The sequence below is a fragment of the Nycticebus coucang genome, chromosome 6 (genome assembly GCF_027406575.1).
Source record: "Nycticebus coucang isolate mNycCou1 chromosome 6, mNycCou1.pri, whole genome shotgun sequence".
NCBI lineage: Eukaryota > Metazoa > Chordata > Mammalia > Primates > Lorisidae > Nycticebus > Nycticebus coucang.
The window spans coordinates 114,693,597-114,837,775 of NC_069785.1; the positions used below are offsets into that span (position 1 = coordinate 114,693,597).

Below are 144,179 nucleotides of genomic sequence, written 5' to 3' on the forward strand. Positions count from 1 at the left end.
CAACAAGTAGACTTACTCAGTACCCTGGAAGAACCTCAGTGACAGACGGAAAACTATGTCATGTTGGCATATTTTGTGTGGTTTTTCTAAAAATCTTTAAGGGGTAACTTTGTGCCTAGCAAACCCCTGTCACCTAATTGCAGCACAGCACATACTTGAAGGGCATGAGAGTGACATTACAGTGCTGGCACGTGTCACAGACTGCCCAGTCCTCAAAGCTTCAAACCACCTCATACGCCAGGACTAGGACCATGGCATGAATCAGTAATGCTATTTCACCCCCTAGCTCTGTCACTGTGCTCTCCTCGACCCTCTTTCTCCAAACACTGGCCAACTCCGAAGTAACGCTTTGTGAAATCAGAGATTAGAATCTGAGATGGGACAGTGAGCCCCACCGGTCAGCAGGGCAATCCCTCCAGAACGTGTTTTCACTGCCTACCTCCAGGGTACAGAATCAAGTGGAAAGTAAAGCTCAGATTGATGTTAGAATGTATTTATTGCTACATTTATATACAATTATACAAACAGCCTAGAAGGGAAAAGGAATGTTGCATTGATTTCTTCTGCAGATTCCACAGATGTGTGCATGGGAACAGGGCTGGGCCCAACGGAGTTTGCTCTCGGTTCAAAGCCCAAAATAAATCACATACATTTTTTTGAAAAAATGGAAAATTCTTGGAAATCCTCTCCATAGCTTCCTTCTTATAGCTAGTCATGCAGAAAAAGAAATGGGTTTTCAGAAGCTACTGCCTTCCAGCATCTGTTTGGGGGACAGTGCCTTGAGGATGGGGTGCAACAGACGCCAGCCTGGTACTGCAGGATGCCATGTGAAGTCCTGGCCCATCTTGCTAAGGTCTGTCTATAGGAAAACCAATCGAGAAGGGTTTGGAGAGAGACAGGATAGCAAGAAAGGGGAAACCAGTGGTAAACCGAGACAAGGAGAGGACCCTCGGAAAGAGCCCTGGGTCAGGGAATGCTGGTCCACCCAGTTCCAGCTGAGAGTCCAGACTTTGGGGGAGATGCACATTCAGCACAGCAGGTAGGTCTGGGTATGTCCTATCCTAAGTCTCTCCACGTGTCAGCTGCTGGGACCTGCACGAAGACACAGAAGGAGAACGGGAAAGTCAGGCAGGAGGGAGACGGACTCAACCCAGACACCTGCATTACCATAAGGGCACTGAAAAAGGCATCTCGCTGAACAGCGTTCCACACTTTACAAGTTAATGTTTAGTTATAGTTGAGTTTATCATTGAATTATGAAGAGGAAGGAAATGTCGCTGAAGACATACAGATTGCACAAAAATAAAGGTGGGTCCACAAACACCACGTTCTGACCTCAGCCTGGCTACAATTATTTTTGGCCTCAAAAAGGAATCTAACAGGGCGGTGGCTCAGAGAAGTAGGGCACCGGCTCCATATGCCAGAGGTGGTGGGTTCAAACCCAGCCCCAGCCAAAAACTGCAAAAAAAAAAACAAAACTCTAACATAGTAGATTTTGCAATGTTCTGATCCAGAACAATGATGTGGATGTAAAATCTTAACATGAACATCCCCTTTCATGTCACAGTCACGGAAACCTTTGTGAGTCCCAAGAGAAATATTAACGTTGAGTGGCCTGTGGGCATGTGTGCCCAAGGAATGAGACCATGTTATTTACAGTAGCCCTGTCTGACCCACCTCAGGCCACTTCTTATACCAGGAATCTAGAATCAGATCTAACATGGCCTGCTCAGCTAAAACCAGCCCAGAGCATCAAAGAAAGAACAAAACCTGGGTATTTTCAGGGAGAAGCCTGTGGGTTTGAACTCCCCAGACTGTGGCAGCCTTCAGGACTGACTAGGGATTTGGATACAGTCTGGTCCCGAGGTTGTAGAGGTCCTATCCCTGAAGAAACCAGTCAGCTCTGTCTGGTTTAGAGGTCACCTCTAATTTCTTGCCACCATCATCCCGCAGGCCCAGCTGGTCACAAGGAAAACAGGATCACAGTGCATGGGAAGGAACCCTGGGGACAGTGGGGAAAGGACCGAAAACCACCCTGAAGCCACTCTCATCATTCTCAGGTCAGTAACATGATCAACTCTGGATGGTCCGGCAGTTCTTCCAAGGCTGCCAACTATGTGACATTTCAAGCTGGAGGTATATGGTGATTGCCAGCTCCCTTGATTCCTTCCTAAATTCATCTCTAGATAATTCAAAATCTCATTTGATCTTGACTTTTCTGGTGAGTCACGCAGAAACTTTCTTTTCCTACTTCTGATGACAATAGCTCAGAGTCAAACTCAAAGGGTTTGCTCTAAAAAGCAAGAACATTAATAGATGAAAAAATCATAAAACATCAGGCAAATTTTAATTTGGGGAATTTTAGAGTTACTTTAAATGAATTTCTACATTGGAAGAAATGGTTTAACGATCCATAGCTAAGACTAGTAGAGTTTGTGGCAATCTATGGAACATTGAGAATTTGCTTCAACCAATGATTTTAGCTCAAATATTAGGAATAAAACTAGCTGGATCCTATGAATTTTCGATCAGCTACACTCCTTTCAGTACAAGTGAGAACAAATGATGATGGATGTGTCACAGCACTTCAAGTGGATTTTGAAACAATAAAAGTGTTTCAGTGGTGTCACGAAATGTCGGAGAGATTCTTACGTGACCTCACACTCATTTCAGAACACTCTAAAATTCAAGGCCAAAAAGTAAGTTGTTTCTAAAAATTCCACACCTTACGTAACATCTCCCCCACTTTAATATGACCATTTTTTATGTCCATGAAAAAAATCTAAAAAATAATATGGCTACGATGGACATTTATTCCACATCTTAAAGTACTATCTCAAATACATTCACACAGAAAGTTCGGGGAACACAAGGATCCCTTTCAAGGTCTATAAGACAAAACCACATTGCCGTAATTTCTAAAAAAAATTTTTTTTTTTTAATTTCAGCTTGCTTGTTCATTCTTCTTCATTTGAGGTACTCTTTTTTTTTGTTGTTGTTGTTAATTTTCTTCTTACTCTGGCGATGCTCTTTCCCATTGCCTCTCCAGTAGCTGGGATTACAGACGCCCACCACAATGGCCAGCTGTTTTTGATGTTAGTAGAGACGGGGTCTCACTCTGGCTCATTGCTGCTCATACTGGTCTCCAACCTCTGAGCTCAGGCAATCCACCTGCCTTGGCCTCCCACAGCACTGGGACTACAGGCATGAGCCACCACGCCCAGCCCACATTGCCATGATTTTATTTAGAAATCAGATGGGTGGAATAGTCTATTCCAAAGAAATTAAAGAATTTTAAAACAACTTGTTATCATGGTAATCATGTTGTAAAGCTATTTTAAAATATCAAATTGAGGTCAGTACATAATACTGTATCTGCCTCATGAACCAATTATTTAATTCTTATACACAAAATACAAGCATAGAACTCCATTTTTAAATAAATCTGATTTTTTAAAAAGAGGAGGAAAACCTCCCAGCAGAACTGAGGCGTCATTTGTGGGAGTTTGTGCTGAAATACTCTTAATCTCACTCCTCATCGAGGAGGGATCCTTCACAAAGTAAGAGAATGCTCTAAAGCAGCACATCCAGTCAGTTCACTAATATTATAGGTAGAATCTTATTTTAATAAACTCTAGCTGGCCTCAACATTATTAAATTAGAGGACAGTGTTTTTGGTTGGCAAAGAGCTCAAGAGGTACAAACTACTGAGAAAGAATTGGAAGTGAAATCAGAGGCTGATGACGCGGGTTGCTCCTGGGCAGCTCCGCTCATCTGCCAATGAACAGATTCCGGTTTCTGGGGTCCCACCAGCCTCCTGGTAGTAGAAAGAGCAGCGGGTCTGATGGAAAGGTAGGCTAGCCCTGGCCACGACCACCTAGTACTTACCTAGTGAGAGAGGCGCCTTTTCCTAACTCTTACATTTGCTTTATGCTGCTTTGGCAAGAGCGCATCTGGAACAATGCATACAGTTTGGGTCCCCACCTTTCAAAAGAGACAATAAGAGGTTAGAAAACATTTAGCAAAAGAACTCAGAGAAGACCAAGTGGGAAGGGGGGACTGCCAGGAACCCCTGTCACCCGATGGCGTCGGTCCTGTTGGGTAACTAACTTGCCAAACAAATTTTCCTAATCTTTAACCTCTTTTCTTTCCTTTCTACCTTAGAAACTCCACTGTTCAGATGTGGAAATAAGAATATCTTTAAATCTCCCTTTTAAATTGAGGCTAGAATTCTAATAGCTGCAGCAACTCTGCACAAACAAATTAGTCTCACAAGAAAAATAGGTCTCAAAGCCATACCATCAAAATTTCATGTTAGACTAATGCTAATTACCAGGTTTTATATTTTATTTGGAGTTCCCTCTTGATTAATCTAGTCATCATTGAAGTTTCTTCCTGGTACCAACCAGATTAAGGGACCCAAGATAGTCTGTAGAGCCTACTCTGAAATCAATAGATGCTATGTTTGAATATGCAAATTCTCAGTATCTGTCCATGGAAAGACCAGGATGGGTTAAAACAAACAAACAAACCATGGAAACTATTTCCTCTGCAGCCACGTTGGCACTGCAGTGTTTAGAGATTAATTTCAGCCCTACTTTCCCTGTTCTGTCATCTTCAGCCGACTCACTTGTGGATTCTCAGCTATAACCCTTAGAGAGACCAAAAATGAAGTCATAATTAACAAAGAAATTGTTAAACTGGTTAAGCGTATCCATGAGTCAGTTCCCTGACTGGCGACAATGCTGCTTGTAGTATTTTCTACCCTTATGGGTGAAGAGACTGCAAATACAGTTATCAGAAGTCTCTTTCTTATACATAGGTACTACAAGAGCAGCTGCGGTGGGCTGTTGCCCATGAAAACCATGTTATAGATGCTAGTCCAGCTTCCAGGCAGTTGAATCCATAACGAAAACCGGGTCTTTGCAGTAAAATACAGTAGCAACTCCAAATTTGTCAAAGGTAGCACTGGAGAAACAAGGATATTAACAGTTTTATAATTGTTCTTTAATGCATGAGCTTGATGGTGAAGTGGGCAGAATTAATTACAAGTTGATTAAGTACTTAAAATTTAAGAACATTTTAAAGGAGGCTTGAAGTATTTGCAAGAAGAGTAGAAGAACTGGCACTTATTGTTTCGAAGGTCATTTCAAAACGTATAGCTGTATGTTTTTTTTCTATAGTCACTAATACTACTCTCCCTGTGGTTAACTGTGATTGGGGTAGATTTAGACTCACAAAAAGGATAAAAACAGAGAGAAAGAGAAAAAGAAAAAAGGGAAAATAATGTTCATGACTATACTGAAAAAATTTAGAAGAGCATGAGAAAGGAAGATGGGGAGTAAAGTGGATAATGTAAAACACAAGACAGAGAACAGGAGGATAGGGAGCTAGCAGAAAAAGTGCTTCCAGGCGCTTCCTTCACAAGGAGAGTGAAGAGGTTAAGTCGGAAATTTCTGAAGTCTGCCACCAGGTGGTGCCACGAGATCAGACTACAGTACTGCAAGTGCAGGCAGCAACTGCTGAAGGGGAGTGACGGAGTCACACGCTCATCAGACAGGCTGGGTATTCCAATAGAGGTGGCTCGAGATTGCACAGCACCAAGCTGTAGTTTAGAGTATATATCAAGTTACTTCAGGAATACAAGCATGGTTTAACATTAAGAAATCTATTTATCTGGTTCAGTGTTAATTTTTTAAAGCACAGACACGATTATCTCAATATATATAGAAATAGCCTTCGATAAATTTAAAACCTTTATAAGAAGGATTTTATCTAACAAATGCAATCAGTATAACCTAATTCCTTGTACCCTCAATGAATCCCAAACAATAAAAAAACCCTCCCTTTATTAAAAAAAAAAAAAAACTCTTAGAAAGATATATATATATATCTTTATCTATATATATGAGTTTCATTAGTCTAATAAAAGTCTGGCACCAAAACCTAAAGCAAAAATATGTCATGGCAAAATGTTAGAGTTGTTAGTTGTCCCTAATAAGTCAGAAACGAGACACCACTTATTCTAGCCAGTCAACTCAATAAGATCATCAAAGTTATATGGATTGGGAAGAAAGACTAAGAGCTTATTTGCAGAAGATGACTATGTAGAAAGCCCAAATGACTTTGCAAATAGTAATAAGAAATAAGATTTCTCAATTTAAAGTCAGCAAACAAAAATCAACTGCATTTCTCTATACCAGCCACAAATACTTTTCAAACATAACTCTTCAAAAGATAGCAAAAAATAAAATCCCCAATACATCTAATGAAGAAATCCATGATCTTAATGCAAAAATTCCAACAATTTTACTAAAAGGTATTGAGGAAGATATCAATAAATAGAAAGATTTAACATATTCATGATTAGAAATAATATGAGGTAGTGCCCGTAGCTTAGTGGGTAGGGCCCTGACGACATACACCCAGGCTGGCAGGTTCAAACCTGGCCCAGGCCATCTAAGCAACAACAACAATAACAACAACAAATAGGCTGGCATTGTGGCAGGCACTGGTAGTCCCAGCTACTTGGGGAGGCTGAAGCAACAGAATTGCTTAAGCCCAGGAGTTTGAGCTTGCTGTGAGCTGTGACGCCATAGCACTCTGCCGAGGACTGAACATAGTGAGACTCTGCCTCATAAAAAAAGAAAAAATAGTAATATTATATAGATCGAATTTCTTGGCGGTGCCTGTGGCTCAAGGAGTAGGGCGCCAGCCCCATATGCCGAGGGTGGCGGGTTCAAACCTAGCCCCAGCCAAAAAACTGCAAAAAAAAAAAAAAAAAATTCTTCCCACATTCACCTATTACTATGTTTCCAACAAAAAGTTCCCAGTTTTTCTTTCCACAAAATTTAAACTAATTTTAAAATGTATGTATAACAAAGGAACTAAAACTGGTCAGGAGTTTATTATAAAAACAAGTGGAGAAACTTGAAGAAAGCTAAACTAGAAGCCAAGACTTATTACAAAGCTAAGTCTGCAGTAATTAAGACAGAATGGTGTTGACATAGGGCTGGACATGCTGGTCAAGGGCACAAAACAGTGACGTGTATGTAGAAAGAAGTGGCAATACAACCAGGAGGAAACAGATGGATCTTCAAAGTGTCAAGACAAAATCCAAATAGAAAAAAATAAAATTGGATCCACACTTCATACCATACACAAAAGTTATTTCTAGAGGAACTAAAAAGTTTTCTCTTTCCGTTTATTCATTTATTTATTTATTTATTTATTTGAGATAGAGTCTTGCTCTGTCATCTGGATAGACCCATCATAGCTCACCACAGTCTCAAACTCTCAGGCTCAAGTAATACTCCTACCTCAGCCTCCCAAGTAACTGAGACTACAGGCGTGCACCGCCACACCCAGTTAAAATTTTTTGTAGAGACAAGTGTGTCCCAACTCCTGGCTTTAAGCTATCCTCCAGCCTCAGCCTCCCAAAGTGTCAGGATTATAGATGTGGCCACTGTGCCCAGCCTAAAGATTTAAATGTAAAAATTATCAAAGCTTTTAGAAGAAAACAAAAACCCAAACATTTACAAGAAAATATGGAGAATACATTTTCATGACCTTAAATGCGAGAAGAATTTCTTAAACAACACACACAGGAAAAATCCCTGCAAATCAAAAAATAATGAAAAGGTGAAAAGACAAAGTCACAACATAGAAGGAGAGCTCTATAAAACACTAAAGGTCCAAAGGTTAGTAACCACATATAAGGAAAGTTTCTGAATCAATTAGATCAAGATAAACAAATAAAAAACAGGCAAAGCCAAGATAGTCATTTCAAAGTAGAGGAGACACGAAAGGCTCATAAATGCAAGAAGAATTCTCAACCACAGCAGTAACCGGGAAAATGCAAATTAAAAGCACAACAAGATGCCATCTATGCTTACCAAATTGGCAGAATTTGAAAAGTCCAGTAATATCAAGTGTGGTGAAGAGGGGGGTATATCCTTACTTTGGGAAATAATTTGATGGTTACATAATGAAGCTGAAAATGTGCATACCCCACAGGTCTCTGTGATAGAAATACCATTGATCATCTTCTCTAGAAGACATGAACAGAAGGTAAGAAAGTTCTGTGGCTATATTGCTTATAACTGTTTTTTCAAGTATTAGAAATAATCCCAAATATCCATCATCAAAAGAACCAATAAATTATAGTACATTCATAAAATGAATAAACTCACAGGAGTGAAAGTGAACGAACTACAGCTACGTGCATCAAAATGGTTGTGCATGTGTGTAATAAAACTTTTTATGAGGTTCATACACATGCAAAACTAGACATTCTATCACTTGTGGATACAAACACAGATAGTAAAAGCAAAGGAAAGGATAACGAGATAGAGGAAGAACACGGATGGCAAAGTTTCTGGCAATATATCACTTTTTAAGCCAATAGATAAGTATCTATTGTGTATATAGATTATATATTCCTTCATTTGTATTTCCCCTAGGCACATATCTTTCCTAATACTGTTGTAGAACACTCTAGTTTTCAAGTGTTTAAAACAGAAAATGATGGAGGAAAAATACTACCATAGATAGGGAAGTTATCAATTTGGTTCCCATTATCTTTGGTCTTTATACCATTCAAATATTAAAGTTCTCAAATAAACCATCCATGCAGAGAAGTCAGTCGTTACTCTAAGGACACTGAATAAAAGAAGTAACTGTTATTTGTACTGTGTTGGGTGCTCTCATCGCTTGTACTCAATGATTCTCAAAGTGTCCCAAACCTCACTTGTTGGAAATGCAAATTCTTGGGCCCCTGGCAGACCTACTGAATGGGAAATCTGGGGAGGGCCCTCTCCAAACTGTGCTGTAAGGAGACGTCTAGGCGATCCTGATGGTGCTGTTTCAAGCACCACTGCTGATGATTTTTCAGACGTATGAGAAAATCCCTTCATTACAACAAAATAAGACTGCTGTTAGGATCACATCAAAATTCTACAGAGTTGAGAAAGCCACACCCTGGCCCTTGAAAGAATATACTTCTTTCTACTTCCTAAATCCTTCAACTTAGGGGTCAGCAAACGGACCAAATCCAGCTTCTCATCTGTTTTTGTACAGACCATGATTTAAGAGCACTTTCACATTTTTCTTTTCAAATCATGGGAAGAATATTTTGTGACATCTGAAAACCATATGAAATTCAGATGGGAGTGTCTATAAAGTTTCACAAGAACACAGGCATGCTTATTCATTTATATACGCCTACACCTGCTTTAGAGTATAACGGCGAAGTCACATTAACTATTGACAGAGAAGATTGGACCTGCAAAGTCAAAAATACTTAGTATCCAGACCTTTTCAGAAAGGTCATTTGCTCTAATTTCATAGCTAGAATCTACTAATCCAAAAGCAAAATACCATTATGGGCAATTATAGCGATTTTCTCTTAAATAAAATGCATTTTTTTGGGCGGCGCCTGTGGCTCAGTCGGTAAGGCGCCGGCCCCATGTACCGAGGGTGGCGGGTTCAAACCCGGCCCCGGCTGAACTGCAACCAAAAAATAGCCGGGCGTTGTGGCGGGCGCCTGTAGTCCCAGCTACTCGGGAGGCTGAGGCAAGAGAATCGCTTAGGCCCAGGAGTTGGAGGTTGCTGTGAGCTGTATGATGCCACGGCACTCTACCCGAGGGCCATAAAGTGAGACTATGTCTCTACAAAAAAAAAAAAAAAAAAAAAAAAAAAAATAAAATGCATTTTTCATTTTAATTCTATAGACAAAAATCTAATAATTTAAAGATGGGCGGTACCTGTGGCTCAAAGGAGTATGGCGCTGGCCCAATATGCCGGAGGTGGCGGGTTCAAACCCAGCCCCGGCCAAAAACTGCAAAAAAAAAATCTAATAATTTAAAGAATCATAAAGTAAGTCAAATCAGATCTATTTTTATCTACAAAGTAAGTCAATCCAGATAGAGCAACTGGAATGTGCTTAATGTGTTAAATGTGCTTTTTCTCTCTCTTCAAATATTCTAATAAGTGACAACGAGTCGCCTGGTGAATTTACATGAAGTACTGTACCGCATTCCATTCTGAAAACTAACTTAAATGGGGCACCTGCCTCACGGACCCCCTGCCAGATCAGGCAGTGTGGCCACCTTCCTTCCTGTCACTCCTCCTCGTGCTGAGACTCACCAGAGCTGCCTTCTCTCTCATCCTCAACCTCTGGCTTCTTCTCCAGCCTGATTCAGTTTGTATCTCTGAGTCTCTCTCATTGAGTTCCTGAAATATTTCACTCAACACCCATGTGTGTCCAGAAAAGCCTATTTTATGCACATTTATCTTTCACTTTCGTCTGTGTATCTAAGAGCAGACCCTCCTTTGGTTTTGAGGGCTTTAACAGTCAATAAAAAGAAAAGAATGCTTTCTCTCCCCCACAAGAGTAAATCATATATTTTCACCTTTAAGCCGTGTTCATCTCATCTTGAAAATGGAGCACTAAGGTCTGTACAGGTGAGAGTTTCTAGCCCGCATGAAACTGGTCTTCAGTTTTGTGGATCTGATCTCTGTTCAACTTAAAGCATTTTCCCCTGACCTCCAAATCAATAGACATTCATTTTGAGTTATGCAGATAAAATAACCCTCCAAACAGCATGTGAACATGTCTCAACTGGCTTGAAACTGGAAATGTGTTATGGAGTCAAAAGGACGTGGGCTTCTACTTTGAAGAGAACTAAAATCCAAATGGGGTCTCTGCCACTATTGTTGTCTTTAGGCTGGTTACCAAACGGTAAAATAAAATAATACACTTACCTTCAAGAGCCCTTGCGGCCTTTATGAGATCTTCGTGTGGATTAGGGGAAGGTGCTCTTTCCTCCACAGGAGCTGCCCCGTTCGACCCCAGGGTACCTAGATTATTCTGTACAAACCACATTTGCACTCTGCCCCTGGACCTCTGTCTCTCAAACTTCTACTGAATCTACCCTTTTTTCAGCTTAACTATGGCAGTAATGTTTTTGTCCCCAGGCCAGACTACTCAGTGGACATTTGGCCTAGATCCTGCAGGCTTCTTGGAAAGCTCCCTGTGATCTGGCCCCTTTCCAACTTCATCTCACATTCCACTGTCCTCAGGCTCACCCAGCCCCGGACATGCTGCCCTCTGTCTTGTCCTTAGACAAGTCAGGCCCTTTCTGGCCTCACAGACTTCGTGTGTGCCCCCTCTACCTGGAACATGTTAAAGAGAAGACTGTGAGTTGGTGTCCAGTGGGCTCCTGCACGTGGGCAGATATACCTTGTTCAGCTTGCAAATTTCTTTTGGAAATTTTTGAAGTAGCTGACATGTAAAATTTGGGTGACTTCTGGGCGGCGCCTGTGGCTCAAAGGAGTGAGGCGCTGGCCCCATATGCCGGAGGTAGTGGGTTCAAACCCAGCCCTGGCCAAAAACTGCAAAAAGCAAAACAAAACAAAAATTTGGGTGACTTCACATAAACATTACATTTGAACTTGAATATAATATCTTAGAATGCTCTCCTTCAAAAGCCAGCTTCTGGCTTCTCTGGGAAGGTCCGAATTTCTAACTACTGGGCCTCCTGCATCTGTGTCCACGGACAGGAGACTCCTGGGCGGAGCAGTTCCCAGCAGGCCACCAGCACTCGCTTTCTCTCTCCAGCCTGGGCATCTACCCTGTTTCCCTGAAAATAAGACAGTGTCTTATTTTAAGGTGTGCTCCCAAAGATGCGCTAGGTCTTATTTTCAGGGGACGTCTTATCTTTCCTGTAAGTAGGTCTTATTTTCAGAGGATGTCTTATTTTCGGGGAAACAGGGTACCAACTTGATTTCAATATAGGATGAAGGGAAGCCAGGCTTCTGCCCTTCAGGCAACTCACAGGCCACCTCCGCAAAGAGACTTTTTCTGACCCTCTTGTCCCTGATCATATTTTTTTCTAACTCAACTCCCCGTGTCTTTCATAGTTTTAAGTGACTAAAATAATTGCTTTTATAGTTAAGAATGGTTGAATATTGGCAATTTAAGATGACTCAACCTGATATTATAATTTGTCTTTTTTAACATAAAAGACCATGGAAATTTTGCCTCTTTTTAATTATTCTTACTGGTGTTTGTGTATTTCCTTGAAAGTCAGTTCATTAGGGCAAAAACGTAGTCTTCAGTTCTTTTTGCAACCTACTTCATAAAAAATTCTGATTGACTAGGACATGGCAGCAGGCACTAGTCACTGAAATACAGTAGAACCTCCATAGCTGAGCACCTCCCGGCACTGACCACCTCCTTAAGTTGATCTACTTTTCATAGACTGGATGTGCACCACATGTATGTATCAGCACAGCAGGCCTAGCTCCTGTGCTGACCACCTCCATATGTTGACCAGTTTGTTACAGTCCCTTGGGTGGTCATCTTACAGAGGTCCGACTGTATTTGAATGAATAAATTAAAGGACTCCTCCCACCAAAAGTTCCTTAGCAGCTACAGAACATACATGAAGTCCTCCCTAACCTCGCCTGAGGAAAGTAACCCAGCTGTAAGTAGACCTTCCAGGGGCAGCCTACTCAGCACTGCCCCATACTCAGCTGGCCCTGGCCTCAGTCTCAGACCACTTCTGCATGCACAGCTGGTTCCCCTGGTTCTAGCAATGGCAATCACTCCTAAGGTGTGCTGCACTCTGGAACCCCTGTGTGAACCCTGTTGAGACCACTACTGAACATCAGTGGAGATGTTCCCTCCGAGGTAACTGCTAACAGCTGCAAAAACTTCTTCAGCCATGCTGATGTCAGCAAGAGGTGGGTCACGCCCCAGCCCTTCCTATGCCTGTGAACTTGTTTCACTGTCACAATTATTTAACTCTTCCGTTTCTTCCTCCTTCCTCTAGAGCAGCGGTTCTCAATCTGTGGGTTGTGACCCACAGGAACTGTATTGAAGGGCCACGGCATTACGAAGGCTGAGAACCACTGCTCTAGGGGATGTATTAAATTATCTGTGAACACTCAGAGCTTAATTTTAGGCATCTAATAAATGTTTAATGAATAAAGAACATTATTTGAACGGATGAGATCAATGAAGTGCCACACAGAACAGATTTACTCTGGATGGTAAATATGGGAGCTGAGTTTCCCTTCCCTGGGCTTCATTTCCCGGACTTGAGCAGGGATGTTTGGGGTTCATGCCCACGCCTGTCAGCTTTAGACATCTGGGCTTGGCATGAGACTGCTAGAGACGGCATTTTCCTGTTCTTTGGAGCATAAGAATGATATGTAGGTCTGTGGAAAACTTTCCAGAAGACACTGTACAGTTAAGCTAAGTGATAATTATTCTAATTCCAAAGAAATTGCTCTTTTTAATAATTTTCTTGTTGACAAAACCAGTGTACATTTTAAATATTGTAACAGACCTCGCTCTTCTGTGCGGCACTGTTGGTCACATTCTATCCAACTTTGTGTCCTGTTTGTGAGGTTCTCTCTCCTGAACACATTCCTCTGGCTCCGGCAGTGCCTCAAGCTGGTGCGAACCACTGTGTCTCTCCTTACACTTTCCCCTTGGGAAGTTTCATCTGACATTCTACCAGCATTCCAAACTCAAATGGTCCAGAGATGACATCACAGGCGCACCCAAACCTGCTTCAGTCCTCTAGGATTTTGTGGCACCACCTTTGAATCTCAAACAGTCTGCGTTTTCCACACAAGTGGGCCATTCCAGCACACGCCATGTCTTTCTGTGCCTTGATGTACTTGCACATCAGCTCCTCCTCTCTGCACAGCTTTCCTGTCCTCGCCCCCCCGAGTAAGAACAACTCAGCCTGAAAGGTTTGGCTCAGGGGGCACCTCTGCAGGAAGCTTCAGAAAGGGAAAGGCCATGTCACGTGCCTTTCTGCTGAGCTCCCAGAACTCATCTGTCTCTTCATTTAACAAACACTGAGCATCCCCGGTGTCCAGGCACCGCTCTCACCACACGGAGCACACACCAGTATAAAATCCCTGCCCTCCTGGGGAGCTTACATCCTAGTGGGAGGAGATAGGCAGTTAACAAGAAAATGACACATTTTTAAACACCTATTTCCTAAAATAATAGGTAAAATATGCAGCATGCTATATGGTAAAGCTATAGAGAAAAAGAAAATGAACGGGTAAAGAATACTGAGGAAGGTGTAATTTTAAATAGGAGAGTAAAAGGAAACCTCACTGAGGTTACATTTAAGCAAAATCCCAGAGGTGGCAAGGTAGTAAATCATAGTCAAGCATTCTGAGCTGAATAACAAGAGTTGGACTGGATGGTTTAAAGAGTAACAAAGGAGTGTGACTTGAATGTAATGAGAAGGAGAAATCAGCAGATGGCGCTCAAGAGCTGCAACAAGGGATGAGATCAGGTCAGGCCGTGGACGGGCCACAGCAAAGAACATGCTCTTCCTCTGAGAAGCCTCTGGAGACTTTTGAGCATAAGTGACATGACCTGACTTACCTGTTCAAGTTGCCATCTTAAAGGACTGTAAAACAGCAAGGGAGAAATTAAGCAAATAGTACAGGAGGCTCTTGTGTTGATCCAGAAGCCCCTGGGCAGACCTGGGCGCTGGGCTGTGGTGGATGCATGAAGCGGTCAGACTCTGGACATGTACCATGTTCTGAATGCTGGGCTGACAGATCTGTGACTGGACTGGCTGCTGGTTATGAGAGAAAAATGGAGTCACAGATGTGATCGAGGTTTAGGCCTCACTAACTGGAAGGAGGGACTTGCCAGTCACTGACCAAGAAGAGACTGAAGCAGGCGCGTGTTTCAGGAGGGGAGTCCCGTGTGGTGAGAGGTGAGTGTGAGATGTTCACTAGACCAACATGGAGATGGCATGTGCAGGGCTGGACACGGACATCTGAAGTCCAGGGGAAATCTGTGGGTGGAGCCCTGAGCATTTCTAGCGGGTTTGAAGCAGAGACACTGGATAAGTCAGTAAGAGATCCGCCTGTGGACGGGGAGGACTGTGGCCTGGGAAGCTGCAACAGGAGGAGGCTGAGGAGGGAATCTCACGTGACTCCTTACACACAAACGCACGTACACCTTTCATCTACTGGAAGAAAACTATAAACCGTTTACCACCTAGGACAGACCTCATCTTTTTTACCTCTATATACTTAGCACAGGGCCTGGTAACAAACATGTGGAGCAACACCTTCTAAGAGAATCACAGGTAATATGCCTTACAAGGCAAACGAAAGGCATTAAAAACAGAATCCAAAGGACTTACATACAAAACCAAAAGTATCATGAAAGACAAAATGACAGAAGTTACTATTTGCACCTTCGATATGCCAAAAGCTATAAACAAAGTATCACATGTTCATTCCTAGAGTCACTGCTCATAAGAACAACAGTGTCACCCCTTGCATAGAAAAGAAAATGTAGGCTTACCGCAGCTGGGTGGTCACAGACCTGGAAGTGGCTAGGCCAGGATTCAAACCCCATTTGGGAACCCAAAACTCATGCCATCGCCTCTTCCTTAGGCTGCCTCACATCTACCCCAGGCTCTCTGCATACTCATCAGACTATGTAGCTAATGTACTCTGATAAAAGCCGGGATCTAAAAATGGAGTATATGCATAGTATGGAGTACTGTTCAGTCATTAAAAAATGGCAGTCTAGTATTTTTTTTTTTGAGAGAGAGAGAGTCTCACTCTGTTGCCCTGGGTAGAGTGCCGTGGCCCCACAGCTCACAGCAACCTCGAACTCCTGGGCTTGAGCCATCTTCTCACCTCAGCCTCCCGAGTAGCTAGGACTACAGGCACCTGCCACAATGCCTTGGCTATTCTATTTTAAAAGGCTGTCAATGTAATGATGTTATGAAAGGAATGCTGACATGCAGATAGGATGGTGTGATTTTTATTCCCTTTTCTATAAAAACATGTATTCCTATATAAAATAGTTATTCTGGTTTTTTTTTGTAGAGATGGGGTCCCACTCTTGCTCAGGGTGGGTGGTCTAGTATCTTTTGGGACAACCTGGAGGGAATTGGAAGTCATTCTTCTAAGTGAAACATCACAAGAATGGAAAACAGACATACGTACTCAGTACCGGATTGGAACTATTGATTGCCACTTAAGGGCACATATGGAAGTAAATTTCAATGGAAATCAAACTGGGGAGGGGGGGATAGGTAAATTCTCGGCTATTGGGTACAGTGCACACCATCTGCACGATGGGCAAACTTACGTGTAGAACTTTGACACAATCTGTACAAAAGCGAAGTATGTAAACAAAACGTGTGTACCCCGCCTAATGTTCTGAAATTTTAAAAATAAAAGAACACCCTGGATTTAAACATCTATTTAAAAACAAAACAAAATATTTGTCAAAAAGGCAGGAGAATTTGGGAAAGGATCCCTGCATTGGGATGACCAAGTCTGTAACTTGACTACCAGGGTTTCTGAGCATGCCCAGAACAACGATGCATAAACAGCTGACAAGGGTCAGAGCTCAGCAGCCTGAGCAGCTGGAACAGCAATGGGAAGATGGTGAGCAGTACAGGCTGAGCCCATCTGAGACTCGCTAGCACACAAATGTAAAATCAGCATGACTCTCAGGGAAGAGGTGGCGGGAGAGGGAAACCACAAACCACTAACACTGACGTTTCTTCTGATTACCATGAGCTATCATTAGCACTTTCAAAAAAAATGTAGGCCATATCCCCCCCAAACCTTCGCCCCCTCCTCCCCAGTCACTGAAGACTAAGGTCAAAGCTCACAGGCACAAGGACAGTATTTGATCTAAAACTTGAGCTCTAAAATCAAAGGACATTTTCTTAACTTCAGAAAGAAATAGCACATGAATAAGCATTGAATTAAAGCAGCCTATCTGCCAAGATTAATAGTGAGGAAAGGAAACAATAAAAAAGTGGCCTGAAGTTGAACTTAGTGACCTCTCATTTCTCTAATTTCTGTACTTTTTATCTCAATTTTTATTCTGGACCTTACACTTTACTTTCTATTCATTAATTTGAGTCTTAACTCTCTGACTTCGTGATTCCCTTGAGAGCATCACAGGATCTTCTCAGTCTCTCCCAACTCCCACAGTGCTTTGCACAAACACACCGCTCTGTCAATCTCTGCATGACTATGGCAGCACATTGATACATATTTTACAGAAAAGGGAATAAAAGCCATACTTCCCTATCTCCCATTTCAGCATTCCTGTCACAATGCCATTACATTGAAAGCCTTTTAAATGTCTAAGAACTAAAGCATAATGGCTCAAAATAAGAGGTGGCAGAGAACATTTTCCTACCTGTACACATCACACAAGTGATTAACAAGACATTCTGCTTACGGTTTGTCTTCCTAATGCTTGAGTATATTTCAAAAAGGTTCACACCGATTGATGCCTTCCTCTAAAGATGCAAAACTACTTTTTCAATGAATACATTTATTTTATACATAACATTTGATACAACCTATGTCTCCCAAATTGATTTTAAGTATTAGCTTATACTAGAATCAGTGTGGCTTAGTATATTAAACTATATCCAGAGGATTAGGTTCTGGGTTCTAATGCCAGGTCTTATATTGTGTGGTACCAAGTTTTTACATAATGGAGATATTCTCTTAGGTTAATTTAAGAATGCATATAAATTACTAAATGATAGTCATTTGATTTTATTTAGCACCCATCACAAAAACACTTTTCAAACTTATCATCAGCTACTTTTAAATGATGTCATTTCTGGAAAATAAATAACAGGTAGTTTGACCAACCTAAAGGTTTTAAGAAACCCAAATGAACTATTGTCAAGTACAATTATATATATTCATGAAATAACTAAAAGTAAACAGACGACTGAATTATGATTTTTGCATACATTGAAAGATTTTGTTTTTCAATTTAAGGTGCTTTTAAAATATGCAAATTAAAAAGCTGCAAAAATCTATATTTAACCTGTATACTAAAATAAGGCTTTATATATATTTCAAAGTTAGTGAGAGAAAGCCATCTAGTTGAAACTCAGATTACCAAAAGATATCTACCTATATTCAAAAACATTTATGGCCTAAAAATTGAGAACTGGATTATATTAGATATTATCTAGGGAAATAAAATAAAGAGGACAATCGTCTGAGATATCATTTCAGCATCAACACTTGACTCAAATCATACAGGGCTAACAAAAGCTAAATTGATGAGCACAATCAAAGGTTTCTCAACTTAAAAGAAAACTATAGAGATTTTCAAAGTGAGCTGTTCAAAACTGCCACAGACACTAAATAATTGTGTCTGTATGTTCTAAGATAATCTTCACTGAGTTGTGTTTTGGTTAAGAACTATTTTTCTAACATCTTCGCGAAAAAAATCAAGTATCCCCCAGTTATTACACTATTAGGATCATCTGAGAGCAAAAAGGAGTGTGATAGAACTGCTGGTAAGAGCATGACGCTTAGATAATAGTCTTTCATTATAAAAAAGTATTCAAAGGGGTAGGGCGCCGGCCCCATATGCCAGAGGTGGTGGGTTCAAACCCAGCCCCAGCCAGAAACTGCAAAAACAAAAATAATAATAATACATATATTAACCCTTGTCTAGGCATTTTAGTTTTGGGAAGATTGTGCATCTAGAAGTGTCTGTAATCTGATTCCAGTGAAATACCCTGAAACAGATGATCTGAGTCAGAATTACACAATCAGTTATAAAAACTAGAGTATGAGAACCCAGAACTCAATGCACTTGTTTGTGGATGTCTTTAAGTTGCAGTTCTTTTGGGCCACTTAATAGGAAAAACCTATTCCCAACACTTCATGAATGAAAGAATAGAAACCTAAGTATTAAGTGTCCCAACAGGGGTCATCTACAAGGTAAGTCAGAAAAGAATATGATTTCAAATAAGAACAATACAGCAAACATGTAAGCAAACCACATCTAGACATTTCCTTTAAATTCTCTTAGAAGGCAGCAGTGTAATTCACTCCCACGCTACAGCTTCTCATTATGCTTCCTTTATTCTCTGCACTTTGTGGTGTACTTTACACAGAAACATCAATTTCCTTTCTCGAGCAAGGTTTAGTTAATGTTCTGTATCTGTGCTTTCCCAAAGCCACCTGCTGTCCCCAAATCCAATAAAACCACTTTTGCCCAGGATTCAAGGCTCTATAAATTTCTGGTCCAACCCATTCTAGCTTTACCGTACGATAGTCAGTACACAGAGACTGACATTTTATATTCTATTTCCTTTTCTTCTCTGTAGAATCTGGAGACCTTAACCACTATACATTTTATCTCTTTGCTCTTGTAATAAGTTCATAAAAACTATTTTTCCTTTAAAAAAAAAAAAAAAAGACATGATTTCAAGAGGGACTTTACCTAACAATTGGAATCAGTGTAACTGGCTTATTGTACCCTCAATGAATCCCCAACAATAAAAAAAAAAAAAAAAAAAAAAAGGGCAACAAAAGAAAAAATAAACTGGACTTCAACAGAATCAAAAACTTTTGTGCATCAAAGAACATTTGAGGGAGGGGCAAGATGGCCGACTGGATGCAGCCTCAAACATAGGCTCCTGTCCAGAGAGAAGGATAATGTCCACAGGGTATCCAATTGAGCTGAAGACAGGAGGCCCAGCTGAGAGAGAAGAGAGATAACTACAGGTCACCCTTGCTGAGGCAAGCTGAGATTCCAAGACAACAATCTCCAGGTACAAAACTCAAAAGAAAGGAAAAATGCCCGACCCCAAGAAAGCTGTGGGTTTTTTTCCTTTCCTTTCGCTCTTTGTTTGCTCCTGTGGGATTTCTACGGGCAAGTAGTGAACTGAGGATCTCTTGTCTCAACCCACGTGTGAGAGCAGTAAGAAGTGGGGACTTCTTCCTCCAGAGGGACCCTGCGGTGACTTTGATTATTCTCTTACCAGGCAGAAGAATTGAACTTACATTTTCCCTGCCATTCTGAACTTTCAGTCCACCCTTCCCCCCTAACTGGATAATCCAGATCCCTAACCACTGCAGAGACTGAGAGAGGAGGCTCATGAGCAGTGCCCCTCTCCCCAGCCTGCCTGATGGAGTACCCCGCCCCCTGCCTGGTCAGTCCCCCCTCCCTCCCTGTCTCCAAGCCACACTGTGCCCCCAGGTGCCCTCCCTGCCTCTGCACGGCGCCCCACCCACCAGGAGACTGCAGAGGCCTCGCACTGGCCCATGTCCCGCCTGCCTGGAGACCACCGAGGCCTAGCACCACACCCCGCCCACTGGAAGACCAGCCGAGGCCGCACGCCACACCACGCCCATCTGGAGACCACTGAAGCTGCGCACTGCGCCTGCCCTGCCTCCACGCCAGGCCCCCGCCAGACCAGAATTGCCAGTGGAGTAATGTTCTTGCTAAAGTCACCTGGCGCTAGATACTGCTAGAATCTGTGCAGTGTACCCCGCCCTGCTGCCAGATCCATGTGTAGCACACTCCTAGAGCTGCTGCTACAGCCAGAATTCTCTGGCTTTGGCAGTGGCAGTGGAGCTGTGCAGGGGCACTCCCACAAAGATCCAGCAACAATAGAGTGATCACGCCAGGGTCTAATCTTGGAGAACACCCCCCAACTCTGTGCACTGCCAGAGGAAACCAGAAGTCACTCTATAGGGATACTGCAGAGAGGCAGGGACAAAGGCGCAGTGGCTGAGGGAGATAAGCATTTGCAGGCCTGGTACCCCCCAGATTAGATTGAGCCCAAGTGGAACACTTGCCAGTGGAAATTGAACACCCCAGGTAGGCAGGCCTCAGTTCTCCCAGCTGGCCGGTAGCTCAGGGCGGTGGCTGGGCCTTGGGGGCATTGACCTTTCTTTCACTCTGACAGGCACTAAGCCCTGGCACTTCGCATATTGGAGGAAACAGGACTGCAGCCCTGCGGGGTCACCAGTGATTAGGGGTGAAAAAGGAACAAAGTGGAGAAAGAGACTCAGCTCCATGATCCTACTGGGGATCATGAGGGCCTTTCTGACTCCGTAGAGCAGAGAGAGCCAAATCTGAGCAGCCAGTAGACCTTTGCACAAAAAGAGAGGTAGAAGTATGGAACAGAATTGAAGACCAAGAGATGAACCCAGACACTTATCGTCATTTGATTTTCGATAAGCCTATTAAAAATATAAATTGGGAGAGAGATTCCCTATTCAATAAATGGTGCTGAATGAATTGGCCGGCAACTTGTAGAAGACTGAAACTGGACCCACACCTTTCTCCTCTAACAAAAATTGATTCTCACTGGTTAAAGGACTTAAACTTAAGACATGAAACTATAAATATTCTTAGAGAGAGTGCAGGGGAAACCCTTGAGAAAATTGTCCTGGGAGAATACTTCATGAGGAAGACACCCCGGGCAATTGAAGCAACATCAAAAATACATTACTGGGATCTGATCAAATTAAAAAGCTTCTGCCCTGCCAAGAACACACTAAGTAAAGCAAATAGACAGCCCTCAGAATGGGAGAGGATTTTTGCAAGTTATACGACCGACAAAGGTCTAATAACCAGAATCCACAGACAACTCAAACTTATTACTAAGCAAAAAACAAGTGATCCCATTTCATTGTGGGCAAGAGACATGAACAGAAGCTTCTCTGAAGAAGACAGGCACATGGCCTACAGACACATGAAAAAATGCTCATTATCTTTAATCATCAGAAAATGCAAACCAAAACTACTCTGAGATACCATCTAACTCCAGTAAGAGTAGCCCACATCACAAAATCCCAAAACAACAGATGTTGGTGTGGATGTGGAGTAAGGGGAACACTTCTGCACTGCTGGTGGGAATGCAAGCTAGTATGTTCCCTTCAGAAGGAAGTTTGGAGAACACTCAGGGATCTAAATGTAGACCTGTCATTTGATCCTGCATTCCCTCTTCTAGGTGTATACCCAAAGGACCAAAAATCATTTGGCAAGAAAGATATTTGCAACAGATTATTCATTGCAGCTCAATTTATAATTGCCAAGTCATGGAAGAAGCCCAAGTGCCTACTGACCCATGAATGGATTAATAAATTGTGGTATATGTATCCCATGGAATACTATGCAGCAGTTAAAAAAATGGAGACTTCACCTCCTTTATGTTTACATGGATGGACCTGGAAAAATATTCTTCTTAGCAAAGTGTCTCAGGAATGGAAAGAAAAGTATCCAATGTACTCAGTACTACTGTGAAACCAATTTATAATCACTCACACTTGCATATGAAAAATGAAACACAACTTTAGCCTAGGATGAAGGAGAGAAGGGAAGGGGGAGTTATGGGGAGGGAGTGGGAGGGATTGTAGGGGACAGTAGGGGGACCACAACTATGGAGCACATTGCAAGTACAAGTTGGTTCTATCATGTGTAGAACACAAATGTCCTAATGCTATAATTGGGTAAATGAGATGAAAGCTATGCTGATTTGTATGATGTAAGCACTCCAATTTGTACAAATTATCAACACACTGAAATGGGCATAAATGTATTTATGATCTATGTACAAAAGACTTAATAAAAAAAATTTAAAAAAAAGAACATTTGATAGAATGAAAAGGAGCCAGGTATGGTGGCGCATGCCTGCCGTCCCAGATACTTGGGAGGCTGATGTAGGAGGCTTGCTGGAGTCTGTGATTTTGAGACCAACCTGGACAACATGGTGAGACCTCATCTCTACAATTAGCTATTTAAAAATTAGCCAGGTGAGGGGGCATGCACCTATAGTGCCAACTATTCAGGAGGCTAACGCAGGAGGATCATTGAGCCCAGGCACTGAGTATTCAAGGCTGTAGTGAGCTATATTGTGCCACTGTACTCTACCCTGAGCAACAGTGAGCTTCTGTTTCTAAAAAAATAAAGAGTGAAAAGGCAACCCACAATGTGAGAACATACTTGCAACTCGTATCTAAGAAGGATTATCTTGAACTCTAAATATAAAGAATTCCTAAAACTCAACAACAAAAAATAAGTAAACTTTGAATAGACATTTCTCCAAAGATAACATATTATACCAAACAGGAAAATGCAAATCAAACCCACAATGAGATACACTTCACCATTAAGATGGCGATTATCAAAATCAAGCAAGCAAACTCAAGCCCAGAAATATCAATTATTAGTCAGAATGTGGAAAAATCAGAAGCCTTGTACACTGCTGGTGGGAACCTAAAAATGATGCAGTTGTATGGAAATTAAACACAAATTTACCATCTAATCCAGAAATTCTATTTCTGGGTATGTACCCCAAAGAACTGAAAGCAGGAAATCTAACAAATATGTGTCTGCCAGTGCTCACAGTAGCATTATTCACTAGTCAAAGGTAGAAAACAATCCAAATGTCCACCGACTGATGAATGGATCAACAAAATGCAGTAAAGACACACGATGAAATATTTGGCATTAAAAATCAAAAAGATTGATACATGCTCCCACATGGATAAATCTTGAAAAAATTATGCTAAATGAAATAAACCAGACACAAAAGGACAAGTTATATAAGTTCACATTTATGAGGGCGTCAAAACGCCAAATTCAGAGAGACAGTGAGGCTGAACAGTGATCACCAGGAGGGACTGGGGGGGAGGGAGAAGCAGGGAGTTACTGTTGAATGGTACCGTGTTTCAGTTTGGGATGATGAACAAGTTCTGGGGACAGACAATGGAAATGGTTACACACAATGTGAAAGTCCTTAATGCTACTAACTGTATACCTAAAAATGGTTAAGATAGTAGATTTTGTTATGTATATTTTACACTTAAAAAAATGAGGATTTGGGGGTGGAGGCAAGATGGCCGACTGGATCCAGCTTTCCACAGAGGCTCCCATCCAGAAGGAGAGTTAAAGGACAGAAGTTTAGCAAGTAAGCAGATGGTTTGGAGCTGGGCCAAGAGAAAAGGTTGAAGACCACACAATAAGCCTGCTGAGGTGAGCTGCAATCTCAAGGATACAAACAAAAGGTACAAAATCCACCACCAATCCATCCCTTCCCCATGAGAATGGCTCACAGTATACTCCATACAAATAAGTGAGCAGAGTTCAAAAGTCCTCCCATTTTATCCCATGGAAGAGACCCTCTAAAAAATAGACCTTCTTCCCCTACTAGGGTGCCATGGCACCCTCCTGCCAGGCATAAAACTGTATATATTCTCAACCTGCAATTCTGAACTCCCAGCACTCCCCTCCACTATTCCCCCGAGGTCTGGAAGCCTGTCCCTCATGGAGTCCAGATTCTTAGGCATTTTCTTGAGAGGTGTGCCTGTTGCTAGTCTGTGCTGATTCTGTGGCATGGGAGTAAGGAGAAGAGGGTCAAATGAGAGGGAAACATACAGGAGCCGCAGTGCCCCAAGGCACAGAGCAACAGCCACAGTGGTGGAAACAATAGGGCTCACACCCCTGGGGATATTCCAGAGACACACTCCCTGTTTCTCTGGGCAACCAGAGGAAGCTGGGCAACTTCTCCAGTGGCAGCCACTGGCCGAACAGATCTGGGACAGAAACACAGGCCCTGGTAGTAAAGGGTATGCCTGAGATGGTACAGGCCTGGGCAGAGCACAGGGACTAGAATACGTGTGCACAGAGACAGCAGACTCCCAGGGTTGGGCTGCCACAGAGGACCACTTTACTGAGCCTAAGATGCACCTGGCCCTCAGGGGATCATAGCTGAGACAAAGGCAGACAGGCAGAGGCTGGAACTGACAGATGAGTGTGAGCTCTAACTGTGCCTGCCCCAACACAGACTGCAGCCAACACCAGGCAGTGGCACAGACTGGGGCTGATTTGCAGTTTCTGTGAACTCAAACTGTGTCTGATCCGCAGGACAATATAGCCGGGGACATAAAAAAATCCTGTAAAGTTGTTCTGTTCTGTCAGCAACATCAATCAGAGGTGGGGCTAGAACTGAGTGAACTTCCCCAGCCTCCATTAAGCACCCAAGGTTGTCAGGCCTCACCTCCCACTGCCAGATAGAGCGGCAGCCTGGCTGAGGAGACATAGATCTTCCTGTGGCTCAGGCAGGCACAAACCACTGGAGTATCTGCTCATTGGAGGGAACTGGGTCACAGCCCTGTGGGGTTACCAGTGACTGGGTGTGACAGGTGGAAGGTGGGGAAGGAGGCATCAACCTTCCCAGACTAATCTATTTCCTGGGTGGATCCCTCTGACCTCATGGAGCACTGGAGTGAGTCATACTTGAGCTGCCAGCAGACCCCTGGTATCTAGTTGCCAGAGACCTTTTGAACTCTCCCACCTGAGACAGGTGCTGACTGAGACAATTAATTTGGACCTCTTGAACTGAGCCAATCACCTGAGGACTATCCAAGTGGTACCCTGGGTGTGTGGTTGTGGGAAGGTTTGATTTTCCTTTTCCAATTGTTGCCTGTGGGGAGCAGGGTGACTTAATTGTTGGTATTTCTCCACAGCTGAGACTTCAACCCAGAGTAACTGATTCACTAGGGTAGGACAGGGACCAGCGGAAAATAAGACAGAGCCACTTAGCCCCACCACACCAAGCAGGCCCCCAGTTTCTCAGGCTGCAGCACAGTACGGGACCTTGGCAAAGCTCTAGGGGAAAAGACACAGACAACAGTCCTAGCTTTTGGGCAAAGGGCTGCTTAATCACTTCTCCTGGAGCCCCCAACCCAACTTCTCCTTATCTGCTCATCTAGCCAAATGGTGTAAAATAATCATGGGGCAGAATCAGTGGAAAAACTCCAGTAACAATAACCATAGTAGATCAACCCCCCACAGGAAGGATATGGCAGACACAACTGAAGGTCCCAATCATAAACAGATGGCTGAGGTGTCAGAAATCGAATTCGGAATTTGGATCACTAATAAGATTAATAGAATAGACCCAAAGTTGGAATTAGAAATAGAAATTCAAGGAGCATTTCAAAAGTTGTCTCAAAAATTCAACAAATTCAAAGACAAAAATCACCAAAGATTTTGACACTTTGAGACAAGAATTTGCAGCCCTCAAAGATCTGTGAAATATAGTAGAATCCCTCAGTAACAGAATGGAGAAAGCAGAAGAAAGGATTTCTGACATTGAAGACAAAGCTTTTGAATGCTCCCAAACTCTCAAAGAGGAAGAGACATGGAGAGCAAAATCAGATCATTCTCTCAGAGAGGTCTGGGATAATTCAAAGAAAACTAATATTCGCCTTATAGCAATCCCTGAAGGTGACAAAGTGTCTTTGCAAGGCACAGAGGCTCTTCTTCATGAGATTATGAAAGAGAATGTTCCAGACGTGCCAAGAGACTCTGAAATTCAGATAGCAGACAGTTTCAGAACCCCAGCACGACTCAATCTAAATAAAACATCCCCCAGGCACATCATAATTAACTTCACTAAAGTTAATATGAAAGAGAAAATTCTAAAAGCAGCCAGATGTAAGAAAAATTTCACTAAAGTTAATTTGAAGGAGAAAATTCTGAAAGCTGTAAGAAGCAAGAAAACCATTACATACAAGGGGAAGAGCATTAGAATGATTGCAGATCTCTCCACTGAAGCGTTTCAAGCTAGAAGAGGGTGGTCATCGACCTTTAAGCTCCTAAAACAAAATAACTTTCAACCTAGGATTCTGTATCCAGCTAAACTTAGATTCATTTATAATGGAGAAATTAAATACTTTAATGACAGTCACATGTTGAAGAAATTTGCCACAACTAAACCAGCGCTCCAGGATATTCTCAGACCTATCCTCTATAATAACCAACGCAATCCTCCACCACAAAAGTAAACTCACTAAGAAACTTTTGCTCAAATTCCAACTTCCACAGTGGCAAAAGGATTAAAAATGTCCACTGGACTTTCGAAAAACTCGATACCCAAAATTCTACCAGGCTTATCAATATTCTCCATTATTGTGAATGGCTTAAATTGTCCTCTAAAGAGGCACATGTTGGCTGACTGGATACAAAAACTCAGGCCAGATATCTACTGCATACAAGAATCTCATTTTACCTTAAAATATAAATATAGACTCAGAGTGAAGGGATGGTCATCTATATTCCAGGCAAATGGAAAACAGAAAAAATCACGTGTTGCAATTTTATTAGCAGATAGGCTTTAAACCAACAAAAGTAAGGAAGGGTAAGGATGATCACGTCATATTTATTAAGGGTTGTATTCAATATGATGAGATTTCAATTAATATTTATGCACTCACCGAGAATGCACCTCAATTTATAGACAGACTCTAACAGGCATGAGCAACTTGATCTCCAGCCCCGTAATAGTTGGAGATTTTAACACTCCTTTGGCAGTGTTGGATAGATCCTTCAATAAGGAGCTAAGCAAAGAAATTTTAGCTTTAAACTTAACCATTCAACATTTGGATTTAACAGACATCTACAGAACATTTCATCCTAACAAAACTGAATACACATTCTTCTCATCAGCCCACGGAACATACTCCAAAATCAATCACATCTTTGGTCACAAATCCAAGCCTCTGCAATTTTAAAAGAATAAAAATTATTCCTTGCATCTTCTCGGACCACCATGGAATAAAAGTTGAACTCAGTAACAACAGGAATCTGCTGTTGTTAGAATCTGCTAGAAGAGTGTGATCACTCATACAAAAACATAGAAGCTAAATAACCTTACACTGAATAATATCTGGGTCATGGATGAGATTAAGAAAGAAATTACCAAATATTTGGAACAAAACAATAATGAATTATCAGAACCTCTGGGATAACGCAAAGGCAGTCTGAAGGGAAATTCATAGCGCTGCAAGCTTCTTCAAGAGAACAGAAAGAGAGGAAGTTAACAACTTAATGGGACATCTTAGCAACTGGAAAATTAAGAACATTCCAACCCCAAACCCAGCAGAAGTAAGGAACCAAAATTAGAGCAGAATTAAATAAAATTGAAAACAAAAGGATTATACAACAGGTCAATAAATCAAAAGTTGGTCTTTTGAAAAGGTCAATAAAATAGACAAACCTTTGGTTAACTTAACCAGGAAAAAAAGAGTAGAATCTCTAATTTCATCAATCAGAAACAGTAAAGATGAAATAACAATAGACCCTCAGAAATTCAATAAATCCTTAAAGAATATTACAATAAACTTTATTCTCAGAAATATGAAAATCTGAAGGAATCTGATCGATACTTGGAAGCACGCCACCTTCCAAGACTTAGCCAGAATCAAGTGGAAATGATGAACAGGCCTATATCAAGTTTTGAAATAGCATCAATTATACAAAATCTCCCTAAAAAGAAAAGCCCAGGATGGCTACATGTAAGAATTATACCAAACCTTTAAAGAGGAACAAGTATCCATATTACTTAACCTTTTCCAAAATGTAGAAAAAGAAGGAATACTGCCGAACACATTCTATGAAACAAACATCACCTTGATCCCCAAACCAGGAAAAGACCCAACAAGAAAAGAAAATTATAGACCAATATCACTAATGAAAATAGATGCAAAAATATTCAACAAGATCCTAACAAACAGAATCCAGCAACACATCAAACAAATTATACACCATGACCAAGTGAGTTTTATCCCAGGGTCTCAAGGCTGGTTCAATATACGTAAATCTATAAATATAATTCAGCACATAAACAAATTAAAAAAGACCATATGATTCTCTCAATTGATGCAGAAAAAGCTTTTGATAATATCCAGCACACCTTCATGATCAGAACACTTAAGAAAATTGAAATAGAAGCGACATTTCTTAAACTGATAGAGGCCATCTACAGCAAACCCACAGCCAATATTGTATTGAATGGAGTTAAAATGAAATCATTTCCACTCAGATCAGGAACTAGACAAGGGTGCCCATTGTCTCCACTGCTCTTTAACATTGTGATGGAAGTTTTAGCCACAGCAATTAGGGAAGAAAAGGTGATCAAGGGTATCCATATAGGGTCAGAAGAGATCAAACTTTCACTCTTCACAGATGATATGTATTATCTGGAAAACACCAGGGATTCTACTACAAAACTATTAGAAGTGATCAAGGAATAGAGCAGCATCTCAGGTTACAAAATCAACATTGATAAATCGGTAACCTTTATATATACCAACAATAGTCGAGCTGATAAAACAGTCAAGGACTCTATTCAGTTCACAGTAATGCCAAAGAGGATGAAATATTTGGGAGTTTACATAACAAATAATGTGAAAGATCTCTATAAAGAGAACTATGAAACTCTAAGAAAAGAAATAGCTGAAAATGTTAACAAAGGGAAAAAAAATACCATGCTCATGGCTGGGAAGAATCAACATTGTTAAAATATCCATATTACCCAAAGCAATATACAATTTTAATGCAATCCCTATTAAAGCTCCACTGTCATACTTTAAAGATCTCAAAAAAATAATACGTTTTATATGAAATCAGAAAAAATCTCGAATAGCCAAGACATTACTCACATATAAAAACAAAGCAGGAGGAATTACCCTACCAGACCTGAAGCTATACTATAAATCGATAGTGATCAAAACAGCATGGTACTGGCACAAAAACAGAGAGGTAGATGTATGGAACAGAATAGAGAACCAAGAGATGAATCCAGCTACTTACTGCTATTTGATCTTTGACAAGCCAATTAAAAACATTCAGTGGGGAAAAGATTCCCTATTTAACAAATGGTACTGGGTGAACTGGCTGACCATCTGTAAAAGACTGAAACTGGACCCACACCTTTCCATTAAGTAAGATAGACTCTCACTGGATTAAAGATTTAAACTTAAGACATGAAACTATAAAAATACTTGAAGAGAGTGCAGGGAAAACTCTTGAAGAAATCAGCCTGGGTGAATATTTTATGAGGAGGACACCCCAGGCAATTGAAGCAGCTTCAAAAATACACTACTGGGACCTGATCAAACTAAAAAGCTTCTGCACAGCCAAGAACACAGTAAGTAAAGCAAGCAGACAGCCCTCAGAATGGGAGAAGATATTCGCAGGTTATGTCTCCGACAAAGGTTTAATAACCCAAATCCGCAAACTAATTCGTTCCTTTTGGAAAGATGTTTGGAGAACACTTAGAGAACTAAAAATAGACCTGCCATTCGATCCTACAATTCCTCTACTAGGTATATATCCAGAAGACCAAAAATCATACTTTAACAAAGATATTTGTTCCAGAATGTTTATTGCAGCCCAATTCGTAATTGCTAAGTCATGGAAGAAGGCCAAGTGCCCATCAACCCACGAATGGATCAATAAATTGTGGTATATGTACACCATGGAGTATTATGCAGCCTTAAAGACAGATGGAGACTTTACCTCTTTCATATTTACATGGATGGAGCTGGAACATATTCTTCTTAGCAAAGTATCTCAAGAACGGAAGAAAAATCATCTAATGTACTCAGCCGTACTATGAAACTAATTTATAGCTTTAATATGAAAGCTATCACCCAATTATAGCCCAAGAATATGGGGAAAGGGGAAAGGGAGGGGCGGGGGGAGGTTAGATGGAGAGAGGGTGATTGGTGGGACTACACCTACGGTGCATCTTACAAGGGTACATGTGAAACTTACTAAATGTAGAATATAAATGTCTTAATACAGTAGCTAGGAAAATGCCATGAAGGCTATGTTAACCAGTTTGATGAAAATATTTCAAATTTGTATATAAAACCAGCACACTGTACCCCATGACTGCATTAATGTACACAGCTATGATTTAATAAAAAAAAAGAAAGAAAGAAAGAAAGAAAATTGGCCTATTAAATGAAAACTATTATCAGAAACAAGCATAGTTGAGAAACCTAGGCTGAGTATTCATCTTCTCCATTGGTCACTGGTTCTGCTACAACTGATACTCCTTATTTGTAGTAGTGTCCTTCATCTCATCATTGTTATCACTCAGAGAAGACAGCTAAAATTTAAAAGTAATTATATAAATCGAACAATGCTATGTGGGATTCAAATGCTAGGAGTGAATTTCATAAACTTTTCAGTATAAATAAAAGCAAAGGGAGAGAAAATGAATCCAAGAAATACATGTATTTTTAGGTCTAAAATTAGATAAAACATCTTACGTTAGAAAAATAGGGCTATCGTGGCACACATTACTAACACAGTATAAGAATTTCACATAGTTAATCTACGTTCTATCAAAAGGAACTTTTCCAAGGATAGTCATGTAATAATTTCAGAAAATCAGATCCTGTATTACTAGGGAGATGGATATGTAGCTATATTGCTCTAGTAAAGATAAACTAAAACCAGTATTCACTATTTTTAGAAGCAAACTAAAAACATGCATAAATATCAAAATGAATCTAAAATTTGAAATGATCATTAAATAAAAGTGGGGAACAATTAGACCAGGGTAACTAAAAATAACAAATTGCACAAATGTAAACAATTGGTTAGCTGGAGGAATCTGGGCTTACAAATAACATGAATCAACTGTATGGCCCCGCTATTTTAGAAGAAATGATATTGCAATAAATGCAAATGATCTACAAGCTAAGATAACTTAATATTTGAATTTCCACATCTTAACATAGACCAAAATAAAGGGTCACAGTCATTTTAATCTTGCTCCTAAGTCTTTGAATATAGTAGGCACTCCATAAAAATTACTCGCTAGGCTTGCACCTATAGTTCAGTGGCTAGGGCACCAGCCACATATACCAGGGCTGGCAGGTTCAAACCCAGCCCAGGCCTGCCAAACGACGACAACTACAACTACAATAGCAACAACAAAAATAGCCAGGTGCCAGTAGTCCCAGCTACTGGGAGGCTGAGGCAAGAGAATTGCTTAAGCCCAAGAGTTTGAGCTTGCTGTGAGCTGTGATGCCACAGCACTCTACCAAAGGGCAACATAGTGAGACTGTCTCAAAAAAAAAAAAAAAAAAAAAATTACTGGCTAAATGAAGATCATTAAATAAGAACCTGGAGTAGACTCTGAGTAGCCAGGGTCCCCACTGCCAAAACAGAAACCTGAACGCACAGGATGTGTTACTGTCTTAGTAAAAAATCCGTAACATTAAAATACTGCAGGAAACAATGGTATGTGACCCCAAACAAAAATCAAGGAGTCATCATCCTTCCACAGGGAACATAGCAGCTCTTAAAATCCTGATAGACATATTAAGAAGATGGTCTGCTAAGGAAAAAAATGGGAGATTAAATTATTTAATTGGAAAAGCCAAGGATGAGAATGAGGTAAGCTCTGACGTAAGGAGCATTACTGTGAGCCAGTGTTTCCCAGCCACCAGTGTAGAATGTGAAGAGTCAACCAGCTCAGCATTTTCTGAAGTTATCAAAAACATATGCAGAATACACTGATCTTTTGAACGTGCTAGAAGACTGTCATTTCACATGATAGACCACACTAGAATATTTGGTAATAGATTATCTTTTTAATCTAAAAAATGAATGAAGAAGGTACAAAATAAGAAAATGGTAAAGTTCTGGGCGGCGCCTGTGGCTCAAGGAGTAGGGCGCTGGTCCCATATGCCGGAGGTGGCGGGTTCAAACCCAGCCCCGGCCAAAAACCACAAAAAAAAAAAAAAAAAAAAAAAAGAAAATGGTAAAGTTCTGTTCATTTATGATAAACTTGAAGCGAGAAATCTAACACGCATTTATCTATTTTCCCTCATTCCTACCAATGATATCTAGGCTTTCATTTACTTATCAGTTCAGTATATCAATGCTAAAGTTAATAATTCTTTATACTTAGTTTTGAGATTAAAGTTTTAAAAAGATTGTTTTTATTATGCCTACATAAAATGGGATTTAAAAAGTTTAATTTTATTTCTAAAAAGCATTTAATTAACAAGGTGATCAAAATTAAGATATTTTTAAAAAATCACATTAATAATGAAAACTCTTTAAATGATAATCAAGATAACTTTATTAGTGGCAATTCTAATTCTTAAATCTCTAATTAGAAATACAGTAAAATATTATATAAAATTCTCTTTTCTGACAGGATTAAAGAAATCATTATCAGCCTTTGAGAATAGAAATAATAAAGTGACAGGTAAATATTACTATAAACTGAGAAGATATCTGACTTTTACTATTTTTAGAATAGATTTATCACTTAAGAATCATGTTAAAAATTAGTAAGAAGTTTTTAAAAAGCAATCAGCTTCTAGATTTATGGTAATTGCCCTGTAACAGCTTTAAAATAAAAAGTATATTTAGATAAATGCACTTAACATATAGTTCTTTAAAGAATATTAAAATTTTAACAGTGAGATGAATCAATGACAAGAAACTATCATCTCCCTCAGGAAAAAGAAACTAATTACTATACAATAAAACATTGTAATCCTAATTCCAAAACATTGGAATCCTACATTACTTTCTGATGTCAAGAAAGTCAATTTAGTGATTTAATTTTCCACAGAATTAGTGATCACTATTACTTCTATACCAAAAGAGATATAATTTAGGGAAAAGAGTAAATCTATGAGGATTTAAAAATTGTTCCTACCCACTTCTAATTTCTTTTAAGATGTGATGATTTATGGCTCTGATTATAATTTTCAGGAAATATACAAGAAATCCATGTCAAATAAAAACAGTGGACTTCGAAGGCATGAGCTTTTGTCACTTTATTGTTAACCAATGAATATTGTCCAAAATTAGAGATGTAACTGTAACTTAATTGTACAACACAAATTATGCTAATGGCAAAAGCCTGTTCGTATTTACCAAATATTCATTAGTGTATTTTTAGGTTGCTATATGAACATGTGCTCTCAACTGCTATAAAAGCTATAATTGATTTAATCCTTATGAAGACCCATATTACAAATGGTTGTTCTTGTTTAGAAAAATTCACACAGCTTTAAAAATGGATCAAATCCATTTTAATCCTAATCTACAAATAGATTATAAACAGCAAATATAACGTAATTTTTCAACACTGTATCAAACTGATGTAGCAATGGTAGGGCACACAACTCAAAATGAGAAAAATTAATAAAAATTCACTGGAAATTCAGATTTTTCACTTCTTATGGCAATTGCTTTAATGTGAACACATGTTTCAAAGCAGGAATAGCAGGGTCCACCACCACTTTCTGTAACATACTACAGGTGTAAGCCTTTCCTTCTATGGGGTTTTGAAGCATGTGCACAACCAAAGTACAACAGTCACTTCAAGGCTAACCAGTTATCTTTTGTCCTACAAAGTCCAAAAAAATATATTAAATGCAACCTTTCCTTTGTATAATGGTCTGCCCAGATTAATCCTTTTAAAGTCAGCAAAATCAAAAAAGCACGAAAAAATATTTTCAGACACAACTTACATCTATTGTGCATGAAAAATATCTAATAAAATGGCAATTTTAATAGACAAATGTAAATTTGAGTGCATGATACCAAATGGGAAGTATAGCTGAACCACACAGAGAAAACAAGGCTTTCCACATTTCCAAATCTAGGTGTCTCACAACAAAGAAAATATTAGAACATGGAATATTTTAGGACATTTTTCTACCTAAAAAGATTTCTTCAGTAAGATTTAATTGAAATTAATATAAACTAAAATTATAATTTCTAAAATAGGATTAACCAAATTTAGGTATTTTTAGTTAAAGACTGAAAAAATTAAGCACAGTGATTTAGAAACCAAATATACTAAAATGATTATATAGTTATCTATTAAGAAATGAAGGGAAAGTCTTCATATGCTACAAGGATAACATCTCTCTCTCCCTGCCCTACCACCTCATACACACACACACACACACACACACACACCCCACACGCACTTTTCCTCAGCCATATAACACCCCTCCAGGAAGACAGCATACAAGCAAGAGCTTACAATTTTGATACAAATGGGAGTCCCCAGATTGAATCAACAAAAAGGCAGCTAAACATTTAGGCAGCCTCAAAAAAAAAAGGGCAGACTATAAGATATTCTGAAGAAAAATGAAATTTCAAAAGTATTCCTGCAGGACTGAGACTATTACTATGAATTATAAAACATACAGCTTACACACTCCACTGTGTCTTAAACACCAATCATCACAAGTGTAGCAGTGAGGTAGTATTACTGTCCCCTTCTTGGGACTATTGTTTTCATATGCCGCCATTCCAGAAAGGCTGATGTTTTTTAAATGATTAAAATCAATTACCAACAAATGTGCACTTTCTTTTATTAATCATTTGTTTTTCTAAAACAATCCATGAAAAAGCAAAACTCTTTAAAATCTTTCAGAGACTTTTATCAATAAATTCTCCAGAACTACTGCCTGCTGTCTACGCCTTTGTGAATGGGCAAGCAAAGAAAACTATCATGTGATTACAGGAGATGAAACACCAATCAATGTGTAGCTATCAAAGATGACTGCAGTTAAGTAAATATCAAGTATCCAATTAATTGGGATTTAAAAATAAGTAACAGCCAATCATACTATAGTATTAAATGTTCTAGTCTCTAGCATGATTCATAGCCATCTTCTACACAATGATCAGATACTGTCCACTCTGCTCCATGCCGTCATTCAGACACTGCCTGATCTGTATGAGAGCGGAAGTGTGGCCACGGGCACGGCAGGACATGAGATGAGCACACCGAGAACATGTGGGTGAGAATGTGGACGTATATGCAGGTTAAACATGGCAGGGGCAAGGGAAACACTCATTAAAACGTTCACCATTATCCTTTAAAATGTACAAAGTGCTCAAACCAAACATACACATTTGTCATACATGATCATTAGTGTTACGTTTTCAACAGAAAAAAAAAATGGAAAGTGAAAAAGTGTGAAGGGAGGCGATGAAACATCATTCTCTATTCCCTGACACAAAAGAAAACAAAAACCAAGCATGACGTCACACTGCCTAAAGTCGATGTGTGCCCCTGAAATTTGTCTTTTAGCCACCACAGTCAAACCGATACAAGTGCTTTGGCAAGGTGGGTGCATTCCATCACATCTGCAAAGGCCTGCTTTTCTCTGCTGGTGGTTCAGCCTATGAAGAGCATGTATGCAAAGTACCAGCGCTCACATTGCTTCAAACTCGTCGATGCGCTGCTTGGTGTTGCCTTGGCGAATCTGCCGCAGAGTCTTGTACTTATCGCGGCCTGCTTTAACATTCTCAGCATGGAGAACGTCGTTCTGTGTTTTCTTGGTTTCATCCCTGGCTTGGGCTAGTTCTGAACTTAATGCCTATATTTAAAAAATAAAAAGTATGACTATTATTTTTCTCAGGTTTAAAAAAAAATTATGAAAACGGTTTAAAGATATATACACACGTGCCAAATCTCGAGTTTTTAATAATTAAAATTTCCAAGGTGAAAATTTTTTCTTTGAACTGTTTTACTTTTAGTAATAGTGATGACAGTGGTGAGAAAGGCCTTTCATATTTACCTTTAACCACCATGATATTTTGCATATTGTTCTAAATTTCCTTAACTTTCTCATCAAATACTTGAAATGACTTACAAAATCCAATGGAGCCAGTTTACTGTCACTACAAGATCTAAAATGTATACTCAAAAGAAACTTTCTTCAAAGTCCTAATATACAAGTATTTATTGCAAATATCACCTCATTTTCCTTGACTAATATTTAAAGATTCACCAGTTAAAATATTAGATAACTTATCAAGAATAAAGCTCTCATAATATTTAAATTCTCTATTTTGATCCAAGTATATGCATTTGATAAATTGCCTTTTGCCCTTATAAACTCTGAATAAGAGAGGCCGGACATGGTGGCTCACACCTGTAATCGCAACACTCTGGAAAGCTGAGGCGAATGGATTGCCTAAACTCAGCAGTTTGAGAACAGCCTCAGCAAGAGGGAGACCCCCATCTCTAAAAATAGGGAGGCATTGTGCTGCACTCCTGTAGTCCCAGCTACTTGGGAGGCTCAAGCAAGAAGACCACTTGAGCCAAAGAGTCTGAGGTTGCTGCGAACTATGATGTCACAGCACTCTACCAAGAATGACAAAGTAAGACTCTGTCTCAAAAAAAAAAAGACAAGTCTGTAGGGTATGTAATATCTTAAAGGTAGTCTATTAATACTATTGACTTTTGATGTACATTTTAGTGTTTCAAAACTAAATTCATTTGTTTCCTTACAAAGCATTAGAATACTTTCTACCTTTTGAAATGGATCAAGCTGTAATTAAATAACTCCCCAGGTTAAGGTCTGATAACACAAAGCTAACAGACATTTGCTCATGGGGCTGTGCAACAGAAGAAATGAAACAACATGACTGACGGCCAGTCATTCACAAACCAATCATAAGGCTTCTGAAAATCCTCTTCTATTTAAATGAGTTTGTCTTGGATGGGAAAATGCAAATTGCATTTTAATTGTGCATGCAACTGCACATTTTAAATACCTGGAGTTGCTTCTTAACACGCTCATTTTTCTGTGTTTCTGTTACTCGCTCCTCCTCACTTCTGTGGTTCATTACCCCTTCATTTGATAATTCAGCACTAGCCTCAGCATTATTCTCATCCTGCTCATCATGTTCATTTTCTGTTGGCGGAATGACTGGTGCTGGTGGAGGCGGAGGCGGGGCAGACATCACAGTTTTTAACTCTTCTTTGGTCTTTTCCAAGTCTTCCTGGGCTGCAAAAGCCTAAACATTAAAAATAAGTTTCTGAGTAATTTAATTAAAAAATTGGTAATTAAAAAAAATCAAATTACCATGCCTTTCTAACAGAAACTGGTAATGCAAATAGGCCCTGTTGATGAAAGATCTATTTTTCTAGAAGAATGCCAGCAGGAAGAAAAGATAAACATTTAAAAGCCATCATTTTGCAAATTCTAATAGATAACATTTGAGCTACGAAAGGGAAAATGCAACCAAACAACAGAAGAATCAGACTGCCATTACTCTCATCCAATTATCAATTTAAAATACTAAAAGGGTTAACTTAGATATTGTCTTCTGAAGTTTCCAACACCACCAATTATTTGGGTGATCATATTGCCGTATTAACCTGGAAAAGTCCTATTTTACACCATACTCTGGTATAATTATCAACATTCTCTTTTACTTGAGAACAATGTAACCGAAAAACTGTACCCTCATATTAATTTGGAAAAATAAAAAACATACTCAAAAATCCTCTTTTACTCTCCTAGGTGCTCCAGGAGGGATGATAAATTATAAATACACATTCTCACCACTGAAGCACTATCATCAAAACCTTCTCCTCCTCAAGCTTGTGTGAAAGGACAAGCTAAATGACACCGTGAGGAAGCAGCTTAACAAGCACAGGAGGTGGGACATCTGCAGGTGTCTTCACCAACCAGGACCATGAAGGGTGGGTCTGGCCTACACTAAAAAAAAAAGAGAGACGTCTGCAGGTGCCTTCACCAACCAGAACCATAAAGGGTGGGTCTGCCCTACACTAAAAAAAAAGAGAGACGTCTACAGGTGCCTTCAACAACCAGAACCATGAAGGGTGGGTCTGCCCTACACTAAAAAAAAAGAGAGACGTCTGCAGGTGCCTTCACAAACCAGGACCATGAAGGGTGGGTCTGCCCTACACTAAAAAAAAAAAAAAAGAGAGACGTCTGCAGGTGCCTTCACCAACCAGAACCATGAAGGGTGGGTCTGCCCTACACTAAAAAAAAAGAGAGACGTCTGCAGGTGCCTTCACCAACCAGAACCATGAAGGATGGGTCTGGCCTACACTAAAAAAAAAGAGAGACGTCTGCAGGTGCCTTCACCAACCAGAACCATAAAGGGTGGGTCTGCCCTACACTTAAAAAAAAAAAAAAAAAGAGAGAGAGAGATTCAGAGCAAACAGAGGTAATGCAAAGTCCTACTCTGAACACTAAGCTGGCACATTACCCAAAGAACACTTTCTGGGTAAATGGAGAATTATCAAGAGATGAAAATTCACTAAAATGTGGTAGCATGCACAGTACGGTATCATTTTGAACATATAAACATATATATTCAAAAAGGATAAAATCCTAGAAAGGTATGTGCTAAACTTTTATAATAGTGAAGCAACCCTACTTTGTAAGAATGTAATTCTTTGTGTATATTTTCTGATATTTTATAATTCATAGGATCTGCATCTGTAATGTTATCTTTTAAAGTTTACATGTGTCTGAAGTTCAGAAATCATCCCAAAGGTATTTGTAAAATTCTAATAAAGAAAATACGGTATCTGGGAGTATAACAGAATTTTATTCCTTCTGTTATGTTATCCTTAGCATAACATACATACATACACACAGATATATAGCGTAAAAATTGTATTAAAATTGTAATACTCCACATGTACCAATAACATTTGTTATCTTGTGTATTGTATCTTGTATCTCCTGTAATTGCAGCAAACGTGATTTGAGTATTAGAATTTTAATAGTTTTTTCCTTTTGTAAAATATTTATAATTTTTTTGTACACACACGCACAAAATTTTCGATAAATCAAAAACCTCCAATGAAATTTAAACTGCTAAAAAGAAAATTTACCTAAGAGTAAAAGGAAATTGTTTTCTGTAATAAGAACATTTTATTGTAGGAAAAAAATCATCATATATATAACTATATAACTTCTTTGGGCAAAAATTACTATAGTTGTATTCAAGAGCTAATGACATCTGAGGTTTGAATTAAATGCTCATTCTCTTACCTTCCTCACCCGTCTACATTTTACACCTGTGTGCTAGACAATGGTGGCTTCACCTTTTTAGGAACTCAATTAGAAATCCCAGGGTCCTCCTCATGGCATCCCTCTCCTCTAATTCATCTTCATAACCCATCGTTGGTTGACTTGCTTTTTAAAGTTTACCACAAATTAAATGTCTCTTAACTCTTTTGTGCCTCTTCATTCTCAATGTCATGTCCTTAGTTTGGGTCTTTATCGCTTAAGTATTCACCATCCCAACCCATCCTTCATACTGATTGCTAAATTATCATTATAAATTCATACCTAAGCATGTTAAAATCCTGTTCTGAAATCTTCTGAGCCTAAAGTCGATAGATACTCTCCAGCACCCTGCCTCACCACACTATTTATTTAAAACCTTTCACAACTGAGTTTCCTATTACCTTACTCACAGGTCACATCTCCCAAGATTTCTGAACCTACCTGACTCTAAGCTCTGGTTGCTCACTGGTCGTCCTCGACTCTAGTGTATACATTCAGACTTCCTCTACTCATTCACTGCTGTCTGAAACGGCCGCTTATTCAATCCCTAACTATGCCCAATCTTTTCTACCCCAAAGTCTAATTTATTACTCAAGCTTAAACATATGTGGGTTTCCCCCAACATGTACCTTGTTCCCACAGAAATTAATCATGTCTTCACTGTTTCCAAAGTATTCCGCTTACATCAATGGATATATATCTACCACAGTACATAACAAATATATGTATCTTAACCCTTCTAAATTATGACAAATCTCATAATCATCTCTATAAGGTCGGCATATTTCCTGGTATCCCGCTGGGAACACAATAACCGTTTAATTAAAGCCAGTAAATGAATAAGGAAATGGTTATTACTTTATGTTGCCACTCAGTAGCTTCTTCTTCCTTTTTCTTCTTGGCTTCTTCTAGAAGTGCAATCTTGGCAGTGAATTCAGCAAGTTCTGCTGCCTAAAATAAACAAGATGGGTACCAAGACTTTAAAAACTTAATATATTCTGATTTATCTTATGTTATGTCAATAAGGCTTTAATCACGTGCTTGGGCTATTTTATGTTATTCCTAGCTTTCCATTTTTAAAAAAGTCAATTATTTCTGTAAGACAGTAACATTTATAGTAGATCCTTGAGGTAATGAGCTAATATGGAAACATTATTATCTGTAGACAAGTAGCTAATCTTGTTTCAGTAGTAGGAACATAAAATATGTAACTTAGGAGTTTTTTTTTTTTAATATCAATGAACAAGCTACTTTCCTAAAGTCTACAAAAGAAAAATTATATTTATATACTATTTTATGCTTTAAAGAGCACTTTGTCAAATAATTTAGTGCTTCAACAATCCTATTAGGTAGTACCATTCCTCTTTTCAAACGGAGGGAACTGTGGCTCAGAAAGACCCAACTGGCTATACCGTAATTCCAGCACTGTCAGAGGCCAAGGGAAGTGGATTGCTTAAGTTCGAGACCAGCCTGAACAAAAGTGAGACCCCATCTCTTAAACAACAACAACAAAAAAAACCTAGCCGGGCCTTGTGGCAGGCACCTGTAGTCCCAGCTACTCAGGAGGCTGAGGCAAGAGACTCGCTTGAACTCAAGAGTCTGAAGTTGCTGTGAGCTATAACACTACTGCACTCTACAGGGGGGCGACAAAGTGAGACTCTGTCTCAAAAATAAAAGAAAAAAAAGAGACCCAAAGTAAATGCCTGAACTATATTTAAATCCAGGATCTTCTAAGTGACATGCCTACTCTATTATACAAAAAAAACAATTTTGATGAATTAGAAAATGGAACATGAAGTATCAACTTACAGCTAAACATAAAACTGCCACCTGGCTTATTATAGGACCTGTTCAAAGTATGAGTTAGAATCTTTTGTTGACAATAGACTGTATTTACAAATAATCTATAGAAAAACATATTCTATTCTGCTTTATTGTAGGTTTTTCCTCAGACAGAAATACAATTTTTAGGTTTATTTCCACTCCTTGTTATTAAGTTACTTTTGTTTGGGGGCTACTTTTCAAAAAGTATCAAACACTTAGTTGAGTTTTCTTTTCTTTTCTTTTTTTTTTTTAATAAGAGGAAGGACTTTATTCACCAGCTGGGAGCTTACAGAATAGAAGAATTCCAAATGGCTGCAATCCCTGACTGGCTCGGTCTTTCCCTTTTTATTGACAGTCAAAATGGGTTTTCTTTAGAAAGTGTACTCCATGCTTTCATTAAATTCTTTTTTCCTCCAGCACAGACCTAGGAAGTCCCTTACCAGCTGTTCCTGGTTCTTCATCTGGTCGGCAGCTTGCTTCTCTATGGCAGACTTGGCCTCTTCAGCAGCCCGGCGCTCCTTTTCCAGCCGTTCTGCTGCTTCTTTTGCTCGTTTCCGTTCCTGATCCAGTTCTAGAGCTTTTCGAGTCTGTTCTTCTAGTTCTGTCAAACACATGTATCCCCGACACACAATTATTAATTACAATTATCACTAAAAGAATAGTAGGAAGATATCTAACCTGCACAGTGTCTAACAATTAGCACACATGTAAATACACATACTCATTTTTTAACTTGACAAAAGCCTTACAATTAAAAACATATGTCACACAATTCAAAAATGCAAAGAAATAAAATGCTCATTGTCTCTAATTATTAGAGAAATGCAAATCAAAACCACCCTGAGATACCATCTAACCCCAGCGAGAATGGCCCACATCACAAAATCTCAAAACTGCAGATGCTGGCGTGGATGTGGAGAGAAGGGAACACTTTTACACTGCTGGTGGGATTGCAAACTAATACAATCTTTTTGGAAGGAAATATGGAGAAACCTCAAAGAACTCAAGCTAGACAGACCTCCCATTTGATCCTGCAATCCCATTACTGGGCATCTACCCAGAAGGAAAAAAAATCCTTTTATCATAAGGACACTTGCACTAGACTGTTTATTGCAGCTCAATTTACAATTACCAAAATGTAGAAACAGCCTAAATGCCCACCAACCCAGGAATGGATTAACAAGCAGTGGTATATATACACCATGGAATACTATTCAGCCATTTAAAAAATGGAGACTTTACAGCTTTTGTATTAAACTGGATGGAAGTGGAACACATTATTCTTAAGTAATACATCACAAGAATAGAGAAGCATGAATCCTATGTATTCAATTTTGATATAAGGACAATTAATGACAATGACACAGTGGGGGTGGGGGAAGAGGAGAACAGAGAGAGAGTAAGGAGGAGGGAGAGGGGTGGGGTCTCGGTGTGTGACACACCTTTTGGGGGCAAGGCACAATTGTAAGAGGGACTTTACTTAACAAATGTAATCAGTGTAACCTGGTTTCTTATAGCCCCAATGAATCCCCAACAATAAAAAATAAATAGGCAGGGCGGCGCCTGTGGCTCAGTCGGTAAGGCGCCGGCCCCATATACCGAGGGTGGCGGGTTCAAACCCGGCCCCGGCCAAACTGCAACCAAAAAATATCTGGGCGTTGTGGCGGGCGCCTGTAGTCCCAGCTACTCGGGAGGCTGAGGCAAGAGAATCGCTTAAGCCCAGGAATTGGAGGTTGCTGTGAGCTGTGTGAGGCCACGGCACCCTACCGAGGGCCATAAAGTGAGACTCTTGTCTCTACAAAAATAAAAAAAATAAATAGGCAGTGCCCGTGGCTCAAAGGAGTAGGGCGCTGGCCCCATATGCAGGAGGTGACAGGTTCAAACCCAGCCCAGCCAAACACTAAAAAAAAAAAAAAACCCTAAACAAATAAATGCAAAGAAATGAAAATCCTTTGTAATTCAAGTTATGCCATAAGGCTTAGAAGCATATAATTTAATTTTTAAAAAATACTGTCTCTAGGGGCAGCACCTGTGGCTCAAAGGGATAGGGTGCTGGCCCCATATGCCGGAGGTAGCGGGTTCAAACCCAGCCCTGGCCAAAAACTGCAAAAAAAAAAAAAAAAAAAAAAAAAAAAAAAAAAATAGTGTCTCTAGTAAGTTTTGACCTCAGTGAACAAATTGCCATGTTTCAGCAATCTACAACATAGCACATTTTGAAGTTTATGTAAGTTTTTACTTATCTGAACTAAGTATAAGTAAACCCAAGAAATTAAGATTTAAAGCAATGCTTACTGATCCAAACTAGAAATTGCAATGTGAGTTACATGAACTACTGAAAATTATAAGTTATTGGTACATGGGGCAGCGCCTGTGGCTCAGTTGGTAAGGCGCCAGCCCCATATACCGAGGGTGGCGGGTTCAAACTCGGCCCCGGCTGAACTGCAACCAAAAAATAGCTGGGTGTTGTGGCGGGCGCCTGTGGTCCCAGCTACTCGGGAGGCTGAGTCAAGAGAATCACTTAAGCCCAGGAGTTGGAGGTTGCTGTGAGCTGTGTGATGCCATGACACTCTACCAAGGGCCATAAAGTGAGACTCTGTCTCTACAAAAAAAATAAATAAATAAGTTATTGGTACATGTCCATTCCTAGGCCAGGAAGATAAATATTAGGAGATGAATGACATGAATTTTCATTCTTAAGTGTGTAGATCATAAAATTAATTATTCCAAAGAGTTGAATAGGGAAGGAAAATATTAGCACAAAACCAGAAAAAAATTAAATGAATTTAGCATATTAACCTTAAAAGCTATTTTGACAATTTTTATTTAATTATAAGATTCTGAGACAGAAGACAACAGAATGCCATCTACTGAGAGAGTGTAACATCTTAGAATGATTCCGCCTACTGTATACTTCAGAAAAAGGAAAAACTGCAAATTTATATGCCATGAGATTTGAAATCATAAGCGTTTACTTACCATTTTTAATTTTATTGGTTTTAATTAAAACTTCAAAAGATAATTGATGTACAAGCCTTTACTTACTATTTTTAATTTTGTTGGTTTTGATCAAAACTTATTTAAATAGGGTGGCACCCATAGCTCAGTGGGTAGTATACACTGAGGCTAGCGGGTTCGAACACAGCCTAAGTCAGCTAAAACAACAATGGTAACAACAACAAAAAATAGCCGAGCATTGTGGCGGGTGCCTGTAGTCCCAGCTACTTGGGAGGCTGAGGGAAGAGAATCACTTAAGCCCAAGAGTTTGAGGTTGCTGTGAGCTGTGATGCCACAGCACTCTACCGAGGGTGACAAAGTGAGCTCTGTCCCCCCTTCCCCTGCAAAAAAAAAAAAAAAAAAAACTTATTTATTTAAATAATTGCAATTAAGACTTGGAGGATTTGAAACAGGTTGGAGAAGAAAAATGGTCCTGTAACTAGGCTTTAAATTAGTGATAAAATAATATAAAAATCTTATGTGGACATTTAGCTATAAAGATGAAATACATACTGTGGATATTACCACAGTTAAATTCTAGGATTCCTCATTAGAATCTGTCTTGCCTACCATTTGGACAATCAAACTAGCCTATCAAACATTTCTGTATGGTTGACTTGAGGTCTAAAACATAAAACTTATGTCTTATCATTTATCCAAACAAGCAAACAACTAAAGAACTAAAAGAATGGTTGTAAAGAGATATTTGAACACCCATGTTCACAGTGGCATTAATCACAATAGATAAAACACAGGCCAGCCTAAGTGTCCATCAACAAAAGAACGCATGAGCAAAATGTGGTCTATAACAAAATGCAATATTATTTAGCGTTAGAGGAAAAGAGTTCTGATATGTCACAATTCAGATGAACCCAGAGGATATTCTGCTAAGTGAAATAAGCTAGTTATGAAAAGCTAGAACACTGGACGGTGCCTGTGGCTCAGTGAGTAGGGCGCCAGCCCCATATAGTGAGGGTGGCAGGTGTGAACCCGGCCCCAGCCAAACTGCAACCAAAAAATAGCCAGGCGTTGTGGTGAGTGCTTGTAGTCCCAACTACTCAGGAGGCTGAGGCAAGAGAATCACCTAAGCCCAGGAGTTGGAGGTTGCTGTGAGCTGTGATGCCACAGCACTCTACCGAGGGTGACGCTTTCTCTAAAAAAAAAAAAAGAAGAAAAGTCAGAACACTGTGTGATTTTATTTATACAGGTCATCAAAATCAGAAAGACAGAAAGAATGGTAGTTGCCAAGGGCTAGGGATAGGGGAGGAATAAGTTTTGGTTTTACAAGATGAAGCGTTATGGAGAAGGATGGTGATGATGGCCATAAACCATTACGAATGTATACTTAATATTACTGAACTGTGCACTTAAAAAGTAGATAAAATGATAAAAATTATGAGTTCTTTGCCACAATAAAAAAACAAAAATGTTTTTAGTCTCTCATAATAAAAATTATTTCTGTATCACGACAAAAGAAAGGGATAAGTCTGGGTTACAAAGTTAAATTCTAAAATAAATATGCACCAATATCTATCAGCTTTTTGTAATAAATATCAATTTAAAAATGATAAATAAGTCTGTTTTGTGGTATACTAAGAATTATACTAAAGTTTAAGTTTTTTAAAATGTTGAAAATGAACTCTTAAAATATCAAATCTACCCTAGTTTTTTCTAGAAATGGAGGTTTTGAACAGTCGCATATCTCAAAAATGACTTCCCTTCTTTCTTTCCTTTCCACTTAAGTTAAAATGGATTAGCAAACTATGGCCCATAGAGCAACCCAATTCAATGCCATTTCTTCTTCTTCTATTTTATTTTTTGGTAAATAAAGTTTCACTGGAACACAGCCCTCACTTGTTTAGGTACTACCACTGCAATGGCAGCTTTGAACGGGTGAGATGGAGATCGTGTGGCCCATATTCACTATTGACATATTCACTACTATTCAGCCCCATGCCAATGTGCTCAAAATCATTAGCATCAAGAAAATACCCAGGTTGAGCATCCTAAAATCCAAAATCCAAAATCCAAACTGCTCCAAAATTGGAAACTCTTTCAGCACTAACCTGATGCTCATAGGAATATTTAGGATTTCAGAGTTTTAAGTTATGAAAGCTTAATCTGTAAGCATGCAGATCTCCCCAAATCTGAAAAAACTTCTAGTCCCAGGCATTTCCGAGAAGGGATATTCAACCTATTTTCTCAGTGCACTCACCAGAATGGCTAAACAAACAAAAGAAATCCTGACAATGAAGAGTGGCAGAAGTCATGGTGAGGATGCAGAGCAAGTGAAATTTCACTCGCTAGTAATAAGAATGAAAATGGATCCAATTTCTTTGTAAAATTAGTGACAGGGTCTACTATAGCTGAGTACACCTGTGACCTACTAATTCAACACCTAAGTGTGTACCTCCCCAAAATGAACATATAAGTACACCAAATGTTTGTGAACATTCATAGCAGACTTATTTTATTAATAGTCAAAAGAGAAAAAGAAAACCCTGGAAATATTACAAATGTCCATCATCAGTAGGATGGAAAAACAGTGGTATATACCTGCAAGGGAATATTACATAACGATGTAAAAGAACATAGCTACATATATGAGGTGTGACAATTAAGTTTACAAATTTGTCACCATGGGTGATGCCCATAGCTTAGTGGATAGGGCACCAGCCACATACACTGAGGTTGGTGGGTTTAAACCTGGCCTGGGCCAGCTAAAAAACAATGACAATTGCAACAACAACAACAACAAAATAGCCGGGCTTTGTGGTGGGCGCCTGTAGTCCCAGCTACTTGGGAGGCTGAGGCAAGTAAATTGCTTGAGCCCAGGAGTTTGAAGACTGCTGTGAGCTATGATGCCACAGCACTCTACCAAAAGTGACAAAGTAAAACTGTGTCTCAATTAAAAAAAAAAAAAAAAAGGATGAAGATAAATAATTTAACAATGATGTATTACGAAAATGTAAAACAAATTGTTCTATTTGATGATTCATTTGAAATAATAATGAATTCAATAAAAAATTTTTAAAAGACAACAAAGTATTAAAAATTTCTACTCAAACAAAAAATTATAGGTTCATCTACTAAATACATGTATCATGACTAGATATGGCCAAAGTTACTGCATTTGAATAAAGATTTAACATAAATTACAAGACAATCATGTAGATTTTAAGACAGCCTGAGACAGCTTTATTAGGAAGAAAGAAAACTCAACACCAAACTGGATGTCCTTGGCCTTAGACGACTGATCTGAAACTGTCTTGACTGGGTGCTCTATGTCTTCCTTACTTTCTATCTTCCTTATAGTCTTTGGTGCTTCTTTACTTGAGTAGTTTTCTTAATGTAAATCATTAATATTTTTATTATATGCCCTAAATAAATAAGATCAAAAGATTTAGTAAGCAACTATTTTCTAAAAAAAGATACTATACATATGATAAGATGCTATGATTTAATCTTTTCTTTCAAATCAGATCAGCATCATAAATATTATGTTAGTTACTTTAGTATAATCCAGGCTTTTTACAGTATTCTTCCTCTGTAGTACTTATACTACAGACGACATTTTGTATATATTAACTCACTTTATTAATATTTTCATGTGTAATTTCTGCCAAATATACAGCTTTCATTCCCATGAACGCTATTTATTTGTACTCCTAGAATGCAGCACAAAGTAAGCCTTTCAACAATGTCTATTCTGACTGATGAGAAAGGCAACTAGAGTGGTAGCAACAGTACCAGGTTGGAATTTGGGGAAACAAGCTCTGGCCACATTGTGATCTGCAAAGGCTTTCCTACTCTTGGGTTTGAAATGAACTAGTTTCTAGTTCCTTTATGATTCTAATGAGTCAGAATAAAACCTAGGCCTCTTCAGTTTCTCCTCTTAAAATTATTATTTCCAACCCTCGTGTGGATTTATAGCGATCTTTGTGACTTGCCCCTCTGGCTATCCTCTTACAGTAATTATTCTACCACACTTCTTAAAGACCCTCTCCCCACCCACGATGGTAGGCTGGTGTAAGAAGTGAAAATAAACCTTGTAAAACCACATGTTGAGTATTCCCAATGTAAAACTCTGAAATCTGAAGAGTTCCAAAATCTAAAACTTTTTGAGTGCCAACATGAAATCTCAGATTTCAGATTTTTAGACTTGGGACACTAACCAGACAACACGAATATTCCAAAATCTGAAAAAATCCAAAATTCTCAACGCTTCTGGTCCTAGCATTTTGGATAAGAGATATTCAGTATGTATTGGCTATTACCAATAGAAGTGAATGGCTGGTTCTACAAGTTGTTAGCAAACAGGTAGTAAATCTAATTCTATAAACAGTGTGTCATACTGATCCCAGTGATCCCATTTTGCTCAATAGTTTTTTTTCTCCCTCTCTCCACTACACGCTGTGTGAAAGTAGCATATTCTAAAGTTCACATAAGCCAGACATTACAAATCCAGTGTATCGTTTCCACATACGTAGCATTTTGATTATATACTGCCTAAGAAGTTCTTCCAAACATGTTCCTCAAAATAAACAAAAAACGCAATAATCCATGTGCTGTGTATTTTCCAATACACTGAAATAAAGTCTTTCCTATAGAGTTTGGTTCCTCAAAAGTTTATATAGTTAGAATAGCTAGCTGAAATTGCTTTAAAGTATTCAATTCTCCATAAAGTACTTCTGCCTTAAAGTATTTTTGTTTTTTGTTTATAGAACCCTGAACAATAGGTATAAATTAATATATATAGTCATTTATAATATTTAAGGAGTATACCTAAAAAAACTGCATTTTAAATAAAGAGAAAGAACATGAACATTATAAAACTAAATGTGCTTTAGTTAAACAGGCTTATGATGTGATTCCATCAAGTATCAATTTAGCAATTAAATACAATTATCTTATATAAAAGAAATAAGATTTATAAGATTTAATAATAGGAAGGAAATACAGTTATCTGAAAACAGAGCAATAATTTTGAATCCATTGTAAAAAAGAAACTTTTACCTTTCTGGGCTTTCAGGGTCTGCTCCTCAATTTGCCGTAGACGTTCCATTAGCTCTTCCTTTTCACGTTCTATTCTTTCCTTTTCCTTTTCTGCTATTTCTCTTTTCTTCTTTTCATTCTCTAATTGTGCCCTTAAAATAAATTGCAATTGCCAAAAATAATCAGACAAAAATATTCTCGTGTGAAACATAACTACCAATTGTGAATAAAATAAAGCATAAGTATTTTAGCAGAATTTTCATTAAATTCACTTGTTTTCAAAATAGGGTATAGTTAAAAATATAGGACTATGCTATTACATGTACTCAGGTGTACATATATGTGCTGAGTTCCAATGTGTTTCTTATAGTGGGGTCACAATGAAGACAGCTGATGACTTTTTAAAAATAATAACAACATGACATATCAGGAAGATTCTAAAGGGACAAGTTTAAAAAACTGTTAGGAAAGTGTAACTGACAAATACAACATATCACAGTGTATAAAATATGTTAAGGCACACTTGAGGGAAAAATTAGATTCGCCATTTATTTGCACACAGGATGAATTCTGAGGACAAATTATATGTCTACACCAAAAAGATTAACTATAAAGTTGCTATACCCCAAGAAGATGCTTTCTTTAGTAGGAAGCCTCCACTGGGGAAATAACAAAGGCTTCAAAGGAGCACACAGGGAAGTATCTTAAAACAGGAAAATAAGTTGGGAGGGCAACAATTTTCAATCATTAAAAATAATTTAATACAAGTTTAATTTCACGAGTCATACCCATGTATGCCTATATAAAAGATGACAAATCAGTTTCCCCTCCTTTGACTGCCCTTGGAATGACAAGATGCAGCTAAGTACAGCTCAGTGGGAAGGAAGGCCTTCATTATCTGGCTGCATCTGCCACAGGCCTGATGAGACTGTTTCTTTTAAACAGAGCCAAATTCTTCTTTTTTTTTTTAAGTATCCATAATCTTAATTTTTTAAAATTATTTTTTATTAAATCATAACTTTGTACATTGATGCATTTATGGGGTTCAGGGTACTGCTTTGATATACAATGTGAAATGTTTACACTGAACTAAGTAACACATCCATCACAATTATACTCATTTCTTAATAGTTTTGAAATGTACCATTGCATCATGTACATTCACCAAATGACTACCAAGAGCTTACCACAGGTTAGACTCTACGTTGGTGGCCAAAATATGAAAAGGAATAAAAAATCAGTTAAGAAATTGTGTTAGCACACAGTATTTTCTACTTAATCAGTATTTTAATCAGTATTCAAATAACATTAATAAGAATGATTTTCTTTAGTTTAAAAAATCAATTACAACTTCATCTCTTAAATGTATATGAGTATGCTTTAATGTTCCACAGAAAGACACCACCGCCACCTGGTGTGGACTCTGAACTTCAGGCACAAAACCATGTAGTTTCTCTAGTCACTAGACAATTCATCAGCCAAGTTTCACTACCAAATTTCCCTTATTTTACAAACCTAAATCCTAAAATTCCTGCACCTCCTAAATACCCATCTGCCCACTAACACACATAAGAGTGTTCACCTTCGCTGCAGAGTCAGCAAGTCAGACAGACACCATTAGTGACCACCTAGAGCACCAAGCCCAAACAAAGTTCAAGGGTCACCACACCTCCCTCTAGATGAATGCATCCTCCCAGGAGTTAAGAAGCTAGGGCCTAGAGCCATGCACGCACACAGAACTCCACCTCTACAGGCAGTAACTATACCCATCTCTTTCTCTTTACCCTATTTCCATTTATCAAGCATATAAAAGCAAAGACATTTAAGGAGCTGGGAGCTTCTACTCCTCTGAAAGATATGAATTCAAGGAAAAGTTTGTGTTTTTCAACTTCTCTGGGCAAAAGAAGGACCTGGCAGCCCTCACAGAAGCTGCTTCCCTTTCTGTGTTCTCCAGATAGCTAAAACATCAGGTTTCCATGAAAGCAAAAGCACAGTACTTTTCAACTAACTGCCAGTATGGTCAAGAGGTATCTGCTCCATACCAGGTCATCTGCCACCCTGGGGTGCTAATTAGCTTGTCCCAGCCACTCCCCAGCCTCTGTGCAATTACACCAGTGCCACCACGGTTCCCCAAGACAGCTGTCTTCCTGCAGCCCTCCCCAGACCCCAAGACACTTCTCAAGAATAAGCACTGCAGACCAGACCTCAAACCTGAAGGCTACAATCACACCCCACCAACTTGCAGCCTTCCAGATCCAGCTCTGGCACACGTGGTCCCTTCTGGAGATGGGGCTGGATTTATTTAGCTTCTTTTTCTTCCTTCAGAAAGGGAAGTGGAAGAAATATGGAAGTAGAAAAATAAAGACTTGCTGGCAAAAAGGATTATCTTCCTACTTATCTGACTATATTTAAAACATTTTGCAAAGTTTACTCTTTGCAAAGTGTAATACTCTTGTGAGGCTTATGGCTCACATGTTACAAGAACCCTCCTCTGACTACAGCCAGCACCACCAAACATTTCACTCAATTAATTAATACAAAGGCTTTTGACTCTCCCCATCACTAAGTGCTACCTGGTTTTTGTAGGCCTGTCTTGCTTCTTCCTAAACCCTATTCACTTGAAGAGGACTAGCCTGGTCCACACACTGGGCCTGAGGCATGCCATCTAAACGTATTTTTCCCCTCTCTCAAACCCTCAAGCCTATTTATTTCAAACCTTCAAGACTTAGTGAAGTTCCACTTTCCCCATGAAGCCTCCTGGGATTACTATAACCACAGATGTTGATATTTTTATTTAGAGTGTGGTTTTGGAAACACTCACTTCAACTAGTTATCCTAGTTCAAGGATATAAATAACATTAATAAACTATCAATTCTTTGTACTAATATGCAAAAATAAATTATTTTATAATATTTTACATTAAAAGAATATCAAATGGGTCCAATTACATTTTTTCTAAAGTAAATATTAAAAACTAACATATTCAACTTAGGCTAAGCATTAACTGTATTAAGCATTATTATAATAATGGCTATTTATCAAGCACCAGTCACTTTGCTAGATGTCTGTGTACCACTATAATTAGATCTTATACAAACCCTTGAATGTATTATTTTCATTTTAAGAGCAAGAGAATAGAGCATCAAAAGTGACTTGTTCAACACAGATAGCTACAGAGCCTGTGTTCTCTGCATGACACCAGCTGTGTCCTAGTGATATCAGCATCCAGTCTTGATACAGAACATTCCATAGCTGAAACTGGCACATGTATCTGACTCCCAGTTGTAAACTTGACACTCTCAGCTTTTAAATGTGGTAATAATTTTAGCCATACAAAAATGTTCAGGAATTACAGATGGAGTCATTTGATTTGGGTACAAATAACGTAAGAGCAAAGACTACAAGGAACAACCTATAACATATAAAGTCACTCTCATCACAGGAAACCCCACAAAAGTTACGAAGAGTTACAGGAAGAAAATATGACTACATATACCAAGGTATTATAAGGAAAGAGACCTCCTTGCTACCCTTTCTCAATGACTGTTCTTGCCTGAGCACAGGCAGCATACTTTTTAGCATTCCCCAAAGTATGGCTGCTGGCTACTTTGGCTATGGACTTGACCAAAATTATTTCTACATAGACAGAAGCCATTTCTCTCTCTCTCTCTCACCTGTAAAGCAGGGACCATACCTAGGTGGCTGGAATAATATGTATATATCACCTTCTAGGCATTCAAATAAATTAAACAATTACTGATTTTTTTTTTTTTTTAAACAGAATCTCACTATGTTGCCCTGTATAGAGTGCCATGCTGTCACAGCTCACATCAACCTTAAATTCTTGGGCTTAAGCAATTTTCTTGCCTCAGCCTCCGAAGTAGCTGGGACGGCAGGCACCCGCCACAATGCCCTGGCTTTTTTTTTTTTTTGGTTGTAGTTGTCATTGTTGTTTGGCAAGCCAGGCCTGGATTTGAAACAGCCAGCTCCGGTGTATGTGGCTTGCGCCCTAGATGCTGGGCTACAGGCACCAAGCCAATTACTGAATTCTTACTGGGTACAAAGCAGTACAAATGAAAAGTTGTAAAATTCAGTCAAGAGAAAAATGATGGACTATTGTGCCAATAAGGAAACTTGTCTTTCACGTCTATCTAGGCCTTGAGTAACTAAAATATAGCACCATCATCAAATGGTACTAACTAAACATACCACCTATACTACAAGCCACATAGCCCTTCTCTATGTGCCACAAAATAAAAGAAAAATAGAGAAATATTTTTATGGATATTAGACAAGTAGGGCAGACAGCTATAATACAGAGGGATGAATACAAGATACAGGAGCTGTACACAGAGTAACCTTTCATTTAACTCATGAAGACCTTAAAGAGACAGTGAAAGCTTTATGAGAAAGATGATTTAAAAAAATAAAGGCTATAAAAGTTTTCCTTTTGAGAGATGCTGAGAGACTATGATAGATAAGAATATACTGTATGTAAAGTGTATTTACTTATTTATTTGAGACAGGGTCTCACTCTGTCACTCAGGCTGGAGTCAGTTGCATCATCATAGTTCACTGCAGTCTGACTCCTGGATTCATGGGATCATCCTGCCTCCCAGGTAGCAAGGATTGCAGACGCATGCCACTACACCTGGCTAATTTTATTTTTTATAGAGATGGGGTCATCATAATGTCAGCTTAAGGCACATGATAGCAGTAGAAAAGGACAGAGTCCTGTCAAAGTAACAATCCAACTTAGTGTCTTTAATGGTGAGATCAGTATATATAACAGGTGTTTTATTAGGTAGTTAACTTCTCTGAAGTAGATAATGTGAGTTAATATCATAAAATAAAATACCCAAATTACGTAGAACATTTAAGGAAAAAAAATCGTTAACTACAAACCCTAAAAATATTGTAGTAAAGTAATATCCAGCAAAAGGCCTACTTAATTACTAAATACAAATTATGTTATATCCAGCATGTGTAAAATATGTTTTTAGCCCTTCAATTTTTCTTTTTTAGAACTCACTCTATTTCTTGGATTATAATGTTGTTCTATTAAAGACTTTCTCAATTAAGGTAGTTTGGTCTCTAAATTTTTTCAAATAAAGCACAAAGTTTAAATTAGTTAGAATCAGATCTGGGAATTATATTGTTGGACCTGGTAGTCTGGTTCTAGAGTCAACAGGATTTAACATCATTCCACTTTTAAAACTCTTAATTTAACATACTCAATGATATCTTTTTTGAGTCTAAGGGAAACCCAGTTAAAAAGATCAGTGTCTTTGGCAAGGAACACTGTTACTATCCTACTCTGTACAGTGACTTCTCAGCTGGGTTCCATGACGTCACCAACATTTTTCAAAGTAAAATATTCACCACATTCTTACCTTGAAAAATTAAGAAATATAATAGGCAAAACAAATTTGTATACATGAATGTCAAAACTATTCAAAACAATTCTGCCAGTGAAAAGCAAGCACAAGAGAAAAGCACATCTATTAAGTCATGACAAGCTATTTTCTCAGAAACATTATCAAATATTTCTAACTTGAAAATTATATATTTGTTTTAAAGTTGGACAGAGTCATGAGTACAATGAAAATCATGTAAAAATGTAAACTAAGAGTATATTAAAGAAACTGAACAGTCTCAAGTTTTAGATATCCTATTTCCTTCCATTAAAAAGGAAAGGCTGCAGACTCCATAAAAGGAAAGGCTGCAGACTCCATAAAAGGAAAGGCCGTAGACTCCATAAAAGGAAAGGCCACAGACTCCATAAAAGGAAAGGCTGCAGACTCCATAAAAGGAAAGGCTACAGACTCCATAAAGGAAAGGCTGCAGACTCCATAAAAGGAAAGGCCGCAGACTCCATAAAAGGAAAGGCTACAGACTCCATAAAAGGAAAGGCTACAGACTCCATAAAAGGAAAGGCTACAGACTCCACACCTTTCCAGCTGCTTCTGGTGCTTCTCCTCCCTCGCCTGAGCCTTCATCTGCTGCACTTCAATGGTGTCAGGCTTCCTTCTTCGCATGTACAGTTCATGGTTTCCCATACACAAGGCCAAAATCCTCTTATTGATTCTCAGACGAGGTGCATAAAAAACAAAATCCTAAATATAAAATATTCTGAATTTAAAAACTTCCTCAAGGACAGTGTCTCTCACAACAATCTATACTATAAATTTCAACATGAGGTATGAATTCTGATATACATTACATATAGTTTGAGAATCATATAATTTCTTAACTCCCAGTAATTATGGTGTACTTTCACCTAACAGGTTCCTCACTTTTTTTTTTTTTCGTAGAGACAGAGTCTCACTTTACTGCCCTTGGTAGAGTGCCGTGGCGTCACATGACTCACAGCAACCTCCAACTCCTGGGCTTACGTGATTCTCTTGCCTCAGCCTCCCGAACAGCTGGGACTACAGACACTTGCCACAACGCCCGGCTATTTTGTTGTTGTTGTTGCAGTTTGGCTGGGGCTGGTTTGAACCTGCCACCTCAGTATATGGGGCCGGCGCCCCACTCGCTGAGCCACAGGTACTGCCCGGTTCCTCACTTTCTCATGCCCCACCAGTTTTGTCCTATCAATATGTTAAATGTCATTTATTCCTTTCTGTTCTCCAAAGTAACCATGAACACCGGTTCCTTACACCTCAGAAGGGTGTTCATGGGTTTGCTTTTTGCCACTAGTGTCAAAACTGGTCCTTTGTTAATGGCTGTTGAATCCTTTTTAAGCTGGAAATGTTCTTCTCTTTTATTTATTCAATAACTAACAAGAGTTAGGATATTAGAGCCTACATGACACTAGAGAAATTTAAAAAAACAATTTAAGTAAAAAGATTTCTTAAGTCTTAAAATTACAGAAACACAAAATTCACTTACATAAATGGAGTTAATTTAGAATAGAGTTACCTCTACCACATTTTAGCCACCAATAAACAGTTTTGTTTTGTTTGAGACAGAGTCTCACTATGTTGCCCTGGGTAGAGTGCTGTGGCGTCACAGCCCACGGCAACCTCAAACTCTGGGGCTTAAGCAATTCTCTTGCCTCAACCTCCCAAGTAACTGGGACTACAGGCAACCGCCACAACATCCAGCTATTTTTTTGTTGCAGTTCTCATTGTTTTAGTTGGCCTGGGCTGGGTTTGACCCTGCCAGCCTCATGTATGACTGGCACCATAACCACTGTGCTATAAGCGCCAAGCCAAACAGCTTTTTTTTTTAATTGCTTCTTCAGAATAGTGACTTTTCAATTACCTTCTAATAAATATTAACTACATTTTAGCTGAATCTCAGTTAAAATAAAGCTTTAATATTTATATCTTCTAAAAAATTAAAGCACATGTTTATTAACATTATTTCATCACTGAGAAAGCTGAACTTAAAAAGAGAATGTTCTTCAGAAGCAACTCAATGAAGGAACAATGCCATTCTTCAAGTGACATCACAGGAAAGTAGCAGATACTTGAAGAGTTAATACATAAAACATTAAAAATTTTTACTTACGGGTGCCTTTTTGTCAATTGGCTTGATAACAAATTTTTTGTCATTAAATGAAATATTTCTGATTTCACTCCAGGGAAAACCAATTTTAGGTGTTAACCTTAAAAAACGAGAGCATCTCTTTAATTAAAGGCAGAAAACAATGGACAATATTCATAACAACTTTCTGGTACCAGCTTAGCTGAATGATCAGTCTTAAGAGTTTCAAGTTTTCAAAATGTATTAACTTAGTTTTAACACACAGTTGACATTACATTTTAAAGAGAAATTTGATAAATTCAATCACAAAACAATTATCCAAACATTTCATAAATAAGCCATGCATCTTAAAAATATTACAGTTGTTTTCCTAAAATTACCTTTGAAAACTATCTGGTGACCACAGTGTATAACTGAGCCTTTTGGAGTTTGCACTACTTCTAGTTTTTACTGTTTGGTCTCAAGCTACTGCAATTATCAGTTTAAATATGTTTAAAATTGGGGGGATGGGGGGGAATAAAGCCTTTATAACTTCTCATATGAATTATGGATACAAGTTACCGAAAAAAAAAATATTACTTTCCTCCTTTGTTGAAAAACATTGGGGCCAGGATGGTGGCTCACATCTGTAATTCTGGCCCTTTGAGAGTCTGAGGGAGGAGAATTGCTTGAAGTCAGGAAGTTTGAGATTTGCCTGAACAACACAGCAAGACCCAGTATCTTTATGAGAAATAGAAAAAACAAGCCAATAGCCAGGTGTGGTGGCCCGTGCTTATAGTCTCAGCTACCTGGAAGGCTGAGGCAGATGGATCATTTGATATCATAGAAGTTAGCTATGACACCACTGTACTCTGGCCTAGGCCAAAAAAAATCCTAGGATTGAGATTGAAAAAAAAAACAAAAAAAACTAAAGTTTGGTTATTTCTGAATTTACTAAAAATATTTAATTTTCAATACATTAAGATAAATGTTATGGTACGTGAATTATCTCTCAACAAAACAATTTTAAAACATTCACACACAACTGTTTGGATAAATGGTAGATCTAGAATTGAAAACTAATATTGCACAGTAATTGCCTCCTTTTTAACATTCTACCCACAAAGATATAGGGAATCAGATTGAACTAAGTGCTTTTATTGTTGCTTTTTCATATTATTTTACATTTTTGTTTCTGCTTTTTCATATTGTTTTCAGGCTATCCATCAAATGCATCAGCTAATAACAACAGTAAGAAATGACTGTGGTACTTCTGCGGGCCAAAAGATAGCATTCAGCCAGGTTTCTGATATAAAGCATAAATTTTTACCCATTTATATTCCTTTAAATTCTTAAGCAGATTAGATTCTTCAACACATAATTTTTTCTACATAAAACATTCCTTACTCAAAGATGCATGCATTCGCCTGCCCTCTCCTGGCCACCCAATGAAATGTGTCAAAGTAATCTGCTTTCAAAGGAGACTGCAGGAGTATCAGATGGTGTTTTTTAAGGTAATGTTTGTGTACCACATGTACATGATACTTCGAGAAGTTCTAAAACAACTGCCTCATTTAATTCTTGTGACGTGAACTTGAGAACTAATACAACAATGTTTAAAAGAAAAAGATTCAGTCCACAAAAATTAACTTTGAACATATTTTTGCTTTTTCAAAAATTTTAAAATTCTCTTCTGAATGATACTGTTTTGTAGTATCAAATTGAGAAAATATTAGTGTAAAAGTAGTAAAATGCTCTCTTTTAGAGTCATTATATATGCTTTGAAGTTAATATTTTGCTAGATATCTGTAATAATAAAAGCTAAAATTCTGGAGTCAACCCAAAATAAAGAACAATGCTATAGGAGAAGGCAACACTGGCAGAGACTGGGATGGTTATGTGGCCTGATAAATAAATAAGACAATTGGAGCTATTCCTAAAAAGCTCTGTAAGAGTCGGACATGTTTTAGATTGTATTGTATATATATGTATATTATCTATATATAGTACATAACACAATGTTTTATATATTTTATATACATTATACTGTATATACATGTATAACACAATACTGATAAATTATATATGTAAAATATATGATTATATATGAATAAGAAATACATTTAAGGAATTAGGCTTGGTGCCCTAACTCAGTGGTTAGGGCACCAGCCACATACACTGAGGCTGGCAGGTTAGAATCCAGCCCAGACCTGCTCAACAAAAAAGACAACTGCAACCAAAAAATAGCTGTGCATTGTGGCAGGGTGCTAATAAAATAGAAAGACAATATCTATAAGTTTATGTGGCATTGACTAATCTTTTAATTTAAAAAGAGCAATAACAGGTAATCAAGACAAGAAACAACTTTTGCAGAAAAGTAAAGCCATTTAGACTACTGAATAATGACTAGTTCACTGTGCAACTAATTTACTTACTTGTCATCATGCTCATAAATATTCAGACCCAAAGCATCAACACCTAGCCATAATTCAGTCCCCTTTTTATTTTTTATTTCAAAATAGTTGACTCCATACATTTCCAGATCTTGTGCAATCTTCAGGTATTCCATCATAGAATCTTCCCTGTTGAAATAAAACTAAATGTAATATATATAAGTAGGAGTATCTAACACCAAACTAAAGTTGCAAAAATATCTTGAATTAAATACAATTGAAAGCTTTATATTCACTCATAGAAGTCACAGCTACCTAAATACCTTAGCATTCCTCTGTGTTCTTCATGCCAGTTCTGTATTCTTTCTTCCCACTGTTCTTTGGTTAGTTTGTGTTGTTCCAATACACTAAGGAGAAAATTAAAAAATCCATCATGATGCTTTTGTGATTCAAAATCATTATTCCTTAAAAGTGTAGAATCCTTTCAGTCACTTGACTTAGTAGGTTGTCATACAAAGTAATACACATGATAAAACTGCTCAGAACTAAATACATACACAGATGAGTACAAATAACAATGTTATAATCTGAATAAGGTGGGTGGATTGCACCAATGTGCAATCTTGGCTATCATATTGCACTATAGTTATAGATGTTATCATTAGGGGAGACTGAGAAGATACATAGGATGGATCATTTTTTATGATTGCATCTGAATAATAACTATCTCAAAGTTTCTAGGATCCTTAAGTTAAATAATACATGTTTCAAAAATAGTTATCATAAACATAGTTTATAAGAATCCAAATATTTCAAATGAAAAAAATGTTGGATCAAAATGGCTTTCTCTTTAATAGAGAAAAATTAAATAGACTGAAAACAAGAATTTAAGGGCCCTAATTCTTCCTTTATTTCATGTATTTAGCTTCTTCACTACTAATTTTATTGTTTTACATGGGAAATACTTGCAACAAAAATATAGTGATAAGTTATATTCCCATTCAATAAGCTCCAAATAATTTTTGGGGGGTTTCTTTTGTACCCAAGTATACCCTTATTCAACTGTTAAGAAAATAAAAATGTTCTTATTTTCTCCTATTTATAGTAAGTTTTCCTGATATCCATGTTTGTTTTCTCTTTTTTTAAATTTTCATATTATGGGAAATACGTTTTTTGTTTACATACTTTTTGTACAAACTGAGTCCAAGTTTTAAGTGTGTCTTCACCCACAAAGTGTGCACTGTACCCAACCAAGTATTAGTTTACCCATCCGTCTGCTCTTCCCCCCCACTTGATTTTCATTAAGATTTACTTCCATGGGCGGCACCTGTGGCTCAGTGGGTAGGGCACCGGCCCCATATACCGAGGGTGGTGGGTTCAAACCCGTCCCTGGCCAAACTGCAACAAAAAAATAGCTAGGCACTGTGGTGGGTGCCTGTAGTCCCAGCTACTCGGGAGGCTGAGGCAAGAGAATCACCTAAGCCCAAGAGCTGGAGGTTGCTATGAGCTTTGACGCCAGAGCAGTCTACCGAGGGCGACAAAGTAAAACTCATTTTGTCCACAAAAAAAAAAAAAAAGATAGATTGACTTCCGTATATGAACTTCAGTGTTGATTGATTAGTTCCAATTTGGTAATGAGTACATGTGTTTGTTCCTTCATTTTTTTTTTTAAAGTACACAGCTATGATTTAATAATAAGAAAAAGAAAAAATCTTTTCCTATATCATCCCTTTAAATGAAACATAAAAAATGATCACTACAATAATCTTTCAGACCACTTTCATATAAAAACTTCCGAATACATAAAGCACATATTTTAGCTTTCAAAGACGCCATTTAAATTTCACATATTAAACAGCTACAGCATAGCTCACAATGGCACAAATATGCCTCACACAGGGCGGTGCCTGTGGCTCAAAGGAGTAGGGCGCTGGCCCCATATGCCAGAGGTGGTGGATTCAAGCCTAGCCCCAGCCAAAAACTGCAAAAAATAAATAAATAATGCCTAACACATGAACACTATTAATATGTCATCTCTAGTTAAGTCAGAAAGAACTGCATGATTTGAAAGGTGTTTTAACTTATGTGTAGTCATTAAAACTCAATAAGTAATTCAAGTATAGTCTTATAAAGGGAGGCAATTAATCCAGTATCACTATAAAAATCAAAGCCATGAAAATAAAGGCAGAAAACTCAGTTTTTCTACCTTTCATTACATAGGTAGATATCAGGACCTTACTGTAGAAAATGTAACAATTCTTACATAATGTAGAACATAATGTAGTTTCAGAAACTACAAAAGATGTCAAGATCCATAGTTGGCATCTTCAAATGCTTTTCTTGCCCATTACAATTCTTTATGAATAGTAAGCAAGTCTTATAACCATAGCAAACATACTGGGATCCTTTGGAATCAAGATGGTATCTTCAACCGACCTTGTCTGCCCATAGACATGGCCTTGTGAGTCATTTCAGTAATGAACTCTATGGGGATTCTGGTTATCTCCAAAGCCATACATCGTACATCTCAATTCTTCAGAAAAAAGTCTCTGTCTTTTACCCTGTCCACCTTCTGAACCTCCTCCAATTTCTTCATTTTCTTCCTCAAAAGCAGGGTCTTCTTCCTCATCTGCCACCCCATCAACCCGCCAGCCTATAGCACCCAGCAGGCTCCCTCTCAACAGGTTTCAGTGCTTCTGCAGCCTCACTTCTGGTGACTTCCACATTAAAGTGAGTTTTTATTTTTTAACTAAAACACATTTTTATTTTCATATTTCACAATACACACGAAAACTGCCTTTTTGAGTTTACTTCTTCCCTTCAAAACTATTCTCTCTTTGACAGGAAGGAAAGCAAGTCTTCCTTACCACGCTATTAAGAGAACACCCAGAGTCACAGCACCACGATCTCCTGGTGAAACAGAGCAAGTAATATGAAACTGACATAATGATAACTCCCCTCTACCCTTATCTGCCTGTCAAGTCATTCCAGGACCAGTGGGCACCAACATGGGACCTGCAGGAGGTCTCATCATTGGGGGCCCAGGCATCACTCGCATGTGACCTCCCATGGGTGGCCTCATTCCAGGAGCAGGTCCCATTGGCATCATCCCAGGAGGAGGAAGACCCATCACCAAAATGATGGGAGGGCCCCATACATGGGGTGCTGGCATCACGCACGCCAGGATGAGGAGGACCCAGAAGATTAGGGGGAGGTGGAATCATTGCCCCTGCAGGAGAAGGAGCAGAGAGTGGAGTAGGAGGTACTTTTCCTTGTTGAAACGCAGCTATTGTTTTGTCAGGCAGGCTCTGGGCCTGCTCCTCCATCCATTTCTGATAGTTCCCTCACAGTCTCTTTGTGTTTTCTCCCACTGCAGCGTGTCTTTCTCACAAATGGAGTGTCACGGGTGAGATGTGTTATCGCAGTTGTCACAACAAAACTTGGGCATATTCCCTCCTGGCCCTTGGCGACTCCTTTATAATGTGAGTTTTTAAAAACAAGCCTTCATACCAGTGTGGGAGGAAAGAATGGTAGAGCAGGAGAAAGGAAGTCTGCTCTATTGGTAATAAAGCTCCAAGTTCATACCATCATGGATTTCATAATACTCTAGAGACATGTGGTCCTTAAAAATCGTGTACCCCTTCTTAAGTACAATCTTGTTCCAACAGGTGCCAGTTTGGGCTGCAATCAGCTTCTTAAGGTCCCCAGTGGTGTCACTGGTGTTGCATTTAACATGGACCTTCTTCCCCAGACGGTCGTTGCAAACAACCTCAATCATCCTGGCTGAAGCTCCAAACTCAAACTTCCAACCTGCAAACACCACAACCTCCAGCCTCAAGTGCTCTGATGGATGAGATTTTAAAAACATGAGAGATTCTTTTACAATCTCCATGCATTTGAAAACCCCTGGAAGGTACGTCCAATCTCTACTTCAGCCTTTCAGAGCAACACCTGTTCCTTCATTCTTGTGATGTTTCACTTAGAAGAACACCACCATCAGAAAAGATTCTACATCACCATTTTATTATTATTATTATTATTATTAAGTCATATATACATAGATCATGAGTACATTTATGCCTTTGTGGGATTCAATATGTTGATTATTTGTACAAATTGGAGTGCTTACATCCTACTACTTAACATAGCTTTCACCTCATTTATTTTATCAGTGTTAAGACATTTGTGTTCAATATGATAGATTTGACCTTTACCCTTGCATCACCCTTTTTTTAAAGGCTGAGTAGTACCCCATGATACACACACACACACACCACATTTTATTAATCCATTCATGCTTTTGTGGACACTTGGGTTGTTTCCACATCTTTGCAATTATGAATTGCTCTGCTATAAACATTTGAGTGCAAGTGTCCTTTTTATGAAACGAATCTTAAGAGGGAATAAATCATCGGCTTTTTCCCGTCTTTAAAGAATAACTCTAGAAACCCACGCTTCATAAACTTTAGTTTTTTTTTTCCTTTTTCATAGCCAAACTTCTTTTAAGAGCTATTCACATTGACTAGCCTCACCTTCTATACCTGACATCCAATGCCCCCAGTTTACCACAATCTGGCCTCAACCCTGAACACTCTATTGAAACTGCTCTTACCAAGGTCACTATAAATGTCCTTATTCTACCACTTCAGTACTCGTCATATTTGACTTCTCTGTACTATCTGACAGTGCTAAACCCTTCTCTCTTTAAAGCATTCTTCCCTTTTACTTCTTCATATAACAATCCTCTGGTATTCCTTTTTTCTTTTTTTTATTAAGACAGAGTCTCTTTGTTGCCCTCAATAGAGCGCCATGTCATCTTAGCTCACAGCAACCTCAAACTCTTGGGCTCAAATGATCCTCTTGCCTCAGCTTCCCAAGTGCTGGGATTACAGGCATGAGCCACCATGCCCTGCTTAAAAGTTAGAAACTTAATTCTATGGAGAAAACAAAACCTGCTACTTACTCTCAAAAGCATTTATTAAGCCCCTGTTTGTGTGAGAATTTTTACTAAGTAACAACAGCCACATCCTGCCCTCAAGCCCAAATTATCACTGCTTCCATTTATTGTCTACTCCAAAAGAATGAGGAGGGAAGAGGTACATCAACTTCAGTGAGTATCCAGCAGATAAATCAAGCAGCTGGTATGTCACGATTTTTAAATGTGTACTTTCTGCCAGCTGCCAACTCAAAAGCTCAAAAACAATTTTTGTTTATTTACAAACTTCTGGAATGTAATTTTCAGATAACGTAACATAAAGCCATGTTTTACTTACCGTTGGGGTAGGAGTCTATCATTAGCCAGGTAGCCTGGTTTATGAATCTCTTTATTGTAATCTCCATACTTGGCTTGGACAGCATAGGAAGCCAAGAGAACTGCAGTTTCTGGTGGGCAATATACCTCATCATTTAAGATGGCTTCTTTAACTTGCAAGAAGAAAAGTCTCTGGGTTATTTCTTGAATTAATTCCTCAGAAACATCTTCAGGAAAGAATTTAGCTCTAAACTTGAACTGTAAAGGATTCTCTTTTTTAACATCTTGCTGTGTTACCTGGAACAGTAATTTCAAGTATAATCAACGAAAATCTTACGTTTATGATAATTGAACTCAGTCATATCAAATTCTTTTTGGAAGCAAGTAAAAGATTCTAAATCTTTAAGCAAGAATCAGTGTGTAATAATCTTAATCTGTAAACAACTATATATAAGAAAAATGATTCCATGCTCACAAATGTGACCTGTAACTTACGGTTTCTACCTAATAACCACACTGAAGATACCACTTCATATTCTTGAGAAGCATCTCACACATGTGTTTAAATCAAGTCAAAGTACTTAGTCACACCATTTGTAATACTTGCTTCAATAGTATTTCTTATGTGCTAAGTTTTCAAATAAGAAAAGTGAACATTTCTTTTTTCTAAGATAGTAAGCTGACAGAACCTAACTAAATTAAAAGACGTAACACCTCTAAGTGATTAATTAACACAGATAATTGCAAAATGACACTTGGAATCAGACTACTAGCTTTTCCAGCACAAATTAGTGATAACTTTAAGTAAACTTAATTTTTAGTTTAATATTATCATACATTTTACCTTTTTGTTCAGTTTGAGCCATGTAGAATAGCCTTTGCTGTCAACATATTGCAGCCCAAAAAACCAGACCTCACGCAAACCAACTGTTTTCACCACCTTAAAAAAAAAAATCCATTTTCAGTTTAAAACTCACATTGTATCTAAATGACAAAACTTCCTTTGCTACAAGAAAGGTCTTTCTTGCTCAGCGCCTGTAGCACAGTGGTTACAGAGTCGGCCACATACATACACCGAGGCTGGCAGGTTCAAACCCAGCCTGGGCCAGCTAAACAATGACAACTGCAACAAAAAATAGACAGGCGTTGTGCAACATAGTGAGACTCTGTCTCAAAAAGAAAAAAAAAAAAAAGAAAAGAAAAGAATATGATATATTCCATGTTCCACCTTTACTGAACAAGAAACCATTCTTAGAATGTGCCATAAATTTCATACTTCTGCTCTACTTTTTCTTTTGCCCAGAATATTTCTTCTATACTTTTAACGCCTGTTGAATAATTTCTTCTTTAAGGACTAGTTCAACTAACATAACTTCTATAAATAAAGCTCTCCTATTATTAAGATAAAATTAATTGCTCATTCCCTAATACTCCCAGGTACCATAATTATCGTACCATAATTTACCATTACTAGTAAGTCTATTTACTCTTCTTAACTGTTTAATACTTAAGGACAGAGATTGTTATTTTTTTTTTTTTTGAGACAGAATCTCACTATGTAGCCCTCGGTAGAGTGCAGTGGCATCACAGCACACAGCAACCTCCAACTCTTAGGCTTAAGCAATTCTCTTGCCTGAGCCTCCCAAGTAACTAGGACTACAGGCGCCCACCACAATGCCCAGCTATTTTTTGTTACAGCTGTCACTGTTGTTCAGCAGACCCGGGCTGGGCTCGAACCCACCACTTTCGGTGTATGTGGCTGACGCCCTATTCATTAAGCTACAGGCCCCAAGCCAGATTATTTTATTCATCTTAATACCTATGAATGATTAGCCTGTGGTAGGCACTCAGAAGTATTAGAATAAATAAAGTGGTGGAGCGAGGATATATAACCAGGATTGTGCCCAAACTTAACAAAAACATGTGTTAAAAAACAACAGCAATAACAAAGAAATCCTACATTTTCAAAATGAGGAAAATGAGCCAGGGAAGATGAAAGTTCATTAAAAAGCTTTACGAAAGATTCAATATCAGTTCCTAAATGATAAACATTCTTGGTGTATAATTTAAAAAATAATCTTAGGCTTGGCGCCCATAGCACAATGGTTATGGCGCCAGCCACATACAGTGAGGCTGGCAGGTTTGAACCTGGCCCAGGGCATCCAAACAATGACAACTGCAACAACCAAAAAAAACAGCCGGGCGTTGAGGCAGGTGCCTATAGTCCCAGCTACTAGGGAGGACAAGGCAAGAGAATCGCTTATGCCCATGAGTTTTTTTTTTTTTTTTTTTTTTTTGGTAGAGACAGAGTCTCACTTTATGGCCCTTGGTAGAGTGCCGTGGCCTCACACAGCTCACAGCAACCTCCAACTCCTGGGCTTAAGCGATTCTCTTGCCTCAGCCTCCCGAGTAGCTGGGACTACAGGCACCTGCCACAACGCCTGGCTATTTTTTGGTTGCAGTTCGGCCGGGGCTGGGCTTGAACCCGCCACCCTCGGTATATGGGGCCGGTGCCTTGCCGACTGAGCCGCAGGTGCCACCCATCCCATGAGTTTAAGGTTACTGTGAGCGGTGGCGCCACAGCACTCTACCGAGGGTGACACAGTGAGACTCTGTCTCAAAAAAAAAAAAAAAATCTTAAAATATGCCATGCTTTTATTTCAAGACAGCAAATCGAACCCTTCAGTTTACTTTCCCTCTCTTAAAAAATTTCACTGAAATGATACACATAGAAAACATTAAAAAGAAAAAAATTAGCTATGCTAAGAAATAGGAAAGGTTATTGTCAAAAAAAAAAACAAAAACTGAGAAATTTCTAGAGACATGGGATATAAGGACTCATAATGGTGATACAAAAACAGATAAATGCTAAACAATTAAAAACTGAACGTGGAAAAAACTTTGGCAAAAGACACTGTCCCAACAGAGCCACAGACAACAAACACTCAAGCTTACAGTGACAAGAGTCGGAATGTCCAGGTCGAGAACAGAAGGGAGAAGAGTAACCAAGTATCGGGCCCCAGCTTCCGTCCCCATGCTGAGTGAGATTCACAATGCCAGCTAAGTAGAAGGGGACATGCTCCAATGGTCACAAAGGACAGTAAATGTAACTAACTTTACTATCCCAACAAGTATCAGGAGGAACCAGACAGCTCAAGTTGTGAAATGCCCTAACAGACCCTATCTCCCCCGTGGCTCTTTCTCGACTTCTGACACTTCTCTCAGAAACTTTCAATCACATTCCTTTACAATTAAAAAAAAGCTTGGGCAATAGTTATATATATTACAAATAATACACTAGCATGCTAGTGTACCACAACACTTATAGTTTAAAATAATTTGGAAGAGAAAAAATAAAAATATAAACAAATATTTTAATATTTCTTGCCCCCCTAAAAGATCTTCTCATGCACTCCTTAGGGATGTGAACATTCTCTACTTTAATCCCACAAGTAGAAGCTGGATAAGGAAGCGAGTGGGGAGTGAGTCAGCGAGGAACAAACCTACCGACTTTAAGCACTCAGAGCCTCTAAACACAAAGCAGCTGCTCTTAGTCTAACTTCAAAACAGAGGCGGGGCTTTTACCCAGACTCATGTAGCTATATGATCTCATCTGAGAGGATTCAGTCTGCTCGTGGCCTCACCTGAACCCATCTGTGTGCCAAACACACTATGCCCAAAGTGAAAAGCCTGTTTTTAAATCCCCACACTTGGGTTTTAAAAGAAATTATTAGGAAACAGAACAGAGAGTAAAGAATTGCTGAGAAGAGCCCATAAGAGATAGTAACGCTATCTACTTACACATACACATACAGGTGTCACTTAGTGACATGGGTACGTTCTGATGACTGTGTCATGTGAATACAGAGTGCACTTACACAGACCTGGTGGCACAGGCTGCCACCCTCCTAGACTATGTGGTGTGGCCTCTGCTCCCAGACTACAAACTGCACAGCATGTTACTGCATTGAATACTGCACTGTGTATCTGAACACATCTTAACATAGAAAAAGTACAGTAAAGAATATCGTATTATAATCTTATGGGACCACTATCATATATGCAGCCAGTCACTGCCTGAAATATTATGCAGCACAAGACTATTTATATACCAGGGATGCCGAAAAATGTTTTCGTTCGCCACAATCAGAAGTGTCAAAGCCGATGGTAACCACTTTGAGCACCTCTTGTAATTGCGGAAGTCAAATGTGACTTGTATTCATCTTTTGTTATCAGTATTATGTAATATTGAGTATTACAATTTTAATACATTTTCCTTTCTTAAAATGTGTATACATTTTTTGGCACCCTCTATATAGATACAGAAATAAAATCATCAAATATTGTTCTATATACTTCATACAGATTTAATTCTCACAACAGCCCTCTGAGAGAATAATGTTGTCATCATCCTTACAAATGAGAAATGTAAGACAAAAAGATACTGGGATCACTGTAGGCACTGTGGCTCTGGAAAGCCCACACTTATGAATAATCACTACACATGACTGCCTTAAAACAAATGAGGTTTCATTTTCCCTGGTAAACAAAAATAATTCTACTTAATAAAAAATAAATTTTTTCAGTATCTAATACAAAAAAAGCCTCAGTTGCTCATTAACTAACACAAACATTTCACTTACTATAAATAGCATTTCACTTGCTATGAAGCACAGTAAATGCTAACTCCATGCATTTTCATTCAACTAGGATAGAGACTATATATTTATAAACACAAGGCCTAAAAGAACCAATAGAAGTGGATATTAGTTCACAAGGTATGGTACATTTAGCTGCTTATGAGTTTGCTTTAAAATTTTGCTCATACACACAAAAAAAGCCTTTCATCTTCCAAAAAGACCTTATCAGGGCTTTAAAGTTCATTAATTACTAGTCAGGAGATTAAGTACACTACTTATCAAGAGAAGAAATAATTTTCCAGGAAATTAAAAACTTTTAATTCATCAGATTTAGTTCAGTATATGATAGAATGACAGTTAATAAAAACCAAGGTTTCTAACATGTTGTTTATTGCTAGCATGCAGGAAACTCTCTTATTCTTTAAGATCAAGTTAGTCTGACCAAAGATCGTGTTCTCTGCTCCTAAATTATCCTCCTCTAAGTCTCATGCCATGTCAGATATATCACCTTCTTCTCTTCTTGCAATCATCTCCTCACCATTTTACCTAACCTCTGGGGACAATCTCTTTCCTCCTTACTCAGTAGAACTGGATTAGTTACAATATTACAATATAGCATTACTTGAGGAGCCTTTCTTAAGTTCCACAGGTGACTTAAACATATACTTGAAACTGAGAAAAAAAGCAAGGTCAGCAGTACAAGTTCCTTAGCAGGACATGCCTGACCACGAGCCCTGGCCAGCACTGTATGCACCTGTGACAACAAATGCTGACAGTCGTCTCCTTTTAAACTATACACACTGAGCAAAACTCCAAAAGCCCCCCAAATCTGTTACTTTTTCAGTGTCAACATGACGCCACAAGTGGAAAATTCCACACCTGACTTCATGTGAAGAGTCCTAGTCAAAACTTTCACACATAAAATTATAGAATTACTTCTGGGCTACATGTATAAGATGTATATGAAATAGATTTATGTACCATTCTCCAAATCTCATTATTCCTAAAACCGAAAAAAAATCCAAAATCCTAAACACTCTGGTCTTAAAGCATTTTGGATAAGGGATGCTCGACGTGTAACTCCCTGTGACTCTGCTCCTGCTATCCCTTCTATGCACAGTATCTTTGAATCCCTTTCAGTTGCCATCAGAATCATTTTCAGAGGAGATGTTAGAGCAGATGTTATATAAGTACCTGCTTAAAAAGTCCTTTCCCACAAATGTAGGAATGAATATAAAAGAATAAAGAATATCTCTGTTGTTGTTGAAGATATCTGAAAAGGCAATGTGAAAAAATTCCAAGTGCTGCTTTGCTGGGTTGTTAATAAGGAGGTACAGAAAAACATAGAAGGATGGAATAGCATCCACACTGTGGTGTTGAAAGTTACACATTTTATGTGGTTAAACGATACCTGGTCAAAAAGTTGTTTGCCAGTTGTATTGGGCTGGATGGCAAATTCCAGCTCAGCATCCATTGTAGTTACTCTTACGTTGATCTGTAATACAAATAAAAGAGATAACAAGTAGAAAAGACAATATATAAAGTATTAGGCATGAGAAAATACTTTAATTTATAATGTATTCTTTTTTCTCCCCCCCATAATGTTTTCTTTATTTGATAAAATTTGACCTTAACCACAGGTTATCTTAAATCTATTTGAAAAACAAATGAAGTCTTCATTTCAAAACATGTACTAAATATATCCTGAATGTACACAGCATCATGCCAAAAGCTTTTTATCCTCTTATTTAGCCCTTCCAACAATACTAGTAGGTATTTAAATTGAGGTCTAACACCAAATTCTTTGAATGTCAATCACTATCCCGTATTTCTTTCAACACAGAAATCAGACACTTAGTTTTATTAATTCTGCAAATGTATTCTCAAAATTATTCATAAAGCAGTCCTTTATTTGCTAGACTCTATTTTAAATATGACTTTTCTTGTGTAATACCTATCTCAAAAACTTACCAAAATAATTTTTACCCAGAATAGCATCCTCACTAGAATTCCTGTGATCCAAATTTTTACTTTTTCCTTTTTTATTATTTTATCTTTATTAACTTATTTCTCTAATAATTTTCCCCTACCTTATTTGTTGTTTCTGAACCTATTTCTAACAACCTTTACTTTTCCCTTTACCAGCATAATCCTACAGCCATTCCTACTTTGTTTCTGTAACAATTATGTTTAAAGTTTTTTAGTCATATTTACTTCTGCATTTGTTTTTACAAAGCCTTTTCCATCAGCCTGCAGGCTTACTAATTACTAAGGTCAGAACTTATGCCACTTTTTCTTCTTAACTTTTAACTACTCTAGATCAGACTTATTTCCACTTAAGTACCTTATTGATTCTAACAATTACAACCTCAGCACACGTTGTGGCTTTTTCCTGGAATATCTTCTCTAATCAAATCTTACCGATTCATCCTTCTTTAAAATAATCTTACTTTTATTTGTCTTTAAAATATATATACATATTTTATAAAATACATGTAACATTAAACAAGAAAGCATAATAAAATGAAACCCATAAATCCACCATCCAACTTAATTACTAGAAATAACAAACAGTACTGCATGTGACCCTGTATTTTATCTTGGTAAGGACCCTATCCCCAATACCTCATAGGTAAGCACCAAACTGACTTTTGTGTTTGTTATTCTCTTACTTAAAAAAAAAAATTCTATCAAAAAGGAGGTATCCATATATAAAATAATTTCATTTTTCTTGATTTTGTAGCTATAATTCCATAGTACTTGCTAATAAAGTCTTCTTTCTTGATATAGGCAGTTATTACCTGATATATTCAAATTATGAAAATTTATCAACTACACACTTTTGATATATTCTTTTGGCCATGTACATTCCATTTCAATAAAAAAGATATTTTAAAATTAAAAAAAGATATTTTAAAATTTTACTACACTAGTTTGAATTTTTAAGTTATATTCCTAAGGTTCACTGTTTTTGTTAATTTTAATTCATTTTCACAGATATACAATATTCTACATGTGATTAAACAGTAACTTATTTACTCATTTTCCTCTCAAATGAATATATTTCCAGTTTTCTAGGTGTTAAGAGTACTGCTGTGAACATTTTTGTGCACGTCTCCTAGTGCATGTGTCAGAATTTCTCTGTAAGTATTAACTCAGAATTCCTGGGTAATAAGCTGTGCATACCTTCTATTTTCCCACATAACACTCAATTACCTTACAGCTCATGCTTCCTGGTCTGTATTTCCACTAACAGTGGGTATTACCAGATTTCTTAGTGTTTGACAATCTAAGTGGGTATTATCTCAGTGTGGTCTTAACATGAGGATCCCAGTCTACTGAAGAAGATAACATTTCTATACCCCGTACGTGGAACACAAAATTCTAAGATGGCCCCTTGATCTCTGCTCTCTGGGCATTAAGCCCATCCTTATGTTACATTATATGTTAAAAGGAATTTTGCAGGCCAGGTGCAGTGGCTCCTGCCTATAGTCCCAGCTACTCAGAAGCCTGAAGCAGGAAGATCACTTGAGGTCAGAAGTTTGAAGTTGCTGTGAACTATAGTGATGCCACTGCACTCTAGCCTGGACAACACAACCAACCCCCAACTCAAAAAAAGGGATTTTGCAGAAGTACTTAAGGTTACTAATCAGTTAACTTTAACACAGGAAGATTATCTACCTGGGCCTAATTAAGTATGTAAGCCCTTTAACAAAACAAAGAGTTTCCTTTTACTGGTTGCAGAACAAGTTAGAGAGATTTTAAGGTGTGAAAGGTATTTGACACAAGAGGTTCTTTGTTGCTGAAATGAAGGAGGTAGGGCACAAAATCAGACACTAGCCTCCAGGAGGTAACAGTGGCCCATACCAATAGCTTCTTCCTTCAATAAAGAAGAATACATCATCCTGTAACAAAACGAATTCTGCCAATAAGTAGAATAAACTCAGAAGAGAACTCCCCGCTCCAGTGACAACACAGCTGGCCAACACCTTGATTTCATTCTAGTTAAGAGACTTTGAGCAAGGAACCCAGTCACATATTCCCATATTTCTAACCTACAGAACTGTGAGAGGATAAATGGGTGTTGTTAAAGCTACTAAATAGTGGTAATTTGGTATACAGCTGGAGAATACTAACAGAACATGTTTATTATCCACACAGGCCCTTTGAAACCTTTGAAACGTCTGTTCACATATTTTGCTTATTTTTCTATTAGGCTGTTTTTTCTTCCTTATTCTTATGTAGTAGGTCTTTATATATTCCAGATCTGAATTCCCAGTTATTTGACAAAGAAATCATCTCACAGTTTGTGGCTTTTCATTCTACTTTACAGTGTTCTTTATGATGAAGAGATATTTTTAATTTTAAGGCTGAATTTATCAATGCTTTATATAAAGATATCAACTTTTTGCCATTTTAATTAATCCTTCCCTACTCGGGAGTCATAAATATACTCATGTATTTCCTACTATATACTTTAAAGTTTTGTTTTTTATAATTTGTCTTGAATGTTTTTTGCTTATGATGAGATGAGGTAGAAGTCCAATTTCATTTATTAGTCACCATGTGGATAACATGAAGATTTTTTTAAATTCCCACATTATTTGTTAGTTCATTTACTCCCCCAAAACTGCACTGTCACAAATCAAGTGTCTGTACAGACATGGATCTGATTTTGCTCCACTAGTCAACTTACTACTCTGTCAATATCATACTGTCTTGGTTAGTTTATCTTTAAACAAATCTTGGTATCTAGTAGGGCAAGTCTTCCCTCTTACTCTGGGGAAGTATTTTGATTATTCTTGTTCCTAGATCCATAAAAAATTATAAATTTTCCAAAATATCTCATCTTGATTTAAAATTGGAGCCACACTAAATTCGTTAGTCTCTTAGGGTGAGAACTGACATCTTTCCAAAACAGATTCTTCCTACCCAGGACTACAGTTCTCACGTTCAGGTCTTCTTTAATGTCTTTCAAACCTCTTATATTAACAATACATATAATTGATATCCAACTATATTGGCAATTTTGACTTTTAAAGGGAGAAAAAGTAAATGTTCTCCACTCAAGTACACTGGCAAGAAGTTTTCCAAAAACAAATATTTCACATTCCTACTAGAAATGTATTCAAGTTACAGTTGCTCCACGTCCTTCCTTACACTGACCAGTCTATAATTTTAGCCTTTCTAGTAAATATAAAGTTGTATCTCAATGTAGTTTTAATCTGCATTACCCAACAACTAAAAATGTTGAGGATATTTTCATGGTGTTTAATGGTTATTATGTGAAATATCTGTCCATATTTATGTCCATTTTTTAAGAAACTAAATTCTTATTATAGAACTGTAAAAATAAACTTTGTGTTGCAATTATTTTCTCCCCTCACATCTTGCCTTTCCATGTTTATTGTTGTCTTTCACAGAGCAAAAGTCTTTAAGTCCAATTTTTGCCTTGATGGTTCAAACTTTCTGTGTATTAGCTAAGAAATTTTTGGTCACCTCAAAGTCACAAAAATGTTTCCCTAAGTTTTCTTCCATAAGTTATTTTATAGTTTGGGCTTTTGCACGTAAGGTCTATCATCCATTTAAATTTTATGTTAATTGTGAGAGAAGAGTCAATGTCAAGAGAAAGAAAAAAAGAAAGAAAAAAGTAAACCCTTTGGGGCGGCGCCTGTGGCTCAGTGAGCAGGGCGCTGGCCCCATATATGGAGGGTGGTGGGTTCAAACCCAGCCCCGGCCAAACTGCAACAAAAAAATAGCCAGGCGTTGTGGTGGGCGCCTGTAGTCCCAGCTACTCGGGAGGCTGAGGCAGGAGAATCGCCTAAGCCCAGGAGTTGGAGGTTGCTGTGAGCCGTGTGACACCACGGCACTCTACCAAGGGCAATAAAGTGAAACTCTGTCTCTACAAAAAAAAAAAAAAAAACACACAAAAAAGTAAACCCTTTGTATGGATAACCCTTTGTTCCACCACCATTTGTTGAAAAGAAATTTCCCTGTAAAACTGTGTGACATCTTGTCAAAAATCTAATGAATACATGTGTGTTTGTATATGGGGTCTATCTGTTCCATGGACCCTAGTATCTACCTTTTACCAATTTTATTTTTGTGGCTTGAGATTAACTCTTAAAATCCAAAGGTCTAAGTTTTCCAACCTTTTTTTAAATTGTTTTAACTATCCATATAAATGTTGGCATTTCCATACATGGTTTAGAATCAGCTAGTTAATGAAGCCTTCTAGAATTAACTTACTGGAACTGAATTTCCTTTACCAATACATTTCATGACAACCGATATCTTTAATAGTACTTTATAAAACTATACATATTGTATACTTGTCCATAGATTTAGATCTTTAATTTTTTATAGCAAATGTTCAGTGTAGAGATCTTGTATAGCCTCTGTACATTTATTCCTTAGTATTTTATGTTTAAACTTTTTTTTTTTTTTTGTAGAGACAGAGTTTCACTTTACTGCCCTCGGTAGAGTGCCGTGGCGTCACACGGCTCACAGCAACCTCCAGCTCTTGGGCTTACATGAAGTATTTTATGTTTTAATCCCATTACAACTGCTGTTACTTAATTTTTCAAACATGGCTGCTAGTATATAAAACCATTTTTTTTTAGTATAATTGTGTGTCTGGCAATCTTGCTAAATTCAGTTACTAGTTGTTTTGTAGATTTGTGAGGATCTTCTACATAAATATAATAATGTCATCTGGCTTGGCACCCATAGCTCAGTGGTTAGGGCACTGGCCACATGCACCAGGGCTGGTGGGTTTGAACCCAGTCAGGGCCTGCTAAACAATAATGACAACATTAGCAAAAAAAAATAGCCAGGTGTTCTGGCAGGTACCTGTAATCCCAGCTACTTGGGAGGCTGAGGCAAAAGAATCACTTAAGCCCAAGAGTTTGAGGTTGCTGTGAGTTGTGAGGTCAACCCACTCTACCGAGGATGACATAATGACACTATCTCAAAAAAAAAAAAAAAACTATACAAAAAATAATGTCATCTGCAAATACAAAACTTCTTCCTTTCTGGTATTTATGCCCCTTTCCCCCCTCCAATAGTACACACTTTGTTACCTGCCTGTGTTTAAAGTCATTCCAAAGTGATCACCATGCCAAAAATTTCTAACAATTATAAGCAACGATTTTCTTTTAAAAGATAATTGACCAAGGGCGGCACCTGTGGCTCAGTGAGTAGGGCACCGGCCCCATATGTCGAGGGTGGCAGGTTCAAACCCAGCCCCAGCCAAACTGCAACAACAACAAAAAAATAGCCAGGCGTTGTGGTGGGCACCTGTAGTCCCAGCTGCTCGGGAGGCTGAGGCAAGAGAATCATGTAAGCCCAAGAGTTAGAGGTTGCTGTGAGCCATGTGACGCCACGGCACTCTACCCGAGGGCGGTACAGTGAGACTCTGTCTCTACAAAAAAAAAAAAAAAAAAGATAATTGACCAAAAGAAACATTATTGAAAAACCTCATTTTATTAGATGAAGAAAAGAATATTTACCCAAAGAAAAAAGGAATAACCTTAGTTAAGAAGAAGCAAATAGGCTTGGCGCCTGTAGCTCAGTGGCTACATCGGGGCTGGTGGGTTCGAACCCAGCCCAGGCCTGCCAAAGACAAAGAAAACTGCAACAACAACAAAAAAATAGCCAGGCATTGTGGCAGGCACCTGTAGTCCCAGCTACTTGGGAGGCTGAGGCAAGAGAATCACTTAAGCCCAAGAGTTTGAAGCTGCTGTGAGCTGTGACGCCACAGCACTCTACTGAGGGTGACATAACTGAGTCTCTGCCTCAAAAAAAAAAAAAAGCAAATAATTATAAAACTAAGTAAAATGATCCTGGGTATATTCCTAAATAAAAAACCTAAAACTATATAACATCAGTATCACTTGCATCAAAGCTAGAACTATGAGAAAATTAGTAATACGTGGATTATCCAAACCTCTCATTGTTTTCCTGTTTAATAAGTTAGCATTTACTGAGTGCTGAATACGTACTTGATTCTTCCAATTCTCACAATATTCCCTTGAGTAAATCATTAATTATCTCCCCATTTTATACATGAGGAAATTAAACCAAACTGACAAAGGTTACCCAGATAAACTGGCAGAGCCTGGTTAAGAACTCAGAGTTTGACCCAATAACCAATGAATTTTAACTTTAACTATGTTACTTATGCCTCTTCTTCACTACTCACCTAATAGCCACATTACTCTAAAACACAACAAAAATAATAAAATACACTTACTGGTTTTGGCATTTTTCTTCTTTTTTTGTTAACGTCTTTAAAAAAATCTTCACTTCTATGAATTCTGTTGCTACCTTCTGTTAAAGAAAAAGAAAGCATAATTTATCTAGGAACTTTTTATGTAAGGTTTTAATTTTAACTATATAGAAGATAAAAATTAAAACATTTTAAAATGTGGATTTAACCTAACATGGAGTTACCTTATTTTATCCTAATTTTCAATGTCTTCTACTAGCATTTCACCTTCCCTAAAAAGACTGAAATCTGAGATTTAAAATACCACACATCTCAAATAATAGAGCATATTGATCTGCTACGAGTTTCAATTACAGACAACATACAGCAAGGAAATATGACCACGAGGGCCCAAACACTGCTTTTTTTTTTTGAGTCAGGTTTCTCCCCTATCCCAAAAAGGTAAGAGAAAGGGACAGTGAAAGTGAGGCTAGATAGATTCAGCTTCTAAAGTGTTGAGTTCAAGAATACTTTTCAGTTTGAGCTCAGGAGTTTGAGAACAGCCTCAGCAAGAACAAGACCCTGTCTCTAAAAATAGCCAGGCATTGTGGTGGGCATTTGTAGTTCCAGCTACCTGGGAGGCTGAGGCAAGAGGATCACTTGAGCCCCAGAGTTTGAGGTTGCTGAAAGCTATGATGCCATGGCACTCTACCAAGGGTGAGAGTGAGACTCTGTCTCAAAAAAAAAAAAAAAAACTTTTCAGTGTTTTTTCTATACTGCCCAAGAAAAAAGAAAATTCTGATTAATGTCTTTTACAACAAGATACATAACAAGAAAATTATTTTTTCTTCTTCAAAGTTGAAAAATGACTAGAGAAAAACTACGTAAGTAGCTTACTCATGTAACATGTATAAAAAGCAATAGCTCTGCACACCAACAATACATATGCTACTCACTAGGAAGCTAGTACCTACTCCTTAAAATTTATAATTACCCATAAGACCAAGGTTAAAAAGTGTTATCTTCTACCACTAAGGCAACAAATATTAATAAGGAGAACCACCTTCTCTTATGGTAAATGTTCCTATTAAGAAACATCTAATAGGGTGGCGCCTGTGGTTCAAGGAGTAGGGCGCCGGTCCCATATGCCGGAGGTGGCGGGTTCAAACCTAGCCCCGGCCAATAACCACAAAAAAAAAAAAAAAAAAAGAAACATCTAATAGACTCGACACCCTAGCACAGTGGTTACAGCGCCAGCCACATGCACTGAGAGTGGTGGGTTCAAACACGGCCCGGACCTGATAAACAACAATGACAACTGCAAACAAACAAACAAACAACAACAAAAAAATAGCCAGGTATTTGGGCGGGGACCTGTAGTTCCAGCTACTTAGGAGGCTGAGGCAAGAGAATCACTTAAGCCCAAGAGTTTGAGGTTACTGTGAGCTGTGACGCCACAGGACTCTACTGAGGGTGACACAGTGAGACTCTGTCTCAAAAAGGAAAAGGAACATCTAATAAAATTGGGTTCCTCTTTATAAATCTACCAATAGATCTACATATAAAATTCTTAATCATTATTAGATGTTTAAAAACATTAATTCCAATTAAAAAACCTATAGTAAAACACATTATATTAGATAAACTATTACTTGAGAAAAGCTTATCTAGGTAATATCTCTGCTGAGAAACTAAACTAATATATAATTTATATTTTTAACTTATATTATCAATTACTTTTTAAGATACCATAACTAATAGAACTGGAAATTCTCCAAGTTGAAATACAAATGAAGTTGAAATAAGGTCATTTCCCTTAATTTTACTCATGACTGATAACCAAACTCTTAGAGAAGGAAGTGTATTAACCCAGTTGAACTACAAACATCTCATTTAATTTTTCTTTTTTTTTTCTTTTTTATTATTAAATCATAGCTGTGTACATTAATGCAACCATGTGGCACCATACACTGGTTTTACAGACCATTTGACATATTTTCATCACACTGGTTAACATGGCCTTCCTGGCATTTTCTCAGTTACTGTGTTAAGACACTTATATTCTACATTTACTAAGTTTCACATGTACCCTTGTAAGACGCACCGTAGGTGTAATCCCACCAATTATCCTACCTCTGCCCATTCTCCCCACTCCCTCCACTTCCTCTCCCTCTTCCCCATATGCTTAGGTTATAACTGGGTTACAGCTTTCATATGAAAGCCATAAATTACTTTCGTAGTAGGGCTGAGTACATTGGATACTTTTTCTCCCGTTCTTGAGATACTTTACTAAGAAAAATTATGTTCCAGCTCCATCCATGTAAACATGAAAGAGGTAAAGTCTCCATCTTTCTTTAAGGCTGCATATTCCATGGTGTACATATACCACAATTTATTAATTCATTCGTGGATCAATGGGCACTTGGGCTTTTTCCATGACTTAGCAATTATGAATTGGGATGTAATAAACATTCTGATACAAATATCTTTGTTATAATGTGATTTTTGGTCTTCTGGGTATATACCTAGTAGAGGAATTATAGGATTGAATGGCAGATCTATTTTTAGAACTCTAAGTGTTCTCCAAACATCTTTCCACAAGGAATGTATTAATTTGCATTCCCACCAGCAATGTAGAAGTGTTCCCTTTTCGCCACATCCACGCCAACATCTCTGGTCTTGGGATTTTGTGATATGGGCTAATCTTACTGGAGTTAGATGATATCTCAAAGTAGTTTTGATTTGCATTTCTCCGATGATTAAGGATGATGAGCATTTTTCATATGTCTGTAGGCCATGTGCCTGTCTTCCTCAGAGAAGTTTCTCTTCAAGTCCCTTGCCCAGCCTGCGATGGGATCACTTGTTCTTTACTTGCTTATACATTTGAGTTCTCTGTGGATTCTGGTTATTAAACCTTTGTCGGAGACATAACCTGCAAATATCTTCTCCCATTCTGAAGGCTGTCTGCTTGCTTTACTTACTGTGTTCTTGGCTGTGCAGAAGCTTTTTAGTTTGATCAGGTCCCAGTTGTGTATTTTTGAAGCTGCTTCAATTGCCCAGGGGGTCCTCCTCAAAATACTCACCCAGACCAATTTCTTCAAGTGTTTTCCCTACACTCTCTTCTAGTATTTTTATACTTTCATGTCTTAAGTTTAAATGTTTAATCCAGTGAGAGTCTATCTTAGTTAATGGTGAAAGGTGTGGGTCCAGTTTCAGTCTTCTACAGGTTGCCAGCCAATTCACCCAGCACCATTTGTTAAATAGAGAATCTTTTCCCCACTCAATGTTTTTAATTGGCTTGTCAAAAATTAAATAATGGTAAGTAGCTGGGTTAATCTCTTGGTTCTCAATTCTGTTCCATACATCTATCTGTTTTTGTGCCAGTAGCAGCTGTTTTAATCACTGTCCATTTATAGCATAGTCTGAGGTCCAGTAGTGTGATTCCTCCTGCTTTGTTTTTGTATCTGAGTAATGTCTTGGCTATTCAAAGTTTTTTTTGATTCCATATAAAACAAAGTATTGTTTTTTTCAAGCCCTTAAAGTATGATAGTGGAGCTTTAATAGGGATTGCATTAACATTGTATATTGCTTTGGGCAGTATGGACATTTTAACAATGTCGATTCTTCCCAGCCATGAGCATGGTATGCTTTTTCATTTGTTAATATTTTCAGCTATTATGTTTCTTAGAGTTTTATAGTTCTCTTTATAGAGATCTTTCACGTCCTTTGTTAGATATAACTCCCAAATATTTCATCTTCTTTGGCACTACTGTGAATGGGATAGAGTCCTTAACTGTTTTTTCAGCTTGACTATTGTTGGTATATATAAAGGCTACTGATTTATGAATGTTGATTTTGTAACCTGAGACGCTGCTGTATTCCTTGATCACTTCTAAGAGTTTTGTAGTAGACTCCCTGGTGTTTTCCAGATACACAGTCATATCATCTGCGAAGAGCAAAACTTTTATCTCTTCTGACCCTATATAGATACCCTTGATTGCCTTTTCTTCCCTAATTGTGATGACTAAAAACTTCCATTACAATGTTAAAGAGCAGTGGAGACAATGGGAAACCTTGTCTGGTTTCTGATCTGAGTGGAAATAATTTCAATTTAACTCCATTCAATACGATATTGGCTGTGCGTTTTTGTAGATGGCCTCTATCAGTGTAAGAAATGTCCCTTCTATACCAATTTGCTTAAGTGTCCTGATCACGAAGGGATGCTGGATATTATCAGAAGCTTTTTCTACATCAATTGAGAGAATCGTACGGTCTTTGTTTTTTAATTTATGTGAATTATATTTATAGATTTACGTATATTGAACCAGCCTTGAGACCCTGGGATAAAACCGACTTGGTTGTGATGTGTAATTTGTTTGATGTGTTGCTGGATTCTGTTTGTTAGGATCTTATTGAATATTTTTGTATCTACTTTCATTAGTGATATTGGTCTATAATTTTCTTTTCTTGTTGGTTCTTTTCCTGGTTTGGGTATTAGGGTGATGTTTGCTTCATAGCACATGTTGGGTAGTCTTCCTTCTTTTTCTATATTTTGGAATAGGTTGAGTAATATAGGTACTAGTTCCTCTTTAAAAGGTTGGAAGAATTCTGACATGAAGCCATCTGGTCCTGGGCTTTCCTTTTTAGGGAGATTTTGTATGGTTGATGCTATTTCAGAACTTAATATAGGCCTGTTCAATATTTCCTCTTGATTTTGGCTAAGTCTTGGAAGGTGATGTGCTTCCAAGTATTGGTCAATTTCCTTCAGATTTTCATATTTCTGAGAATAAAGTTTCTTATAATAGTCATTAAAGATTTTTTTAAATTTCTGAGGAGTCTGTTGTTATTTCGTCTGTCATTTCTGATTGATGAAATTAGGGATTTTACTCTTTTTTTTTTCCTGGTTAGATTAGCCAAAGATTTATCTATTTTATTGACATTTTCAAAAAACCAACTTTTTTATTTATTGATCTGTTGTATAATTCTTTTGTTTCAATTTCATTTAATTCTGCTCTAATTTTGGTTATTCCTTTTCTTCTACTGGGTTTGAGGTTGGAATGTTCTTCCTTTTCCACTTGCTTGAGATGTCCCATTAAGTTGTTAACTTCCTCTTTCCGTTCTCTTGAGGAAGGCTTGCAGTGCTATAAATTTCCCTCTTAGAACTGCCTTTGCGGTGTCCCAGAGGTTCTGATGATTTGTGTCTTGTCATTTTGTTCCATAAAATTGGCAATTTCCTTCTTAATCTCATCTCTGACTCAGCTATCATTCAGCATAAGGTTATTTAACTTCCATGTTTTTGTATGAGTATGCAGATTCCTGTTGTTACTGAGTTCAACTTTTATTCCATGGTGGTCCGAGAAGATGCAAGGAATAATTTCTATTCCTTTCAATTTACTGAGGTTAGTACTTGTGACCTAGTATGTGATCACTTTTGGAGTATGTTCCGTGGGCTGATGAGAAGTATGTGTATTCACTTTTGTTGGGATGAAATGTTCTGTAGATGTCTGCTAAATCCAAATGTTGGATGGTTAGGTTTAAATCTAAAATTTCTTTGCTCAGCTTCTTCTTGGAGGATCTATCCAACATTGCCAAAGGAGTGTTAAAATCTCTGACTATTATGGAGCCGAAGGAAATCAAGTTGCTCATGTCTGTTAGTTTCTCTTATAAATTGAGGCACATTCTGGTTGGGTGCATAAATATTAATAATTGAAATCTCATCATATTGAGCATTACCCTTAACAAATATGAAGTGACCATTCTTATCCTTCCTTACTTTTGTTGCTTTAAAGCCTATTGTATCTGCAAATAGAATTGCAACACCTGCTTTTTTCTGATTACCATTTGCCTGAAATATGGAAGACCATCCTTTCTCCCTGAGTCTATATTTAAGGTAAGATATGATTCTTGCATGCAGCAAATATCTGGCCTGAGTTTTTGTATCCAGTCAGCCAACCTGTGCCTCCTTAGAGGACAATTTAAGCCGTTCACATTAATGGAGAATATAGATAAATCTGGTAAAATTTTGGGTATCGAGTTTTTCAAAAGTCCAGTGGACATTTTTTTTTTTTTTTTTTTGTAGAGACAGAGTCTCACTGTACCGCCCTCGGTAGAGTGCCGTGGTGTTACATGGCTCACAGCAACCTCTAACTCTTGGGCTTACACGATTCTCTTGCCTCAGCCTCCCGAGTAGCTAGGACTACAGGCGCCCGCCACAACGCCCGGCTATTTTTTTGTTGCAGTTTGGCCAGGGCTGGGTTTGAACCCGCCACCCTCGGCATATGGGGCCGGCACCCTACTCACTGAGCCACAGGTGCCGCCCCCAGTGGACATTTTTAATCCTTTTGCCACTATGGAAGTTGGAGTTTGAGAGAAAGTTTCTGAGTGAGTTTACTTTTGTGGTAGAGGATTAGGCTGGTCATTATGGAGGATAGGTCTGAGAATATCCTGAAGGTTTGGTTATGGCAAATTTCTTCAACATGTGAATGTCATTAAAGTATTTAATTTTTCCATCATAAATGAAACTCAGTTTAGCTGGACACAGGATCCAGGGTTGAAAGTTATTTTGTTTTAGGAGATTAAAAGTCAATGACCACCCTCTTCTGCCTTGAAATCTTTTTTTTCTTCTGAGACAGGATCTCACTGTTGTCCAGGCTAAACTACCCTGGCATCACCATAGCTTACCACGGCCTCCAACTCCTGGCTCTAGCAATGACCTGCCTTAGTCCACTCCATCACTTGGACTACAGACACACTACACCCAGCTAATTTTCTGCAGTTTTTTCCTAGAGATGGGCTTTCACTATTGCTCACTGGACTTGAATTCCTCGCCTCAAGCAATCATCCTTCCTTGGACTCCTAAAGAGCCAAGGAATACAGACATGAGCCACCTCATCACACCTCTTATTACTATTTTATTTTGCTTTTGAGACAGGCCCTGCTGTGTCACTCAGGCTGGAGTATACAGTGGTGCAATCCCAGTTTACTGCAGCCTCCAACTTCTGGGCTCAGGGTATCTTCCCACCTCAGCCTCTCATGTAGCTGGGGCTCAAGGAGAACACCACTTGGCCTGGCAGAAACTTCATTTCTTATTCTCGTAGCTTATTCCCTACCTATAGTCACCTACTTTCATGAACTTAAATGTACTTCAATTTTTTTAATTCTATACCCTCTTATCTTCCCAACTATCACTGCCTTAATTTAGATCTTGTCATCTTAAGTCTTGATTAAAACAGCCTCTAAACTGACCTGTTTTCACATCATTTATAAGCTAGTAGCATACTCAACATCTAAAGAATTATCTCAAATGTAACATAGCCAAGACCCTTAAATCCCTACTCCAACCAAATCTGCTTTTCTTCAACACTGATTTACCTATTTCTAGAATGTTGTCTCATGGCTTTCATCTCTACATCTCAAGTTGGATTTCATTCCTATTACTGTTCATTTTTGCCTTCCCTTTTTCTTGATTAATCTTGACCAAAGTTTGCCTAGTTTATGGGTCTAAAAATTAGTTTTCAGTTTTGTTGACTTTCTTTTATTTTTGTCTTACTAAGTTTACTCATTTTCTTCATTATATTTCCTCTCATTCGTTGTTTTGGCTTTACTCTGTAATTCACTTCTATGCTTTAAAATTAAAAGTTTACCTGAGTAATTTTCTTTTTTCTTTACTAATTCACACATTACAATCATAAACCTAGTATGTCCATGTATAAGGCAACTTGAAATATAAAGCTCCCTAATTTACCAGTGAGAATATTTGAAAATCGTTTTTATTATTTGAACCTACAGTTACATAGTTATATTAGTATACTTAAACGTTAAAAACACATGACCTATAAGATATTAATTCACAAATAGTTTGCTTCATCTCATATTTCACTTCAAATCTTTGGCTTTTGGGGCGGGGGGGTGGGGGTGAACAGAGTCGCCCTGGGTAGAGTGTCGTGGCATCACAGCTCATAGCAACCTCCAACTCTTGGGCTTAAGCGATTCTCTTGCCTCAGCCTCCCAAGTAGCTGGGACTACAGGTGCCTACCACATTTATTTTTTGGTTGTAGTTGTCATTGTTTGGCAGGCCAGGGTTGGGTTCAAACCCGCCAGCTCCAGTGCATGTGGCTGGCACCCTAGCTACTTGAGCTACAGGCACTGAGCCATTGGCTATTTTTTTAATTACAACACTTTGCTAGATTAAACATTTTTGAGTCAGTATATTATACAATCACAAAAATGTTTATCCCAAGTTTAAGTGGCTTCTCGTGGTTAATAAATGGTCAAACTGCAGGTATTCTGATGCCTAGCATTCAAAGATTCACCACATGCCAGCCTTTTTTATATTAAAAAAGTGTTAAGTAATTTCATTTGTTCAAAGAAAGTATTTCAGAATGTGTATAATGATACAACTAAAAGATTCTAGTTATAGTGCTATTTCCAAAAGCATATGTGATACTGAGAGTTTAGCTGACTGAATCATACCTGCAGGCTCTGCTGGGTTACCGTGCAGCCGATCAGAATGTGAGAAATGTTAACTGACAGGGTGAATACTCACAGACCACCAAGTATGCTGTAAAAAGCCATCCAGAAAACATCATCACATTTATTTTTAAAAAGTATAAATGAAGAAACCAGATGATTTTAAGAGACTCTCAGAATTAGAATGACTCTATAAATTTCTAAAACAAAAATGAGGAAATTTTGTAATCAAAAACTAATTTCTTAAAATGGAAGAATAAAATTATTCTAAGTAAATAAACTAAGTTGGACCTCTAACTGCACAATACCATTTAATAAAATTTAAATAAGTTAATTTTTTCTAGAAAACAATTCTTAAAACAGTTCTAGTTTAGAGGAATATACAGGTTATGATAAAAACAGATAATATGTTAGATTTCAAATCCATCAACAGGTAGAATAAAAGAAATACCAAAATAAATGTGAGTGTGGAAAAATATACAACAGCCATAATAAAGTTGCTATGCAAAATAAATGATTAAATATAATTCCACTCACTAAACAGTTAAATGAGAAACTGCACAAACAAATCTGACCTGAATAAATAAAATGCAGAAATGTGTTACTGATCAAAACTGCAAATCAAATGACTGTCAGGTATTACTTATTACATATGCATTAATATAGCAAAATAAGTATTAATTATACATGCCAGTGTTAAGATTGTTGACAAATAAATATTGATGATAGGATCATAAATTGGCCTGTACTTCTCTGTAGTAAGTTGCCAATATACACCAGAAGCTATGGAGCTTTTCTGAACAGGAAATTCTACTTCTAGGATAAACCACTAAGGAAATATATCCCCAAGGTAATCAACAGATACAAAAGAAAGTAATCTGTACCAAGAAGTTCTTAGCAGCACTCTTTATAATTGCCAATAGTTAAAATCACAAACTAATGTTAAAATTATGCGATAACAAAAAGGACTATTTCAAGTTTTTTTGTTTGGTTGGTTTTTTGGTTTTTTTATTTTCTGGTATATTAAGACAAACTGGGTCAACATTTATGTAGGGTTAAGGAGGAAGGCAGAACATAGTTGTTTGTCTCAGAAAAAAAAAAAAAAGAAAGAAAGAAAGAAAAGAAAAACAACTATGTTCTGTCTTCCTCCTTAACCCTACATAAATTTTGACCTCTACGGAGGGTGACATAGTGAGACTCTGTCTCAGGAAAAAAAAAAGAAAAAGTCTCACTATGTCACCCTCAGTAGAGCTCTGTAAGGGTCACAGCTCACAGCAACCTCAAACTCTTGGGCTCAAGAGATTCTCTTGCCTCAGCCTCCCGAGTAGCTAGGACTACAGGTGCCCACCACAATACCCGTCTATTTTTTGTTGCAGTTGTCATTGTCAGTTAGCTGGCCCAGGCCAGGTTCAAAGCCGCAACCTTCGGACTATGTGGCTGCTGCCGTAACCACTGTACTACAGGCACTGAGCCCAGAACATAGTAAACTATGTAAAAACACAGGTATTGTTACAAAGGAGGTTGGGATATTACAGACACTGAGCGTTTAATATTAATCAGGGTTTTGTTAAGCTCCAAATTTTTAAAATCAGAAATGAGAATTCCAAAAATGTATTTCACTAAATGGTTTACATATTAGTTTGTTAGTTAACATATTATATATAAGAAATCTACTGTAAACTTATTAAGATCAGATTATGTGTAATGATATCAAAACCTAAGCTTTTAAGCCAATTTAATGATTTAAAAATATTTATACCAGGATATTATTATCTACGAGGATATTATCTACCAGGGTAGATTTCTGGTCCTTCTATGAACTTATGAGTATGTTTTTAACTGAAACTGCATCTGTTAGTAGCAGAATAGTTAATTTAATAAAATGTCATCACAAAAACAAAAATAAAAATAAAAAGAAAGAAATGTCATCACATGAAAAGCAAAGAAACCCAGACCCATGTCCTGGGGTCCACCTCTAGAGCTGGACACTAGTCTGTCTTTCAGTGCCCTCCTTTATTCTCTAGAAATATATATATGTGTGTGTATAATAAGTTAAACTGATGACTCCATACTGAATCTCAGAGTCAAAGCATTCTATAATAGACATACTCTTATTTGACAATGTGAATGTTATTTTCTTTGCATCATTATTATTGCTTAATATTTCGATGCAGCCAATTCTCTGATTTCTTTTCTGAACGTATTTATGTTTGTTCATTCTTTACAAGGTTTTTGTTTCTAGCCCTTATCTTTCATATTGTTATTGTATTAAATTTTAATCCTCTTTAATTTCATGAAGGCAAAAAATGGAAACCTAATAAACACATGTATATGTAAAAATTAATATATATATGTGTGTATATATGTATCACCTAAACTATTACATATCAAAGATATATAGTATACATGGGTCTTTACAAAAGTTTTGAGATACAAGAAAATCAAGAAACATAAAATCTGGCTCGGCACCTGTGGCTCAAGCGGCTAAGGCGCCAGCCACAATCACCTGAGCTGGCGGGTTCAAATCCAGCCCAGCCCGCCAAACAACAATGATGGTTGCAGCTAAAAACTAGCAGGGCATTGTGGCGGGCACCTGTAATCCCAGCTACTGGGGAAGCAGAGGCAGGAGAATCGCTTGAGTCCAGGAATTGGAGGTTGCTGTCAGCTGTGATGCCACAGCGCTCTACCCAGGGCGAGAGCTTGAGGATCTGTCTCAAAGAAAAAAGAAAGAAACATAAAATCCACACAGATGGAAACAAATGAAGCCTCCCTAGCAAAACCTACAAGCACAGCAAGTTGAAACTTGCAAGAGTAAAATCAGAAAGGACACTGTCAACTGTGTTTCTTGGAAGTGACATAATAGACCATTAACACAGCCTGATACAAAACTTTCACAATGACCCAAGTTTACAAAATATTTCTGTATATCCCTTTCCCTCATGATAACTATTTAAAAAAAAAAATCTACTCCCTCCTCCCAGCTCTGTTTTCTTAACTGAACAGTTTGTAGTTTAAGTTAGATTTAATCAATTTTCTCAATTCTCCCCACTTAAATTTCTTAGTGATCTTGCCCTACCCATCTTCCACACAACTTTCCCAGAAGCAAAGAAGGGCAACCACGGCAGCAACACACCCTATGCCTTGAGATGCCCGTGTCTACACAATTACCCCTATTAGTATATACTCAAACACAGTGCCACACATTAGACATACAGTATTTACATAAAACATTCTCTTGCCTTTTCAACTCTGGGAGTTACCCTAAAACAGCCTCCTTTCTACCTCATACGATAAAAAAATGGCCTCATGTTTAATATATTGAGCTCTGTTAACTCAAGGCACAACAGACTCCCACCTGTTACGTGGCAAAACAGATGTTATTAAGTCTAGTCCATACATCTACACTGATGCTTCAATAATTTATATCAGGATGCCTTATTTTACTTTTCAACTACTCTCTTCTCCAAGCCTAATTGTAATATTTTTCTTCTTCTTAAGACTCAGAAATGAAATTAAAAAAATCCCTGCACTGTGGGAGGCTGAGGCAGATGGACTGCTTGAGCTCAGGAGTTTAAGACCTGCCTGCAAAAGACATACTCCATATCTAAAAAAAATAGCCTGGTGTTGTGGCGGGCACCTGTAGTCCCAGCTACTTGGGAAGATAAGGCAGGAGGATCATCTGAGCCCAAGAGCTTGAGGTTGCTGCGAGATGTGACAACAGAGCACTCTACCGAGGGCAACAAAGTAAAACTGTCTCGAAAAAAAAAAAAAAAAAAAAAAGACTCAGAAATGAGTTCAGAATACAACTGTGGTCTCTCCAGGGACTAAAAAATTCCAAAAGACCTTCTTTGCCAATTTACTGGGGACTGTAAAGCAGTATTACAAAAAGAAGTATAAGCTTAACTAAGAAGGTAAATCTAGCAAAGTAATACCATAACAAAACCTAGAAAAGTTTTTTTTTTCCTACACAAGACCCTCCTTCCTGTACATTAAGTCTTAAAAACCACCTCCTAGGAAAATATTTTTAAATGTGTAAAATACATAAAATTATGAAAAAACTAACGATATCATAATTATCAAAATATAAAAAGCACGAATTTATGATGTAGTAATATATGTGCTTCTTTATCAATACTGTTAATACTTTAGTATCTACTAGTGCAGCGGTTCTCAACCTGTGGGTCACAACCCCCAGGAACTGTATTAAAGGGTCATGGCATTAGGAAGGTTGAGAACCACCGATCTAACAACTAAACTTGTAAGTAATGATGAGCATATTGAGGTAACTTTAACGTATTATGAAAATATCTGCCATTTCTATGATAATAGAAACAACCTCTGGTACTGTACTACTAATGCTATATTGCTGTCTACATTCATAAAGGCAGAAAATGTGTAAACAAAGATGTAACTTTTTAGGAACATTAGAGGGGGGTTATTTATTTTAAAATTTGTAACTTTTTCTCCAAGTTCACATGTATAAACAAAGATGTAACTTTTTAGGAACATTAGAGGGGGTTATTTAATTTTAAAATTTGTAACTTTTTCTCCATCCAAGTTCACAGACCCCCCCGATTAAAAACTTCTAATAAACTAAGAAGTATACTTATTGTATTTTTAGTTCAGTGTTCATACTGAATTTAATAGCAATAATAATGCACTTTTACCTGTATAATGCCTTGCAATCCCCAGGTAAAACAAACAGGACAAGGATTTTCAGTTCCATTTTACAAGAAATAAAGCCAAAAGCAAGCAGAAAGGGATAAGTGGAAGGAGCTCTCCAGACATTTCACCTACACTGCCCAATCTTCACAATATAACTGCCAAACATAGGTATTATAATCCCTCATCTTCTAGCAAAGAAATTAAGATTCAGGTAAATGACTTGTCCAAAGTCATGAGGCTAGTTTAGAAAGTGATTTTCTTGAAGAAGACTATTAAAGCTCTCTCCTCTATTGTGACCAGGTCAAAAGACTGCCTCTAAAGATGTTGCAAGTGAAAGTTAATAGCCAGCCAGTATAATAGCTCTGTATATAGATTTTCTTTAAGACAATTTTAAATAAGACATTAAGTCCTTGTTCATGTGGAACTGATTTGTTTCAATAGTATTTTCAAGGCAATTAAACATTCAACATATTTGAGCAATAGATACATGTCAATGAAAATGCAAATATCCAAAACATAAGTACAAGGCAGAACTGCAATATTAAAAACAAAGTTTTACACTGAATTTAGGTTGTCATCTAAAAGAGCTACGTAAACTTAAAAGAATAATCATACCTGCATGTTCCTAAGGTGAGTAGAAAATCAAATAGATTATCATCTGCAATTACTCAATTTAAATGCAAAAAGAAAGCTAAATACAATCCAATTTCATTTTCCATTTAAGAAAACATTAAAAATTCATACAAAAAATGTTTAGAAATGAAAAAACAAAGATTGGGTTCATCATATGAGTCACCAACATCACAGGAAAGCAGCAAAGACTCAAACTGACCAGAAGAAGTCTCATAAATAACTCTATACTTTTTGAAAAACTACATCTTACAGCACCTTATTTTCAAACAGCACACAGTATGTTTCTTAAATACCTTTAAAGTTAGATTATATTCTGTCATGCAGTCAGTAAGGCTAAGTTCCATTACTGTAAAAATCAGTAAGCTTCTAATATTTTAGACATTCAATCCCTCAATCCCTTTTCTGAGAAACTAGAGCAGTGCCTGGCTCACAGTTGGGCTTCAAATGTTTGTTGATTTTGTTGAATTAACCCTGTACGTAATACTCGTTTTAATCTTTCTGTTGATTATCAAGAGTAATAGCTTCCTCTCATATTTTATGCTGTAAAATGAGCAAGCTTATGCATCACTATGAAGAGACAGCAAACAGGAAGGTGGGGAAAGAGTTCCTCACAACTACGTTTTCCAAAGTCAGGCCTTTACCTTCTCTACTCAAAGCTGTTTCGCAAATTATTATCTGAAATCCAGATAATTTGACACTCCTAATATTTACTATAATAACCATGCTGTTTGTTGATTAGATGGAAGTATTAAGTTTTCTGGTGTGTACATATATATACACATACATATATATAAGTATACATGTGTACATATATATACACATACAGTCACACACACGTGTTTATATAGCTAACTTTGCTTAATAACCAATCTAAGTTTGTACAGCCTTTCTAAGTCTAAACAGTTTAAATACAAAGAACCCTCCTGATGGCTAACAAAGTTTAATCCAAGCCAAGGGTTTTACAGTCCATTAACGGGATGAAATCTCCTTAGTCCTCCAGGCTCCCTTTTATTAAGGGTAGGTATGTTGCACTCATGTGCTCACATTATTCCAATTCCTAGCCAGGATTTCAGATTAAAAATACACCTACTCTGGTTAACTTATTGAAAGATGACTAGTTAATTTACAGAAACAACAGTAAGGATTTTTTTTTCGGGGTGGTGGTGGTGGTAGTATTTGCTTTTAATTAAGAAGAAACATCCAGGGTGGCACCTGTAGCTCAAAGGAGTAGGGAACCGGCCCCATATGCCAGAGGTGGTGGGTTCAAACCCAGCCCCGGCCAGAAACTGCAAAAAAAAAAAAAGAAACATCCAGAACTCACACTGCACGCTGTTGCACTCAATATTAATATATTAATTCTGGTTTATACACACCACTATAATATCACTTAACACACTTTTTAATATTTAATATGGCACATTTATTTTCCTGTCAGAGGATGAACTCCTCTTATTCACCATCTTATTCGTTTTTCCATCCTCTCCAGTTGGCACACAGTAACTGTGTGAATGTGTGACTGACAACTTAAAAGCACGGTCAGCAAACTTCTGCTGTAAAGAGCAAGGTAAGTAAACAATTTAGGCCTTGTAAGCTACACAGGGTCTGTTGCAACCATTCTGCTGTTGTGTCAGAAAAGCAGTCATAGATAATAGGAAAATAAGCCATAGTCTTCAAATAAAACTTTATTTACAAAAACAGGCAGCAGGCTGGATTTAACCCGTGGGCTACAGTTTGTCGCATGTTTTAACAGGAATCAACCATTACATTCCTAATTTACCTAAATTCGGTACTGATGAAGATATGAACACATATGTTCATACTAACCTATGTATGACTATGCATGACGGATCAATCTCTGGATCTTACTTCTGGGTGAGGATAAAAAAGAACTCAAGACCTTGGCACAAATGAACAATGAATATAATCTAATGAATACCGAGTTAGAAAAAACGGCAATTCCACTACTCTTGCCAATGACTTGTTAGGTAATGAAGCTGAAAAGACATCTGTGGGGATCTTCTGGAAAAGATAGCTCCTCTTATTCCTTCTCATCCTGCTGTGTCTGGGTGGGATACAAGTCCTCTCAGCAGCCAAACTGGGACAGGAGAAGGGCACTCAGTACGGAGCTAACAGGGAAGGTCACAGAGCAGAGAGTTGGAAGGAGCATGGGTCCTTGATGTTTCTTGAGCCTCTGTACCTTATTATATAAGACATTAAATTTTTTCATCATTTAAGTCAGTTACCAAAGCATCTTAAATGACCTAAGTGTTCAAAACTGCAGACTGCTCACTTCACAAATTCACCTGCAGCCAGTCCCACTTGATCTCAACTTTTCACAAATTAACAGAAACATTTAAGGTTCTGAAATCCCATAGAGATTATCGACAGTTTATAAAAAAAGAAAAAGTCTACCAATTACTTATACTGAAGTTTCTAGCTTTATAAATTCTACAATCTTAGAGAAAATAATAATGCACTATCTCCTTCTTTGATATTCTATCTAAAATATCCTTTGAACAGGATGTTTTTTCTCTAAGTCAGGGATTGGCAAATTTTTTCTGTAAAGAGGCAGATAAGGGCATTTCAACACCCTAAGTCATAAACCCTTTTGTAAAAAGACACCATTTCTCACTGTCAATTATATACCACAGTCTAGAAAGAAAAACAGAGTAAACTTCACCTTCAATCATTAACCAAGAAAACTGGTTAAATATGTATAACCGATTTGCATATATACACTTTAGAAATTTAGTATAGGAAGTTCCATTCTGTGACTTCATTCAAATGACAAAAATATGAAAAATGAGTTATTCAATGTTATAATAAACCTATTTTATAGACTTCAAAATTACAAATAAGGGACACTTTATTATAAAATTATAATTAGGGACTTATGCCAGCATAAATATTGGTATAGAAGGAATTGCTAACAGTAGGAACCTGTGAAAAAACACTACTGAGGAGGTGGTTCTGGAGAGTGAGGAGGACTTTCACCATTCCCTTTACACCATTGTGGGGTTTTTAACTTTGCCATAAAATGTATTACTTTTATAGTTTTAAAAAAGTGCCTAAATATACATCGTATATATGTTAAAAAAAAAAAAAAAAAAAAAACAGGAATTTAAATAGAAAAGGCAGGGTTTCTCTAAAACAGGCTGGAAACTGAGGAACCCTCCAGGGTCAGACTGTATACATTTACTATCAAAGAGGTGGGCATACCTCAGATACAGTCAGGGAAATTCCCAGAAGAGCCTTCAGCTGACCAGGAGCATCTTGAGACTTTAAATAATCTTGTAAGGGTAAAGTCCATAGCAACCCAATCCAGGTCCACTGAATCCCTGTTACCCCAGGAGTGCAATCAGATAATCAAGTGGTATTCTCCAGCTCTTGTTAGCAGAAGGTCCAAGCCACTTAAAAAAGAGTGACTTTGTTGGCTCGGTGCCCGTAGCACAGTGGTTATGGCGCCAGCCACATACACCAAGGCTGGAGATTTCTTTTTTGTTTGTTTGTTTTTTGGCAGGGACTTGGTTTGAACCCACCACCTCTGGCATAGGGGACCCCGCTCCGGAGGCTGGTGATTTCAAACTCAGCCTGGGCCAGCTAAACAATGACAACTGCAACAACAAAAAAACAGCCGGGCGTTGTGCTGGGCGCCTGTAGTCCCAGCTACTCGGGAGGCTGAGGCAAGAGAATCACCTAAGCTCAAGAGTTGGAGGTTGCTGTGAGCTATGACACCAAAGCACTCTGTCTCTAAAAAGAATAAATAAAAATAAAAATACATGAAGACTTGTTTCAATAGCCTGCCAAAGATAAAAATGAATAATAAAATACAATTCTGTTCTTGGGAATAGTGAAGAAATAAAAGTTGTTCCCCATGGCTTAGAGAAAGAACAAAGTCTGTCATTTCTCACCATCACAGGAAAAAGAATAATCAATTTAATTTTCAGTTAATAAAGTTTTTCATAAAGGACAGACTCAACATATTTTCCCTACACCAAAATTAATTACATCTACTCTACAAATATTTCTGCACGTCTCCTACATGTTTTTCTACTTCGTGAGGATACAGGCGTTAACAATGTATAAATTCACAAGAGCAAGAATTTCACATTTTATAAAAGCATAATCAAATTGTTTCATTTAAATAAAACTGTAAAGAATTCTAATGTCTGCTGATTCCTTACTAAAATTACATCAACTGTTTTTAAATTCCATCACATATAAAGAAGGACTTCAGCGAAGAAACAAAGTGCAATCTCTGGAACATCAAGTACACTGAGGAAAGAAAGCAAAAAGTCCTGAAAATTAGAAAACTCTGGTCCTGAACATTAGTCTCTCTTCTCACATCTAACGATGCTGTTTTGGCAAATGGATTGAGCCATTATTTATCGAGCAAAATCAACAGGGTAATTGTTGAAAGTATTTAGTGTTCTAAAAAAAGGGGGGGGAGGGTTCCATAAACAACAGATTGTCATATATGAAAGTATTTAGTGTTCTAAAAAAAAAAAAGAAAGAAAGAAAAGAAAGGTTCCATAAACAACAGATTGTAATGCCTACGCCAAAGCACTAGTTTATCAAATAAACCTTTATTACGTTAGGCTTTTACATTTACACCCAGCCCGTCTTAGCACCACAGGAGTGCCATCAAGCTCTGCTCTTCCACAAAATCGCAACTGTATTTTAAAATATTTTTGGTGAAGTTGACTTTTAGCACATTTCCAACCTCATTAATTACTCTTTTTAAAAAATTGAGACTGTTCAATGAAACATAGCCTATCTGTATAGAAACTGAGGTGCAAAGTCAGGCTTGGGACGGAGTTTAGGGTACTTCGGGAGACTGTAATGTCCTGAACTTGACTGGCGGCCTCCAGGGCCAGGGAAAGTTGCCGGGTCCGCGAGCGCCCGCAGCAGCAGCAGGTAGCGCGCCGGCCTGGCCTCCGGGCGCCCCGAACCCTGTAATGCAACATCCTCTTTGCCACCCGGGCGGAAGGCGCGCTCTCTAGTAATTCAACACCCTGACTTTCAAACTGGAGGCCGGGGGAGAAGTTCTAATCAACGCCCTCCCCACACTGCTCAACAAAATTTTCGCTCGCTCTCTGTATTTTCAAACCAGCCTCAGGGCCGCGCCAGCCCCAGTCCCGGGCCCAGTCCGGGCGGCCGGAACGCCCCGTCCCCGGGGTTTGGGGGAGCCGAGGCCACGCCGAGGCCGGCTCTGCCGCCGGGCGACTGCGGCCCAGACCGGCACGTTCGGGTCGGGCCTCGCCCGTCCGGCGGCCCCGGGAAGAGCGGGGCCGGCCGGGCCGTGAACGGCGGTGGCGCCGGGGCCGGCAGGGCGCGAGCTGAGGCGCCGCAGGCCCCGGCGGAGGCGCCACGGCCGACCAGCGCGGGCCCCGCAACTTCTCGCCGCCACCACAGCGTGTCCGCCGAGTCCCGGGTGGGGAGTGGGGGGGAGGAAGGGCGCCGGCGGCTTACCGGGGAGCGAGCGGCTCCTGCCCGCGGCGTGTGGCTGGGGCGCGGCGCGGCGGGGAGGGAGAGGCGGAGGTGCGAGCGCAGGGCCGCCGGAGACGAGAGGCGCCGCCGCCACCGCAGACAGCTCCGCAATATGGCCGCCCAACGCCTCCTCGGGGAAAAGGCGGGGCTGCCCCGCGCCCCCCGCCTCCCCCTGCCGGCGGCCGGTCTCGCGCCGCGGCCTGAGCGCCAACGCCGCCGCCCCCGCCGCAACCGCCGCGGCCGCCGCGCCCCGCCCGGCCCCGCCCCGCCCCGCGGCCTCGCGCAGCAGGTCTGGCGCGGGGAGTCGCCGGGGTCGCGCGCTCGGGGGCGGGGCCGAGGGTCGCGCGCTCGGCCGGGAAGTGCGAGGGCCACGGCTGCCGCGCGGGAGTCCCGAGGGGACGGGCTGCGGCGAAGACTGCGGTCCGGGGAAGCGGAGCCGCCCAGCCCCAAGCTCAGAGCGCCCGCCGCCTCCCCCCCAGTGAAACTTGAAATTCCCCCTGGTGCCCGCGAACTCACTGCGGGCGTCTCCGTCGCCCCCAAACGAGGGATTCTCCCCGCAGGGAACTGGGATCCACATTGAGCGCGATACTTGGCTGTTGGTTTAGAAAACCATGGTGAAGCAGAGAGCAACTTCTATTTGCAACAAAGAACGTTTAAATTATGTTGGCCGATTTTAACCAACTAGAAAAACTTGCTTTTTTAAACTCCACCCAAACCTCAATGGGATGTGGCCCCAAATCAGGAGTGCACATTTTAATCTAAGCAAGGATGTGGGATAATTTTTTTATTACCAACGGTAAATCCTTGGCGGTTGGAAGGAGTGCGGGAGGAAGAAAAAGTTGGAAATAAGGCCCCAAAGAGCAGCCGAATTTAAATTATTCTAGACTTAAGGAGAATTAGGCATTCAACCAGGGTCCAACTCTTGCCGATTCACTTTAGTTAGAGCCTGGGACTAGTTAGAAAGCTCCTGGATCAGTGTTCTGTCGTCTACTCCACGTGGCCTGCCCTCAGTATTTTCTGCTAGAATTCTAAGAGCAATACTTGATGTGTACAAACAGCAAGGGCACAAAATCGGAGTAGCCTGGCTTGTCCTGTTTGCAATTTAGCTTACCTTTTGTGAACAAACTTTAGATGCAAATAACAAAACTCATGAATGTACTCTTATGGAATGAATAATTCATATCCATGCTGCCTTAGCACTAATCTTCCCTGAGACAGTACTTTTTCCAGGAACTATCTCCAGATCACTTTCACTAAGCTTCCTCTTCAGTGAGTTTCCACTATTGCCCTTTGAGACCTCTCTGAACAATTAAAAGTCCCGAGAGACTTAAGGGTTAACCTCAAAGGCAAATTCCTCAAGGAAGGAAACCAGGTGTGGGCTTTGTAACCAACCCAGGTTTACATGGTTCTTAGTGACCACCAAAAGATCATTCCCTGAACTTCTCCCTGGAGTGCAAAAATTATCCTGGTAATTGTTCAGCTTTCCACATCAGGTTGCATGAATAGTCGAAGTATTATGTGTTAAGTATTAGTATAGTAAAGAGTACACAAATCAAAAGTTTATAACACAACTGTGCAACTGAAAATGAAGGATTCATTATTGTTGGTAATATGCAAGCGGTGTAGTGTACAATTCTTTTACATGACTCTTTAATGGTTAAAACCACCATGTGCTTGGGGTAAAAACAATTAATGCCTTTTTTTAACCAATGAATAAAGAGGGACTAGAAAGGATTAAGTAATTTGCCCAATGTAACAAGACTAAGAAGAGGCAGAGCTATGACCAAACCCAAATATATATTTGACCCCCAAAGCCTTGATTATATGTTATTCTCTGCAAGAGCAAACAGACCAGAAACTGTATCATTTTAGTTAGGTATCGTATTAGTAAATATTTAAGTAAAAGATAACATTCAAGCCTAGTGAGATAAAAAGAGTAAGCTCAGACATTGTGAATGTAAACTGAAATAACTTTTCTTTAGAAAGCAGTTTGGCACTGTAATTCAGCCTTTATGAATGTTCATAACTCTTACAACCTATAATTCCATATCTGGAATTCTTTCTGGAGGAAATGATCTGAAATGGAGCAAGAGCTTTATTCATAAATGCTGTATCACAATATTATTCACAAGATACAGAAATAAGAAATGTGAAAACTAAGTATCTAAAAATAAGATATATCTACTCTGTAGCATTTTAAGTAACAATTTTATTTTTCAATGCCAGACAGTTAATGAGCTGACATTGTAACAAGGTATAAAGAAGGCATATCTCACACAGTGTCAAAACCCAGTTGTCACTCTTATGACTACAGAAGGATCAAGGTAACATTTTGTAGTATTAAATGGGGGGAAAAACTTATGAAACTGCCCAGGTAGTATTATCACAGCTATGTTTAAGGTAAAAAAAAAGAAAAAGTGGGAAGTGTTAGAGAGATTGAGACCTATAGTCACCTCTGGGTGATGTTTCTAGGGGCATTTTTTTTTCTTTATTCATCATGCTTTTCTATATTACTTGTATAGTGCTTAAAAAATAATTGATTTGAGTTTTACTACAATATGGATCAATTACACAAGAGCAGCAAAGCTTAGGAAATTTTTCTTTCCTAAGAAAAATTATGGTGAACTGAGCTGACAGAATTTTATTGCCAGGGGTCAGATCTACCATTGCTTGCAAATGTAATCTGCACACGCACACTTGTTTTACTTTGTTCTTTACATCAAATATATGCTTCACTTTTAAGTGAAATATTGGAGATTTAAATTAAAAATTCTTTCTCATTTTTATTTCAACATCTCATATTTCAAGGGGAAAAATATACACTTTGCTAACATTATTTTTTTAGAATGAAATTTTTATATTAACCAGTAATCACAAGATTTTTTTATACACCACATAATATGCTTTAAAAAGAGACACCCAAACCAATCTGTTACTAACACCCTTATACTATAATCCTACTCTACTTCACCACAATATATTGACTAGTTCTGAGTGCTGGAGTTCTGATGCCAGTTACAAAGCATTTGTCTCACTAGCACTTATAAAAGTACTTTCTGAAAATGAAGAAAATTCATTTTTGTAAGAAGGGGTTCTAAATGGAAGTTTTTTTGATCTAAAACATTGAATTTTGCTAGTTTAAATAAGACTTGGATCCTGCCCTGTGGTTCAGTACTAGGAAAGGCAAACAAACAAAGACAGGTGGTAAAGGTGTCTTTATTGTCTTAATAAAGACAGACAGGTGTTATCAAAAAGGACAGAGGAGAGGGCAATTAACTCTGATTATGGAAGGGAGCACACGTGGAGGAGGGGAGAATGAAGGAATGGGTAAAAGTTCCATAAGAGAGTCAGCAGAGGGAAAGCGACCAGCTTTAGAGACTGTCAAGATAGGATTGATGTTTGGATATAAGAATCTTTATAACCAAAAGTTTCAAGGTAAGTTGAGGCACACTGAGAAGTACCTAATTTATCCTTCATCCTTGAGGAAATAGAAATCCACCCATAAAGAGGTACTGATCTAACTTATATTTTAGGAAGGGAACTGGCAGCCTTGTGGATTGCCTGGTTCAGTGACAGTGAGAGTAGATGGGAAGACTGCCAGGGACAGTTCAGGTACATAGTTTTGCTATAAAGGGCCAATGTAAGAGAGAATGAGTGTCTGAACTTGGGATGTTATGAAGATGAAAGAGAGGAAATAGATCTGTTAAAAGATTTAGAGGTAGACTTTGAAGAGTAAGAGAAAAGGAGATATGAAAATGATTTCAAGGTGAGTACCATTAGGGTAAATGGAGATTAGAAGAGAAGTAGAACGGAGAGATCAAGATAATTAGGCAAGCTGGAAACATGGTGATTTTTTTTTTTTTTTGAGACAGAGTCTTACCATGTCGCCTCTATAACAAAGTGAGAATGTAAAAAAAAAAAAAAGTATTCACTATTTTTAAAAAGCTATAACACTGCAAAATCACACTACTTTTTTTTTTTTTGAGACAGAGTTTTATTATGCCACCCTCTGTAGGGTGCTGTAGCATCACAGCTCACAGCAACTTCAAACTCTTGGGCTTAAGAGATTCTCTTGCCTCAACCTCCCAAGTAGCTGGGACTACAGGCGCCCACCACAGGGCCCAGCAATTTTCTTGTTGCAGTTGCCATTGTTGTTTAGCTGGCCTGGTCTAGGCTCGAACCTGCCAGCCTGGGTGTATGTAGCCAATGCTGTAAGCACTGTGCTATGGGCACCGAGCCAAAATCACACTACTTTTTCAAAGCTATACATAATAAATGCAAGAGAATTTTCTATTGTATACCATGGTATTTTATACTATTCACATTATCTTGCGTATTTAATACACATTCATAATGTGTTTGCCAATATCAGAGCCCTCAGTTAAAAAATAGACAAAGCAAATAAAACTATCTTATCTTTTACTTTGTATGCCTAGCGAGTCATACAAATGTAATTGCTGATATAAGCTATAAAATTTCAGTGCAGTCCGTAGAGGTCTGATGGCTAATGTACCTAAACTAAGAGTCAGGAAACCACAGGTCTGTTCCTGTCTTTATTCGCTTCATATCTAAAATCAAATTACATAAGTACATAATTCATAATGTGTTTGCAGATATGAGCATATTAGTCTCCCACAAAGATAAGGTAAAAGTTATTACTTAATCCTCTCTGCTTATACAACAAAGCCAATTTAGTTTATGATAAATGCAATAAAATTCCGGAGTAGAAAGAGTCTAAACAAGGGGAATGTGTGACCTTGGCTTTACTCCCAATTCCGACTAAGTTACTAGGTGACCTTAAAAGATGTAGTAGACTATTTTGTAACTTACAAACAGTGTTAAAAGAGAGAGAACATTACACCTATTGTACTTTTCCTAGATGTTGGCTTAAGACATCATAGATTTTTTTAGGACTAGGAAAGGATCTCAAAGATCATCGAATCCTCGAATCCCATCTCCAACATTATTACCAAACAGCCACCAGTGTGTTTCTGCCACGAACTGCATGAGAACTCTAGGAAAATACTTTTTTTTTTTGGTGGACTCTAAGTTTTCTCATCTATTAAATGAGGGAGCTAGACTATACCATCTGTATATTCTTCATCTCTGACTCTGATTCACTTTAAAAATATTTGATTCTCAAGCATCATAATGTATAATTTATAGAGTTTGCTATGTATTTTACAATAATGCAGAAAGAATGTAAAGAGAATCATTTATATAATATTTTGTAATTGTAGACTGAAATTTCCACTAGTTTATAACTCAATAAGCCTTGTGCATTGTTAGAATCTTCTTGCCTTATTAGAGAGAGAGAGAAATAAATGAATAAATATTCATGTTGAATGTTGGCACTGTATATTCTAGGCAGCTGTTTTCTAAAAGTTTATAATATTTTAGTTTCATTTGAAATTTAGTTAAAGCTATACACGGTGTTATTTACAGTCAAGGAAAGTTGCCCAACACTTTGTGAAGTATCAGTGCTATGAGATTTAAACTTTACTGTGGTGGTTTTTAAACTATATCAAAACACATTTTATACTCCTCCCTGCAAGACATGGAGCCTAATTTGCCTTCTTCCTGAAGGTAGGCTGGATTAGGTGACTTAGAACAAAATGTAATTGACCATATGTGCTATGGTCTGGATATGTCCCCTCAAAATTCACATGTTGAAACTATCACCAGTGTGATAATATTAAGAGGTAAGAGCTTTAGGAGGTGATCAGAATTAATGCCTTTTAAAAGAGGCTTCAGCGGGCGCCTGTAGTCCCAGCTACTCGGGAGGCTGAGGCAAGAGAATCGCTTAAGCCCAGAAGTTGGAGGTTGCTGTGAGCTGTGTGAGGCCACAGCACTCTACCGAGGGCCATAAAGTGAGACTCTGTCTCTACAAAATAAATAAATAAATAAATAAATAAATAAAATAAAAGAGGCTTCAGACAGTGTCCAACCCTTTCTCCCCTTCCACCTTTTGACCATGTGAGGACACACAGCTCAGGATGCCATGTTTGAAGCAGAGAGAGCCAGCCCTCACGAGACACCACATCTACCAGCACCTTGATCTTGGAATTCCCAGATTCCAGAACTGTGAGAAGTAAGTTTCTGTTATTTATAAATTACCCAGTCTGAGCTATTTTTGTTATAACAATAGGAACAGACTAAGATAGCGTACACCTTGTGAGATTAGATCATAAAAGGCACTGGGGTTTCCTCTTTGTTAGCTTTTTCTGGAATTACTTGTTCTGGGGCAAGCCAGATGCCATGTTATGATGACATTTAAACATCCTATAAATGCACACATAGTGCATAGTGCATAGTGAGAAATTGAGGCCTCCCTGCCATCTGTAAAGACCGGAAGCCTCTTCAAACAGCTGCATGAGGCTCGGTGCCCATAGCTCAGTGGTTAGGGCACCAGCCACATACACTGGGGCTGGCAGGTTCAAACCCAGACCTGCTAAACAACAACAACTACAAAAAAAAAAAAAAAAAAAGCCAAAATAGCCAGGCATTGTGGTGGGCGCCTATAGTCCCAGCTACTTGGGAGGCTGAGGCAAGAGAATTGCTTAAGCCCAAGAGTTTGAGGTTGCTGTGAGCTGTGACGCCATGACACTACTGAGAATGATGTAGTGAGACTCTGCCTCAAAAGAAAAAAAAAAAGCTGCATGAGTTAGCCATTGTGGAAGCAGGTGGATCTTCCATCCCCAGTTAAGCCTTTACATAACTGCAACCCCTACTAAATATCCTGAATGCCTTCCCTAGGAAACCCTGAGCTGGAACCACCCACCAAGCTGCACCTGAGTTCTAATCCATAAAAATTGTGTGATAATAAATCTTGTTTTAAGTCACTAAGATGTGGGGGTAATTTTTTACATAGCAATAGATAACGCAAAACCTATAAGCAATTCCCACTCAAATTAGGTCACCCGTTATTTTAAAGAAATGATTGAATTATATAATACAATCATGCAATTATAGAGCTGCACAGAATTTCAAAGAAAAGTTTGACTTGTATTTTGTGGAAACAAACCTTAAGACCTCCAGGGTTTGTCTTACTCAAACCTGCCCTTCTTCCATTGTTCTCCATCTCAGCTAGAGACATAGGACCCATCCTTAACCCTCACCTTCGCCAATCCCATACCTAATCTATTACTACTCCTGTCGATCTTACTTCCTCTTGCATCTGTCTTCCTCTTTTATATCTGTATTACCCTCAACCAAGTTACACAACTGTAATTTCTTCTGGACTCCAGCAGTAACCTCCTAATTGTTCTTCTTATGTCAACTTATGCCCCTACAGTTCGTTCTTAGTACTACATCCAGAGTTAATTCATTAAAACACAATTAAGATTATGTCACATCTCCTTCCCATCCCCTTCCCCCTCTAAAGCTGTTTGTCTAGTTCCTATTGCTGGTCACTGGTTTGCACTTGTACTCCAAACTCAAGTCATTCTGGCCTTCCATAATTTCTAGAATACAATGTTGCCACATCCAGGCTGCAAGGACTTTACATATGTAGTTCCTGCAGCCCCATTCACCTAATGACACCTAATAATCCTTCAGATTTGAATCAAAAGTCTGTACTAACCTCCCTGGTACAATCACCAAGTAACTTTTCTATGTAATATTAAATAGCGCTCACACTGTTAATGCTTGGATTTCTAAAAATTGATGTCTGTCTTCTATTAGAATACAGGTCTATAAATGCAGGAACGATGTACATTTCTTCTTATTTTTGTGCTCTAGCACTTAGCACCATGCCCAGCGTACTACAGAGTATTCAGTAAATATTTGCTAAATGGATGGATGAATGAATGAAACCACCCAAGAAGTTAATGTGGGACTAAAATCTAAGTTTCCTGACTCCGACTTCAATGTTATTTACAACCTACCTGCTGCTCTCAATTTAGTGTACTCAACTCTGTGTATCAATATAATGCATTTATTAAATGCAAATAAAATCATTGCTATTCCTCAAAGATTGTATTGGACAGTGCTAATGGGATACAGTACCTAAGTATAGTTACTGTCTTCAAAAGACAAAATTGTCCTGTGGTCTCATTTACTTTGTGGTGCCACCACTTATTTCCTGCAGTATCACCATTTCTTAAAACCATCCAGGAGTAGCCTACTCTTTCAGAACAGATTGCTTTATGCAATTTGAGTTGTAATAAGTTAGTAATTGAATGTATAATGCCATTTATTTATTTATTTATGTATTTATTGTGAGACTAGGTCTTGCTCTGTCACTCAGGCTAGAGTACAGTGGCAAGGTCGTAACTCACTGCAGCCTTGTACTCCTATGCTCCACTGATGCCCTTGCCTCAGCCTCCTGAGTAGCTATGACTGCAGGTGCATGCCACCATGCTGGCTAATTTTTCTGAAATGGGGTCTTGCTATATTGCCCAGGTTAATTTCAAACTCCTGGGCTCCAGTAATCCTTCTTCCAAAAAATATTGGGATTGCAGGCATAAGCCAGTGCACTTGGCCTGAATGATTTTTTGTGTAAGAAGTTAATATATAAATGTATTGATTATAGTTAAATTTGGAAGAACTGTCTGAATCAGAGTTGGTTATTATTGGTAAATATTTAGGAGCTGTTGGCAAAGAAAGATGGCAAACTCTAGGTCCTCTGCAAATCTACTTGAATCTTTGATCTAGTTCAATTATTGGTCTTTGGAATCTTCTTCAAGCCTCCAGACTATGCCTCTGTTCCCTTCCTTTAGACTCCCTCTTTGGACTATGTAGTAATCTGATTCCAAAAGAAGGTGAATGAGGTGGCGCTGAAGCATTGAGACAGTGGCCACCCAATGTTCTGCGTCCCTTTCATGCCCTGCTCTCAGTTGTATTGTAAATGTGATGGCTTCTAGGGCCCATGTACAGGGTGTCATAGTAAGTTCTTCAGGGGTCACCTAGAAGAATGACATTTCTAACTAGCAAAGGGCCTTTTGGTCCAAAGGAAAGGTATAAATTACTTTGGAACTTGAGAAGTTTTTCATCCTATGGAAATTATTTTGAAGGGTGGGTCAGTTCTGAGGATGGCCTGAAGAAGCTTATTAAAACATTTGTAGGCCAGGCACGGTAGCTCATGCCTATAATCCTAGCACTCTGGGAAGCTGAGGCCGGTGAATTGCTTGAGCTTGGGAGTTCAAGACCAGCCTGAGCAAAAACAAGACCTCATCTCTACTAAAAATAGAAATACTGGCTGGGCATAATGGCATACACCTATAGTACCAGCTACTCAGGAGGCTGAGGCAAGAGGATTGCTCAACCCCAAGAGTTTGAGGTTGCTGTGAGCTATGATGACACCATTGCACTCTACCCAGGGCAACAGTGTGTCAAAGAAAAAAAAGAAATTACTTGTATGATGTAGCTGTACCCTTGTACTGTGTAACAAACTGAGATTTGTAATCCTGTTTTAATGAGAATATATATGGGGGTTTCAACTTTAGATGACAAAATATGTTCCTTTTTTTATTTATTAAAATTCATCCATTCATTTATTTACTCTTAATTGAATTAGCTGTAGGCTCTATGCTAGGTGCTGGGAATACGAGATTAGCAGAACTACATCTTCCCTGAAGAAACTCACCCCACTGAGAGGGCAATGTCACAAGCTGAAAATTACAAAATCATGCCAAGTTGTCTAGCTAAGTCCTCTTCCCTGAGCTCTGAGCTCACACATTCATCTCCTCTTGGCATCATCATTTGCTGCCTAGGAATATCGCAAACTCAGCATGCCCCGCACTGAACTAATCATTCCCTCCCTGAGCCCTCAGCCCTTTTCTGCTCCCCCCACCCCCATCTCCTCCTCCTCTTCCTTTTTTTCTCCTCTCAATTTGTGAAATTCTAAGCAATCATTCATCCTAGAAACCTGAGAATAATCCTGAACTTGTTCAGGCCCCACTTTCCATCTGTAACCAAGTCTTGCTTGTCTAATCTATTAAAGAGTCTTCTGAAAAACCTCTCCTCTGATTCCACTACCTACCACTGTCCTAATTCAGGATTCTAGGAAGCCTCCTAACAAGAATTGAGGTTGCTGTGAGCTATGATGACACCATTGCACTCTACCCAGGGCAACAGTGTGTCAAAGAAAAAAAAGAAATTACTTGTATGATGTAGCTGTACATCATACAGCTACATCAGTGTAGGCCTTCTCCAACCCATCTTTCACAGGATGCTATTTCTTTAGGTTTTTGAGAAGTCTAACTAGAGAGCTTGGCACAAAGTCTGACCCAAAGTAAATGCTCTTGTGAGTAATAGCAGCTATTAATGTGAATAAGAAGCACTGACAGGCCCAACTACTGAACAGGGAGCATTTTATTAATATTGCTAAATTAGTCTGGAATATTGATATTCTGTTAACTCAAGGGTGATTAGGTCACAGGACACCTGGTTTACCTAATCTAAATTTATAAGAAATTATATAAAAAATGATAAAAAATATTGACCATTAAATGCAGACAGACTTGGCTTCTAAATACAGTGCTGCCATCTAAAATGCCACTGGAGGTTATTTTTCTTCTTTTCCCCTTACTTTATTCACATAGAATGCCGATTTTCTACTTGAATAGTTAGGGATTACACTCAGCAGAAAGTGACAGAAAACCAAAAATACTAGTGACTTTAAAAAGACAGGAATCTGGGGGCTGGGCGCAGTGGCTTATGCCTGTAATTCCAGCACTTGGGAGGCCGAGGCGATTGGATTGCCTGAGCTCACAGGTTTGAGATCAGGCTCAGCCAGAGTGAGACGTCATCTCTGAAAACAGCCGGCGTTGCGGAGGGCACATGTAGTCCCAGCTACTTGGGAGGCTGAAGCAAGAGAATCACTTACGCCCAGGTGTTTGAGGTTGCTGTGAGCTGTGACACCATAGCACTCTACCCAGGGCAACAAAGTGAGACTATTTCAAAAAAAGAGAAGAAGATAGAAATTTATTTCTCCCTCACAGTGTTCTTCAGTTACATAGTCTAGAGCTGGTATGGTGTCTGCCAGTCATCAGCCTTGGCTCCTGCCGTCTTTGTGCTGTGACATCAATATGTAGCTGCTGCCTCAGGGTCAAAGGTGACTGCCCTAACTCCAGCCACCGTGTTCACATTAAAGCCAAGAGGAAGGAGTAAAGAGAAGAGAAGGATATTCCCCTTCCTTCAAGGATACTTCCCAGATTGTTTCTCTCCTTATGTTATTATAGATGTTATATAACTATATATTACGCATCATTACATATTGTCGTATGTTTTATATATTACATAATACGGTAGAACCTCCCTAGTCAAGCACCTCCCTACATCGACCACCTCCTTCAGTTGACCTAATTTCCATAGACCAGACATGCACCACATGTACATATCAGTCTAGTTGGCCTAGTTTCTTATGTTGATCACCTTCGAATGTTGACCAGTTGGTTACAGTCCCTTGGATGATCACTTATAGAGGTTCTACTTTATATAATTTAATAATACATATAATATGTTATATAGCAATAGATATTTCATGTATGTTCTTCATTGGTCAAAACTCAGTCATATAACAAAGTCTAACTAAAGGGGAGGTTGGACTTATAGTCTTTACTTGGGTTAGTCATGTGCTTAGCTAAAAATGGAAAGTACTATTTTATGTAGAGGAAGTGGAGACTGGAGATGGTAAATGTCTTAACCTGGATTCCACAGACCTGAGGCAAACATTTACAGTGCTGGGATGTATCAGGACGTATGTATCACCTGTCATTACGTATTATTGGGATGGGAAGCTGGAGTGACCAGAGGTGTGGTGAGGCAGGGAGGGAGGGAGAGACCACAGGCTTACTGAGCTGGCTATCACTTGATATAAAACACAAGTGACTGATTTTATAGGGCAATCTTCAGACAGATGTGTGAGTGACTGTATCTCAGAAAGGTCTTTCCAATTGAGAAAACAGGAGAAATTCAAGCCCTTGTTGCTTTCTGCTCTGGCAGCTGGCTTACCCCAGCAGGCATTAACTCCCAGGCAGTTCCAGTTGTGTGTGCGAGACACTGAGCAGCCCATGGCACCTCATGCTCTCCTGGCCTTCCCTGGGAAGTCCCAGAGAGGCAACCAGCAGGCTTGTGACATGGGTATGGGGCAGTCACCATCATATGGCATCTGCATGAAGTCATGGTCCAGGAATAGCTGGTCCCTGCAGCAGCAGCTGGGCCAACGCAATAGGCCAAAGCCCACACACCGGTGAGGATGCAAGATCTGAAGTGTCACCGAAAAGATATCTGATGCAGTGAACATCGAGAAGTCTCTGCCACACTACTCTGAATTTGGGTTAACCTCTCACTGACAAAGCCAGTGAACTCCGGGGTACCTTATGCCCAATACTGAGATAAATGTACAACTGAATTAGTAACAGCAATAAAACTTAGCCACCAGCTTTCCACATGTTATTTCTTTTAATTCTCAGGGCAAACCCAGGGGTGAGGTATTGTTTTTATTTCTTCTCTTCCCCTTTTCCCTTCCTTTCTTTCTTAATTTAAATTTTACAGACAAGGAAATGAAAGGAAATGTTAACGTGACTGGTAATCAGTGGGGCCAGGATTCACACTCAGATAATTCTCTAGGAAAGCTCGAATGCTGCTCTGCAACAAGGCCTTAAAAATGAGAAAGTTGCAACTCAGAGTGGGAATATGAGAAGATATTTTGAGGAAAGGAAACCTCATGATATTATTATTATTATTATTTATTTTTTTTTTTTTTGTAGAGACAGAGTCTTACTTTATCACCCTCAGTAGAGTGCTGTGGCGTCACAGCTCACAGCAACCTCCAACTCCTGGGCTTAGGTGATTCTCTTGCCTCAGCCTCCCGAGTAGCTAGGACTACAGGCACCCACCACAACACCTAGCTATTTTTTTTCTTGCAGTTTGGCTGGGGCGGTTTGAACCCGCCACCCTCGGTACATGGGGCCGGTGCCCTACCCACTGAGTCATAGGCACCGCCCAACTTCATGATCTTAAAGAACATATTGGTGTCTTATGGAAAAAAAAAAAAAAAAACTAATGATTTTTTTTCTTTTCCACTGCCGAGTACACTCATCTATTCCTACCCAGAAAATAGTAGTGACTTCAGTAGCACACTTCTCCCACTAGTGCCAACTCCTGAAAACATGTCTCCTTCCTAAGCTGGTGTGTTTTTTCATCCTTTTCTCCCACAGAACCCACGTCTTCCTCTAGTTTTCTTCTAGCACCGCCCCTCATTCTCAGCCTGAGTTTCCTTCCCTTTTTGACTCTAAAAGCAATGACATTGTTTTCTCTTTTCTTTCCTTGTCCCTATGCCAGAAAATGACCCTATTTGAGTGTTTCTGTGGAATTTTATAGCTCACAAAAGGAAGAAGCGCTCATGGGGGGTTAAAATAACATCCTAGAGAAATTTCAAAATCATAAATAGCATTAAAAACTTACTAGTAGGCCGGAGCCTGTGGCTCAGTGAGTAGGGTGCCAGCCCCAGTGAGGGTGGTGGGTTCAAACACGGCCCCGGGCCAAACTGCCATAATAACAACAAAAATAGCCAGGCATTGAGGCAGACGCCTGTAGTCCCAGCTACTCAGGAGGCTGGGGTAAGAGAATTGCCTAAGCCTAAGACCTGGAGGTTGCTGTGAGCTGTGACGCCACAAAACTCTACCGAGGGCGACAAAGTGAAACTCTGTCTCAAAAAAAAAAAAAGCCTGCTATTTATACTACTGACTCACTTTTTTTCTTGGAATATTGGTGTCACTAGGTCAGCCTTTCTGAGCTTCTCTCTTTTCTCTGGCCCATCATTTTGTTAAACGTTGGATCCAGGCAACCCAATTCCTCATCTTTCATTTACTCTTGGGGTTGGAGGTCTGGAGGCCTCCTTCTTCTGATAAGGAAAACATTCTTCTCTCACCCCACCCAACCTCCTCTCGAAGGTGAAGAACAGAAATACTGAGGGGAGGAGGTGGGTTGTGCAGACTCAGAAGGGTATGACCCCTTTCCTCAGCTGCGATGAGGATTACCATCAACACTCCTATAACAAAAGACAGGTTAATAAGAGAAAAGCATAAGGAATTCATTTAACCAAAGTTTTATGTGACATAGGAATCTTCAGAAAAATGAAGACTCAAAGACCCAGGTAAGCGTATGCTTCATTTTTCTGCGTAGCTTTGGTAAAGAATGGACAGCCCTGTAGAAATGGGATTGGACCAAAAAGGTATGATCGGATAGTAACAGACTGATTTTCTTGGCCTTTCTGTGTAGCAATCCTTCCTCCTGGATATAGGGCAGGATATTAGTATTAGTATCAGACAAGGTAGGCTGGAGAATTTCTTTGTAGCCAGCTCTTACATAGAAAGACAGGGGAAGCTTAGAGTAACATTTCTGGGGGGCTCACTTTGATGGACAGGAGTTCCAGCTTCTATGACCAGGCATAGGGAAAGGGAATTTTACTTTCTATGACTTGCCTTGGGGGAGAATGAGTGGTGAGAAGAACAAAGGCCAAAAAAAGACTTTGCTTCTGAGGCCTTCCTATCTCCTTTAGTTCAAAATATTCACCGTGCCAAATGTCATACTGTAGGGTATCATTTTCTGAGCCCCAATAGTTAACAAAGCATCAAGTGTGATTCATTTAAATTTCAAAGGAAATGCAGACCACCCATCTTCACATTCATTTCTTTTTTCACACAGGAAATCATATAAGTTATTCTGAAAGTAACATCCAAATTCAAAGTGTCTCGCCTTTGTTGGAGTTATTTTATTCTCCATTTTGTTTTTTTCTGGATTTTAAGATAACAACCATTTGTGCACTTAGAAAACTTACTAAGTACTTGCCAAACAAGGCACCATCCAAGGCACCGGGGTAAGACACTTGCCTGTGTCATTCAATATACTCTCCACCATTATATTTCATAACATAATGTAGGATGTAATGAATATCTACCTTATTTCTCTCTGAGCAGGTTCCTATAGACCACATCCAAAGTATATTTATTCACTTTCTGATTTCAAATAGTGTAACTTTTTCTCTTCTTCCTTTCTTTTCTTTTTTTTTTTAACCATTTGTTCTCTCAAAATAGCCCACTGAAAGCTGGTCTGACATGAGGCCTGTGGACCTTGAATTCTCTGGAGATACAAGGGCCCTCTGTCCTCACAGACTGAGACTATATCAGTCACTGGCACTAGACCAGGATGGACACATCAATCATTTGGATAGAGGTTAGAATCATCAAATAAAGACACAGAAGACTCAGCATTCTATAGAAAACACAAAAATGAAAATGTACTTGACCTATGTCTTGGTTTTGTCTAGAGTATAACACAGTAGTTGAAAAACAGGAAACCCACCTAGATCATAGACCCTAGAGTGAATCTTCCTAGTTTTAACTATTTATAATCTATAAACTTATACTTGATATTTGTAGCCAGGTAACAATTCCTACTGAAAATCTGTAACAAAATATTAAGCTAAAAAGAAAAATGAATTGATCATTTCACAAACTATGCTTTAAAATTTTACAAAATTTTTACTTGTTTTATGTATCAGAATCAAAAATGATTTATGGCACAGAATTTCTATACTATCAAAAGAAAAATAGGGCGGTGCCTGTAGCTTAGTGAGTAGGGCGCCAGCCCCATATACTGAGGGTGGCCAGTTTGAACCTGACCCCCACCAAACTGCAACCAAAAAATAGCCAGGCATTGTGGTGGGTGCCTGTAGGCCCAGCTACTCAGGAGGCTGAGGCAAGAGAATTGCCTAAGCCCAAGAGCTGGAGGTTGCTGTGAGCTGTGATGCCACAGCACTCTCTCAAGGGGGACAAAGTGAGACTCTGTCTCTAAATTAAAAAAAAGAAGAAAAAGAATAACATGCTTGTTAGAGTAATAAATATGTGACTTGCAGATTAATGCAATGTTAATGAATATGACACTATTCATCTCATGAAAGTAATGTTTTGGTTTTCAATTTTTTATAAAGCTGACTCATATTTTTAAATAGGATGCATATCAAAATAATAATTTCCTTCAAGGAATTTCCTTGTTTCTTTAAACAGAGAGGAAAAAAAAATTCTCCGTAACATTCGATACTATGAAGAACGTAATGAGTTAGGCTCTTTTATATTCTTTTATGTACTTCCAATAGGAGTGTAGGTTGGTATAACATTCATAAAAAACAATTTGGCATTATGTGTCAAGAGTCTTTTATTTAAAACTATATTTATTTATATTCTTTGATCATCTATATCCATTTCTAAGAATCTATAGTAAAAAATAAGGACATGGTTTAACACCCATCCAAAGATGTTCAACACAGTATTTTATGTAATAGTGCAAATTTGAGAATCTGAATGTCCCCAAATGAAAATTATTAAAAAATATTATGTTGTACAGTGTATGCCATAATATAATAATGTGCATAATTAGCAATTAAATTTTTTATGCAAAATAAAAATTGCATTTTTGAAAATTATGTAATTACATATTAAAATGCTCATAATATTAAATTAAAATCAAGATATAAAACATTATATACAATATAATAACAATTTTAACAAGTTGCTACGTTTATGTATCCTTTAAAAATTCTAAAAACAAAAATAACAGCTGTTATTTCTCAATGGTAAGGAATAAACTTAATATTTTTCTCTATTTTCTACATTTTCTAAAATAATTTTTAATGATAACAATATTACTAAACTACATTTAGGCATTTAAGTATAACTTTAACTTAACTATTTAAGTATAATAAACCCTTTTAGTATAGAATTTTTAGATGTTGAGTATATGCAAACTTGCATTGCTGATATTACATAATTCATGAGAAAAGGTGTACAGGAAAAGAGCAATGTATTATTTTTCCTTTGCTTTATTGAGCTATAATTGTCATGCAGTAAATTGTATATGTGTAAAGTCTAACATCTGGTGAGTTTTGACATATCTATACTCTCATGAAACAAACATCACTATGATTCAGGTAATGAATACATCCACTATCCCCAAAAGTTTCTATGTTCCTTTTATAACTCATTCTTCCACTCCCCAACCAGGACTCAACCACTAATCTGATTTTTGCTGCTACAGATCAGTTTGAATTTCTTAGTGTTTAAGTAATGGAATCATGCATCACGTACCATCTTTTTGTCCTGCTTCATTCACCTCAACATAGTTATTATAGTTATTCTTTCACACTATTGCATGTCATTTGTTCCTTTGTAAGTTCTTCTTAAAATAGATAGGATTTAAGTATTTATTATATTGCATAGTATTTCTTGTAGTGATGGATCACAATGCGTTTATTTATTCATTGTTGATAGACATTGAATTGTTTCCAGTTTGGAGCGATTACAGATGAAGCTTCCATGAACGTTCATGTCTAGATCTTTGTCTGGAATGTTGCTTTCATTTCTCTTGAGTAAATTTCCAGGAATGGAATGGTTGTGTGAGATGGTGGTTATCCCTTTTTAAGAAATTGCCTAACTGGTTTACAAAGTGATCACACCACTTTATATTTCTACCAACAACCTATAAACATTCCATTTGCTTTCAGTCCTCACCAGCGTTCGGTATTGTTGGTGTTTTTAATTTTAATCATTCCTCTGCGTGTGTGTAGTGATAACTCATTGTGATTATAATTTGTATTTCTTTAATGGCTAGTGATTCCATGTGCTCATCTGTTACCTATATATCGCCTAGTGTCTGTTCAATTTTCTGCCTGTTTTTTGTGAAAGTTGCCTTCTTACTGAGTTAGAAGATTGTATTTTTATTTTCGAAAGTCCTTTTTCTCTTAGCTTTAGCTTGCTGTTTTATTTTCATAGTTATGTCTTTTAAAGAGCAAAACATTTTTTTTAAATTAATCAATTAATTATTTATTTATTTTAGAGATGGGGTCTCACTATGTTGCCCAGGCTGGAGTGCAGTGGCTATTCATAGGCGTGATTTCACTACTGATCAGCACGGGAACTTTGACCTTCTCTGTTTCCAACCTGGGCCCCTTCACCCCTCCTTGGGAAAACTGGTGGCCCCCTACTCCCAGGAGGTCACCTTATTGATGCCAAACTTAGTGTGGACACCGGATCGGCATAGCGCACTACAGCAAAGAGCAAAAGTTTTTTCTTTTGAAGTCAAATTTATTGAATTTTTTCTTTTTGCTTTGCTTTTTGTGAAGAGAACTAAAGAGGATTAAAATTTTCCTCTTTGTTTCCTTCAAGATCTATCACAGCCTTAATGTTTGCATTTAGGTCTATAATGCAACACAAGTTCATTTTGTGTACAACATGAAGTAGATGTTGTGGTTCATTTTGGGGGGGAGCATGGCTGTCCAATTTTTCTAGCACTATCCATTGAAATATATTTTTCCTCACAGAATTGCCTTGGTACTTTTTTTGTTTTTGCAGTTTTTGGCCAGGGCTGGGTTTGAACTCGCCACCTCTGGCATATGGGGCTTGCGCCCTACTCTGGTGAGCCACAGGCGCCGCTTGGCCTCTGTACTTTTGTGAAAAACCAATTGACTGGACTTTCTTCCCTTCTATTGATCTAAATGTCTAATTTATACCAGTGCTTCACAATTTTGATACTGTAGATTTATAGCAATTTTGAATCACATTAATGTATGTCTATCAACTGCTCTTTGTTTTCAAAATTGTTTTGAAAATTTCATGTACTTCTTTCATATGAATTTAGAATCAACTTTTTAATTACGGGGGGGGAATGCTCAGATTATGATTTTTTACTGAATTTATAGATCAATTTGGTAAGAATTGACATTTTAACAATACTGAGTCTTCTGATTCCTGAATACACTGCATGTCTCCATAAATGTACATCTTCCCTGAATTTTCCCAGCAATGTTCTATAATTTTCATCATACAAGTTTAACATATTTAGTCAAATATGTCCCTAAATATTTTCTATTTTTATGCTTTTGTAAATGGTATTGCTTTTTAAAATTTCAGGTTCAGATTGTTCATCATGGTATTTGGAAGTATAACTGATTTTTATACATTGACCCGTATCCTGAAATATTGCTAAATTCAATTATTCTAGTAGCTTTCTCTATAATTCTATAGGATATTTTATAAGTGATCATGTTGCCTGCAAATAAAGGCAGTTGTACTTCTTTCTTTCCAATTGAATGCTTGCTTTGTTGTACAGTCTAAGACATCCAGAACAATCTCCAGTACAGGCAGTAAGAGCAGACATCCTCACCTCATTCCCAGGGTTTCAGGAAAAGCAGTCTTTACCATCAAACATAGTGTTAAGTGTTCTTTCTTCATAGGTGCCTGTTTTAATGCATTTTGTGCTGCTGTAACAAAATACCTAAGACTGGGCATCCAGAAATATATTGTCTTACAGTTCTGGTGGCTGGGATATTCAAGACAAGATGGCTGTCAGAAGGCTGTCAGAAGGCTGCTCTTGTCTTCCAAGAGGGAGAGTGAAGGCTACATCTGTGTCTTCACATGGTGCAAGACAGAGGGTGAAAAAGAGTTTACTCCTTTTATGAGGGCATCTAACACAGCTCATGAAGGGTCGAGTCCTCATAACTCAAACATCTCCCAAAGGCCACAACTCCCAGTCTTATTGTGTTGGGGATTAAGCTTTAATATGAATTTTGAAGGGGTCAAAATCATTCACACCAGTGCTCTTTACATTAAGGAAGTTTCCTACTGTTCGTATTTTGCTGAGAGTTTTTGTTAGTGGATATTGGCTTTTTCAACATTTTGGGTACTAGTTGAAGTTTGAGCAATTACTTTAACATAACTTTAAAACTTGTACAAAATACATACCAAAGTGAGTCATGTTTTTATTTTTCTTGGCAATTTATCAAAGCATTTATAATGCCTTCAGTTAACAAAAAATTAAGAATGTCGTTAATATTAAAACAACAAATGTTTGGTATCTTTACGACAACTTCAATAATAAATGGAACCTTAAATGATTTGACTGTTTTCACAAACAGCAATTTAGATTTTAGTTGTGATATATTGTGACAGGGCAGTCAAACGGGAAATGTATTAATTAAGCAGCAAATACTGCTATGGCCTAATAACTGCAGACATTTGGTTACAAAGACAAACTGCAACAAAAAAATAGCCGGGCGTTGTAGCGGGCGCCTGTAGTCCCAGCTGCTTGGGAGGCTGAGGCAAGAGAATGGCCTAAGCCCAGGGCTTAGAGGTTGGTGTGAGCCGGGTGACATCATGGCACTCTACCCGAGGGCGGTACAGTGAGACTCTGTCTCTACAAAAAAAAAAAAAAACAAAGACACATGTGTATAACCCTCCAGTTTCACGTTATAGGTTGCGTTTGTGTAGCTAGACTGCTGTGCTCTTCTCTCGTTTTTGAATGCAGACCAGGCTGCTATATGAGCAGCACAGCTCTCCTTATTTATTGTAATGAGGCATTACCAAGCACAGATTCCAGGGGATTTGGATTGAGGTAAAGTCAGCCTTGATGTAGACTAACAAAATCAAAAAGAACAATTAAAAATAAAATTCCTCAAACACTCCAAAATTAAAAAGCTACTACAAAGACCCATTGTTTATCATAGATGCGTAATGTACCGTTTCATGAAACTATGCCAAGATCGTATCATAACTTCTTGACAGATTGTCAGGAAATCCTCTATTTGAAAACAAAAGAAAAGAAAAGAGCCACACCTAATTTACTATTATTTGGGCAAATCCATTGGTTTGTGAGATTAATACTAAAATAGACTGATTACACATCTGGCGCGGTGCCAAGCCCTTCTTCCAGGAATGCAAAGATAACCGACCTCCATTGTTCTGTTGTTATCCTTGCCAGGTCTCCAATTCCTGTCAGACTGGTCCTCGCAGTTAGTGGGCTTCTGTCAGTTATCAAAAGTTTGAAGTTTATAAAAGTCTCTCTCTTACTTGATGGAAACAATTTATTGTTTATTAAATACACATTTGATGAAATTGCCAAGGTTCACATGTGATGAATAAAATTCCACTATTTGTAAACTAAGGAAATTTGTGACACCATATTTGCCTTAGAAAACATTATACAATAAGTTACAATTATCTTTGGTGTAGCCATTTTCTCCATTCTTTGATTTAACAACAAATCATTTTTGATTTCATTAAAATAACTATTTTCTATTATTTAAAAGAAATAATGTTCAGTAAAACATAAGCTAACAATCTCCAGCACATGGAGTTAGTGATAGTGTTACAAAATTATGCAACCTTCGAGCAAAAAAGGGGCTAGTTTTATATATATGTGTGTGTGTGTGTATAAAGTGTTCACATATATATGTATAAAACTAGACCCTTGTGGGGGGCAGTGTGTGTGTGTGTATTTATATATACACTTTTTTGAGACAGAGTCTCACTATGTCACCCTTGGTAGAGTGCTGTGGTGTCACAGCTCGCAGCAACCTCAACTCCTGGGCTCAAGTGATTCTCTTGCCTCAGCCTCCCAAGTAGCTGGGACTACAGGCGCCCCTCACAACGCCTGGCTATTTTTTGTTGCAGTTGTCATTCTTGTTTTAGCAAGCCTGGGCTGGGCTTGAACCTGTCAGCCCCGGTGTATGTGTCCGGTGCCCTACCCACTGAGCTACCGGCACCGCCCAAAGGGCCTGGTTTTGTTTAGAAATGAATTCTCATAGAGTTCCTTTGTAGCATTGTCCCTGTAAAAACGTGCTGTGTCTTCTGGTCTTCACACCAACTTCCATACGGCATATAGTTAGTTCTTTTGTCAAAAAATTTTTTTTCACATTTTAATTACATAATCCTACAGTTATGTCCTTCATAGAAATGAGAACTGTTTTTTTCAATTAGATTTTAAACCTGTTAACTGCATTTTTACAAATCTCCAAATGTAGGTAAATGAAATAAAGGTAACATCAGCTCAAGTATTACCCTGCATAAACTGATGAGTGTGTTTCCTTTTAGTTTGGGTACATGAATGTATTATAGACAGAACTGCAAAGGAGACCAATAAAAACAGGAAGACAAAGGCAGAAAGCATGCATTCAGTTCCTAAATTCACTGTACTGAAAAGTTCAGTATCAGAAATAGAAGAACAAGAAGAGAAAGACAGGAACAAAGATTGTAAAATACTTATTAGTCACAGAGAATAATATTACATTTTTGTTAAGGTTACATTTTATTTGCATTGATTCTGCAGAAGACATTAAGGAAAGACAGTGTATAAAATCTCAATTCAAAGGAAAAAGCAGATTTTTAAGAAGGCCTTTTTTATGTATGTATATATGTATACCAAGTTTTCTTTTCTTACGTAAATTCAGAGACTGCAAGACATATTCACAGTGAAATAAAAAACACTCTCTGGGGTGGTGCCTCTGGCTCAAAGTAGTAGGGTGCTGGTCCCATATGCCAGAGGTGGTGGGTTCAAACCCAGCCCCAGCCAAAAACTGCAAAAAAAAAACCACTTTCTGAAGCCAAGAATAAAGGACCCTTTAGATTATTTGATGCTTTGTTGCCTTTGGTAGAATGTCATGGTGTCATAGCTCACAGCAACCTCTGTGAGGTTTTTTATCTTCACCATTTTTAAAAAACAGGAATAGATTTTTGTTTAAAGTCCCTCAATCTCTAAGCAATTTTAGAGTTGTAAAAACAGCTAGGTGTGGTCCCACAAGGGTATCTGGACACTTTTTGTCAGCAAGAGAGGAGCTGGAACGCAAGCTGAGTTGCATCTACATTTCTTGGCTTCTTCAAAATTCTGAAGCATATCCGACTGGGAGCTTGCAGCACAATCAGCCCACAGGTGCACTTCTTGCCTCTGATGCCCAGCTCCAGGATGCCCAGCTGCAGGATGCAGCCTCTAGTATCCTGTTCCCTGGGAAGGGTGAAGGATAGGATAGGAATATGGGAAGGGATCAAGTCGAGGGTTTGGTTTCAAGGTCACAAACCCTTACTTGTGGGAGTTGGTTTTGAACTTGGCCACTGCCTCTGGATGGGTGCCCATAGACGGGTCACCTGGTTATGTCCTGTGCTCCTAGTTTTCCCTTACGTTAAAGGCAATGGAGGCTACTTATTTTCATGGGTAGATCTAAGATATAATGACAGGATTTCCCGTGTGAGAAAAGACAAATACTTTTCTGTAGAATAATAAACACTCCACAATTCCATAGAGGCAATTCTTTATTTGTTCTTCCAGGCCTGACAATGGGAAGTCCCAAGGCCACTGTGGAAGCACAAACTTCAAGGAGGAGCATAAAGATAAGATGAGGATCCCTGGGGAGGAAGGTATTAGCATGTCCAGAACCCTGCCCCGTCCCACTTCCTCACTCTTCTCTCAGCCTCACATTCTCTGGCTCTATCCCACTTTATCTGCCCCTGGAGTATTTCCATTATTTATCCTGTTTTAGGTGTTGGCAATCAGTTTTCCTCTTGGTTCAGCTGGGACTTGGTTGGAATTTAAAACAAAAAACAAAAACGAACTGAATAAAAAGAAAATATCAGAGCATCAAAATGGATAGGTTTACAAACATCCAGGATTTTTTAAAATCCTAATCACTGAGGTCTAGTGATAGCTTGGTCATGTTGGGACAGTTGGTGGAGGCCCCAGTGCCAGCGCTTTTTTCTGGCCTCTGCCCTGTCTGGGCAGATGGGGAATGCTAGACTGAGCTCCTTGGATTTCTGGCCCAAAGTGACTTTGAAACAAATGCTCTCTGGAGAACTCTCAGGAGGATTTTGGTTCCTTCTGGAACTTGGTTCTGTGTCTCTTTTCTAGGATTAGCCTTCAGATTGTTCCAGATTCGGAGCTCAGTTTGCTTTCCTTCATGCAGACCCTTGACTGTTTTGGCTCAGCCTGTCTCTTAAAAAACAAACCATACCCCCTCCCACCCTGTGCCCACACACTGCTCTGTGAGGATTCTGCCTCCAAGCTCTGGCATTCGCATTTACCTACTTAGCACTGGCACTCACTTAGTCTTATCGGATCTGCTCTCTGGAAATACTGCTTTTGCTCTAATGCTTTTGTCCCTAACTTGTTAGTCTGTCTGATGGATGTTCCCACCAATCCTTCAGGGCCCTCTCCCTCCTGGGAGCAACCTCCCTGGATCTGACCATTTTAGTTACACAATTTAAAAACAAAAACCAAACACACATACATATGCAGACCTGCTCAACATCAAGGAAGGAGGAGGGATGTTTACCATTGTATCTGCCTCCGGAGCATTTCCATTATTTATCCTAATTTAAGCGTGGGAAATCAATTTTCCTCTTGGTTCAGCTGGGACTTGATTGGAATTCAAAAAAAACAAAAAAAGGCAGACAAAAACACTCCCTCAAAATCCCCCCCAAAACAAAATAAATAAACTGAAGGAAAAGAACATATCAGACCATAGAAATGGATAGGTTTACAAGACCTAGATTATTTTTTTTCATCTCCATGTCACCTAGTTCTAGTGATAGCCTGGTTGTGTTGGCGCAATTCATGGAGAACTCAGTGCCAACCGTTTCCCAATCTTCCCAACTTGAAGCTTATTTTCTGCAAAGGTTTAAAACCCATGATCAAAGGATTCTTGGGTCCTGGCAATAATTTTTAGACTAAACAATCTAGCCTCCAGAGGTTTGGTTACATAGAGGTAGAGCACACAGGCTCTGGAGGCCAGCCATTGGATTTACATCCTGGCTTTGCAGTTTACTAGCTAGTTAATTATTGGTAAATTACTTATTGCTCCATGCCTTATTTCCCCATCTGAAATACAGAGGAGAAATAATCATGACTACTGTTGTAGTCACTGTGACTGTTTAATTAATACTTGTAAAGAACATTCCACAGGGGCTGGTGCAGTGTGAACAGTCAGTACACATCCGCCACCATTATGACCTCTGTATGGGCCTCGAGGACAGGTACAGTTTAAAAAGGTAATGGCTGGAATAGTGGTATTAGCAGCAGGACTGAAACTAAAATTTAGAGAACAGCTAGGGGTAACTCCAGTGGCCCCTGCAGTGACAGGTTCAGTTAGGTCAATGAACAAGATGGACTATGAAAAAGGCTAGTTCGTCTCAGCACCTGTAGCACAGTGGTTATGGTGCCAGCCACATACATGGAGGGTGGCGGTTCAAACCTGGCCTGGGCCTGCTAACCAACTGCAACAAAAAAATAGCCAGGCATTGTAGCAGGCACCTGTAGTCCCAGCTACTTGGGAGGCTGAGGCAAGAGAATCACTTAAGCCCAAGAGTTTGAAGTTACTGTAGGCTGTGACCCCAGGGCACTCTACAAAAAAAATAAAGTCTAACCCCTTGAAATGCTAACTAACCGTGTTTCTGTTGTAGGGTGCAGGAACCTCCCAAGACTTTTGTCCTATTTTGTGTTTGTGCTGGTATTCACCTCTCCAGGATAGTACCCACCAGAGTTATTTTTATGACCAGTTTTCTAATTCTCCAAACTCACTCTGAATCCTGATTCCATCAACACTGTGTAGGGCTCATCTGCTGCTTTATGCCAGCTGGGCATATAAATCACTGGAGTCTCTGCCACCAGGACTCTGACTAAAATGTTGATGTAAGAAGTTACGGCAATACCTGTTATAAAAGACCAAATAACACTTCTTACGGAATAAATCAGATGGTCATCTTACCCTCCTCCAAGACAAATCCAAATACATCCTTTATAAAAGAAAAAAACTTCCTACATCGTTATAATAGCTCGAATGAGAAGGTTCCCTTGCTTAGCAAGAGCAGGTTCAAACGTAACAACATTAATAATTATGCCGAGCATGTTCCAACACAAATACATTTACTAAGATGCCGTAGAAAGCAGGCACTTACCAGCCCAGAATCGGTGTTAACGTCTCATTGTAACCGCCCCTCTGAATATGCAAACATACAGAATCAGGCTTCCACACAGAAAAGAAGAAACATACAAAGAAAAATTTCTTTGGGTCATTTACTCATAACTCTGGACAAACTCGGACTAGAAGAGAATTCCCTTAACTTGATGAATCGGATTTGTAAAATACTCTTAGCTAGCCAGGCTCAATGGCTCATGCCCATCACCCCAGCACGTTGGGAGGGAGAGGCAGGAGCGTCTCGGAGGCCAGGAGTTTCAGTCCGGCCCCAACACACACACAAATATCTGCTATGCTCATTCCCAAAGTCTCAGCACAGAACTTTGGCTTGCAGGGATTATAGCTGTTTCTCCCTCTGTACTGACTGTTATTTCAATGAAAGGTATCAGCCTAAAAGAACTTCCTCCTTATTTTCTTTCTTTCTTATCCTCATTCTTTCTCCCTCCCTCCCTTTCAGTAAACCTATGGATTTCAGGGCTAAAGCATTCAGTCTTTCATCATTAAGTATCATGATAGCTATAGGGTTTTATGGTTTTGTTTCGTTTTGTTTTATTGTTTCTTTCTTTTTTTTTCTTTTAATTTTGAAGACGAGATCTCCCTCTGTCATCCACCCAAGGGCTCAAGCAATTCTCCCACCTTAGCCTCCCTCCCTAGTAGCTGGGACTACCACCACATCTGCCTTTTTTTGTTTTTAAATAGAGACAGGTTCTCACTATGTTCTCCAGACTAGTCTCAAATTCCTGGCCTCAGATGCTCCTGCCTCATCCTCCCAAAGCGCTGGGGTTGTGGGCGTGAGCCATTGTGCCTGGCTAGCTATAGGTATTTTATAAATTCCATTCACGAAATTAAGGACATATCTTCTAGTCCTAGTTCGTGGGGAGTTTCTATCATCAAGGGGTGTTGAATTTAATTGATTGCATTTTCTGAGTGTATTGAAATGATCACATGGATTTTGTCCCTATTTTATTAAAATGAGGTATTACATTAATTAATTTTTTAGTGTTAAAGCAATTAATTTTACATCCCTGGGCTAACTCCTAGTTGGTCATGATGTATAGTCATTTCTATATATTGCTGGACTCTATTTTTTATTACTGTATTAAGGCTCTTCATGTCTATGCTTGTGAGGGATATGGGGCTGTAGTTTGTCTCTGGTTAACAGATGACACTGTTATCTTAACTCAAGCATTCCTTTTTGCTGTCCTGGTCTGTTAGACAGAGCCTAACTCTTTCAGCCAATTGTCAGCTAAAGCATCTTTAAACCCACCCATAACCTGTAAGCCCCTGCTTTGAGATGTCTCCCATTTTCAGAACAAACCAGTGTATGCCTTTCACATACTGATTTATGACTTTACCTATAATTCCTGTCTCCCTGAAATGGATAAAACCAAACTGTAACCCCATCACCCTGAGCCCATTTGCTCAAGGCTCCCTGGGCGTGGCTCCTGTTCATGGTCCTCAAATTTGGCTCAGAATAACCTCTTTAAATTATTTTACAGAGTGTGGCTTCTTTTGGTATTCTACGCATAAAGTCTGGTTTTTCTGTGTATCATAAAATACCCTTTAGGACCCAGCCCAATGTCTTCAAGCCAGCCTCATTTTCCACTTGCCGTGCATTTTTGCTTTTCCACGCAGTCCCACACACTATTTCCTGTGCCTTAATAACTTCCCTCCACATGTCTTTACACACCTGGTCTTTAAGACCCAGAGAAAATGTTATCATCTTGTGATACTATTTCTAATTTATGAAGGCAAAGTATACTCTACACCATGTGTGTTATAAACAAGATGAAAAGGAAGTTCAATAAATGATGGAATGGTGAAGTCTTTGGCTAGCTGTGGTACTGAGTCATCTCCTTTTACATACCAGAATAAATGTTTCATACACAAAATTTGAAATTTTATAAAATAAAGTACAAGAAAGGATAAGAAGAGGGATTTGAGGGTAAATAAGATAGATTAAACACATATATTATCTCTCGTTCCTCTTTAAAAAAATTACCTAAGTATCTTCAGGGAGAAGGTAACAAAAAGCAAAATAGTTTCTGCCCCTGTGTTCCAGAAAGATTAAGGCATGTTGTCCTCAGCAACCTTTGAAAGCAGGGCCATAGAACTGAGCTGAAGGAGGGTTAACTGAAGAGAGAAGTTGGTCTACCTAGATCTCCTCCCCTATCTTACAACCTCCTTCCTCAATTCTGTAGAAAACTGGGGCAAAGTTTACTTTCTAGAGAAGTTGAACCAGAGAGGGTTTGAACTCTGGGACACCAGGCGTAGAGGGGATGAGCCACCACCATACTGAAAAGGGAGGTGTATGTAGAATTAAAGTCTTAAAAATAAATGGTAGAGGGTGGCGCCTGTGGCTCAGTGAGTAGGGCGCCGGCCCCATATGCCGAGGGTGGCGGGTTCAAACCCAGCCCCGGCCAAACTGCAACAAAAATAAAATAGCCAGGCATTGTGGCGGGCGCCTGTAGTCCCAGCTACTCGGAAGGCTGAGGCAAGAGAATCACATAAGCCCAAGAGTTAGAGGTTGCTGTGAGCCGTGTGATGCCACGGCACTCTACCCGAGGGCGGTACAGTGAGACTCTATCTCTACAAAAAAAAAAAAAAAAAAAAAAATAAATAAATAAATAAATAGTAGAATCTCCCAGAGTTCTGACAGGCAGGATTACGTTATATCCCTTAGAACAAAGATCGGAAGATATCTTGCTTGTGAAACTGACCAGCCCTAAACAAAGAACCTTTCTATGCTGATATAAGGGGGAGGGTACCCAGGGAGGCAGTGTACTCCCACTCAAGTAATCTATTGTGAGCCCACCCACTGAAAGTCCTCCCCTGCAGGAAGGGCTTCCAGTCAGCTACTTCTTTCCTTTAAAATTATTCTTCATTAAGTCTTAATGATTTAAAGTGAAAGGTGATTCATTTAGTGCTGGCCAAAGCCTGGACCCTGGGGCATTGTTCAGCTTCTCTCACCCTTTGAAAAGTTAGTGAAGAAACATCCTTAACCAAGACTGGGTCTATGGTCAGCCAATGTTGGCAGACGCACACCTCCACCTTTGCACTGGCTAGTTCAAATTTTGTTAACCAAAAAGATCTAATGCTTCAGAAAAATGTAATAGATAATTTCACTTTGAATTATAGAGCATTCTTATCAAAATTATTATTCCAACCTGCCTCACTTGTGATCTAAGAGTTTTAGTAAATAACTGAAAACTTACTTTTAATTAGTAATCTATTCCCTATGCAGAAATATAATCAACTAGGGCGGCGCCTGTGGCTCAGTGAGTAGGGCGCCGGCCCCATATGCCGAGGGTGGCGGGTTCAAACCCAGCCCCGGCCAAACTGCAACCAAAAAAAAAATAGCCGGGCGTTGTGGCGGGCGCCTGTAGTCCCAGCTGCTCGGGAGACTGAGGCAAGAGAATCGCGTAAGCCCAAGAGTTGGAGGTTGCTGTGAGCCGTGTGACGCCACGGCACTCTACCCGAGGGCGGTGCGGTGAGACTCTGTCTCTACAAAAAAAAAAAAAAAAACAAACAAACAAAAAAGAAATATAATCAACTAGTGCAAGAAAAATCCTCAGACTTGAACAGCCTTATCTTCTTCTTGGTAAAGAGGAGCAGAGGTCATTCTGCTCTTCTGTTATTCAGGGAAAAACAGGCAAAAGAAAGAGCCAGCTAATGTCAGGCCAAGTGCACCATGCCTGACCTGTCATGTTTGATTTTGAAATCTTTCGTACTATATTTTTACTGTACATTTTGTTTGTTTATATACTAAATACACAGATACTTACTATTGTTTTACACTTGCTTACCATATTCTGTATAGTGACATGCTGGACAGGTGTGTAGCCCAGGAGCAACGGGCGTAGCACACAGCCTGGGTGTGTAGCAGGCTGCAGCACCTAGGTGTGTGTAAGCGCACTCTGTGATGTTTGCACGATGACAAAATTGCATAAGGACACATTTTTTAAAAGTATCCTGATCATTAAGCAATGCATGTCTGTCTCTGACTATGTTTATTGTTTAAAGTACCAGTTATCAATTGATTGTCTCAGCTCTAAATCTATCCTTTGTTGCCCTGCTTCTGTAGACTATCTCTGCTCCATCAGCTTCTTTCAGCACCAGGGAGCCACTTTTGCAGACCAGTCCTGGCCCAGACCCTGTAGATATTTCTGTGATAGACATGTGCTCTTTGAAAAGATAAATCTTAACCTGGGATGGAGGAAGTTAGGATTTCTCCTAAATCTTTCTTTTTTTTTTTGAGACAGTCTCACTATGTCACCCTTAGTAGAGTGCTGTGGCATCACAGCTCACAGCAACCTCAAACTCTTGGGCTCAAGGGATTCTCTTACCTAGCCTCCCGAGTAGCTGAGACTACAGGCGCCCGCCACCACGCCTGACTATTTGTTTGTTTGTTTGTTTTTGTAGTTGTCATTGTTGTTTGGCAGGCCCGGGATGGGTTTGAACTTGCCAGCCCCGGTTTATATGGCTGGTGCCCTAGCCCGCTGAGCTATAGGCACCAAGCCTCTCCTAAATCTCTTATTCCTTCATTCTTCTCTTTCCATCTGCAGGTAGTAGCTTTTTCACATTTGCTACTTACAAACCCTTTAGAATCCCATTTTATCCCTTTTAGTAATTAAATACCTTGGATTAACAATTTATTCGCTAGATTTTCCTCATTCAGATAACTGGTGTGATTTCTGTCTCCTGCCTATAGTTACACACCCTGACTGCTACAGACCTTGACTGCTATAAAATTGGGACCTGAAATTGTCCCAGGAGACAGACCTTAACAGATTGGTTTGGGGGACTGAGTAAAATGCTGAGCTTTGTACCAGTGGGAATTAGATGCTATTATAGTAACCCATGCATGCAGCAACATTACAATTATCACCTATGGTTAATTGCAATTAAATGCCAATTAAGTAAGTGTTGTGGGAGCTCATGCAGCTGCTGCACTTGACCACTATAAACTCTTCCAAATACATTGGAGCACTTACAGAAAGATAATGACAGGCTCAAGTCTTTTAACTCTGATACAAGCGTGACCTTAGAATCACATAACTTCCATAGTGACCTTAAAATAATCTCATTTCTTATAGCCACAGGGCTGCTGTTGCTGAAAATCAAACATAAAACTAAGGTTGTATAATAACTCAGTGGGATTCACAGCCCCTCTATGAATTTCACGTGAAAGTTAGGACATTGGGAAAAACCTTCATGTGAGAGCATCTGGTTGAACTCAGATTAGAGAACCTCAGATCCCTGAGACACTAGTCTAAGCCTCCCTTACGAGTAGCAGATTTTCCTCTTATGTTCGAGATTACTAGCCTTCCTGTGATAATCTCAGAAGTATGTTCTTTCTTCTCAAGATCCACAACAACCACCCTCTGTTTACAGCAGATCCATAACTGCAGTTGAATCTCAGCATGCTTTACGGGGCCAGAACAACTATTGGAGCTAATAGGTTACACTCCAAAAGAACCACAAGGTTTTGTGAATGTAGATATGCAGAAACTAAGGAATATGTATAAAAATGGATTCTAAAGGTATTAGATCAACGAGGGCAGAATATCAAAATGGTTAATGAAATGATATTGGCGCACTTACTCATGATCTCAGATTTTGTGTGTTAGGTTCATGCAGCTGTAGGGGCCTCTGACCTGCACTGGATGGACTTACTGAAACCTGGGCTAACTGCTGGTGTGCATCAGTGAGGTTGATGGCAGAGCTTCCTGGACACGATGTGGCGGAGGGAACTCAGCGACTTGGGAAGTTAGGAGTGGATTTATTTATTTATTTATTATTATTATTTTTTTTGTAGAGATAGAGTTTCACTTTATTGCCCTTGGTAGAGTGCCGTGGCATCACACAGCTCACAGCAACCTCCAACTCCTGGGCTTAAGCGATTCTCCTGCCTCAGCCTCCCGAGTAGCTGGGACTTACAGGCGCCCATCACAACGCCCGGCTATTTTTTTGTTGCAGTTTGGCAGGGGCCGGGTTTGAACCCACCACCCTCCGTATATGGGGCTGGCGCCCTGCTCACTGAGCCACAGGCGCCGCCCTTATTTATTTTTTATTATTTTTTATTTTTGTAGAGACAGAGTCTCACTTTGTCACCCTTGGTAGAGTGCCGTGGGGTCATACTGCTTACAGCAACCTCCAGCTCTTGGGCTTACGCGATTCTCTTGTCTCAGCCTCCGGAGCAGCTGGGACTACAGGCACCCGCCACAACGCCCGGCTATTTTTTTGTTGCAGTTTGGCCGGGGCTGGGTTTGAACCCGCCACCCCCGGTATCTGGGGCCGGCGCCCTACTCACTGAGCCACAGGCGCCGCCCAGGAGTGGATTTATTATGTGCAATCTTCACAACCACCCTTCAACTATGCCCCCTTCAAGTCCTAAAGTACTTCCTGGGGATCTGTGCCCCAGTTTGAAGGCCACCATTATAGAGATTCTTCCAAGAGATTTGAGGAAGGAATAAGATAAGACAGTGACTCAAGAGGGATGCAAGATCCAGAGAGGTTTTTCTGCTGTTGTTGGTATTGTTTTTGCTTTAAACCAACAAGCTCAAATATGTTAAAGAGCTGGGTAGAAGTCAACTGAGAGGGATGATGAAAATCTAGCCATGAAGGTACACACACAGGGCGGTGCCTGTGGCTCAGTGGGTAGGGCGCCGGCCCCATATACCAAGGGTGGCAGGTTCAAACCTGGCCCTGGCCAAACTGCAACAAAAAATAGTTGGGCATTGTGGCTGGCACTTGTAGTCCCAGCTACTCAGGAGGCTGAGGCAAGAGAATCGCCTAAGTCCCGGGTTTGGAGGTTGCTGTGAGCTGTGAGATGCCACAGCTCTCTACTGAGGGTGAGAAAGTGAGACTCTGTCTCTACAAAAAAAAAAAAGATACACACACACATAATCTCCAGATTATAAATGACATAGGTTTGTTCCTTTTTTTTTTTGAGACAGAGTCTCACTTTGTCACCCTGGGTAGAGTGCCATGGCATCACAGCTCACAGCAACCTCCAACTCTTGGGCTTAAGCGATTCTCTTGCCTCAGCCTCCCGAGTAGCTGGGACTACAGAGCCCGGCTATTTTTTGTTGCAGTTGTCATTGTTGTGTAGCTGGTCCTGGGCCGTGTTTGAACCTCCCAGCCTCGGTGTATGTGGCTGGCACTGTAACCACTGTGCTGTGGGTGCTGAGCCAGAGATAGGTTTGTTCTTAAGTTGAATTTGTATCTAAATCAGAACAGTTACGTTTATCTATTACCTGTTATAGCCTCTGTTCATAAGTGCGCATTGTGCCTAAGTTGGGTGTTTGTAAGGTGGGGACTGCCTGTATATACATATACACACTTTAGCAAACACCTAAAAATATGGTCCAGAGAGTCCTACCTCAATGTGGAGGATTCTGCCTTTAGGAATTAATCTGTTGTTTTCTGTGTTCACCCTCTTTCCTTCCACTCTCTCACTAGGATGGTGAGGACCCTTTACTTCTCTTCCCCAGATCACTATGATAGCCCATGAGTTACTTACTGACTTTGGGAGCAGAAAGAAGCAAAAGCTTGGAGAAGGAAGCTGTGAAAGCTTTAACTCCTAGGGCCTACAAAGAACCTGGCTGAGAAAGGCAGGGGACGGGGCGGAAAAATCAGGTTTGAAAAGATGAGGAAAGAAGACTATCTTCAGCCCCCCAAAGCAGACTGAAAGCGGAGCTGCTTACTATTAACCACCTGGCACTCCAAGATCGTACCCAGTCCTCTCCTCAGCCTGCTCTTCGCCCATGGCCAGCCCCCCTGTGGCACTCTCATGCTCCACTAAGTCTCTCTGGACACCCTGTGGGGAGGTGATGTATACCCTATCAATATGGGATGGAAAGAACCAACTGGAAATTTCCCTAGGCACTGGGCTAAAAGTGGACAGAAAGCCCACACAGTCTGAAAAAGGCTATAAAGTTTGAGCTTTATGTAAATACTTGAATATAAATTTCATAAACACATATACAGATGTGAAAATATTTAAAAATTTTCCTAAAGAGGAAAAATAGTCAAGCCATTTAAATATATGTTTATATTGAGAAAATCATTTTTTTTTTGTGATGTAATGATTTTTCTTATACAGTTTTAGGAAAATATTTTCATTAACTCTAGAATGAAATATACCCTTCTATACTTGGATCTATATAAAGAAATACATAAATGAAAGTAAATATAATTTTTTTCTAAGCTACTCCAAAACATAACTGATTATCTAAAGCAAAAATCAATTGTATCAGTGTATTTTGTTTTCATAGCATATGTAAAAGTAAAATATGTGATAACTTTAGCACAACAGATGAAAGGATAGAATCAGAAATATATTGTTGTAAGGCCCTTTATACACAACACATGAAGTGGTATAATATTTGAAGGCAAATGTGGTAGATTAAAGACGTACATTTTAAATCCTAGCATAAACACTAAACATTTTTGAAAATGAGATATAAATAGTAAGCCAATAGTAAAGATAAAGTGGACTCATAAAAAAACTCAATTCAGAGGAATTACAGAAATGGAGAAAAAAAATCAAAGAATAGATGGAACAAAAGAAAACAGTACAGCATGGTAGTCTTTAACCTGACCTTGTCAGCAATTTGTGAAAATAGTCTAAATATACCAATTAAATCATATAAATTATCATTTGGCTAAAACAGCAAGATTTTATTTAAAAAGATCCAAGAAGATAATGTCTGCAAGAAACTCATTTTGATTGGGAGGCAGAGGCAAGAGAATCGCTTGAGCCCAGGAGTTGGAGGTTGCTGTGAGCTGTGATGCCACAGCACCCCACCCATGGTGATAGCTTGAAGCTCTGTCTCAAAAAAAAAAAAAAGAAACTCATTTTGAATATAAAGATATGAACGGGTTAAAAAAATAAATCTAGCCTATCTTCTATTTATTAGCATAGACAAAAAGTCTAATACACTTATCAGGCGTTATTCACATCTCTTCCCCACCCACAATTAGATTGCATAAAAATATAGGAGCTTCCAAGTGAAGGGGTGTGAGGAAGGGAGGCTCATTCTATTGCCATTTTTGGTTGCTCGTTTGCCTTTGAGCATTGCTGCCCTGAGGTGGGGGGGGGGAGAAGCCTTTTACAATGAGCACTTGCTAACAAGGTCATGAGTATCTGAGGTCCTGCCCTCTCTGAAACACCCTGCAGCAACCACTCACAGCTGCACTCATAGAATCTCATAGTTCCACACCCTCCCAGTCTTAAAATTCTTGGATAATTCAGCTCTACTCTCCTCTTAGCCTCAATTAAAAAATAGAAGCCCCTTAACTTTTCCATGGTGATCGAAGCTTCAGTTTACAAAGCTCTGGCTTTTTTCTTTAAAAGGGACTGAGGACTGGTTATAAGGAAGTGTCTGTGCATTCACCTCCAAATAACAGAAATTAAACTTCCCTTCACCTGCAAGTAGCAGAAAACCCGCCTACAGATAGAGGTTTATGTTTGTCATTGAACAGGAAGTGTCCCTGTGATGACTGCTGGCCTCAGTGCTCCACCTCAGGGACGTGCGGGTCCACGTATCTGTGCTTCTCCTAACTTCAGTCATGTTTATGAGACAACACTGCAGATCCAGCTGTCAGTTCTGCATTCAACAGAGAAAGAGGAGGAGAGAGAGAAAAACAACATCAGCCTTATTTATTTTCTTTTTTCGGAGAAGCAGAAGCTTTTTCCGAACCCCACCCTCTTCATCAGCAGGACTTGTGCTATCCCCTGTGTTAGAAGTGCTCCCAGGGCTGTCTGTCTCTAAGTGCCAGGGGAAGTGGGAAAGCAAGTGCTCCGCTTGTCAGGAGGCGCAGTGGTAGACAGAAATGGAAAAGAGGTTTCGGAATGGCTTTTGAGTAGCCATTCAACATTATCTTCCATAATTTTTCATTCTTTCCCGGTGAGTAGGAAACAAGGCAGAATTAACTCCTCAAACACTATATGCTGGTAGTTGGGTCAGAGCAGCTTATTACACAAGTACGATGTCCAGATACTGCAGATAAGAGCCACTATCCTCTAGCAGGTCACAGAAAAGAAAGGGAAGAGCAAACTGTCTAACAAAAATATAGAAAAAGTAGCCAGAGGACAAGAAGTATTAGAAAAGATGAGAGTGAAATGGGGCGGGGTGGGGGGGCGGCGCCTGTGACTCATGGAGTGCAGTGCCAGCCCCATATACTGGAGGTGGTGGATTCAAACCTGGCCCGGCCAAATAAATAAATAAATAAGTGAAATGGGTTAGAATCACAAAGAGGATTGACACAGAGAAACATAAATGGGCCCAGAGCCCACAAGTTCCAATGCAGGAGCACAAAAGGCAGGAAGAAACTTCAGAGGCTGTGCCCTGGCTGGGGCGCTACATTTGTGGATGCAACCAAGAGCAGCCTCTGAAGACCACGTGCACCTAGTTAGGCAGATCTGAGGAATCACGAAGGCCGGGTCTGTTACTGTGGCCTTACCATTTGCCTAGACTAGAGGAGAAAATCATAAGATAGATAATTAAATAGGATGTATCAATAAAGCTGTTATTTGACAGATAAAATTTCTTTACAATTTTGAAAAAATATATAATTTACGTAAATACAAACTGTCTGATAGTTGAAAGGTCACTGAGAGTAAAAACACAGAGGCCAGAGAAATGGAGATAAATTTTCTACTGAATTTCATATTCTAATTTCATGAATTCCGGTTCTTTTTATGCTATTAGTTAAATTCCTTCTTATCACATAGGCTCAAATCTCTAGGAATTGTCCTTGGGTGCGTGTACATGTGAATGCATCCATATATACACACAGCAAAACCTTTCTTGTCCCCTTTTCTCTCCCTGAAGAGCGCAATCATTCAACAAATATTGATAGAGCACTCCTCCTGTAACTTTCCTACCCTACACTGCAGATCTTAAGGAAGTGGTGACCAGAATTACAGGTGGTGGTTAGGGCTGGGGAGAGACACAAGAGAACATACCTTCTCTGGATAGATTGCAAACGTTTCTTTTTTCTTCTCCCATTCAAGTCCTGGAAGCAGAGAAAAGTAATAAATGAGGAAGATCAATTACATGTTTAGCTCCACCACTATCATGCTGAGTATATCACAAGACTTCTCCGTTTCAGTGCCTTTTTACTAAGACAAAACTGGTATTATTCCTTTCTTTTTCCTTTTCTTTTCATCTTCCTTGTCCAACTACCTAACAGATCTGTTACACAGATAAATGAGATATTGCTGGTCACATTTCCCTGGGAAAAGGCAAAACCAAACCATACATGAAAAAAACATTTTTCTTCAATAGAGCTTTTATGTCTGCCACTGATGGGTCAACTCAGAAGAGGGGCGTGCAGCTGTCGCGAGAGGGTCACTGCTATCTGGGTGAGGGTGGCCAGCCTTATCATTCATGAACGTTTACCAGAACGTGTATTTGCTTCCTTCGCTGTCAGTAGTGATACCGATCTACGTTAGCTCCATGTATGATATCTTATTGTATTTTTCCTTTAGACTGTCATTACGTTCATTTACGCAATTTATATCTGATGAGTACTTACAATGTACCAGGCATTGCGGGTACGAGAGTGAATGAGACAAAAACTCCTGTGCTCTTGAATCTTATGTCCTAAAGGGTAAGACAAATAATAAATACACACAAACACACACACTGTCAGGGGCAAAGAGAACTAACCAGGAAATAAAGCAGGCCAAGAGGAGAGAGAGAAAGAGGTGGGGAGGGAGTGCCATTTTAGACTGGCCACTCTCTGAAAAACTGACAAGAACAGAGATGAGACGTACATCAACTGAAGAAGAGAGCCACAGTGACATGTAGGTGACTGACATTCTAGGTGGAGGGACAAATGCCAGGCTCCCAGTGTGGGAATGTGCAGCAAAACTCAAGAGACAGTGAGAAGAATGGAGGGAAGGTAAGCAGAGAGGAGACAAAAATGTGCACCTCCATAATATTCTGAAATCATATTTTAAAAAATTGTGGGGTTTTTTGGCTAAAGATGGACCATAACTTGTTTTCATTTATCGGCACAATGTCTTGAAGTTTCTGTCTTTTTGAAATCTGTGAAGGTTGCAACATGGGTAAAATGTTTTTAGCAAAAAAATCTTATTTGTAAGATAAAAATTTAAAGAATTAGGAGTAATTATTAATGTTTCATTCATTAAGAGTAATTATTAATGTTTTGTTTATGTAATTCTTGACTGTAGGCATTTACAAAGTCTTATAATAAAAGACCGGAAGGCCAGATTGAGCCTTGTATGCTGTGGTAAGGATTTTACTCTTTACATACCAACTAATACTTATAACATGGTGATAGGAGCCAATGAAAAGATATAAACAAGGAAATGGTATGATCTGACTTAACGAAGCCCTCTCAGCTATGGAGATGCCTGTTGGCTATGTGGGAGGGGATGTCCAGTAGGCAGATAGGTATAGATGTGTCAAATTTAGAAAAATGGTTAGGCTGAAAATATAAATTTAGGCGTCGTGGGCATTTAAAACTATGGAATCAGAAGTCAGTGGAAGAAATGTTTAGAAAAGAGGGCATGATCAACTGTATCAAATGATTTGGGGAGGCTAAGATTGACCAAAAACTGACCCGGGAATTCACCCACATGAAAGTCAGTAATCGCCTTGATATGAATGGATTCGGTAGAGGACTGGGATTAAAACCCTCAGAGTTTTCATTAGGCAAATCTCTCCAGCAGATTTGTAAATCTTATGAAAATAAGGATGATGCCTCTTTTAGTCACCATTTTATCTCCATTTTTTTGGCTTAGTGACTAGCACTGAGTAAATGCTCAATAGGTGTTTGTGGAATGCTTCACTCTGCTTAGATTATTTCAAAGGAATTGTTTGTGAGGATTTCCCCTGAGGTTGTAAAATAAGGTTTCGGGGGTTCTTTTAAGGGAATGGGAAAGTGATTTTATAAAGTCATCAAAGGACCACTCTTATTTTGATACTTATTGACTTTCTAAGTGTGAAATGGTGAAAGCATTTCAAGGCAATATAAAATATACAAGAATCACCTGATATTTGGTAACCTGGGATTTGGAAATAGATGCATGTTATAAGTATTACTTGGTATGTAAAAAATTAACTTTGAGAAAAGTCATAAGAAGGAAATAAAATTTCCCCATAGTTTATTTTCTTGAGGGAAGAAATTAAAACACTTTAGTGTTTAGAGAGCTGGTCTTGTACCTTTGAGCACATTTTCTGTGTGTGCTCACACAGTTAGGCAATAGTATTGATCTTAGGAAAGCTAAGATCTAAGAGTATTCGTTTGTTCCTATTACCTCAGGTCTTCTCCTGTCTGATTTCCTAGAATCAAATTAAATATTGAAAATCTTAGAATTTTTTTTTTCTCAAATCACTAAGGAACATTTTGTAAATTACTGCATTAGTGCATAAAATAGCCTTTACTATCACAAAAGCTTTCATATAGTTTTCCAATGATATCTGATTTTTTTTTCTGAGTATGTAGATTGAAAATATGCACAGCCACATGTCCAATGGAACCCTAATTAAACATGGACAAGCCACGCCGATCCAGAGATGATTGGTATGTACTCTGGAGGACATAGGCACTGTTTGGAAAGCTCACAAGAGTCCTTTCACATTAAATATACTTTTGACAATGATAGGGGATAAAAATGGGACCCCTAAAAGTTTATACCATTAAGGAAAGTGAAAATTTCCCAGAATTTTATATGCTTTATAATATGTATCATGTTTACCAGGCAAATTATCGCACCCAGGGGAAATGTTAGGGAAAGGGAAAAAACAAAACAAAACAGAAACTTGGTCTATGAGGGACTGAAGTTTGTAACAAAAATGGAAACTGAGAGATACAGCCATAGAACTAAACTCCTCCAAGTATCAATCATCCCTGAGGCTACAAACCCCAAACACCCCCTACGACTACTGACATGTGCTATGCACCTGCCTCTTGTACTTTGAACAAAAAAGAGAGATGAGAGTCACAAGACCAGAGCCAAAGCTAGACACAGGCTGATCGGTTGTTAGTCTGATCTTTTGGGACTCAGGCCTGCAAGCTGACCTGACCTTTCCCCACCTTAAATACTGAGTCTGAAAAATGGTTGTTTTTTACACGTTCCAGGGAATAGAATTTGCCCTGGCTCCTTCTTAGTACTTAAGACTATAAGCTTTAGTTATTTAAGGCGAGATAAACCCAGAGGAATATTTGTTCATTTAGTCTGTGGACTCTCACGCCCTTTCACCTTCTGCCATGGGATGATACTCCAAGAAGGTCCTCACCAGGTGCCAGGGCCTTGATACTGAACTTCCTAGCCTCTAGAACTGTGAGAGATACAATTTTTTTTTTTTATAAATTAAAAAAATTAAGTCTATGGCTGAAAGGACACTCATTCTCAACCTGACTTCTGCCTCTAACCGTGGCAGTCCATCAGTTCAGCCCCCCGAGCACCATTGGGCACCTTCTGTGTGGTGGTCTCTGCATCAAGCCCTGGAATTGTAAAGGTAATTCTGCTAAGCAGAGGCAAACATGTAAACCTCTAATTCCAAAAAAAGCATTTTAGGTACTCTGACAGAAGTAAGGAGGAAGTGGCCAGTTCTGCTGGACATATATTGGTGAGGCTTCAGAGAGGACTGCCAGGCTGAATCTCAAATGTCAGTAGGTGAGCAGCCATGATGGACAGGGCAGGGGAAGAGCTTGAGGTACCAGTACACAGAGGTTGCAGGACTACAAGTGGTGAAATATCCTACAGCAGAAAGGAAGTGTTAGAGAGGGAGTTCCAAGGACCAGGAGGCAGAGATGAGGGAAGTTGAAGAGAGAGCAAGATAAAAAATAGCAGATGATATAAAATTCCTCTGCAGAGACACTGGTAAGTGAGGAGATTTATCTTCTTCTCTGAAATGTGAACAGACCTTGTGCTTAAAATGGGGATATATTGACAAGTTAAAATTAGTTAGTCTACTTCCTGGGATTCATAAGCCAAAATACATTTATACTTTCTTTGAAACAACAAAAAATGATTCTTCGCTCTCAGGTCGGTTTTTAGCTGGTTGGGGTTCTTAACTTGTTGGAGTGAGTCGAATTTTCATTTCCACGGGACCTGAGCCCTCAGTGGTCCTCCTGCCTGTGATGTGTTACTAATGTCTCTACTGACTTTGACACTGGCTGTGGAGTATGAGGAGATGCTCTTTGCCCCTATTATGCCGAAATAACTGTCTTTCTCTTTTATAGTCAGAATTAATCATCCAGCCTACACTCAAACTTTCTTTCCTGTTTGCCAAGAAATGGCAAAGTTGGAGTTTCACTTTCCTATTCCTTGGAATCTCACTTGTCCCTTGACTGAAACATTTCCCCCCTTGGATTTTAAATCCTAAGATTGTTTCTCCTTTCAGGAAGGTGGACAATGAGATTTATTATTTAGAGTTCTGCCTCCAGCAGGACTTTCCTTCTTAATTATCCTTCAAGTCTACTCCTAAGTGGGTAGACTTGCAACAGTAGTCTAATTATACCAACCGCCATGTACTGGGAAAGAGTCATCTGAAAACCAACTTGAACATTTTCTTCTTTAATCAGCAAGTTGCAGGGAGTTTCCCACAGGCCATATGTGTGGGCTGGGAGAGGACTGGTCTCCCTCTGTTACACCAAGATCACTCACAGCAGTGAATCCTCCCTTAGAGGTGAAGAATCCCAGGCCTGGATAGCAAGTGTGAGGCTTCAAATCCTCCTCCACTTAAAATTATAAAAATACTCATCTAAAAATTTTTACTACTTTGTGATTTCTTAAAAATTTTAAATCTTTATTCCATCTGGAAGTTCAAGGTAAGGATCCAATTTTATTCTTTTTCTAAGTGACTAGGCAGTTGTCTGAATAACACATTTCTTTTTACCGCTTTACATGGTATTATATAATCCAATTGGATTCATATTTGAATCTGCTTCTATTTTTTTTTTTATTAAATCATAGCTGTGTACATTAATGCGATCATGGGGCACCATACACTAGTTTTAAGGACCTTTTGACACATTTTCATCACTCTAGTTAACATAGCCTTCTTGGCATTTTCTTAGTTATTGTGCTAAGACATTTACATTCCACATTTACTAAGTTTCACATATACCCTTGTAAGATGCACCGCTGGTGTAATCCCACCAATCCCCTTCCCTCTGTCCACCTCCCCCCTCCCTGCCCTCCCTTTCCCCCTTCCCCCTATTCTTAGGTTGTAACTGGGTTATAGCTTTCATGTGAAAGCCATAAATTAGTTTCATAATAGGGCTGAGTACATTGGATACTTTTTCTTCCATTCTTGAGATATTTTACTAAGAAGAATATGTTCCAGCTCCATCCACATAAACACAAAAGAGGTAAAGTCTCCATCTTTCTTTAAGGCTGCATAATATGGATCTGCTTCTATGTTCAACATTTTGTTTTCTTTATCATCTACCTATTTCTATAGCAGCAATCAGCAGTAAATACTAAAGTTTAAGTAACTGGCAAAGCCCTTCTTGTATTTTTTTTTTATTAGTATTAGATCATAGCTGTGTACATTAATGCGATCATGGAGCACCATGCACCAGTTTTATAAACAGTTCAACACATTTTCATCACACTGGTTAACATAGCCTTCTTGGAATTTTCTTAGTTATTGTGTTAGGACAATCATATCTGCATTCACTAAGTTTCACATGTACCCTTGTAAGATGCACCGCAGGTGTAATCCCACCAATTCCCCTCCCTCTGCCCAACCTCCCCTCTCCTTCCCCTCCCTCTCCCCCGCATATTTTTATTTTTCTAGACAAACTTTAACATTTTTTGCCAACTTACAAGAGAATTTTGTAGGTTAGTTTTAAAGAAAACTGACATATTTACAGTGCACGTCTTCCAAGTCAAATATGACGTGTCTATATTTATGTGTGTGCTCTTTCTTAATGGACACTGATTCTTAGTGATAGCGACTAGTTTCTTCTTAAGAGACACTTTTGTTACTGTTCCTGCTGTGAGAAGAAACTTCCACAAAATGTAATCATTTCATTTTGGGTCACCAAGTTCTCTTGACAGTTAGCATAAACATCTGGTGTGTTGCTGAAAACTGTGCTGTGATGATTAACTCTAAGTAAGATTCCTAGGTTGGGTTTCTTTTAATTGATTATACCAGGATTATCAGTTGAAAAATCTGCTTGAAAAAATTACAACACACAGAAATCACAAATGTGGGTTATTTGCCTATGTAGTATGTCATTTTTTGAAAAATTGTGTCATTATTCTTGAGCAAGAATGGAGGTTATAATGTTATCTTGGCCATATATTTGTGGCACATCTGAGAATTGTTTGCATAAATTCACTGGCTTGAAGCCAGAACTGCTGGTGCAAAACCCATTCTAATATTGACAAGACAATAAAGAAAAACAGCACAAGCCAAGTTATTTAACAAAGCTTGCCAAAAAGTTCGCCATGCCTGTTTTCCTTTTCCATTGTGTACCCGCTGCCTGACACAATGCCTGGCACACAGTGGCGCTTGGCTATTTATTGAAGGAATGAATAGAGTCATCAACAAGGACTTATGTGCTTGCTTTCTTAAGGAGCCCCCCCACCCCCTTTTTAACGCAGGCTCTCACTATGTTGCCCACCCTCCTCTTGAGTTCCTAAGCCTAAGCAATCCTCCCACTTCAGCCTCCCAAGTAGCTGGGCTATAGCTGTGAGCACCACGCCTGGCTGTGTGATTACTCTTTAATATAAAAACTTAAAGAGTATAATTTACTTCCAGGCTAGCAGACCACCACCATCCTCTGCTGTATGGCAGTACCAACTTCCGGATTGACAGCTGGGACTATTGAGCCCTCCTTCCCTTGATTTGCCAAATAACCTTCTCCAGGGTCTGTCTGCCTTTGTAACTTGGTCAGTTCTTCCCAGCCCACCTTCCCTTCCAGCAGTGGATCTTATGAAAGAGGGAGCTCTTGTTTTTCTTCCCTGCAGCCTTTGGTCACCAAAGATCCTTTGTGCCTCATACCCAGCCAAGTCACCACACTGACATTTTATTGGCACTGGAATCAGAGACCACTATATTATACTTTGAGTGCTGGAATGTTCACTTAATGATAGATTTTGCCTGGTCCCTTTTTCATGGTGGGTGGGCAAGTGGGCTAGAATAATGATCAGAATGGAGAAATGAAAATCCTTTTAACCCATGGTTACAGCCATAAGGAGTTCATGAAGTAGAGTGTTAGTTTAGAGAGAATGCACAGGGTGAAACAGAGGCATGCGTACCCTGGTAATCAAAGCAAGGAGTGTCTGCAGCCAGGATTAGGAGCAGGCAGAGAAAGCCAAGAGAATACTGAAAACAGCCAATACAGCTGCAGTCACAGCTCAGCTTCTATGTCTTATCACGGATTCATGGCCTGGGCAGTCTGAATTTATTGAAATGTCTTAGGACGCAGCAGACTTCATACAGCATGACTGGCTGAAGAGGCAGGCACAGCATTAGGAGGCTGCTGCACCTAGGTGAGCATCATCACAAGCACAGGAGTCACAATGGGGACAGAGTCCAGAAACAGACATGGAAGCCTTTCAGCGGCAAAGTTGCTAGGAACAAGTCATGAATTCTGGAAGTATTAGTCCAGGCGAAGAAGAAATTACAGATAGAAAACTTTCAAATGATAGAATTGGTCCTTTAAAGGCTGTGAAAATTTAGATAGTACAACAATCACTTTCATAGGGACTTTTACAAATTAACTGTTTAAAATACGTTATAACATTATCCATGATCTCTTTGTAAGAGCAAAGTCCTTTAGAATTACCCCCATTTTAACAACCCAGGAACAAGTGCAGCTTGGAGGCAAAGTGCCCTGGCATCACAGCTCACAGCAACCTCAAACTCTTGGGCACAAGCTATTCTCTTGTCTCAGCCTCCCAAGTAGCTGGGACTACAGGTGCCCACCACAATGCCCAGCTACTTTTTTGTTGTAGTTGTCTTTGTTGTTTGGCAGGCCAGGGCCAGTTCAAACCTGCCAGCCCGGGTGTATGTCGGCTACAAGGGCCAAGCCAGAATGTGTTTTTTTTTTTTTTTCTTTGTAGAGACAGAGTCTCACTTTATGGCCCTCAGTAGAGTGCCATGGCATCACACAGCTCACAGCAACCTCCAACTCCTGGGCTTACGCGATTCTCTTGCCTCAGCCTCCCGAGTAGCTAGGACTACAGGCACCCGCCACAACGCCCAGCTATTTTTTGGTTGCAGTTCAGCCGGGGCTGGGTTTGAACCCGCCACCCTCGGTATATGGGGCCGGTGCCTCACCAACTGAGCCACAGGTGCCGCCCCAGAATGTGGTTTTTTAAATCTCCATATTAGGGTTCTCCAGAGAAATAGAACCAATAGGATACATACAGACAGAAATATAAAAGGAGATGTATTACGGAAATAAGCCCACACAGTTAAGGATGTTAAGTCCTATAATATGCATTGTACAGCCTAGAGAGCCAGTGAAGCCACTGGCATCATTCCAGTCTGAGTCCTCAGGCCCCAGAGCCAGGAGCTCCAGCATCCCAGGGCAGCAGCTAATGGATGTCCCAGCTCAAGCAGAGAGAGCAAATTTGTCTTTCCTCTGCATTTTTGTTCTTTTGGGGCCACCAACAGATTGGAAGATGCCCATTCACATTGGTAAGAGTGGATTTTCTTTACTCAGTCTACTGATTTAAATGCTAATCTCTGTCAGAAACACCCTCATGGACCCACCCAGAAATAATGTTTTACCAGCTGTCTGGTCATCCATTAGCTCAGTCAAATTGACACATAGGATGGTGGATCACAATCTACATGTCCTGACATTGGACTTTGCTAATGTTTGGAATTCGAATTTTATGGTCTGCCCAGCCCAGCTCATTCTTTTTTCCTTTCTCTTTCTCTCTCTCTGTCACACACTCACACACACGCACACACTCCCACCACACAGACATTCTCCTGAAATTTAAATGGGATTTTGGAGATTCAATGAAAGAGATTTGTCTATCAATGATATAGATAAGTAGACAAATAGACAAATGCATAAATGTGTATTTTTGGAGCTCATGAGCTGACCTCCTTGTTATGTCTGCTTCAGAGACTCTGCAATGACATGTAAAACCCTCTCTCCCTTTTTCCACCCCTCTCTACTTCTTCCCTCCCTCCCTGCTTCCTTTCTCCTTCCTTCTTTCCATTCACTTTTTTTCTAGCAAACATTTCTGCAGTGCTAATGATGTATCCGCCAGTGGTTGGCTCTGAGAAATTAAAAATAAAAAAGACAGCGTCCCCTAATTTCTAGGATGGGGGGAATAAAATTGGTTTGAGGCCCCTCGTAGAAAAATCAAGGCTGCTTGAGAGGATTTGAGTCCTAGGACCGAAAAGGGTAAAGGCCTCTGCAGGGCTGGCTGGGACCACCTGCAGTGGGGGAAGCGGGTGGAGGCTTGTGCCTCCTCGGAGGCCTCCAAGTCTGTCAGGGAGGGATCAGAGCACAATAGGGGGTTGTGTGCCGTGGATGGGCTGCCACTCCCTCGGCATGGACCCAACACACGGAGCTGTGAACTCATAAGAGTCAAGCGACTACCTTTGGCAGGCCAAAGAAGATGCGGCCTGGGAGAGGGCAGGTCATCTGAAATTGGCTGAAAGAGCTGTCCTACGTAGGAAGAAAATCTTTCTTAGTAGTGGCCAGAGATGGAGTTTTTCATAAATCCCAGGATGCTTAATGTGAAAATGAGTTAATGAAATGCTGGGTAGGGAGGTCACACAGTGAGGTGGAAAGAGCAAAATCAGAAGACACAGATTTCAATTTTGTCCCTACCACGAACTAACTAAACAATCTCGGACAAATAGTTGCCCTGGGTTCTAGCGTCTCCATCTGTGAAAACACCAAGTGATAATAATCAGTGGTTCCACTTATGGAATTATGTGGATTACTTTTTATTCCTTACAATAACCCTGTGATAATAATTATTACTCTTCCCATAATGCAGATAAGGACACCGAGGCTTAAAGAAGTTGAGTACATTTTCAGAATTTACACATCTAGTAGATGGCAGAGCTGGAATTTGAACTCATGTTTGTTTCTTTAAAAACCTGTGTTCTTAACCATTCATACTCTTCTGCCTCTCTTGCAAGGGTCTGTATTAGGGAAAGCACATGATACCAAGTTTTACTAAAATGCTGGCAATTAATTTCACTATTAAGTGGCTATTGTTCTGATCTAATACTTAAAATTTGTGTTTCATTTAGAGAATAGATTTGAAGGTATGTATCTATATTACTTTTTCAAGCATTATTACTTTTTTCTTTTAATTTAAAAATGTTTTCCCCTCATTCTTACATTTTTGTTGTTTATTTGGTTGTATAATTGCTTTTGGAGGCAAGAAAAGTCCTGTGAATGTTGTAAAAATGGTTTGACAAATTAGTGCACTCTTGGCAGGGTAGTATACTTGTCCACAAACAGCAATTCTTTTCTGGTTCCAGCAGTGACGTAGGAAAGGATTTTGTGCCTGGGAATCTGGGGATCCAGGTTTTAATCCAAGGTCTGAGTTCATTGCTCTGTATTTATCTGAGGCCAGTCACCCTCTTTGGGCTGCTATTGCTTCATGTTTAGAGCAAGGGGATAAGATGAGAAGACTAGAAAAGTTCCCTGCAGTATTAAGTAGCCTCTGATTCCTTATAATTTTAAAAGAGGACACAGTTCAGAAGTATATAATTTTAAACAATTTCTGATACAATACTAATCTACGGGGTGGCTTTAAGCTAGTGATAGACTGAGAGGAAACTGAATGAAACGTCTGACTAGATAATTTCTAAGTCTTTCCAACTTTGAAATTCTATGATCAAATAATACCACATTGTAATCTCATAGTACTTTGTAATATGTCAAAGGACTTTCATTTGATTTATCCTTTCTGATCCTTACTGG

At 38.9% G+C, this 144,179-nt stretch overlaps 2 protein-coding genes and 1 non-coding gene across 3 annotated transcripts; all 3 read right to left on the bottom strand.

Moving 5' to 3' along the window:
- Positions 1-477: 477 nt before the first annotated feature.
- Positions 478-96,740, bottom strand: RDX (radixin). The gene is made up of 16 exons (XM_053593164.1): positions 96,512-96,740; positions 77,318-77,394; positions 70,475-70,558; positions 65,268-65,363; positions 64,446-64,720; positions 59,496-59,579; positions 59,215-59,361; positions 56,825-56,921; positions 55,259-55,422; positions 49,327-49,457; positions 41,757-41,917; positions 40,351-40,443; positions 37,214-37,456; positions 35,870-36,030; positions 3,889-3,984; positions 478-1,092 (listed from the first exon to the last, which is right to left on the bottom strand). Exons 2-15 carry the CDS (start codon positions 77,327-77,329, stop codon positions 3,918-3,920), a joined length of 1,815 nt encoding a protein of 604 aa, XP_053449139.1. The 5' UTR covers positions 77,330-77,394; positions 96,512-96,740; the 3' UTR covers positions 478-1,092; positions 3,889-3,917.
- LOC128587233 (ubiquitin-like protein 5) lies at positions 62,277-64,435 on the bottom strand. The gene has a single exon (XM_053593168.1). The coding sequence runs from the start codon at positions 63,062-63,064 to the stop codon at positions 62,729-62,731; it is 336 nt and encodes a 111-aa protein (XP_053449143.1). The 5' UTR covers positions 63,065-64,435; the 3' UTR covers positions 62,277-62,728.
- Positions 96,741-98,749: 2,009 nt separating the features above from the next.
- Positions 98,750-98,849, bottom strand: LOC128589540 (small nucleolar RNA U13). The gene has a single exon (XR_008381090.1). It is a non-coding gene; the product is annotated as a small nucleolar RNA U13 (small nucleolar RNA).
- Positions 98,850-144,179: the final 45,330 nt, after the last annotated feature.

Bases quoted from the DNA above. Each gene is read 5' to 3' on its own strand.
- LOC128587233 (XM_053593168.1), bottom strand. From the start codon at position 63,064: ATGGAGATTGTAAAAGAATCTCTCATGTTTTTAAAATCTCATCCATCA.
- RDX (XM_053593164.1), bottom strand. The intron at 59,362-59,495 runs GTATTTAGGTAG...TTATTTCAACAG, and splicing joins GAACACAGAGGAATGCTAAG to GGAAGATTCTATGATGGAAT. The intron at 37,457-40,350 runs GTAATAACCATT...TTTAATGTTTAG, and splicing joins CTACTGAGTGGCAACATAAA to GCTTTTGCAGCCCAGGAAGA.